General features: G+C 44.6%; 2 protein-coding genes across 5 annotated transcripts; one reads left to right on the top strand and one right to left on the bottom strand.

The window, feature by feature from the left end:
• Positions 1 to 3,823: 3,823 nt before the first annotated feature.
• On the top strand, positions 3,824 to 59,632 carry LONP2 (lon peptidase 2, peroxisomal). Its single transcript, XM_063141384.1, has 15 exons — positions 3,824 to 4,142; positions 7,240 to 7,474; positions 9,366 to 9,497; positions 11,049 to 11,171; positions 13,107 to 13,270; positions 14,060 to 14,154; positions 14,330 to 14,588; positions 25,463 to 25,604; positions 36,323 to 36,473; positions 37,983 to 38,109; positions 39,208 to 39,341; positions 46,718 to 46,860; positions 51,910 to 52,117; positions 54,482 to 54,672; positions 57,366 to 59,632. Exons 1-15 carry the CDS (start codon positions 3,895 to 3,897, stop codon positions 57,585 to 57,587), a joined length of 2,574 nt encoding a protein of 857 aa, XP_062997454.1. The 5' UTR covers positions 3,824 to 3,894; the 3' UTR covers positions 57,588 to 59,632.
• A 5,062-nt stretch (positions 59,633 to 64,694) lies between these two features.
• On the bottom strand, positions 64,695 to 112,523 carry SIAH1 (siah E3 ubiquitin protein ligase 1). Of its 4 annotated transcripts, none has more exons than XM_063141090.1 (2): positions 112,491 to 112,523; positions 64,695 to 66,151 (listed from the first exon to the last, which is right to left on the bottom strand). In XM_063141090.1, exon 2 carries the CDS (start codon positions 66,147 to 66,149, stop codon positions 65,301 to 65,303), a length of 849 nt encoding a protein of 282 aa, XP_062997160.1. In that variant the 5' UTR covers positions 66,150 to 66,151; positions 112,491 to 112,523; the 3' UTR covers positions 64,695 to 65,300. The 4 variants fall into 4 exon arrangements, with proteins under 4 accessions (XP_062997160.1, XP_062997159.1, XP_062997158.1 ...); XM_063141089.1 differs by lacking the exon at positions 112,491 to 112,523 and adding an exon at positions 85,021 to 85,131; XM_063141088.1 differs by lacking the exon at positions 112,491 to 112,523 and adding an exon at positions 84,813 to 84,989.
• Positions 112,524 to 121,896: the final 9,373 nt, after the last annotated feature.

The raw sequence follows: 121,896 nt of genomic DNA, 5'->3' as shown, positions 1-121,896 counted from the left end.
TTGTAATTATGTTCTGGAGGGGATGAAGAATTCTGAATCCAGTGCTTTTTAGAAAATTGTACTAGGGATGAAATGCAGAACCCAGTGCCGGCCCTACAATTAGGCAGTGTGGGGCAGTTGCCTCAGGCAGCAGGTACTGAGCGGCAACAGCAAGGTGTTGGAGGAGAGGGTGGAGTTCCAAGTGGCCTTGCCTGTGTCTCCTAAGGTAACCTGCCACCTTCAGCTACAATGAAGGATGCAGTTCCATCAGTGGTGAAAAAACAGTGCAGCAGCTTCTGCACGTGGAATGGGAGAGGGGAGGCACCATCCTGTTCTTTGCCTCAGGCGGCAAAATGTCTTGGGCCAACCCTGGCAGAACCAGAATGGTTACAACTAGGAGTTAATTCGCAGTTGTTGTTGTTGTTTTAGATGCCCTAGCTCCTCAGGCCTCCTTAAATAAAAAGCCCTCACAATACATATAGATGTAATCCTCAGATGCTAAAAAGCCTTAGTGGATTGCATCACTTCATGCCAAGAGCGCCTCCATGACTAGAGCTGTAAGAAAATAATCCAACGTTGGCAGCATCACATAATTACTGTCCTACTTAGAAAGTGAATGTAACTTGAGCCTGTAACTTCATTTTCATGCAGGCCTAAGAGGGGCTTTCACTGAAGGTTTTGCCTTACAAGAGAGTTCATAGAATCATAGAATAGAAGAGTTGGAAGGGGCCTACAAGGCCATCGAGTCCAACCCCCTGCTCAATGTAGGAATCCACCCTAAAACATCCCTGACAGATGGTTGTCCAGCTGCCTCTTGAATGCCTCTACTGTGGGAGAGACCACAACCTCCCTAGGTAACTGATTCCATTGTCGTACTGCTCTAACAGTCAGGAAGTTTTTCCTGATGTCCAACTGGAATCTGACTTCCTGTTACTTCAGCCCATTATTCCATGTCCTGCGCTCTGGGAGGATTGAGAAGAGATCCTGGCCCTCCTCTGTGTGGCAACCTTTTAAGTATTTGAAGAGTGCTATCATGTCTCCCTCAATCTTTTCTTCTCCAGGCTAAACATTCCCAGTTCTTTCAGTCTCTCTTCATAGGGCTTTGTTTCCACGGACTGCACATTCTAGCCAATGTAGGTTTTACATTGAAATTACGTATTGTAGATGAGCTGGAGTAAGTGGTGTGTGTGTGGCGTGTCAGCAGGAAAGCAGCTTCAAGACAATCCAACCCAGAGTGAGGCACCTGCAAGACCCATTTAAATTCACCATTTATTTATTCATTCTAAATCTATTATTTATTTTTAAATATAGTTTACTCTAAATATTGTATTTTCTAAATATAAGGGGTGGAATCCAGTCTTAGTCATAACTAGAGTCAGCCCACTGAAATCAATGCGGCCCAAGATAGCTGTGAGGGCCTTATGTCCCACTGAGTTAATAGGTCTAAGTATGACTAGGTCTGGGTGTAATTATTTTAAATTTAATTTATTTTATTTATTGAATTAAATATAAAGGGTCCTAGGCTGAAGGAGCCTTTATTCATGAAACATACAGATTTGCAACAAAACCTTTGGAAATTAATTTTGTGTGCTGTTCTGACATCTTGTGGATGTTGCAGACACAGCAATAGTATGGAAAGAGAGAGAGAGATGGTTATAGTCTAAACTGGAACAAATCCTTTGAGTTTACAATTGCACAATAACTTGTCTGTAATGATCTCTTTTCAATGTACTCTTGATCAACGCAAGACAAAATTTCCAGTATATAGAAATTATTTCCCTGGTTGAAACTGTTCCAAGTGATGAATGCAATTTTGTCTCTTTTGCTCAGGGCTGACTCAAGATATTTTGGTACATGACAATCCAAATCCCATTGCGTGTGCGCACGCACACACACACACACACCTTCCAGAGGGTTGTCAGTGTTTATTATTAAAGGCAGGTTTCAGGCCAGGGAATTTCTTTTTCTGGTTATTTGGTAACCATGTTCCTTCAATAACAGGGAACACAATTCACTTGGATGCTTTCCTATGCATGTCTCATGGAAACACTACAATGACATTATTATTTTGTTAGTATTATTGTTTGCAAGCTCTCTAGCCAAAATAGGCTCCCAGGCTTACAATCTAAAAGACATGGCACAGAAGGAAGAAGGGATGCGGAGGGAAGAGGGGGAAGCATCCCCATGCACCAGTTCTTAAAAGTTACAGCCAATAATTCAGGTAGCCTGATGGAATGGCTGCCAAAGCGATGGTTGAAGGAGGTCCAAAGGCAGCTGGTCTCTTGGCAGAGAAAATGGAGTAGCTCTGCATCTCTTCCCTGCTTTGCAGCTTCTGTTCATTTAAATGGGGCTTATGCAGCAGAACCACCCAGTGGGTGGAGTACCACAGTCCGTATCTGTGCCATCTCTCTCTGCTTCCCCTCGTAACTGCTTAAAATCTGCCACTTAAGACACCTGGCTCATCACGCTTTGATTTTGCTACATGTACATGTGTGGAGTGGCTCATGGTCTCTGTAAAAAACGCCCCTGCTCTTTTTGTGTGTGCCAAGGCACACACGATGCCAATGAGACATGGCCTGTAACATTTCTTTATTATGATTTGTGCTCGGGAAACATAGTCAAATCCATATTCTCCAACTCTCCCTGTTGACCAAAGGGCTGCCCTTGTTTTCTGATATTAGTCCCTCTTTTCCCTTTAAGGACAGTGTGTGTGTTTGCATGCACATGTGTGCACAGAGATGTTCAGACCCTCTTCTGGCTGTGGTGGATTTTAAAAGCACTGGACTTCAACGGGAGGGTCAGGACCATAGTTCAATGGAAGAACCCATTATTTGCATGCAGAAGGTCTCAGCCAAGGTTCCTAGCATCTCTTCTTAAAAAGATCAGGTAGCTGGAGATGGAAAAAGACCCTTGCCTGAGAGACCCTGGAGTCATTGCTAGGGAAAACAAGACTGGGCTAGATGGACATATTGGAAGCTGATTCACCTGACCTAATTACATAGAATTGGAAGGGTTCCTTAGAGGTCATCTCATCTGACCTCCTGCTCAAGCAGGACCTGGGAAGCAGGATGTATCTATGGCAGGGATAGGCAACCTGGCGCACATCAGATGTTTTGGACTAGAACTTCCATAATCCCTGATCATTGGCCATGTTGGCTGGGGTTTGTGGGAGCTGTAGTCCAAAATATCTGGAGGGCACCAGGTCCCTTATCCTTGATTTACAGCATCCCTGAGCGATGGCCACTAAGTCTCTAATAAAAAGAGCAAAAACCAGATGTGCATAGGATTGCAGCCAAATAAGTGTGGGTGCTTGTTTTTTTCTTTTCTTAAAAGGAGACTCTTAATTTATTTAATTCATATCCTGCTTTTCCTCCCAGATCACGGCAGCATACAACTCCCTGCTCTCCATTAGGCTCACAATCAGTGGGGGCTGGGGGCTCTGATGCTAGTGGGGTTATGAATCCGCTCTGGGTTTCAGTCAGAACTCTGGAGGAGGTATCCAAGGTGCTGAACCCCATTTTGGGGCTCAGGACCTTGGGACCTTAAGAGTTCTGACCAGCCCATAGTGGAGTGGGGGGGAGTGAAATGTGAAAGGCTGCTTCCAGTTTTGGTTTTAAGGCAGAGGTTGCATTGCTGAGTACCTGGGATGAAGCCCCATTAAAACCAGCGGGGTTTACTTCCAAACAAGCACGCAAAGGGATCTGTGCTGTCAAGAGCCTTTGCAAAGCAACCAACGCCTTGTGTGTTTTTGCCTTCTCGATTCCATGCTCCGGGCGGCCTGCAGGGGGCAGCAGCGCCGGGCCGCGCGAGGGATTTGGTCCTGGGCGGCTGCCGTAGAGCGGCCTTGTAAGCGCCGCGCGGACTTCGCCCCGCAGTAGGCCCTGCGCAAGAGCTGAGCCCTGCCGCCTGCCAGCCATGGCTTCCTCGTCGTCCTCGGGCGGCAGCGCCATCCAGATCCCGACCCGCCTGCCGCTGCTGCTGACGCCCGAGGCCGTGCTGCTGCCGGGGTCCACCATGCGCGCCAGCGTCGACTCGCCGCGGAACATGCAGCTGGTGCGGAGCCGGCTGCTGAAGGGCACGTCGCTCAAGAGCACCATCATCGGCGTCATCCCCGACACCTGCGACCCAGCCAGCGACCTCGAGGCGCTGCCGCCACTCCACAGGTCCGCCCCGCCCCGCCGCCGAAGCCATGGCAACCGCCCTCGTCGCCACGGCCAACCGCCCCCCGCCCCTCGCTGTTGTCATGGCGGCTGCCCACCCCGACGCCACGCCCCTCTGGCGTCACGGTGGGGGCCCGCCGGCGTGCCTCTGAAAGCCACGCCCCTCCGTCGCCTTGGCGACAGAGCCCCCTGCTGTCAGACGGAACCCCGCCCCCCGCCCCGTTGCCATGGCCACTGACCCTCGTTTGCTTTGTGGCTTAATAGTTATTACGTTACGTTTTAAAGTATTAATATCTGGATTGAAATGAATACGTGAACAACTAATATATTGTACAATATGAAGAGATGACTAATTACTAATTATTAAATAACTGCTATTATTTAATCCTTGAATTATGGGTATTTAATTATTATTAAAATATTCTTTATTATTTTATATTGTTTAACAATTAACAAACAATTAAATTATTATTGTTTGTTATTTGGTGATTGTTAAATTATTAATATCTGGATTGAAATTAATACGTGAACAACTAATATGTTGTGCAATATGGAGTGATGACTAATTACTAGTTGTTAAACGATTAATATTATTTAATCATTAAATGATTGGTATTTAATCATTATTCTTTTTTATTGTATATTATTTAACAATTAACAAACAAATTATTATTGTTTGTTATTTGGTGACTATTAAATTATTATAATTTAATGATTAATTTGCTATTGATTATTTAATATCCTCCTTATTAATCTAATTTTCCAAAGCAACTTTCCCTCTGTCGTCGTGGCCACCTCCCACTTCTAGCATAGCTCCAACACCACTGTTGTCATGGTAACTGCCCTCTCTCCTGAGCCATGAGGCCACGCCTCCGTTGTCTTGGCAACTGCTTCTCCCTCTCACCTTTCTGCATAACCCTGGGCAGGCGACACACCCTGTTGCCATGGAAATGGTTCCTGCAGTGACACCCTTCCCCATGGACCACTCTTCTGCCTGTCATTGACTCTTGTCAATTTCCTCCTGGGTGGCCCCCTTCCGATGTCATGACAGACACCATCTCCTGCATGGTGGTTCCACAGGCCTTTGTTGCCATGGATAGCTGGTCCCCAGCCTGCTTTAACAAAGCAAGTTTAGTATTTGTGCGCTCTAGGCATCTGTTGTGTTTTTTAATAATTGTCAGCTGGATCAAAGTAATTAATATCCTATTGTTTAAGGATGCGGTGATTTTGAGGATTGTTATTTCAATATTTCTAGAATGTTCAGTAAAAAGCAAACAGAAAAAAGGCTTGCATTGTCTTATGTATATCCATTAAAAACACTTTAAAAAGTCAGTAAAAATACTTCGACAGTCTAATAACTCATTTTTCATAATTTCTCATTGTATCTTAGATGCACCCATTACTAATAAGGCTCTTTTTATAGGTCTCTGGGTCAATATGGTAATAATAATAATAATAATAATAATAATAATATGTTTAAAGTTTGTTGGTCATTGAATAGTATGTCTTACATGGGAGTGTGTAGCACAAAATGGTAAGGTGTTCTACTTCTTGTAATATGCAAAGGCATAACTTTCATTAGTATTGTTTGATTATAAATTTATGGGGATCAGTTAGTTGTTTAAAATGTTTGATTGCTAGGTTTAGAAACTTACTTTTTGGAAATAAGATAACATGGAAAAATAAGTTGGTACATATCCAGGGATGTTAACGCCTCCTTTCGCTATTTCGAGAGTCCAGAAGATGGGGTGTGTGTGTGTTTGTAAATCTAGGCCATGATCCAAAGAAGGGGTGTGTGACTCAATGGAGAACTCATCAAATAAATGGATCATTGCCTGACTCTCTCATTGCTGAAGAGGCAAGTCTCTAGTCAGCTTGCCTTTTCAGCCGGGAAACTGCTGCATTGAAAACAACTAATGAAGCCTCTGACGCATAACATTCTCTCCTGCATCACTTCTTTTGGCTTTTGACCTTAGTCTTCCAAATAGTCAGAATCCTTGTTTTGTCACAAGCCATAACTTGGTGGTAGAGCACACGCTTTGCATGCGAAAAGTCCCGGTTTCAAGCCAGGTAGAGTGAGGGAAAGATTATTTTCTGAATCCCTGTAGAGCTTTTATTTATTTATTTATTTATTACATTTTTAGACCGCCCAATAGCCGAAGCTCTCTGGGCGGTTCACAAATATTAAAACCATCATAAAACAACCAACAGGTTAAAAGCGCAAATACAAAATACAGTATAAAAAGCACAACCAGGATAAAAACCACGCAGCAAAATTGGTATAAAATTAAAATACAGAGTTAAAACAGTAAAATTTAAATTTAAGTTAAAATTAAATGTTAAAATACTGAGAGAATAAAAAGGTCTTCAGCTGGCGACGAAAGGAGTACAGTGTAGGCGCCAGGCGGACCTCTCTGGGGAGCTCATTCCACAACTGGGGTGCCACAGTGGAGAAGGCCCCGCTCCTAGTAGCCACGTGCCTCACTTCCTTTGGCAGGGGCTCATGGAGAACGGCCCCTGTGGATGATCTTAAGGTCCGGGCAGGCACATATGGGAGGAGGCGTTCCTTCAAATAACCTGGCCCCAAGCCGTTTAGGGCTTTAAATGTCAATACCAGCACTTTGAATTGGACCTGGACTGGCAGCCAATGAAGCTGGAAAAGGACTGGCGTAATATGATCTCGCCGGCCAGTCCCTGTTAGTAAACGGGCTGCCCTGTTTTGTACCGGCTGAAGCTTCCGGACCGTTTTCAAAGGCAGCCCCACGTATAACGCTTTAATCCAAACTGCTTCTGACCAGAGCTGCTTCTGGTCAGTGTAGACAAGACTGAGCTAAATGGACCGATGCTCTGACTCTGTGGCCCCGTTCAGACAACATGCTAAACCATGCTGCTAAAGCACAAAATGGTTAATGGAATGTTAACCATTTTGTGGTTAAGCAGCACGGTTTAGTATGAGACAGCTTCCTGTGTTTACCAATGTTAGTCCCGTTTTCTTTGAGCAAAATCCCAAGTGGTAGATATTCAAGTAACTGGTCCCATCAAAATACGTTCTTCCTGTTGTGACGTTGCAGGTAACACAGATCCTCTTGACACTTTTCAGGATCGGCACAGCAGCGCTGGCCGTTCAGGTGGTTGGCAGCAACTGGCCAAGGCCGCATTATACTTTGCTGATCACAGGCCTGTGCAGATTCCAGATCTTGCAGCTGGTGAAAGAGAAGCCCTACCCCGTCGCTGACGTCGAACAATTGGACCGGCTGGAACAATTTACCAACAAATCTGCGTCCGAAGAGGAACTAGGAGAGCTGTCGGAACAGTTCTACAAATACGCAGTGCAGGTTAGGTGGCTTGAAGTAGGAAATGCTTACCTAGGAGGTGGCTTTGGTTTAGAGGAAGGACCCCATAGGAGTAAAGGAGTCCATGCTGTTGCTGTGTGTGTAAAAAGCCCTGGGTTCAGTCTCTGATATCTCCAGTTAAAGGGGTCCTGGGTATCATAAGAACATGAGAAGTACCTTGCTGGATCAGACCGAGGGTCCATCTAGTCCAGCACTCTGTTCACACAGTCGCCAACCATCTGTCGACCTGGTACCAACAAAGCAGGACATGGTGCAACCCTCCCACCCATGTTCCCCAGCAACTGGTGTTTATAGGCTTACTGCTTCAGATACTGGAAGTAGCACATAGCCATCAGGGCTAGTAGCCATTGATGGCCTTCTCCTCCAGGAATTTATCCAGTCCCCTTTTAAAGCCATCCAAATCCTGAGCCCCTGGATGCTTCCAGTCAGAGTCAGCAGTATTCAGCTGGACTGGCCTTTCCCAACCTGGTGTGTGTTGGACTACAATTCACATTATCCCCAAGGAGTGTGACGATTGCAGTCCCACACATCTGGAGGGCACCAGGTTGAGGGAGGCTGGGCGAGGCCGGCCAAGGGTCTTCTGGTTTCTCACCTTCCGGTCACATAATGCCATTCGAATCATGCTTTTGGACAGTTTCATTTGACGGTCTGAAATCTACAGTGAGCCCAAGGTGTGCACACTTCGCCTTCTGCAACCGTCATCAGCGAAAGCTCACCATGCGAGACTGCCTCATAAAATGGAAATGTGAGGCGTGACTGGAGAATTCGGTACAACTTGTCCTTCAGTTCATGTGCGTTGACTTAACCCAGTTCCTTATCCATGAATGAGAGCTAAATGCTCTCATTATCCTGTGCTGAGCATCCCTCCGGGCAGGCGTGTACTTACTGACTTACCTGACAGATGGCCAAAGAGGGTTTGGTCTCTTCATTTTGCTGATCATTCTGGATTCTGTAAGGAGAATGCATAAGCTATTTTAGGATGTGGCTCATATCTGCATGCTGAAACAGCTGCTGCTTGCCCTGGGAGAAAATGGATGTGATGCAAAGCGAAGGAACCGTGAGGGTAATTGCATCAGAAAGGCATTCCAATTGTGCAGCAGAAAACCCCTCTAGCTCCTGAGTCGGCAGCTAACAGACTTCTGGGGCCCAATCCTCTGCGCTTGTACAGGTAGATTTCTGAAGGAGATTTTTGCCTGAAGGCAAATGGTTTTTAAATGACTGAAATTGAGAAAGTGAGCATGAGAGTTTGAGATGGCTTCAGATGGGAGTGAGGGAGACAGGGTGAGGCAAAAGAAACATCAGGCCTGCCTCAGTTGGATTACCCAAGCCCCAGGGTAATTCACATCAACTGCCCTGTGAGGAAGGGGAGGCAAAAGCAGGCCAAGGAAACATCAGGGTCTGCTTCAGTTGGACTGCTCTTCCCCCAGCAGATGAGAGGGGAAGTAGGTCCGTTCCGCCAGCCCTAGAGAGAACCTACCTATTTCCCCCCCTCATCCCTCCTCATCCCCTTTTCCTTGTGTGTTGTGCCATTTTAGATTATAAGCAAAATTTCTGCTCTTGCAGAATGTGTGATTTGTTTTAGCATTGCTTTTATTGTGCTTGTTGTAACCGTGGGTTGAAACGAAGCTTGACTACTACTACTATAAGCCTGCAGGCAGGGACTCTCTTTTTAGCTGATCGACTGCAAGTCTTTTTTGGCTGAGGAGTGGGATAAAAATACTTTAAATCAATAAATAACAAATATTTCCTTTTTATGCTAAGGAGTGGTATCGGTTTCTAGGGCCTAGTGACCCAATGCTAAATTGCTAAGTGAACACTAATGCTAAAAACGTGCTGTACGTTTGTTGGTTTTCCTCCCCTTTCCATGGAGAAGCTGGTTGAGATGCTGGATATGTCGATCCCTGCAGTGGCTAAGCTGAGACGCTTGTTGGACAATCTTCCTAGGGAAGCATTACCGGATATATTAACTTCGATCATCCGCACCAGCAACCAGGAGAAGCTTCAGGTACAGTGTGCTGGCAGGCAGAACAAAGAAAACAGTGCCTCCAAAGTGAGCCATCGGGGTTTATTTCCAAACTAGCAAAAAAGCCCGTCATACGACAGGTGTAGAGGAGCAGTCTGGTGAGGAGGTTAGTGGGTTTTGGCCCCTCTGCTAGGCCGGAAGCTCCTGGCAGTGATCTTTCTCGGAACTTGGAACTTCCCTAGAAGGTCGCAGTTCCGAGAAACGTCACTAGATGGCGCCAGTGGGCAAAAACTATTTCTCGGAACTTGGAACTTCCCTAGAAAGCAGTTCTGAGGAATGTCCCTAGATGGCGCCAGAGGGCAAAAACTATTTCTCAGAACTTGGAACGTCCCTAGAAGGCCACAGTTCCGAGGAATGTCCCTAGATGGCGCCAGAGGGCAAAACCTATAACTGGCTTGGAGGAGCCATCTGGGCTTTTATATATATATAGATTCCACAACTCAAAATGAAAAGAAAAAAAGTAGCACTATGCTGGAACAGATATAATTGCTTCGAGATATTGCCTTAAATCAAAAATATACTGAACTCTTGTAGAATGTAGTGATAAAGTGATGTACTATCCCCTGTTCTTAAAAAAACATACTATCTTCATATTACATTTTGACATGGTACTTTTATTCTAATTTATTTATTTGTTATTTATATCCTGCCTTTTTTCCTCCAAGGAACTCAAGGTGGCTTGCGTGATCCTCCTCCTCTCAATTTTGACCTCCCAACAAGGCCACTCTAGCTGGGACTGATGAGAGTTAAAGTAAAAACAACATCTGGAGGGTGCTAGGTTGGGAGGGCAGATCAATAGGACCTCCCTCCCCTCTACTCCACCGTCCCCCCCCCAAGAGTGGAAAGAGAGGTCTGTCCTCAGACAGGGATCAAACTTCAGTATATCCCTTCCAGGTGTTGCAGAAACCTCCTCTGCTGTTTTGTCTCTGATGCTGGAACTCAGAGAGCGGGGCAAGAGGCATGCTGGAGAATTTGCTGGGAGAGGATTCTCCGAGACCCCAGGCACGCGGCGGCAGATGGAGTAAATTTAATTTGTAAACTAGGGTGACCATTTGAAAAGGAGGACAGGGCTCCTGTCCTGTATCTTTAACAGTTGTAGAGAAAAGGGATTTTCAGCAGGTGTCATTTGTATGCATGTAGCACCTGGTGAAATTCCCTCTTCATCGCAACAGTTGAAGCTGCAGGTGCCATCCTCTCTTTTGTATCTGGTCAAGAGGGCAGGACTCCTGCAGCTTTAACTGTTTTGATGAAGACAACATTTCACCAGGTGCTACATGCATTCAAATGACACTTGCTGGAATTCCCTTTTCTATACAACTTTAAAGATACAGGAGCCCTGTCCTCCTTTTCATATGGTCACCATGTAACCCGCTTTTCAAAAGAACACGGCCCGGGAGTGAAACAGAACCACAAACTCCTCCTATCCTGCCAATGTGAGCTGGTCAGGGCTTTGGCTGAGGTAGTTTGTCCGCCTTCATATCTCTTGTCCATGCCTGTTAGGATTGCACTATTAATTTTGCGCTTTTCTGTTAGATTTTAGATGCCGTTGGCTTGGAGGACCGGTTCAAGATGACCATCCCCTTGCTTGTTAGGCAGATTGAAGGCTTGAAACTCCTTCAGAAAACCAGGAAGCCCAAGCAGGACGATGACAAAAGGGTATTTATAACATAAATGGTTTAATTTAAAGACAAAATGAACAGAAAGGTTTTAATATATGGCTTGCGTAATGTAATTATGTCACAAGACTGAAGAGGGATTTTTTTTAATAGCCTCTTATGATTTTAGCAGCAGTGGCAGACCATTCATTAACTCAATTTAAAAATAAACTGGGGAAAGGCCATGGCTCAGCGGTAGAGCACGTGGTTTTCATGCAGAAGGCCTCAGGTGCAATGCCTGGTATCTCCAGGTAAGGCTGGGAAAGGCCCCTACCTTGGAGGACCGCTGCCTGTCAGTGTGTAGAATGCTGGGCTAGATGGACCAATGTTCTGATTCAATATAAGGCAGCTTCCTATGATTCTAAGGCAGCTGTTTTTTCCTCATCTAATGTTAAGAACATCAGAAGAGCCTGGCTGGTTCACTACAGCCATTTAGTCCAGCGTTCTGTTCACACGTAGCCTCGTGTGGCGCAGAGCGGTAAAGCAGCAGTTTCTGCAGCCGAAACTCTCCCCACGGCCTGAGTTTGATCCCAGCGGAAGCTGGTTTCAGGCAGCCGGCTTGGGTCGACTCAGCCTTCCATCCTTCCGAGGTCGGTAAAATGAGTACCCAGCTAGCTGGGGGAAAGGGAATAATGGCCGGGGAAGGCAACGGCAAACCACCCCGCTATAAGGCCTGCCAAGAAAAGGTCAGTGAAAGCTGGCGTCCCTCCAAGAGTCAGCAATGACTCAGTGCTTGCACGAGAGGTTCCTTTCCTTTCCTTCCTTCTGTTCACACAGTAACCCAACTAGATGCCTACAGGAAACCCACAAGCAGGACATGAGTGCAACAGCGCCCTCCCACCCATGTTCCCCAGCAACTGGAGTACATACACATACTGCCTTTGACACTAGAGATAGCACTCAACCATCAGGGCTAGTAGCTATTGATAGCCTTCTCCTCCAGGAATTTTAAAGCCATCCAAATTGGGGGCCGCCACTACATTTTCTGGAAGTGAATTCCATAGTTAAACTATGTGCTGTGTCCTGGATCTCCCGCCATCAGCTTCATGGGATGACCCCGGGATCTAGTATTTTGAGAGAGGGAGAAAAATGTCTTGCTATTCACTTAATGGCATTGGATGACTACTGTAAAATGCTTATTTTGCGTATGTTAAAATTAGAGGTAGCTGTAAAACGACCTCCCCCAAACTGCATGTTTTGCACTACAGCTGCCGTCAAACCCAGCTCTCATGGCCAATGGCCAGGGATGATGGAAACTGTAGTCCAAAGCCGCTGGAGAGTTCCATATTGGTGAACGTTGATCTAAGCCAACCTTCCCCAACCTGATGCCCTCCAGATGTGTTAGACTACACTGTCCAGCATATGTTGGCTGGGGGATGCTGGGAGTTTTAGCCTGACACATCTGGAGGGCATCAGATTTGGGAAAGCTGTTGTAAAGAATATAAGAACATTGACGTTCTCTTCTTCTGGGGCAAACTTGGCCTCTTTTTACCCAGGGCTTGAATGCCTGTTACAGTACATGATCTGCTGAGTTTACTTATGGAAACTTACTTTTGAATAGATTGGAATCAGGGAAACAGTCTTAGTTTCAGTTTTATATGTTCTCCCGATGTTTATTGTAGGATATAGTTTTTAGAAGGATCCATTTAAGCAAACCAGACTTCATAAGCCAAGAACAAACCATGGTTTTCGGAGCTGGTTAACAAATCATGGTTTGCGGGGGTGGGTTCACACACAAGGAAAAGTCAGATTTCAACAAATCTGTTTAATGTTATGTGCGAACCAGACCAGTGTCTTAGGGTTTCTAGTATTTGCATTTGACAACAAGTCATTATTAGCTGGTTTTGAATTCATTTGGCACCTGGTTGCTTGCTGCAGTAGGCACACTATCACCCATGCAAACCTGCTGCTATTGTTGTGCCTTTCAACTTCTTAGGTGGTAGCTATACGCCCGATTCGAAGGATCACTCACATTCCAGGCTCGGCTGAAGATGATGAAGAGGATGAAGACCATGATGACATTGTTATCCTTGAAAAGAAAATCCGAGCCTCCAGTATGCCTGAGCAGGCTTTAAAAGTTTGTGTAAAAGAGGTAAAGAGGTAAGCTATTTAGCTTCCTAAGTTGTGAGGTTTTAAAATCCTTTAAAAAAAAAATCAGTCTTTTACATTGGAGCTCCTGTCTGGCTTCCCATATGCCTGTGTTCAGAAACACCACATTTCCTGTACTTTTAGTGGGTTGTTTGTATAAAAGGGGGATCTAGATAAGGTCCCTGGATAAAGACCTACTTGGGGCAAAACCTGGGGTATGATATGAATGGGGGGAAAGTAAGTTTGAAGTGAGTAAAAGATGACACGGGAAATCTTGAAACCCCTCATTTCCTTCTTGTTATAAGAGTTCTTGAAGCCAAGAACTACTCCATAACTTTCTCATGGCATCTCTTACTGTGCCCCTGGTTTCATGAAGTTGGTCCTTGCTTCTGTTTTTTAACACTGTGGTTTCGCATGTATTACATGGGATTTCTAAATACAAGAACTGTGTTTGTGGGAAGAGTGGGAAGTTTTGTTGTTTATTACATTTCTATCCAGCTTTCAATAAAACACAAGAGAGTATACAGTTGTTCCCAAGAGGTCTCCCGTCCAGGTACTTACCAGAATCAGACCCTGCTTAACTTTTAAGAAGATCGCTGCATCAGGGGCCCTCTGTCTATAGCTGTTATTGAAGCTTGTACCACAATCCTAAACATTTAGCTCAATATGATATCAGTTTGATGTAGCAAGTGAGTATATCAATTGTTATGATGTTGTACCATTAGTGCTCTTCAGTTCTGTGCAGATATATGTGACGTTTTGGACTGGGCTGTTAGTGGTCAGCTTTATCTGTCCTTCCAGGTTAAAGAAGATGCCTCATTCGATGCCAGAATACGCCTTAACCCGAAATTATTTGGAACTGATGGTGGAACTGCCGTGGAGCAAAAGTACAAAAGGTAAAGGGAACCTTGCATGTTTTCATAGGCTGGGATTGGCAGCGGTGGGGAAAATTTAGGGGAATCCTGCACTTAAATATTGGCGGAGTTACCAGGGTTACAAATCCTCGTTGTTATTTGAAGCGCAGAAATGCTTTAGCTTGGTATTTAAGAACGCTGAATGTTTGGTCAACAGATCGCCTGGATATACGTGCGGCAAGAATTCTTCTGGACAATGACCATTATGCTATGGAGAAACTGAAGAAGAGAGTGTTGGAGTATTTGGCCGTCAGACAACTGAAGAACAACTTGAAGGGCCCCATCCTTTGCTTTGTGGGCCCTCCTGGAGTCGGAAAAACGAGTGTGGGGAGATCGGTGGCGAAGACTTTGGGTCGTGAGTTCCATCGGATTGCCTTGGGCGGAGTGTGCGACCAGTCTGACATCCGAGGGCACAGGTAACTTGACTTTCCCGTTTCGTAACTGATTTACAAATGGCGCAAGAGCATTTGACTTGTGGTTTCCTCCAGCTACTCTACCTTCACAAATGTGTTGGATTCCCAGTGGAGAAAGGCAAGCTGCAATTCATACACATACGGTGTGTTTTTTTGACCTGGAGAGCAATCTCCATAACAGAGAAAAACTAACACACAGCAGCATTAAATGATTTTACAGATTGTCTTTATTTACAGTGCAATCCCATGCAATTTGACTAGAAAGTCCGTCCCATTGACTTCAGTGGCGCTTACTCCCTTGTAAGCATGTTTAGTGTAGCAGTCAGTGGCTTTCCCATTGTTTATGTCCATTATGTAGTTGCACAGCGGTGTCTAGACAATGAACCTGTTGTATCGACTTAGGATGGTTTAGGCTCAGGATGATTGGTGGGTTGAAAGTTCTTAAAGTCCTGGTGGAATTTCTCCAGGGCCTTCTATTCATGTCAGTGTCATAAACGTGTCATCGGTGTTTCTCACTTAGAGGCCTGGCTTTTGGGGAAAGGAGCTGAGACAGTGTGGTTCTAAATCAGCTATGGAATTGTTGGCATGTTGTGGAATCATATAAGTTGTATGACCATCTGGAGGAACCCATGCAGAATTCTTCCTGGAATAGTGAGAAGATGTTTGTGTGTCAGTGCGCTATCAAGTGGTATACTGGGACGGCTGCAGTTGTGTTATGGTGCATTGATTATTATCATGGTGGAAATATTCCTTGTGTCGCGGACAGCAGGGGGAAAAAAGGCTCTCAGTTACCCAACAATTGTGCCATCCATGTGGATTTTGGTGGAGCAGAAGGGTAGTCCCCGTGAAAAAATAGTCCCTTCTGTCCAACTCAGTGTAAGTGTATGGCTGGGCAGATTCACAGTGTTATTGGGTGTATTCAGGTTGTTCCTGCTGTGGTCAATTGAGGTATGCAGTAGAATCATAGAATCATAAAATAGTAGAGTTGGAAGAAGCCTATAAGGCCATTGAGTCCAACCCCCCACTCAACGCAGGAATCCACCCTAAAGCATACCTGACAGATGGTTGTCCAGCTGCCTCTTGAAGGCCTCTAGTGTGGGAGAGTCCACAACCTCCTTAGATAACTGGTTCCATTGTCATACTGCTCTAATAGTCAGGAAGTTTTTCCTGATGTCCAGCCGGAATCTGGCTTCCTGTAACTTGAGCCCGTTATTCTGTGTCCTGCACTCTGGGAGGATCGAGAAGAGATCCTGGCCCTCCTCTGTGTGACAACCTTTTATAGTAGTTTAGGACAGGGGTGGGCAGAGGTAGATCTTGACTCCCAGATGCCACTGCCAGCATGGCCAGTAGTCAGTTAGGAAATCTACTTTCTGTCCACCCCTTGTTTAGATAGTTTGGTTTCTTTGTTCCTTCTTTGGAACAGAAAATTGTGTATAATAGGCTACTTGCACAGGATTATGTTGTTAATGTTCTTCTTATTTGTAGCCGTGGAGAGCCATCAGAGACTGAATTTAGATTAAACTTAGCACAAATGACATTGCGCTGCCTGAAATCAGGTTCCAAAGTACGCACATAAAGCAAATACAACTAAAATTGTGTTTGTGCAACTGATTGCACTTTACATTTGCACAACCATTGGGTCATTATGTTTGTGCAACTGCCTGTAGTAACAGTGTTGAAATGGTTTGTAGTAGTGCCAGTAGCGGTGGAATACACTGTCTGAATATTGTGGTGAGGGTGGCAAGAAAGATCAGCCAAAAAGAAGTAGGAAAAAGCAGGAAAAGAGGCATTGAAGAAGGAAAAACAGTAGCAGGAAGTTGAGCAAGTTGTGAGAACCGCAAGTTGTATTCTCTGTTGGAATGGGTTGCACCAAACGAGGAAAAGTTTTAAGGTTTTGCTGAAGTTGGCGCATTGAGATTTATGTTCCTGGAAACAGGTTGGAAAAGTGTAAATCAGTCTGTGTACTTCCTGTGAAGTCATATATGGAGGCCTGTTAAGAGGAGGCAAATGTCTGAATTGAGTAGACGTGGTGTCTTGGGAAAGGAAGTCCCTGTTTATGGAACAGGAAAAGGCAACTTTAGCCAAGTGAGGGAAGGGTGTTCGTCCTTCCACTTGCAAAGAGGCTGTTCTGCTTACCTTTTGTGCGGTTTTAGCTTGTGATGCTTGCCATGACCTGGCCAGCCGACTCCTTTTCATGCTTTTCTCTGTCAAGGCATTGGGACATAACTACAGATGACTGTAAATCAGTCTGTTTCTGATTTTGTTGGAATGTTTCGACTGCTTCCGTTAGCTTTTATAACTGCAGTAATAAAATAGCCAGTGTTATGCCCGAACAAGGTAGAGCAATGTGTGTTCAGGGGGCATAGGGGTGGGTGTGTTGGCCTTCCCCCCTAAGTACCCAATCTTCCTGTGTTGAGTGGAGCTTCTAGTTGTATTCACTTGACCGGGAGCAGAAGCATCTGCCCAGTCAGCAACCCTCCCCATGGGTGGAGGCTTCTTCTTGTGTTCTGACTAATGCAAGAAGGCACGTTTAGCCTGGAGAAGAGAAGATTGAGGGGAGACATGAGAGCACTCTTCAAAGACTTGAAAGGTTGTCACACAGAGGAGGGCCAGGATCTCTTCTCGACCCTCCCAGAGTGCAGGACACGGAATAACGGGCTCAAGTTACAAGAAGCCAGATTCTGGCTGGACGTCAGGAAAAACTTCCTGACCGTTAGAGCAGTACGATAATGGAACCAGTTACCTAGGGAGGTGGTGGGCTCTCCCACACTAGAGGCATTCAGGACAGCCATCTGTCAGGGGTGCTTTAGGGTGGATTCCTGCATTGAGTGGGGGGTTGGACTCAATGGCCTTATAGGCCCCTTCCAACTCTACTGTTCTATGATTCTAAGTAATAGCCCCCTTCAGTTCTCCCTGCTTAACAGGGAAGGTCAAAGACTGAAAGTGTGGGTCTGCCTTCTATGGGGATGTTGGGCGTCAGGCCACCATGCATGGCCCCATGGCCCTTTTGTAGCCTTTACACACATTACTAATACCTGAACAGGGCTAATCCAGTCTTTTCTTACTACCTGAAGCCTTCTGTTGTCTCTCTGTATGTGTGATGGGATGCACATCACCTCCAGCGCTTTGTGAACATTGTGAAATGTACTTTGCCATTCCTACATCCATATAACCAGCCTTCCCCAACCTGATTTCCTTCAGATGTGTTGGGCTACAATGCCCATAATTCTCAGCCAATGGCCATGCCAGCTGGGTATTATGGGTGTTGCAGTCCAACGCATCTGGAGGCCACTAGGTTGGGGCAGGCTGATAGACACAATATTCCTGGCATGCTAAATATGGGAGCAGCTACAAGGCCGACCTCAAGGAGCTTATTTGCCTTTGTTCTGTACATCGCCATGTGCTAGAACTAGATACTGCGGAACCACGTGGAGCATTACTGCGGGGTTAAAGCAGATAAACCTGGTGCCACATCCCTTAGCTGATGATTATGCTTTTCAGAAGCAGTGACGGCATGTTGCTGTTCACATGGGAACCACTAGAGGTTGTTAAATGCTTTACGTTTAGGAAGCTTACGGAGACGTTGCTTGGACTCCAGTATAAAGTCTGCTAGTTTCAGAAGCTTGCAATAGTTCTGGAAGATCCTGGAGCAATAGAGAGAACGCGCGCACACCGTGTGCACAAGGCCTTGTGTCCCTTGCTGGGGTTTCTCATTCCTTCCTCCCCACCCCTGGCATCTCCCTGGGTTTCATCGAAGCCAGCTTTTGAAATTCCCTTCAGCTTTAAGAGCAGCATGTCAGGTAAAACACAGGGTTGCTGTTTGCTGCTGCATTTTGGCGGGGCGTTGGCAGCAAAGAAGGGCCTCGTAAGCTTTAAGACAAAGCAAAACAGGCCCTCTTTTGCCTTTACAGTGCTAACATTTGGCAAACTTATCGGGGTGTGTTTTCTTTTTTTGCTTCCGTTGCAGCAAATTCAGCAGCGTAGAGGTGCAGGGTGCCTCTCCAATTACCTTTGGATTTTGTCCTGATGCTATCGTAGCATTCGGATGTCTAAGTGTGGGTAGCAAAACCAAGCAACCCCCTTTAACCCACCCCACCGTTACTGCTTCTGTTGTGTGTGTCCCTCCTGTGCAAAGCCAGCAACTAGGAGGACACATCCACTAGTTTTTGTGCTTTAAGTTGCCAGCAATATGCCGGTGCGGTGTAGTGGATAGGCAAGGCCCCTCCCGCAGAGGCCAGGAAATGTTCCTCCACATCACAGCGGTGCTATTCCAGCTGCCTCTCCCAGCTGTTTAAAGCCCGGAGGAGAAGCTCAGAAACCCCCAGCTTGCAGCGTGGTCGCAGGAACGATGGTGCCACGTTACAGCTGCCGCCCACATGTGTGAATGCTCCCTTTCCTAACTTGAAAGGGCTGCTGGCCCTTTTAAAGCCAAGCGTGAGTGGGGCCGGCGGTGGGGAGGAGATGGCTCTCAGAAGACCAGGTTGTTGTTACTTGCAGGGGGTCCAGACGGCCCTTGCGACTCACAAGGAGCAAGCGGTCTTTTTGATCCCTGACCGCATTTGCGCCTCACTGTGTGTTGTCGCTTTCTCTTTTCCCCTTGCCATTTGGTGCAGAACTGCTTGGATCTTTATGGAGTTGGCATTTTCAGTGTGTGTCTGCACATGTGCGTGTCTCCTTGTGGCTCCTGGAGAGGAAGACTGCACTCTCATAGGGTCATCACACCTTCCCGTTTTCCCTCGAACTATCCCATAGCAGAAGAAACCTGTGGTTGTGGTTGTTCTGCTCCATCACGCACCCGGCAGGGCTGGGGCGGGCTCCGCGGCACTGTCATGGGCACGATGAACAAAACCATTGGAAGAATTGCAGGGGAAGAGGGAGCGAGCGAGGGAGACGCAAGAGCGAGCGAAGCCTTGGGCAAAGTCTCCCACGCACGCTGTCAATCGAGGCGGGGGGTGCACAGGTGGGGGTGAATCTTGGCCTCTTTCCAGAGCCCTCGATGCCAACAGGGTGCCAGCCTGCCCTGCCAGACTTGTGAGAAGTTTGACCTCGTGCTGTTCCTCACACGATCCTCTTCGAAGGAGAGCAGATCTAGGACTGGGAAGGGGAGGAGAGGGGTGGGGAGAGGGGGTGGTGGTGAATCATGGCCTCTCTCCAGAGCCCTCGATGCCAACAGGGTGCCAGCCTGCCCTGCCAGACTTGCGAGAAGTTTGACCTCGTGCTGTTCCTCACACGATCCTCTTCGAAGGAGAGCAGATCTAGGACTGGGAAGGGGAGGAGAGGGAGGGGGGAGAGGGGGTGGTGGTGAATCATGGCCTCTCTCCAGAGCCCTCGATGCCAACAGGGTGCCAGCCTGCCCCGCCAGACTTGCGAGAAGTTTGACCTCGTGCTGTTCCTCACACGATCCTCTTCGAAGGAGAGCAGATCTAGGACTGGGAAGGGGAGGAGAGGGAAGGGGGAGATGTGAGCACAACCTCCCCTGTTCAGAACTGGGGCAAGCAGCGGTGGCTCGGCCCAGGCGTGTTCACTTGGGGGCTGCCGAGGGAGGCGGCCGGTCGGCTCTGCCCCGCGTCACCCTTCTGCGCCCCCAGTGGCCTCTTGAGGTATACTGTATTTCTTCGATTCTAAGACGCACTTTTCCCCCTAAATTAACAGCTCTAAAAATGGACTGCGTCTTAGAATCGATGGCGTCTTAGAATCGAAGCAATACGGTAAGAGGAAAAGAGGAAGCTCCTACAGCAGCCTCGAGCCATGCGAGCGAGGAGGAGCTGGTTGGGTAAGCACCTGGTTTTTTGTTAGGCAAATTTATTAGTAAGTCCCATCGATTTCCATGGGACTTACTCGCGTGTCGTCGTCCCCTGGTGCACAGACAAGTAAAGAGCGGGACTGGAGAGTTAAGTTTACTCTTTGTTTCAACGCCCCCCCTTCTTCCCGCGCAAACGGCAGTTTCTTCTCTCGCAGAGGGAAAAAAGAAAAGGACACAACCATTAGAAGAAAGCGCGGAGGGGGGGAGGAGGTTGGCTGGGCAGCGAGGGAAGTATTTCTTTGATTCTAAAATGCCCTTTTTTCCCCAAATTAACATCTCTAAAAATGGGGTGCGCCTCAGAATCGATGGCGTCTTAGAATCGAAGAAATACGGTAATAAGAATCGCTCTTTCTGCATTCCTTTTTTCTTCGGGGTTTTTTTTTTTTTTTTTTTTGGCTTTTCAAGCGCAATCACGGCAGGGCACATTGGAGTTCTTCACCATGAATGCAAATTTTAGGGCAAGCGTCATGTGAGCCGATTGCATTGAACTCACTGGGGTTGCGGAGCATAACGCTGGTGTGATGAAGCCCTCAGTGGCAGCATCAACAAGGAAGCACGTGGTCTTCGTGGCACGGTGGTGCAGGACGGTGCTTTGAGAGTGCCGTCTCACGTGATATCCAGATTCTGGAAGCAGGGAGCGCCCAGTACTTGCCATGTAAGGGCCGCTCTTGTGCTCAGTCTTTGGCCTGCATGTGAATCCGCCTCCCATTAGGGCCCTCAGGATTCACTACCGGTTTCCGTTCCACAAATCAAGTTCGCCATCTCACGCAGAGCCCAAATGGACACTTTCCAACTGCCCTTTGCCTTCGCTGGGCAGCTGCTCCCCTGTGTGCGAAAACTTTGTCCCAGTTCATTGGAAGAATAGAGCAGGAGACAGCTTTGGAATCTCCAAGGAATACCCTGAGGACAAATTCTGACTGGGGATGAGAGCCATTGACTTTGGGGATCACCTTATTTGGAAAAGAGAAAGTGAAATCTGCATAGGGTTAAAATATAAATGGACCCTGCTGTTGTACCAATAAGAAGAGTCCTTTTTGTGTTCTCTCTCTATTTTTTAGCATGTTTTCTTTATGAACACCGGACAAGATCCGGTTTCTCTTCACCCCACGTAGAACTCCCTTCCACTGCACTACGAATCAGACTTTTACAAACGTGATTATTGTGCTACCTCCAGTATCCGAGGCAGTAAGCCTGTGTGCACCAGTGGCTGGGGAACATGGGTGGGAGGGTGCTATTGCACCATGTCCTTTGTTGGTCCCTGGCCGACGGCTGGTTGGCCACTGTGTGAACAGAGTGCTGGACTAGATGGACCCTTGGTCTGATCCAGCATCAGGGCTCTTCTTACTTTATTTATTTATTTATTTATTTATTTATTACGTTTATATACCGCCCATAGCCAAAGCTCTCTGGGTGGTTTACAAAAGTTAAAAACAGTGAACATTAAAAACAAATATACAAAATTTAAAACCGTCAACAGCATAAAAAGAACAATATCTTTTTAAAACAACTCTTCTGGAATCAGTTAAAAACAAACAAACTCAGCACAGGCTGTTAACTGCCTAGGAGGAGAGAAAAGTCTTGACCTGGCGCCGAAAAGATAACGATGTTGGTGCCAGGTGAGCCTTGTCGGGGAGATCATTCCACACTAGAGGCATTCAAAAGGCAGCTGAACAACCATCTGTCAGGTACACTTTAGGGTGGATTCCTGCACTGAGCGGGGGGTTGGACTCGATGGCCTTATAGGCCCCTTCCAACGCTACTATTCTATGATTTTATGATAATTGGGGGGCCACCACTGAGAAGGCCCTCTCCCTTGTTGCCATCCTCCAAGCTTCCCTCGGAGTAGGCACCCAGAGGAGGACCTTAGATGTTGAGTGTAGTATACGGGTAGGTTCATGTCAGGAGAGGCGGGAGACTTGTCCTTATATTCTTATTTTATTCTGCCCTTGCTCTAAGGACCTCAGAGTTTTGTACATGGTGTTAACTCCCCCTTTTCCAGTTGTTACTCCTCACAATGACCTTGTGAGATAATTCACACACAGAGAGAGAGAGAGGCTCAAGTTGAGTTTTATGGTTTAGTGGGACTTTGAACCCAAGTCTCCCTGATCAAAGTCCAATAAGATCTACACTGCCTTACTCTGATTTCTTGGGAATGCAGCCGACTCACTCCTAAGCACTTTGAAGTCCCATGGATTCTTTTTTCCCTGTGGGACAGATTTAAGGGGAGTAAGATCCCTTTGAAATTGCACAAGCTAAATATGATCTGCAATTGACATCCGGTTGGCTCATAGGAACCTAGGAAGCTGCCTTATATGGAGTTGGGCGCTTTAGGCCAGTATCGTCATCCCTGATTGGCAGCCAATCTCCAGGGTTTCAGGGCTGGCTAGCCCAGCCTAGAGATGCAGGGGATCAAATCTGGGACTTTTTGCATACAGAGCACTGAGCTGCAGCCCTTCCCGGCCCACTGTCCCCCCCCCCCCCCGTGCCCTTCTCTATAAATCCTTTTAGCCGTACCCACACTTTTAACAAAGGGCTGTGGGAGGAAAGGGGAAATTGCCAGAGAATGCCGGTTTCTGGCAATATCCTCTTCCTCTCCTCTCTTTCTCTCTTTTCTTTCCCATTTGCTGGTTTCTCGTTCGTTCCATTTCGGCCACAGATGAACTTCCAGAGGGGTAGTGGTGTTTGTGTTTTCGCTGCTTTCTGGCACCTTAAAAATAAAAGAATGTAAACAGCAGGGGTCAAATTGCAATGAAGGTTGTACTTAACTGCGTTTCAGTGTCATTTAACCCCACTGTTTGTATCCCACCACCCCAATAGGTTTATGTTTGTATACATGCCCATCGCTGGTAACGCTTCATGCTTCCGATGGAAGTTTATGCCGTTGCAAACCCCTGAAGGCCAAGCCTTGGTTTAGCCATGACGTCTGAACCAAACCAGCGTGGTTCTCAAGTAACTTTAATGTGGCTAGTATGGTGCCAGTCTTCATCATTAGGATAATCACATGCTTATATATACATATATCTTGTTGCTGCTCTCCACTAATGGTAGATTTCTGGTATCGTTTCATCACTGGCTCCTTGGTTCTAATTTTTTGTCATTAGCATTATTGAGTTCAAAGGAATTTTTGTCCCTGGTAAAGAAGCAGAAAGTGTAAATGATTTTGCTTGGAGCTTAGAAAGTTTCTCACATTTTATTCTTTTCAACCGTAGAAGCTTATTAAATCCCCCCCCCTATTTATTCTGGAGAGACAGTGGAAATTTAAGAGCCTGGATACATTCTGGATGAACTGTTTATTTTATTTTTTTAGCTGGGAATAGGACCAACATAAAGATTCCAAGCAGAAGAGATTTTGTGGTTGTAAACAGCAGAGCCCATTATGGCCGGCAGAAAGAAATCGAATTCCTTTTTTCCCTGACAATGTGTTCAGCACTGAAAACTGTGCAATGCTAGAAAATGCTTCCAGCCAGTAGCCTGCAAATCTGGCTATAGAGTAGACTGCTCTGATGATATGGAATCTTCACAAACGTCATGGCCAGTGGGAAAGGATGGATCGTAGGACACTATCAAACGGGGCAGCTGCTTTAGGGAAACCCTCCTCTCCTATTGGGGGAGAGGAGGGAGACCTTTTCATGTCACATTGAGCTTTAGAGCAGGCAGAAGCAGTAAGAAAGAATCGAGCTCAGAGAGAGAGAGAGTCCCTCCCACCTTATTGGAGATGGCTGGCAGTCCACTTTACAGGGTTGAAAGAAAGGATAGGCTGGCTTGCCTTGCCTGCTGACCGAGGAAGCTGGGGAGAGAGAAATGCCCTGGTTGATAGAGCTCATGTCATCCATGTACTGATGACATTTGCTTAGCCTAAACCTCTGAATGCCCATTCCTAGTGGTTTCATGTAGACGTTAAAAAGCCTGGCAGACAGGCTTCAACCTCTTCCATGCAGTTGCATCGGAGGGCATCAGCCCAGGGTGAATCTAAACCAAGGTTAGTGGTTTAAACCAAAGTTAGTGCCGCTAACCACGCTGCATAACATGGTTAGTGAGGCCGGCCACAGTGTGGTTAGCAGAGGCACCTTGGCCAGGTCTACACTAAGCAGGATGTGACACTTTGAAAACAGATTGAAAACTGTATAGGGTGTGTGTCCTGGGCCCCAACAGTGGTCAATACCGTTATAAACTGTTTTAAAGCAGTAGTGTAGATCCTGCCCTGGTTAAGAAAAATGTAAAGCAGCAGTTTCTGCAGCTGAAACTCTCCCCACGGCCTGAGTTCGATCCCAGCGGAAGCTGGTTTCAGGCAGCCGGCTCAGGTCGACTCAGCCTTCCATCCTCCCGAGGTCAATAAAATGAGTACCCAGTTAGCTGGGGGAAAGGTAATAACAGCCGGGGAAGGCAACGGCAAACCACCCCGCTGTAAGGCCTGCCAAGAACGGTTAACGGTGTCATCTGAATGGGGCTACCAATGATCTTATTCATGTGTCTGATCAAGCGGTCATTTTGTTTTTATCAGGTGCTTTGAAATGTGCCTCTCTGGATCTGCCTCTTTAGGTAAATATCTAACTCTGGTTCTCCAGCATGGTGATCATGGACACCTTACCTCTCTTGGTGCCTGCCGGATTCCCTGCCCCTCTTGAATTAAATTTTGTTTCTTAAAATAATAATAATAATAATATTTTAACTAAGAGGCTGGCACACTGCAAAGCAAAGTACTGCCCTCAGCACCATTTTTATTTGATTTCAAAAGAGTGGTTTTGTGTGTTGGAGACCAGGTCCCACCTCTGCCTTGTACTTCGGTTCTTGAGCAAGTGACATCGCCGTGTGCTAGATCTGCCCTGGAAAATCTGTGTTTCTGACCAGCTGGGGTGGCCATTTTGTGAATGCGATAGTCCCACCCATCCTATATCAGCCATTTTGTGAGAGCACCCACAACACTCTCTCAAAATTTCAACTGTTCTCACCCAAAGAGGTTGGGGATGCCTGAATTCTTTCGCTGCTTTTTCTGTGTGCGTTTCCACGTTTGCATCTTGGTCTTTTCCACTGCGTTGTGTTCCGTATTTCAGTCTCCTCACTTCCTCTCCACCAGGCGTACCTATGTTGGCAGCATGCCTGGGCGAATCATCAATGGCTTGAAGACCGTTGGGGTTAATAACCCGGTGTTCCTGCTTGACGAAGTTGACAAGCTCGGAAAGAGCCTTCAAGGGGATCCAGCGGCTGCTTTGCTTGAGGTAAGGATTGGGGCTTCTTCCTTTGTGCGTCTTACACCTATGTTTTCAAATTGGCTGTTTCGTCCTCGGTGAAGAACTGGTGTATCAATTCCCCTGCCCCCCATTAGACTATCGGTGGTGAAAATAATATTGAATTAAAGTTAAGAAAGCCAGTTCCATTAGTGGTTGTGTGTCTTGTTCATCAGTTGCCCTCGTCATTGTGGTTCCTGATGCTGAAATACATCAGAAGAGTCCTTCTCGATGGGAGCAAAGGTCCATCTAGTTCAGCATCCTGTCGCCCACAGCAACCAACCAACCAAACGCCTTCAGGAATCGAAGGCAGCCGTCCTCTCCCAGTGTTTGCCCCAGCATCTGGCATGCATCAAATTGTTAGGTTTATAATTTGGGAGCTTTATGCTTCTGTATCATGGCTAGGCAGCCGTTTTGCTCCGATACGGTTGTGGGTGGGTGATCAGTGATGGGGGGCTGGGGTGGTGGGTAGGACCAGGGTTGGCATTCCCCTTGCCCCCCCCACACCCCTACCTACCTCTTTCTGTGGCATCCTCCCACCAGCTAAATCATGCTCCAGCCAGCCTGCTGAAGGTGTTTGGCGGAAATACAATCGGTAGGGTGGCGAGTCGGGAGAGTGACCTCTATATGGTGTCCTCCCCATCCCAAGTGTGTACCAGACATCTGCTTCACCAGCTGGCATATGTACAGTTTACAGGGTTGGCAAATTTGGGCTGCGAGGGACTTCAGTGGAGGGTCAGCTTGGGCACCTGGTGAGCTGCACTGAAGGTCTTCAAGGGCTCACGGGTTGTTGGCATGTGTTCTAAATGGAAAACTGTACAACTAGCTTGCTTTTCTAGAGTGTGAATATTTTAAGTGTGTTTCCCATCCTGTGTAAAGGGAAGCCCTAGTTATCCTTAGCACGATGAACACTAATGAATGGCTTAACTACTGTGAAATGAGGTTGGTTCAGGGAAAGCAGTGGCTGTGGGGAGGGGGGTCGCCAATCCATTCACTAAGAGTGCAATCCTATGCATGTTTAGACAGAAAATGCTCCCAGCATGCCCCAATTTCTGTCTAAACACATATAAGATCGCATCCAAAGAAAATTATGTAACTTGTCCCTAAGATCAGCCTCTTTACCAGAGGATTGGAAAGCTGTTCCAGAAGGGATCCAAGGAATTATTGGCTGGTTAACTTGACATCTGATCCAGCTAAATTGGTGAAAAGGATATTATTAAAGATAAAACGTTCAGGCATGTAGAAGAACAAGCGTTGCTGAAAAAGAATCAGCATGGCTTCTGTAAAGAAAGGCCCAGTCTTGCTAACCTTTAACAGTTCTTTGAGAGTGTCAGTAAGCATGTAGGCACTGGCTGAGGAATGCTGGGAGTTGTAGGACTTTTTTCTGTCTAAACATGCATAAGATTGTGCCTCAAATTTAGTAGGGATCTGGTATTGCATCCACACGGGAACTCTGTGTTTGACAACTTAGAAAAACTAAGATGGCTGATTTGCCCTTCATTTATAAAAACTATACTCAGTTGGAGATGATATTGGAGATGTTTTCCGCCATATTGAAATTGGTAGCTATTTTGGATCCTAGGCACAAGGAAACAAAAACTCAAGGGTGAGGACTTGGGCAGCTGCTGGTTCCTTAGACTGATTATCAAGGGACTAGTTGACATTCTCACAGAAAGGCATTTTTATTTATAACATACAAGGGCAGGAAGGAAGTGGGGGAGAACAGCCCAGCTACATTTCTAGAATAGCAAGCAGATCCTACTGGAAATTGTTATACGAAGGATTTTTTTATGTTCACGGAGGGCCTCGGAGTCCTGTGATTGTGTTGTCTTAGCACTGTGATAAAGTATTGCTGTTCAGTGTGGTTGAAAACAAGAGAAGGCCAACTACGCCTAACTTGGAATTGCCACCCAGCTAAGGAGGATCATAGTTACGCATAAATGAAGTTTTACATGGTTTAAACTTTGTTTAAATCGTAAGTGCACTTAATTAGATTGTAGTTAGACACTTAAAACCTCAGTGTGTTTGCCTGGAGGTTAACTCTTTTGGAATGAGGGTGTTGCCTTCAGGTGATCAGTCATTTCTATAGGAGGCAACCCTGGGTTAATTTCTTCCATCCTTAAAAGCTTCCCGGGTGGGAACCTCAGGTCCCAATCTGACACCCCGCCCCCCGGCATTCCCCAAATGGTCCCAATCTGACCCTCTGGCATTCCCCAGATTGTCCCACCCCCTTCCTTTGCCCCCACCCCTTTCCCCACGACCACCAATAGTTTTTGTGTGTGGCGCAGAGCGGTAAAGCAGCAGTTTCTGCAGCTGAAACTCTCCCCACGGCCTGAGTTCGATCCCAGCGGAAGCTGGTTTCAGGCACCCGGCTCGGGTCGACTCAGCCTTCCATCCTCCCGAGGTCGGTAAAATGAGTACCCAGTTAGCTGGGGGAAAGGTAATCACGGCCGGGGAAGGCAATGGCAAACCACCCCGCTATAAGGCCTGCCAAGAAAACGTCAGCGAAAGCTGGCGTCCCTCCAAGAGTCAGTAATGACTCAGTGCTTGCACGAGAGGTTCCTTTCCTTTTTCCTAGACCCTTAAAACATCCATGTGTTTGCCTTGAGGTTAACTCTTTTGGAATGAGGGTGTTGCCTTCAGGTGATCAGTCGTTCCTATACAGGGCAACCCTGGGTTAATTTCTTCCATCCTTAAAAGCTTCCCGGGTGGGAACCTCAGGTCCCAATCTGACACCCCGCCCCCCGGCATTCCCCAAATGGTCCCAATCTGACCCTCTGGCATTCCCCAGATGGTCCCACCCCCCTTCCTTTGCCCCCACCCCTTCCCCCACGACCACCAGTAGTTTTTGTGCAGTCCTCCTCCACCCTTTCAAAAGGTTGAAATGCCTCTCCTAAGTCTTAGTTAATGGCAATAACAGCTTTAAGATAAAATATGCTTTTTATGGTTTTTTCATTTAGGAAATCTTTTGGCTTTGGCTCCACCCGCCACTGGAACGCAGCCCCTGAGAGCTTCTCAGAAATTGAATTCAGCCCTTGGGCTAAGGGCTTCCTTACATTTTTGCTGAAATATTTCCCATTGGGGAATGATCTGCCCTGTTTCAAAGGTGCAGAAATATTTCTGAGTGGAATGTTTAGGCATGAGCCCCCAGATTGATGTTGGAGCCAGTGCTGCCCAGGGATGATATTTCAAGACTCTGTGATAAACTTGGAAGGGTCCTGGAAACCAAAGTACTTGGGGTACAGTCTGCTTGGAAGTAAACACATATTTCCTGCCCTGTACACTTGGGAAGGACAGGCCAGAGTTCCCCGGTGTTCCATACGTTGATCGTCCAGACGGTGGGGCTGAGATGCGTTTGTTGCTGGAGCAAAGCAGAATGCCTTCCTATTTCCAGTTACAGTCCGTCAACAGGGGAACATTTGTTCTATATTTAGATGACCCCAGTTGAAGGTTGGAGTCAACAGAAAAGGGTCCAAGGACTTCTCAATGGAGTGCGTTTGTAGATAGAGAAATCAAGCCAGCTGGGCTACCTGCTAAATGTCCACAGAAATTATTCTGCGTGTAATGGGGATAGAGATTTTGAATGCCTGTAAGCTTCTTTTCACCCTTGCTATCGTAGGTTCTGTTTGCCTGATCCTTTGCATGGTTTTAATCTCTAATTTTACTCTTTTAGTTTTGTAATCTGCCCAGAGAATGTCTGTTGTTGGGCGGATTAAAAATACAAGCAGAGGGCCTTCCCAGTTGTGGCATCCCTTTTATGGGATGCCGTTCCCAAGGGTACTCACCTGGGCAAGTAGCGATGGGCCCATTCAAGTCTGGTTCAGACAATACCCTTTCCTTACATGCAAGACTTCCTGACCGTTGTCTGGCATACACTCCTACGGAGAAGCATAGCACCTGTACTGGCAGGTCAGGGCTACAGGCAGCAGCAAATTCCCACGAATCCGATCGAGTGAAGAAGTGCCACCTTTGGAATGGATCCAGTTTTATACTGGATCAACTGCACTGACAGAAGTGGACTTCCCCACCCAGTCCCTCCCATGGCAGTCCCTCCTGCCCCCTGAAAATGCCACACGGAGAGTCAGGGCACACTGCGAATTGTGGGGAGCTATGGTGGGGAGGGGAGGAGGGATCCCCACATATCAGGAGCCCAGACGGAGCCCTTCTTCTTGCCCATGGTAGATCCTGCATCCAATCCTTTATCTTGGAAACGGCTGACAAGTAATCTCGTTCGCTAACACAATTTCTGGATTTGAAGGGAGATGGAGTGAATGGCGCCATTGTTCTTGAAAATGCTTGGGGCTCTTTCTGTTTCCAGTGAGGACATGGCATGGGTAAGCAAACTGTCTATTGCCTCCCTTGGAACAGACAGCAAAACTGTCTTATCTTTCTGGGAAGGGATGAGCCTTCTCAGATTTTACCTGCTTGAAATCCACGTGCCCTTTTCTGAATTAACACTCCCCGCCGCCCCACTTCGCCTAGGAACGCAACACCTCCTTTCTGTTAAACAGGCGGCCGAAGTTTCGTGTAGGGTTTATCTTGGATTTCAAAATGGGTCAGAATCAAGGGTGGGTGGGGGAATACATTTTTTTTTAATTAATGTACTACTCTCTATAATAAATCACAAACAAATACAATACAAAACACAAGCAATAAAACAATCCTATCAAAACTCCAAAAAAAATATATCATCAAATCCAACCAGCAGCGAGATAAAACTTAGCTGAAGCGTCAGAATTAGCCTTCCCCAAACGGTGCCTTCCAAGTGTAGCAGACTACAACTCCTAGCATCCCCCATCATGCACAGAATCATAGAATAGTAGAGTTGGAAGGGGCCTATAAGGCCATCAAGTCCAACCCCCTGCTCAATGTATGTACAACCCATCTGGAGGGCACCAGGTTTAGAGAAGGCTTTTCTGAGTTATTTTAGGTTCGCATGAAGTTAAAGGTTCATCTTTCTAGGTCCCCCTCCCTCCCCGTGTGTTATACCTTTTAAAAAATTACAGTAATGAGAGAAAATTGAGATGGCTTTCTGTCTTTGACAGCTGTTCAAACCGTGTGTGTATGTGTGATATATAATTTTAATTAGCAGCACTCTTCTGGGCCATAATTCAAGTCGCTAAGCAAAAGGGATGTATTCATATCATAATGGAAAGGATAAATTATCTTGATAGCGCCATGCAGTTGCTTAGGCATCACGGAGGTCCCGTCATGTATTACGTGAGAACGTTTTGTGTCAAAGCAGCATTGATCATTGATCACGCATGAAGCAAGAGCTCTGGAATTCAAGGGTGGGAAGGAGATGTCGGAGGAGCACAAGGCTAGCGGGCAAGCGTGGATCATGGGATACTGTGTAGATGGGTTTCATTATTTATTTGATTTCTGACCCTCAAGGCAGCTTGCAATCACAGGAGCTAAAAAGGTATAAAATAAAACTCAGTTAAAGTGATAGGAAAACAAAGATACTAAAAACACAATTAAAAACAAGAATAAGAACTGCTTTTCCTGACAGCAAAAGGATAGGAGAAGGCGGGGGGAGGAGGAACCAGTCTCCCTCGGCAGAGTTCCCCAGCCTGGGAGTAATCACCGAGAAGGCCTTTCCTTGCATGGTCACGAAATGCATCTCTCAAGAGAGCCGTACTGAAGGAAGAGCATCTCCTGAAGATTTTAATGCCCAGGCAGGGTATGGGAGAAGATGGTCTTTCAGGTGACCTGGTCCCAAGCCCTGCAGTGCCATTTTCATTTAGGTTCAGAAGAGTGGTTTTGTGTTTTGAAACTCAGACCTCCACCTTTGCTGTGTATGTAGGTTCTTTGAAAGGTTGTTTTTCATTTAGATTCACCAGTTTGGCTTCTAGGAAATGAGAGTTTTGTTACTGGCCATTGTCATGTCTAACCCTACTGCCCCTGTTTTGGGAGAAGATGTTTCAGGTAATCAATCAGAATCAGATTCAGAACTACCATATTTCTTCGATTCTAAGACACACTTTTTCCCCCCATATAAACATCTCTAAAAATGGGGTGCGTCTTAGAATCGCGGGTGCATTTTATTATTTCTTAGAATCAAAGCTTTTTTTCTGTTGGTGGTACTGAAATTAGGGTGCATCTTACAATTGATGGTGTTTTAGAATCAAAGAAATATGACAGAAGACGCAGCGCCAGACACCAGCCAGCCTGTACCAGTGGGGGAGGAAGCTCTCATGGGCGATTCCCCAGCTGGGAGTCAGCCCTCTCCAGAGCTTATCTCCTCAAGGCCAAATCCTACACACTCAGTGGGAAGTAAGCCTTCTTCCAGAGGTGAGCGTCCCGACAAGCTAGCTGATGCTAAGGTCCACCGGAAGCTCAAACACACGGGGCAGAAGGAAGGCGTGAGAAAGTCGGTTTGATTACGCCAGAACCTTCCTCCTCACCAGGTTCTCTGAAGTTACAGGTGTTTGGGAAGTGGCTTGCTTTGTTTGCATATTTATTTATTTATTTATTGCACTTATATACCGCTCCCATAGACGGGCTCTCTGGGCGGTTTACAGAAATTCTAAAATTGAGATAAAAACAAGTATACAAAATTTAAAATTCTAAAACACAGAACATACACACATAAAGCATTAAAAACCGTTAAAAAAACAAACTAAACATGTGGGTGATTAAGATGTGCCGCCATATGCCTGGTCAAAGGAAAGTCTTAACCTGGTGCCAGAAAGATAGCAGCATTGGGCGAGCCTTGTCAGGGAGATCATTCCATAGTCTGGGGGCCACCACCGAAAAGGCCCTGTCCCTCGTTGCCACACTCCAAGCCTCTCTTGGAGTAGGCACCCGTTGGAGGACCTTAGATGTTGAACGTAGTGACCGGGTATATTCACGTCGGGAGAGGCGTTCCGTCAGGTATTGTGGTCCCAAGCCGTGTAAGGCTTTATAGGTCAAAACCAGCACCTTGAATTGGGCTCGGAAACATACAGGCAGCCAGTGCAAGCGGACCAGAGCAGGTGTTACATGGTCAAACCTTCTGGTTCCCTTCTGGTTTTTCCTTCCAAGAGGTTAGACTCTCTTCAGGTAGAAGAGACGTTTGTTGCTTAATAAAAGCTTTGTGGATTACTTAGCAAGCCTCATCATTTGCCTCCCATCAAAAGCAAGAGTTTTCTAAGAAACACGACAGCCATGCCCATCATGGCAGCCATTTTGTGAGAGTGCCTATGACACTTTCTCAAAATTCCAAATGTGCCCACTGACCCAACATGTTTGGGAACCCCTAAACTAGGAGTTGGTGGCCCTGTTTGTAGATTTTAGAAGAGGGCAGAGGAAGCTGGCTGAGGTCCTGCCTCCTTTCTCCACATTGTGTGTATAAATATAATTCCCTTTCGTGTGATCCTCCTGCATTCTACTGGGATCCTCCCTTGCTCTTGAGCAACTGCATTGATGTCCTCTGCTGTTGCCTTGGCACAAAGTACAGGGCTGACTCCCAGACCCAGATCAAAGCGGCAGGTGTGAGGTCTTGTCCTCACACTGGGATCCCAGCATGATTATGTTATTTCCATCTCAGTGCAACAGAGCTTAGAAGTCCTAGTCTTGCATGATCACCATGAAAAACAAGCATCATTGCGATCTTCCATATCGTAATTAAGCAGGACGGTCTCTTTTCTGCGTGGGATCTGTTTTAGCTCTAGGAGAGTTGAATCCCCTCCTACTCAAATGCAGCAGCATCTCTTTAGCATTGTAAAATTCGACTATGCAAGCGTCTAGCTAAATGGGTCAGGTCTGCACATGCAGGCAGCTTGCCTTGTTTTTAGCACAAATTGCCTGGAATCGGTCTTCTTTTGAATGTTTATTTGAATTAGGGCCCAGGATATAATATGTGCACTGCTTTCAGGGTTATGCAACACACTCAAAGGCATAGAGAAATCAGGGACTCTGCGTTTCGGTGAAATGGACGGCTCACAGCTTCAGACATGCTGGAACTTCTCTTCGACAGAGACACACCCACTCATTACATCTAATTTTTCTCAGCGCATCAATGACAAGGCTTTTTTATTTTCCACGCGTTGCATGTTCATTTTCTACTGCAGCCGTGCACCTTCCTATCAAAGTGTTATATAAATATTGCAAATAAAACGAATAAATAAAAAGGCTTGCATCACTGGCCACCGACTGGATCCAACGACCCTCAGCAATTCGCCAAGTGACTTCTTGAGACAAGTGCCGTGTCTGGGTGCTTGCAGCTCCGGCGTTCACCTTGAAGCACATCAGGAATCGGCATGGATTGTCTGTTTTAATTTAGCCTTAATTAACGTCCCATTGCTGCGAGCGACAGTGGCAATTTTGCTGCGCGGTTTTTTGACAGGGCTATAAGTACGGGGCAGGCGCTTGGTGTGTCAGTGTTTGTATCAGTGGCATTTGCTCATCTTCTAATGGATGGTAAATTACTACGCTGATTCCGTCTTGATGGCCTCAGCAGAGATCCCTGCTAATAGCCACTCAACTGGAATAAGAGCTTGTAATTGAATTGCGTGCCACCTAGCTGTGCGTGGCCAAAGTAAGCTGGTTACCTATGGCGTGGTCTGATTTCCCTCCCACTCTCAATGTTCATATGCACCTGTTTAAAAACCTTATTTTTTCAATTTTTTATTGTTTCATAAACATGCATTACATAGAGACGTTACATCTAAGGAAAAAGGGGAAAAGAGAAAGATAAGGAAAAGGAAAGAGGAAATTAAAAAAAACATACACAGACCAAGGTTAAGGTGAATTTTCGGCTCTCTACACATCAAAAATGTGAATTATATTCTCTCCTTGTTTAATACATTTAACACAATAATCAAATTCTTTTCTTTCTTCTAAGTTAACTATCTCATACACTGAATCCACAGACAAATACATCATTTCTCTCTGTTTCTTGCAAAAATTCTATCAGAGGTTTCCATTCAGATATAAATGTGGCTGTTGATTTATCTCCCATTATCGCTGTAAGTTTTGCCATTTCTGACAACTCCAATATCTTCAATATGTATTCTTCCATTGTTGCCGTTATTTCGTTTTTCCACTTCTGTGCATATAATAATCTCGCTGCCGTTGTCATATACAAAAATAAAGTCCCCCCTTCTCTTTCAATTGATTGTCCATTAGTCCCAATAAAAAGGCTTCTGGTTTCATTTGTATATTGTTCTTTAATATTTTTTTGAATTAAAGAATGCATTTGTGTCCAGACCGCCTTAGCTTTTTTACAGGTCCGCCAAAGGTGATAGAAGGTTCCTTCTTTCTCACATTTCCAACATTTGCCCAATAATATCAATAGTCAAAAATATTGATTATTGATATTTGAACCGGAGCTTTGCTCATCCCTTTTTCTGATCGCTCCAGCTCTGCCAATCCCTGCCCTCTTCCTGTTGACCTTGCAAAGTGAGATGAGGGCGCGCTTGTCATACGCAACTCTACCACCCCATCACAAATGCCATTGTTTCCCCTCTGCCCTCCCTATTACTCCTCCTCCTACACTCTGCTGTGAGAGATGATCGTGGCGATAGTGAGTACTCAGAGATCCAGAGGTTATGATGATGCTTTGAATTTATGTCGCCGGTTACAAGCGCTTATTGCACTTCCATAAGAAATTGAATAAGCAATGAGAAATCAGCGACTCGCCTGCGGGCAAATGTTAGTGTCCGTAGGCGGCCGGGTCGCTGGTAGTGTGTAAGTCTAGTGTGTCTTACACGCACTTACTCCAAATGTGCAGACTGTCACTCACCTGGACATCTGTAGACACTTGTCGTTGTTTTTTCATTTTTCATTTATTGAATGCATGAGGATTCGTAATATGTGTGAAATGCTTTGAACATTTGTAAATTGTTTTCTTTTTGCTGCCACCATGGTGACAAATTCAGCAGTGGGGACAAATGTGTGGGGGACACAAAAAGGGGGAGAAATCTCAGGATGCTATAAACCAGTGGTTCCCAAACTTTTTCAGGTCACCGCCCCCTTGGTTCCACAAACTCATGCCCAGTTCCCCCCTACCCTTCACTATAAAAATCACTATTCAGAATAGCGGTTTTCAATGACCGGCTAAGGAAGATAACAACAATAAAATTCAAAACAGCAACAATTAATTTAATATTTATTCAAAATCCAAAGCACCCACTGTAGGCTTGCCGAGGGAGGGAAAAGAGAGCGAACGCCTCTGTTTTGCACCCAGCGTGGCGGGGCACACCAAGCAGGGTATGTCTCTTCATTAACGTTTTGGTGCTTTTGAAACATTTCAATTCACCGTTAAAAGGACTCTTCTTAAACGGTATTAATACATGTGTGGATTCTTCCCCTATATGGCTGGGGACCAAACTACCTTCTCCCATAAAAATGTCCCTGGGTTTTAAGACCTTCTGGAGAGGCGCTTCTCGGAAAAGACCACCTCGAGCGCCCCCCCCCCTGCCAACCCCTTGCCTCTTAACGACCCCCTATGCAATCCCACCGCCCCCAAGGGGGCAGTACCGCCCACTTTGGGAACCACTGCTATAAACGAATTTGTTGGGGGGAAAACCTGCCGTGTTTCCACCTTTATTAGCCTTTCTTCAGGAGGCTGTAACAGTGTATACAGAAATTATTTACAGCAGCTTGTCTTGCTGTAAACACTGGCAACCAGGGTTTATAGCAAGTGTTTGTATTTAATGAGAGGTTAAATTTGCAAGATTGATTCAAAAAAAATATCTTTTTCTTTTTTTGTATCTGCTTTTAAGGTCTTGGATCCTGAGCAAAACCACAGCTTCACAGATCATTACTTGAATGTAGCCTTTGACTTGTCTCAAGTCCTTTTCATTGCCACTGCCAACACTACTGCCACCATCCCACCTGCTTTGTTGGACAGGATGGAGATCATTCAGGTTCCAGGTAATGCAGAACTGGCTTGAGGATGGGGTGGCGGGGATATAAAAGTGGTTTCGCTGCGGTATTTCGAAGATACACCTAGTTTGCCGTTGTCTCCTACAGTGGCCAGTGAGATCCAGGAAAGCGCTTCATTTCGTTCATTTATTACGTTTCTAAACTGCCCGATAGCCAGAATTCTCTGAGCGGTTCTCAGCGTGATAAAACATAACAGCATGATGGAAGGGCTACAATACAGTGTTGGAGCGCAAGAGAAAAGCCTGGAGAAGAGAAGATTGAGGGGAGACATGATAGCACTCTTCAAATACTTAAAAGGTTGTCACACAGAGGAGGGCCAGGATCTCTTCTGGATCCTCCCAGAGTGCAGGACACGGAATAATGGACTCAAGTTAAAGGAAGCCAGATTCCGGCTGGACATCAGGAAAAACTTCCTGACTGTTAGAGCAGTACGACAATGGAATCAGTTACCCAGGGAGGTTGTGGGCTCTCCCACACTAGAGGCATTCAAGAGGCAGCTGGACAACCATCTGTCAGGGATGCTTTAGGGTGGATTCCTGCATTGAGCAGGGGGTTGGACTCGATGGCCTTGTAGGCCCCTTCCAACTCTGCTATTCTATGAGTCTATGACCCAAGTTCAATCCTCAGCCGCTCCAGTTGCAGCAGATCAGGGTTTCAGAACTTTTCTTCCATTTCTGAGAAGTGGTATTCCAGTGGTGGGAGGAGCCAAAGGCAAAAAGGGGCGGGCCCAAAGTGCCAGCATATTTGAGCAGAAAGCTCTTCCAACAGTAACTAAGCCTTAGGAGAGGTATTCCAACATTTTAGTAGGGTAGGTTGGGGGAATCTGTTGAGTTATGGCTTTAGAAGCTGATTAGTTACGGCACAGACTGGGATTCTGGCACGTAACCTTTTGTGTTAAGTCTCTGTCTGGGCCTTCCAGAGACTAGCAGAGGTTGCAGCGGTTCTCAGCCAAGTCAGCAAAGACGTGAATTAAGACAAAGATTCTTGTAGGTTAAAATAAACCTTTTACTGGCAAATAAATATATAATTTAGTTATGGCAGTACAGATACAAATACTTACAAACGGTCAGTCAATACAGCTCACATCAAGTTGGGTAAGGGACATGGAAGTAGAAGTGAACATGAAAACACATTTACTTTTATAGACAACCTGTACAATGATGCAACTCCTTGCAACCCTTAATTGAAGACAATCAGTTAGACAATTATTCAATTATGACACTCAATGTCCAGGTGTAGAGTTGACCTTTAAGTTTCTGCTGAGTCCTCTGTTCTTCCAGATCCTCAGCAATTAACAAAGCAATGGAAAACATAACCAAGGTCCATTCCAGGATCCAACAGGATCGTGCAAAAGCCAGGAAACCACCAAACAATCAGCACTCAGGGGAAAGGGGATGGGGCCACTGGAGGGCCAGGCTGGGACGCCAAACAGAATCCGTCTTTTGGTCTGAGTAAGGTTCAGTACCCCTGTTCCAAATTACGTGCTCTGTTTCAAAGGATACACTCAAGAAGAAAAGATAGAAATTGCACATCGGCATTTGATTCCGAAGCAGCTGGACCAGCACGGACTGACACCACAGCAGATTCAGATTCCCCAAGAGGCAACTCTGGCAATCATCACCCGGTAATTTTTTAAAAATTATTTTGCTACGTTTGTGTTCTTCACCGCATTTTTGTAGCTGCCTAGGAAATCGGTAATTTAAAAGCCTGAACATTTTAGCACATCGAAAGAATCTCAGGGAAAAGGATTGAAAAGGGGGGGGGGGGAATGTTGATTGCCGCAAGGTGTCAAAGCATCCAAGGCCGTGTACAAGGGTAGAATTCAGCATCCATGAGCATCTCTGCTTTTTAACACAAGTTTCTAGTCATTAACGTTGCAGAAATAGACTTGAAAGCTTGCTGCGCACTGCCGGGTGAAGTCTCAGAAGCTGGGTTGGGGCGCAGGCCGCTGAAGGTTCAGGGTTTGTGGAAGGGGAAGTGAGATTCCCAAAAGATGGAGCAAGACTTCAGTTGCAGGTAAAACGAGGAGATCAGCCTTAAAAGCAGCAAGGAAAAAGAGTTTGGGACTGCGTGGAGCTTTTTAGAGTGTTAAGACTACGTCAGATTGCTTAAATAGAGATCAAAGTTCTGCCGTGGTTGGGGTTGCGCTTTGTTTCCACTTCTACATCAACGAGGGATACCGTGAATGCCTGACTGGGTCCGGGAGTCCAGAGGACTCCCCTGCGCCTGGCCCCTGCTTGCTGAGCCGTAGGGCACTCGCGGACCCACTCGCTGAGCGCCTGCGCACCCGATGAGCGGTCCCAGACGCTGCCCGTCCCCCTAGCGAGTCATCATTTCGGGGATTTCCATAAAAGTAATGTTGTGCAAATGGAGGCTGCAAAAGAGCCATTTACGCAAGGTTACAGGCCGCCATTTGCAGGCGGGTCTGGAGGGGCGAACGGCAGCGGAGGCTCGGTGGGCACCTGCAGGGGCCGACGGAGGTGAGTCCGTCCATCCCCAACATTGACCCAACACCCCCTTCCTTTGAGGCTCCATTGCAGCCATCCGAGGTCTTTGCATGTATCTTTTGGTATTTGACACAACTTGCAGAAGTCTGCTTGGCAAATGGAGAGATACCTTCTGTGCGAGTTAACAAACACCCGTGAGGCAAATCCGGGATTTCCAGCTCGTGTCTGTTTAGACCCGCACCAAAAGGGCAACGTTGGCTGCTTCTTTGTGCTAGATACACCCGGGAGGCAGGAGTCCGCTCTTTGGATCGCAAATTTGGAGCCATTTGCCGAGCGGTTGCCGTGAAAGTGGCAGAAGGCCAGCACAAGGAGACAAAGCCAGAGCGTTCCGAAGTGACAGAAGGAGGAGGTTTGTGTGCCTTTTATAGCCTTCTGCCAGCCGCCAGCTTTCTCTGGCTTGGAAGGCTGCCTGAGAAGGGGGCCGTGGCCATATTTGAGTTTGTAGATTTGCATATGTTTTGTCCCTGACCGAAACAAACAGGCAGCGTTCTGTTTCTGCCGTTCCGCTCTCATCATGAGCCCTAGGATTATCTGCGTGCGTCCAGGGTTGGAGCAGGGGAAGACGTCTTCGCTGAGTTTGTGGCGGAGGGAGGGACGCCCCACGCTAGGCCTCCATTTTGACCTGTGAAGCCATTAATGACTTGGCTCTGGTAGGCTTACAAAGCTGCCCCCCCTCCCCATGTTCCATTACATTCCCCCTTAGCAACTGTGGCCTTAGCTAGACCTAAGGATTATCCCAGGCAAATGGAGGGGTCGTCCTTGCCTGCTCCTGGGATTCCCTCTGTGTCATTTGGATGCTCAGGGATGATCCCGGGATATAGACCTGGTCTAGCCATGGCCTGTGACCCCAAAAGGCAGGGAACCGGCGTAGGGTCCCCAGAGGCTGCCCCGAAGTTACTGAGCTCCCTTCACCCAGACACATCACAAGGCCTGAGCATCATTGGGGGAAGATCTCGTGGGCAGGGGCCGGGAATGATGTCGCTGAACCCGCATCGCCCGGCGCCTGCTACGGGATCCACTGTGCTGTTTCTCTAACTCAGGCTTACAGCACCTCTTCCTGCCCAAGGGCCACATTCCGTTTCGGAGACACTCTTGCACCCCCCCTCCGCATTCTAGCGGTGGGCGGGGCTAAGGGCAAAAGGGGCGGGGTGAAGACAAAAAGGGCGGGGCCAAAAATACCCGCATATTTTTGCTTAAAGCTCTTCCTGCCAGTTCAGTGAGCCTTAGGTGAGGCATTTCAACCTTTTAGAATGGGGCGGGGGGACTGCACAAAATCCAGGAAAGGACCTAAATGGTTAGCGGCCAGGGAAAAGGGGGTAGGACTGTGGGAATAGGGGCGGGCATCTGAGGAAGCCAGGAAGGATGGATTAGGAGCAGTTTTGACCCATAGGCCTGAGGTTCGAAGACCACTGCGGTCAGGCAAGAAGCAGCAAAGTCACCAAACAACGGCCTGTAATGGTACCACCGCCAAGATCCCTGGGTAGAGGAATGAAAGCGACGAGGGGAAGTGACGAGTGCCAGCAGGTGTTCACAGCTGCATCCCCATCCCCGCTTGTGGTTAGGATTTTTGCATTTGGGCGTTCTTATCACCTTGCATGGAAGCACACACGTCCCTTCGTTGGGCGGGAACATGGGCGGGAGGGCGCTGTGGAATTCATGTCCTGCTTGTGGGTTTCCTGTGGGCTGGCCATTGCGTGAACAGAATGCTGGACTAGATGGACCCTTGGTCTGATCCAGCATCAGGGCACTTCTGATGTTCTTATATTTTTTCAGACTGAGGAACCAGAGAGAGACAGGTCTGCACAAAGCTTTCTCATATCGATAGATAGAAAGATAAAATAGAGATAGATTTATTAGAATAGTCCTCAGTTTACCCTTTGGTATTGCTTTGTTTTATATATATATGTTTAAATAGTTAAATCTACATTTTTAAGAACAATGCATTCTTGATATCCCACGTGGCAAGTGAGCTCAAATGTTGACAACTTGCCCATATCAAAACACGTTGGCCTCGTTCAGAAGACACCTTAAACCACAGCTTTAACCACGGTGGTTAAGCCAGAAAACCAGGCTATGTTCAGAAGACACCTTAAACCACAGCTTTAACCACGGTGGTTAAACCAGAAAGACAAGCTGTGTTCAGAAGACACCTTAAACCACAGCTTTAACCACGGTGGTTAAACCAGAAAGACAAGCTGTGTTCAGAAGACACCTTAAACCACAGCTTTAACCACGGTGGTTAAACCAGAAAGACAGGCTGTGTTCAGAAGACACCTTAAACCACGGCTTTAACCACGGTGAATAAGGCAAAAAAGCCTTATTCACCACTGTTGTTCCAGAAAGGGTATGGTTGAGAACCAAATGCACTTTAGAAGTCACTTTTCTACAGGCTGCTCGCATGTGCTTGAAGTTCAGTACCTTTGCCCTCATAGGAAGAGAAAAACCGGGGTTCAATTAGCACCTTACAACTAATTCCCCAGGCCCAAAGCGACTTTGATCTTGGATGCATCAATACTGCATGACTGACTGCTTTCGGGAATGAAGGTGTGTTTCAAAAGCAGCTTGCTTGCAGTCCGTTACTGGCGGTAAGAGCTTTTCCCTAAAACACGCTGGCATTTTTTAATCTTTCTGGCTCTTCCGATGTTGCGCCCGCCCACCACTGGCCCCTGAGCGATTCCCCGAAGTGGCATTGTGGGGAGGGAGGAAGGAAGGAGTAGGAGGCTGAAATGTCCCTTCCCCACCCACATAGCTAGTGTGGACAAAACCTAGCAGGATGCGTTCATACAATGCACTAAAACCTAGTAGTGTGGGAAGTTCACTGCAGTTCCAGTTGTAGCTCACAGTGGAAGAGCAATGGCTGATTTGGTAGCACCAGGATCTCCCCCAGACGGAAACACTCTGTAATGTTTCTGCGTGTAGTGCTGGTAATGTTTTTAAAAAATTATTTAATGCCCTCCCCCCCCCCCTTTCCACGCCCAGGGCTCCCTGACTAGATGTAGGATAGCCCTTTTCGCTTTCTGGGTTTACTAGTGAGACAGTTTTGAACGCTCTTCCCTTCACATGACCCTCCGCAACTTGTTTACTATTAAATGCCGAACAAAAGGGAGGCTGTCTTCAGCATTCCAGCGGAGAAGTTATTTACAGCGTTTAAAATTAGAGCTGGAAGTTGCTGCCAGCCAGGAAAGTAATCGCAAGCTGAAAGCTTCCCAATGGTGTGAAAACTCAAGGTTTTCTGGGGCCGTTTGGAGGAAACCCAGAAGGACTAAGCTGCGAACAGTTGCCTTTGTGTGGCCCAACTTGGCAGCAGGCAAAACGGTGCACGGGGGAAGCGAGCCCGACAAAACAGGGAGGGGGGGCTCACACTTCAGCCCACGCTGGCATTTGAGTGGTGCTCCCGTGCTCCAGAAAAGCAGGGGGGAGTTTGTTTTGTAAAAATGAGAGAGGAGGAGGACGGCAAGGGATGCCAAGCTGCGGTGGTTCAGCGCTGTAATAAATTGGGCTGTCTTGGATGATCTAGCGCAGGCCTGCCTGGCTTCAGTCCACCAAACTGAAGGCGGTCCCACCAGCCGTGTATTGTGGCTTGCCGGGTCCTTGATGGCCTCTCTGTTTCTTCACTCCGGGTCGGGCAGGCAGCAAGACTTTAAGCTGTAGATTCAGCCCTTTGCCTGCCCCCACTCCAGTGGCCTGCCCTTCACAGCTGGTCGGAAGCGGTCCTCTTGGGTCACAGGTTGAAGGAGCTTCATCTGATTGTTTCTGTCGGGGATGCACAACCCGCGGGCCGCACGTGGCGTCGTGGGGACCCCGCCAAGGGTTCCCCTTGCCCGTATTAGCGCTAACTAGGGAAACCCTGATCTCTGCTCTCTCATTGTTGATCAGAGATAAGGAAAGGGTTTCCCTAGCTAGCGCTAATATGGGCAAGGGAAACCCTTGGCGGGGTCCCCACGACGCCATGTGCGGCCCGCGGGTTGTGCATCCCCGACACAAGCTCCTTCAACCTTCCACCCCAGGAAGGTGAACCCGTGTGTGTGTGTGTGTGTGTGTGTGTGTGTGTGTGTGTGTGTAAGAAGTTCATCAAGCCCCCCACCATCTCAGTCAGGATGTAGAGTGGAGCATGAGGCCACCATGTGACTCAGCCAGTGCTTATTATTTATTTATTTAAAACATTTGTATCCCGCCCTATATCACTAGAATCTCAGGGCGGCGTACAGATAAAAACCATACAATATAAAACAATAAATAGACACAGCTAAAAACAAATTAAACCATTAATTAAGTTAAGATCAAGATGAGCTGCTTCTCCCAGCGTTGGCCGAGTTCCTTCCGCTGTGCGTAGGGAGGCTCAGAACTCTTCCCTCTACTAGAGAAAGATAGAACGGGAGGGGAGAGATGCCATCAGGTGGCGCTGGCTCCAGGTTTTGGAGGGCCCTTGTGCAAGGGACCCTGAATGGGCCCCTCCCTCTGTAAACCACTCCCCAGCGGCTATTGCTCCTCCTCCTCTTTCTCGGCATTGCCATCGCTCACCTGCTTGACAGGCAGAGAGTTGGAGGGCAAGGAGGCATCGGCACCTGTGGCTTAGCCTGCTCTCCACCAACGTTGTCTGGGCCAGGGCAAGAGAGAGGCAGGACAACAAGCAGGTTGCAATAGTGAAGAGGAGGAGGAGGAGCTTTTGTCAGTGGGCCCCTGCTGGGGTGTGGGTCATGGCCGGTGCCCAACCAGGCCTACCCTTGATGTCGGGTGACCATATGCAAAGGAGGACCGGGCTCCTGTATCTTTAACAGTTCTATTGAAAAGGGAATTTCAGCAGGTGTCATTTGTATGTATGCAGCACCTGGTGAAATTCCCTCTTCATCACAGCAGCTAAAGCTGCCCTCTTTTGAATCTGGCCACTCTAGTATAGCTCCTGCAGCTTTAACTGTTGTGATGAAGAGGGAATTTCACCAGGTTCTCCATATATTAGGGTGACCATATGAAAAGGAGGACTGGGCTCCTGTATCTTTAACAGTTCCATTGAAAAGGGAATTTCAGCAGATGTCATTTGTATATATGGGGACCTGGTGAAATTTCCTCTTCACCACACCAGTTAAAGCTGCAGGTGCCCTGCCCTCTTTTGAATCAGGTCACTCTAGTATAGCTCCTGCAGCTTTAACTGTTGTGATGAAGAGGGAATTTCACCAGATTCTCCATATATACAAATGATATCTGCTGAAATTTCCTGTCTTCCTTTTCATATGGTCACCCTACCTTGATGCCGGCCCTAAGATCAGGGGAAGGGGTGGAGCTTCTCTCTCACACACACACATCACCCAGCTTGCCAGATTGGTCCAGGAGGGGGAGCATCCTGCCACCAGACCAAACAGGGTTCTGCACCCCAACCTTACCTACCGGAGGAGAGTCCTGGTATTTCCCAGGTCAGAAGCAAAGTGACAGATCCCCCCTTTCTCACAGCCTACATTTAACATTGCGAAACTAAAATAAATAAATAAAAATCTGGAAAACATCCATTTTCATTCCAGCACAATTTGCCTTGTGAGTTGTACCCCGGGCTTAATCTCCATGCGGCCGTTATACACTTACGGTTCTTTTTTACAATCGTGGTCAAGCTCAGGTCTGTTTCGGCTAAAGCATGTGGAGTTTTATGAGCAGAGTGTAGAATCCCAGGGTCTCGAAATTTGTATTTAATCCGTGTGTTTGCATAGCAAGTGTGAGGCTTTAAAACACCTGGGCTTGTAACGAAAAGTAGGCAGTCCCTCTCGCTTGCGTTTTTATTTCGTTTCATTTCATTTATGTGCTTTTCCCCTTCTAAAGAGCCCAGAATGCAACTTCAGCCAATCTCTCTGCAGGAACATGAATGAAAATACCAATCCCCAAGGTGACGGGGCTGTAAGCAGCTGCAAGCTTTGAATACAGCTGCACTGTGGTTAACACACTTAAGGGAAAGTCAGCAAATAAATAAATAAAAATGCAGCATTTGGACTTGGCACCTTCTCGTTCTCCGTCCCAACTCCTTTCTTTTATTTCCTTAGACCAAAATCCAATAGTAAAATCCCACTGAAAGTTCTGCTATGCAAAGTGCACAGAAATATCAGGGAGCCAGATAAGAGCCCCGATTCCCAGTGGGTCGTGTCCCAAATTCTCTATGAAAATGGGGAATACCTACAGCCAGTCTTCAACTTGCACCCCATGTCTAGCCATGTGCATTTGGAAGTGAGTTTGTCCAACTGGACTTATTCCACGAAGCTCTTCTATACCAGGTCAATTATCTAAGTGGTCCAGTACTATTCTGTCTGGCAGTAGCTCTTTAGGGTCTTGAGAAGACAAGGGTCTTTTCTATCACACCCTTAGGTCATTCTTGTAACTGGAGATGCCAGGGATTGAACCTGGGCCTCCTTCTAGGGTTGTGAGATCTCTCCTGTCTGTGTTTCACAGATTGTTAGGTGGTTTTCATTCCGTTGTCCAATCATAAATGGAATTGGAGTCCCCCCCCCCCATTTACTGAATCACACTTACCCAAATCTCCCTTCCCCAAATGTGCAAATCACACAAAAATATGCATTGTTGTGTGTTAGCCTATGGGGGAAGCGCACATTTTTGGCTCTGGATTTTTTTTTTTAAAAAAAATGTTTTTTTAATGACTAAATTTGCTCAAAATTCCAGAAAGCAAAAGAAATGGAATCCATGCGAAAAGTTGGTCCGCTGTAGAATCTGTGGGCTGGATTTGTAGAAATTTGAACTCATTTGATTCTGTTGCGGATTCCTCTGACATCCCTACCTTCTGTGTCCAAAACATGTGGTCTACCACTGAACTATGGCCCCTCCCCTCCCACATAATGTGCCAGCCTTAATCATTCCCCCCAGGTTCAAATGGAAGCACCCTGTAGAAAACAAAGGACTAAGCAGTAGCATATCTGTAGTTGCTGTGAGCTTAAGGGAGCTCATTTATATCTTGCCATGTGGAGGTATTTCCACTCATTGGGCCCAACAGCAATAGTTTCGCATGCTAAAGGCACAATCCTGTGCATGTTTGGACAGAAAAAAGTCCCACAACTGCCATCATTCCCCTGGGACTTGTAGGACCTTTTTCAGTTGAAAGATGCATAGGATTGCACCCTGAGATTTCTAAAGGATTACAGTAGCATAGCAACTTGTCCAATCACTGACACTTAGGATCAGCATAGCTGAGAAGCCTTGTGGCTGTCCAGCCAGTTAGTGGAACCAGCCATTGGCAGGGATTTCATCACCACCATCGCAAAATCCCTTAGCATCATATAGATTGGGACAGTTTGGGCAACCATGTCTTGGCTTAATAAGCCATGAACCAGCTTTCTGACAGCCCATTCGCAATGGGAGCAAACAAACCAGGAAGTCTTCCATTTAATGATAGTTTCCTATTTCATCCGAACTGTGAAACTTTGGTTAACAGCTTTGGAACAAATCAGGATATTAAACCATGGTTTGAAACGGGTTTAATAATCCCGGCTTGTTTTAAAGCTGTTAACCACAGCTTCCTGGTTTGGCTGAAATGGGAAACTATAGTTAATAGACTTTTTCTGGTTTGTTAGCTTGATCATGCGAAGGAGCTGCACGCAAATCTAAGAGGCTCATTCATATCTCAGCTAATCGAGCTGAGATATGCTCAGTGGAACATGGCCATTCTCTTGAAATTGCTACTGGGTTGTTTTTCATTTCCAAATCTGAAGTGACGTTATATTTAAAATGTTTTTAAAGAGTGTAAAGAGCATGTCGCAGAAGATACAAAACCTGATGCTATCAGTGACACTGCTGACCTGGCTCTACCTCCCGAAATGCCCATTGTAATTGACTTCCATGCCCTGAAAGACATCCTTGGGCCACCAATGTACGAACTGGAGGTAATTATGTTTATTTTATTTTTTATACTCTCCAATTGTTTTTGGTCTTGCTTCTGTGTAGCTTGTATGGATGAGTTGTTGATTTTGTTTTTCGAAGGGCCTGGTTGGGAAGTGAGTCCTGGGGAAGGCGGCGAGGAAGCCTCTTCACATTCAGATTTGTCTAAAGCTGTTAACCTGCATTTAACTATTTGAGCAGCTATGGGCACAATCCTATGCATGTTTAGACAGGAAAAAGTCCTCCCAGCATTCCCCATCCAGGATGTACGATTCTTTTCTGTCTAAACATGCATAGGATTACACCCTTAGCGCATAAACAAAGCTATGGTGTCAAGACCCAAACAGTATGGTTTAGGCCATACTGTAGTCCCTTTGTATCTCTCTCGTCTTTGAAGCAGTTCCCTTGCAGAATCGTGGGATGGGAACCAACCTGAAGTCATTATAGATTACCTCCTCCCTCTTGCACTACTAGAGGATCCTCACTTGGGCTAACATACATAATCTACACTAGTATGCTGTGGAGAGATTGATTATTGGAGGATAATTTAACATCTACTTTTGCCAGTTGCTCCTTTTCTTTCATTGACAGCATGTGCCCAAACAGTAGGGATTTCAGTTCTTGAACCTGTACTATCTGATGTTGGATCATGGTTCTAAAAGATAATCTTGTTCTGGTATTCACTTTATTCCTTGGTATCGGCAGGAAAGAGAGCCTAGCGTTGTTAGTGCCGGTGCCTTAAGGCAGTGGTCTTCAACTGGTCCAAACCCGAGACCCATCTCAGACTCCCAACCTGCAACTTTGGACCCACTTTCACAATTTTCTCCATGCCCAACCTGGCGGCAATAGCTTTGCCGCAACCTATCTGGACTGATCACACGACCCAGTTTAGAGTTTTGACCCACCAATTGAAAACCACTGTCTTAAGGTGTAGAGCAGGTCCTAATGTCAAGTAGCGTTTGGCCTAATTTCAGAAGCTCTCGCCAAGCCATCTGTTACAGGTCTCTGGCAAAAGTGATTTGTCCCTTCCTCAGTTGCCTCCTGGGAGAGAGGGGAAGGAAGAGAGTGTGCCAGAGAGAGAGAGAAGGAAAAGGAAGTGGCAAGAAAACAAAGAGGGAGAAGTTTCTGGCTCTCGTCAGATAGCCTCTGAAGGAAAGTGGCCCTCAATAGAAAAAGGGTTGCTTACTCTTGGTGTAGACCATGGGCTCAAAAACACTCTTTCAAGAGTCAATTGACTGCATCCAGACTGCTTTAGCAATGAAGGCAACTCTGCTTATGTCCAAGACGGAGTAGGGAGCCCTCTTTTACTGTAGCTTTGTAAACATGGATGTTGATGTATAAGGAGTAGCAACAGCTTCCATGGAAATGTAGGTCTAAGGCTAGAAACAGATAAAGGCTTTAGGGCAAAATGTCAAATCTCCGGTGGATGGCTGTGCGTGTGTGTGCATTCCGAACTCGAGTTTTTGTAACCAGTTCCAGGTGGACGCAATCTGAACATTACCAGTGACCAAAATTTCTGGGTAGGAGCCTCAAATAAGAAGTGGGCTTGAAAATGATTTCTTTATTCCTAGCTGCCCTTGCCTTTTTCTCCCCAGTGAAGAGTACAGCTTCCATCTCGGTGAAAAACATTCCAGATTGGTTCCATTTGTTTTTCTTTTCTGCAGCCTGCAGCGGGCCTCTCGCTCCCCCCCTGTCTCCTTAGCGCTGAGAGCTTCACCTCTGACCTTCACTCTGCCATCAATAACTCGTTGGAAATCTAGACCCCGCAAAGGCAATTCGCATGTCGGCACTCAGCCCAGGGAGAAATTGAAAACCCAAAGTAATTGAATTGATTCCGGAAGGCCTTTTTCAAATGAAATATTTTTTTAAAAAATAAATAAATAAATTAGGCCTATAATTTTATAAGCCAAAGTGCTCTGTGAAGCCGTTTCTAAAAACACTGCACACTGAAGTATCCGAATCTGCCCTTTCAGGATGGCAATCAATGGTGCACACTAAGTAGGTGCATGGTCAGTTAGTGGAATTTTGAAATAGGATCCTGACGACAGTCTGGCTGTGTATCTATAACTCCCTTTCACCTCTCTGAGAAGATGGCAGAGTGTGCCCTAAAACTGTTTAAAACATGATGAGTTTTTGAAATGGGATCACCCCTTTCAGTGCAAAAAGACTTTCAGCCCAAGGACGAATTGCATTTCGGAGAAGCTTTCGGGAGCTGCATACCGGTGGCGGGTGAGGCCAAAGGCAAAAGGGGACAAAATATTAGGAAAAGACTGGCACATTTTAACTTACTGCTCTTACCGCCAAATAATAATAATAATAACAACAACAATAAATATTATTATTATTTCTTACCCGCCTCTCCATTTGGATCGAGGCAGGGAACAACTATAAGTATAAATTACATAAAAATGAATTAAAAACATAGTATACATTATTAAAACATCCTAAAAGCATCCTAAAATTCCACTGGATAGGCCTGCCGGAATAGATCAGACTAAGCTTTAGGAGAGGCATTTCAACCTTTCAGAATGGAGGAACAGCTGCTCAAAAGCCAGGAAACCACAGAACGATTGGTGGTTGAGGGTAAGGTGTGGGGCCAAGTGAAAGGGGTCCGTCTGGGGAATTCTAGAGACCCAGATGGACCCACAGGAGGGCACAGGGCACTCTGCACTCTGCACTCTGGTATATAGGAATACTTGTTCTTGAAACTATTTCTCCTCTTCTCACTTCTTTCTCTGCTCACCCATAGGCTGCTGATGCCCTAGTTCTAGCCTGCCATTTTTTCCTCGTAATACCATGCATGAATACTGGGTAATAGCCACTGGGAGAAACAGATGGACAAGACTGCTGACCCCCTGGAAGTATAGTTTAAGTATAACTTGCTCTCTTAGGGCAGAACGTAGATCTGGATTTACTGGTAGATCTCTGGGTTATTTTGCAGGTCGCCAAGGATTTCTGGCTCCCAGTTATGTAAGAACACTAGATCTGGGCTGTCCCATAAAACGTACAAAAATAAATGAAAAGTTTTTTTTTCTGTGCCAGTGTCAGAAAGCTTTCACTCATTATTTTTATCATTATTACAAAAACCACAACGCTATTCTCTACTTCATGAAATACCCAGTTAGGCTCCACCACTCTGTTTTAGGAAACTTTCTACTGTTCTTACAAAATGACTCCTACTTCCCACCCCACCTGCTCCCACAACACTGCCCTGAATTATACTTCTGAAATGAAGAAAGCTTGGGGTAACCAGGCAGGGATTTTTATGGGGAAAGACTGTAAGCTCCATTCAGTTTTGGTATTTTCTGCAAAATAATTTCCTAGGGTTATAATTATTTAATTCTAAGCGTAAGTCTGTTGGACCAGCCTCTTGTTGGTGGATCTTGAGGTTCTAGTGAAGAAACAAAGTAGATCCCTGAAGTCTGCCCACCTCTGTTTTAAGATTTTAGTAGTTTTGAGACTAACTTTTCTTCTAAGAGGGGCAGGGGCAGATGGCAAAATCGCAAACAGGCTGAACAGGCGGAAAAGAGATTGACAGCATTAATGCTAAAACAAATTAAAATCGAAACATCAGCGCAAACAAAAAGTCCTAGATCTGGGCTGTCCCATAAAACGTACAAAAATAAATGAAAAGTTTTTTTTTTTCTGTGCCGGTGTCAGAAAGCTTTCACTCATTATTTTTATCACTATTACAAAAACCACAACGCTATTCTCTACTTCATGAAATACCCAGTTAGGCTCCCTCACTCTGTCTTGGGAAACTTTCCCCCAAGTATGTCTTTGCAGATCTGCCCTTTCAGAAAGCTGTCTCAGTTGCATCTGCCTACAGTTTCCTTGGCCTGGTTTAGGAATATTTACTATAACAGGAAAATGTTAATGTGTGTAAACATCACGTAAAAAAGAAGTAACATTTCCCTTGAAGCACTTCTTGCTTTGTCTACAGGCTAAGGTTCTTAAAATGATCCACACTGCAAAAAATGTTCCTGCATCCATTCCAGTAATAAACTTCTGAAAAGGTTAAAGACAGAAAGCTTCAACTTCCTGTGATTAGTAGATAAACACTAAGCCATGGTTAGGCCGGTAAGCCTTTTTGCAGCCAATGGTTAGTGGGCATGTTTAAACCGTGGTTATGTAGCCACCATGGTTAGGAACGGTTCGCATGACATGCTAAGTCATGGTTCACATAACACGCTAAACCATGATGTTTAGCTCAAAATGCTTAACCACTGTGGCTTAGCGTGTCGTCCGAACAGGGTCGCTGTACCTTAGTATTTTTAACGAATTCTCAGCAACTGACAGCAGCTATTTTACCTATTTCTTTTTGGAAAGCGACTTCTGGAGTGTGCTTCTTAGTTACAAATAGCTGCAATAAATTCGTAAGCTGGACTTGTTGTAAAGCTGGTAACAGGTATTCATTTGTGAATCAGGTCATGGTTTGCCACCCGGAACGGCAGCATCACGTGATGCACTTCCCATTTCTGTAACCGTTTTGCAACGCTTTCTATTGGAAAGGGATGAAATAGGGTGGCATTCGTACCAGGTATTAAGATCGGGCTCCTCAGGCTACGTTCTGCAGCCCAGTTGTGGTCTTGTAAGTGCAGGCATGTATGGGGACAGCGTATGGGTAACTGCTCATGAGATTCATGTACGGCGTTCGCTGCACTTTCATTTTCATTCTTCGTCACAGTGGTCATGTCAGATGGGTCATTTACTGCCATCTAGAAAAAGGGGAACCGGTTGGTGGCAATTTGACGACCACTTCCCTGAGGACCCGGGGTCGCGAAGCAGTGAAAACGGCTCTCCCAGACCCCATGGTTCCAGCCTTTGGCCCACACCATGAAACAGGGAATTTCTCACTCATGTCTTTCGGAAACCCACTTTGGCTTTACTGCCGTTTTGAAATTAGCAGGACTGCTAGAATTACTGTATAATTGTAACGTCTCAGAAAAACTAGTTCAAGCCGACAGTGTTGTTTGGCAACGTTCCTTTGTGTTTGAGAGTGGGCTCGGTATTCCTTTTCCATGGAAATCTTCTTGTCTCTTATTTCCTTCCAGGTATCCGAGCGGCTGAATCAACCAGGTGTAGCAATTGGCTTGGCTTGGACTCCCTTGGGGGGGGAGATCATGTTCGTAGAAGCCAGCCGAATGGACGGGGAAGGCCAGCTCACTCTGACCGGCCAGCTGGGCGATGTCATGAAGGAGTCGGCGCACCTCGCCATCAGCTGGCTGCGCAGCAATGCAAAGAAATACCAGCTGACCAATGGTACGTGTGGAAGGACACAAGGAGAGGAGCTGGGTGTGAGCCTCAAGGGTACATAAAAATGGCTCTTGAACGCTTCCAGATTTTCTTGCCTGCCCTGGACTACAGAAGCGAGGGCATCTGCAGTACAACTTTGGGTGGAACGTGTTTTGCTTAGGGCGTTGCAAGTTGTTGAGCGATAGCTGGAGCTTCGCGGTAGAGCACGTGCAAGGTATGCGAATGCACCCAGGTTCAGTCCCTAGCACAGCCTTCTAAATTAGTCCCAGAATGCTACTAACCTGCAAAGATTCTACTTTCCTGCTTTTTACTCATAAGAAGGACTGGTGGAGGAGCTTCCTTTGCCAGTTCTTCCTTTGCCAACCCGCCTTAGGCGATAAAAGCCGGCTTCCAGAAAAGGGTGGGTGGGTTTCAGGATGGTTTATCACATGCATATTTAAAAACTACACAGACATTAAAAAGAACATGGTTAGCTTTGATGGACCAGCTCCGGTGAGTGTTCTGCAAGCAGATTCTTTAAATTGCTTTTACAAAGGATGGTAAGGATCTCTTCTTTTCTAAGGCAGAAAGCCTCAGTCCCACATCTGGGGATGATACTGACCTACTTCAGAGTGTTGCTATACACTTTTACCTGGGAGTAAGTCCCATTGAACTCAGTGGGTCCCACTTTTGAGTAGATAGGGATAGGATTATGCTGTAAGATTGTGTATCTGAAGTGTTTTGAAAAATTAGAAGAACATTTATCAGTGCTAAGCTTTTTTATGACTGTCAACCCACTTAAAAAATTCAGGCAGAGAATTCCTTTGAGGCTGGGGAAGAATCCATGGTGGAGGGGTGCTTTTTACCATTCCCCCCCCCCCCTTCATACACATCTTTTTTTTCTGTTTTCCTCCCATTTACACCACTGGGAAGAAAATTAACTAACTACAGCAGTTCCTGGGCTGACGTAGTTCCTGGCCAAACTTTAGGGCCTGCCTCTTTCCACCATGGCACCAGGGAGGCCTCTGCCTGCAGATGTCCCTCTTTGCCCCTGGAAGGAATGTTTACATTCTTTGTCCCTTTAAGGACCCTCCTCAGGAGCATAGGGTTGCTGTTTTAGTCCATCAGGTAACTGATTATAACTGCATGCATTTTCATATGAGTAAACCCAGTAATTTTTTAAGGAAAAGGTGTATATTGAACATAAGAACATGAGAAGTGCCCTGATGCTGGATCAGACCGAGGGTCCATCTAGTCCAGCACTCTGTTCACACAGTGGACAACCAGCTGTCGACCAGGGACCATATTCCCCAGCAAGTGGTGCACACAGGCTTACTGCCTCGGATACTGGAAGTAGTACATAATCATCAGGGCTAGTAGCCATTGATAGCCTTCTCCTCCAGGAATTTATCCAACCCCCTTTTAAAGCCATCTAAATTGGTAGCCAGCACTTCATCTTGTGGTCGTGAATTCCATAATTTAACAATGCGCTGTGTGAAGAAGAACTTCCTTTTATTTGTCCTGGATCTCCCAGCAATCAGCTTCATGGGACGACCCCGGGCTCTAGTATTTTGAGAGAGGGAGAAAAATGTCTCCCTATCCACATTCTCCATACCATGCATAATTTTGTACACCTCTATCATGTCTCCCCTTAGCTTCCTTCTTTCCAAGCTAAACAATCCCAGCTGTTGCAACCTTCCCTCATAGGGGAGATGCTCCAGCCTGTTAACCATTTTATGTATTGATTGGTTTTAAGTAACGCATGATTCTCTGCAGCATGCAACTTCACAAAAGCGCTCCCTCTTCTCTCTTGTACACTCGTGCGTACGTGTATGCGCGCACGCACACAGACACACACACACACACGCCTTGTCTAAGGGCCTTTACCATTTTTATTTTATTAATTTAGAACACTTTTTGGCCGCATATGCCCTCACAAGGAGGTGTACAACAATATACATAAAAGATTTTTATAGATTTTATAAGCCCTTACAGAAAAACCTTTTAAAAAAAGACTCTGCTGGCCAATTAAATGGGATATTTAATCAACCGATTGACAAATTGTTTAAGAGCGTTTGTACTGCCATTCAACTGGTTCATCTTGAAATGTCCCCCCCCCCCCCCCGCTTTTAAGATGAAAGAGTAAGTAGTATATTGAGATGCAGGTGTTTTCTTTCTTCTCCTTCTGTCACCCCCCCTTTTTTTTGCTGCCACAAATCTTCTTTCAAATGCTGCCAAATGGAACCAGCGTTAGTCCTCCAGTGGTGCGGGTTGTTTGTCTATTTATTTATTTATTTTGAGAACAAAGACCAGAAACACCACAGGTTTGAAATTTCTACACTCAAGCGCCTCCTCCCCCCCTTACCCACCACCCTTTTCTCTTTCTTAAAGCTTCTGGAAGTTTTGATCTCCTTGACAACACAGACATCCATCTGCACTTCCCAGCTGGAGCGGTCACAAAAGATGGACCATCTGCTGGTGTTACCATAGTAACCTGCCTTGCCTCACTTTTCAGTGGGCGGCTCGTGCGTTCAGATGTAGCCATGACTGGAGAAATTACCCTAAGAGGCCTTGTTCTTCCAGTGAGTATTGTTCAGAGAGAATGATATTGTTAAACCTTTATTCTAAGCTGCATACCTAGGCTTGTTATGTTTCATTCCCAGCCAGCGTTCTGTAGTCTTCCAGTGTAGTTCGCAGAGTCCTACAAAACTGACAGTTAACACGGACTTTATTTTGGGGTTGGGGAGAGAGAACCTGCTTTACGTTAGAGCCGAGTAATCTGCTGCGGACATTTCCAAGAGAACAGTAGAGCAGATCATAGTTATTCCTTGCAGTAGTGGGGTTAATTTTGTCAGATGCTGCCTTAATTGGAACTGTGGCTACATCATTACTTCACTCTCAGGGGGCTGCGAAAGAAGGAATTCTGTTTCCAGATACAATCAGTTTACTTTCTCCCACTTCTCTCTTGATGACACCTGGAAATAGCCCAGATCTTTATAACCGTCGCTGTCGAGATTCGGATGTGTTAATTAGAAATGTCTAAACTGCCTTAATTCAAGGTATCTCCTCCTGAATGAGAATGTGTCGTATTTATTGGAACCCTTGGTTGAAAAGGGTGGGCAGGGGCGGGTGTTGAGATTTTCTTAGTGACAAAAGTGTAGCATATGGGAGTGTGGCTTCAACTATGAGGGGAATGCTGGCATGGACGTCTGGGTTACATTTAGCCAGCCAATAGCTTGCTATGGGGTTGGAGACGCATTTTGTGTACAGAGAAACACATCCTTGGTGACAGACAACTGCCTGCTTCTTTCCTGCTGCTTTTCCATCTTATTTGTATGCAGCGTTAAGTTTTCCTCCTGTGGCATTCAGCAGGCCCTAAAGGGCAGGCCTGTACGTGTTGACCCACACAGCTGAACACGGTGCGCTAGCCCCAAGCATTTGTGGGGCTAGTATATGCATCTGGAAAGTCACCTTTTGCTGCCTAAATATTTGAGAGCTTGTGAAAAGTTTAGTTTAGAGGTGCAGGACCCCAGGTCTGGGGGCAAATCTGGCCCTCAGATGACTCCGACCCCTTTCTTCCAACCACCAATCATCCCATTCTAAAAGGTTGAAATTCCTCTCCTGAAGTTTAATTTCTGTCAGTAAGAGCTTTAATGATGGTAATTTTGGTCTTGCCCCTTTTACCTTTAGCCCACCACCACTAGAATGCAGCTCCCAAAAGCTGTTCCTAAATAGAATTCCACCCTCGGGCTGAAAGAGGTTGCAGGACCCTGACTTAGTGCAGCTTAATCTGCCTGCTTGCAATTTCTCCCACCGGTATTTCTTGCACAAATACTGTACAGTCAGGAGGGGCAGTTCAAAACCAACCCTTATTGCAGTATTCACTCTAATGCAACAGAATGAGAATTTCAAATAACACAGTTCAGAGCAACAAGTTTTGAAATCAGAATGTCACTGCTTCAATTCCCCGGTGTTTCTAGTTAAAAGAATTAAGGAGCAGGTGACAAGAAAGTCTTCTGGAGCGCTGCTTACAACCAAGGTAGACATATGAACATATGAGCTGTGCTGGATCAGAGCAGTGGTCCATCTAGTCCAGCACTCTGTTCACGCAGTGGCCAACCAGCTATCAGCCAGGAACCAATAAGCAGGACATGGTGCAACAGCACCCTCCCACCCATGTTCCCTAGCAACTGGCTTTATAGGCTTACTGCCTCTGATACTGGAGGTAACATATAGCCACCAGGACTATTAGCCATTGATAGCTTTATCCTCCAATCATTGTCTAATCCCCTTTTAAAGCCTTCCAAATTGATGCCCTTCTCTACATCCTGCGGTAGCAAATTCCAGAGTTTATGCACTGTGTGAAAAGCACTTCCTTTGAACGGTCCTTAATCTTCCACCAATCAGCTTCATGGGATGACACAATTGGGTTCTAGTATTGGGAACCCAGAACAATTCTCAGCAAGATGGTCAACTCACCTGACCTGACGCAAGGCAGCTTCCTGTGTTCCTAATGAACAAACCTAAGTTTTGGTGTTGCCTGTTAATAACAGGGGATGTCAGGCATAGTGGTTCTCCTTTCCTAGTGGGCCTTTCTAGAAAGTCCATTTATTGCACAAAGACGTAAAGCGGTCAGTTCTCATTTTTGTTGTGGGAAATCCAGGCATCTGCCTCAAAGGATGTGTTTCTCATGGGGAATCCTATATTATCCTAACCCAGAATTATATATTCTTACCAAATATGGATAGAGGCAGATAACATTACCAGTGGCAACCATGTGCTATTGTAAGGCACTGCTCAGCCTGCAGAGACCAGGTTTGCCCTGGAACAGAAACTGACTAATCTCAGAACAAAGTCTGAAGACTTCCCTTGTCAGTTTCTGCACATTGAAACATTTCCAGAACTGGTCCTTGAGCTGAAACTGATGATAGGACTTCAGGTCTTGTGCAAATCCCTTCTTTCATATGCTGGTGCCAAAATAAAGGGGAAAGGGGAACCAATATGCTACCTCCCTCCCAAAAGAAGAAACATGTATGGCTTTTCCCATACATGGGCCTCCAGAAATCTGCCCATCAGAAACACAAATTAAGTAGATTGTTATGCATTCGCTGTGTACCTTTCTCTCCCATTGTAATTAATTGACTTAGAATGAACCGCACACTGTGTTCACCACTACCAACGGGCCATTATTCTGCTAAAAGTATCCCACCTCAATCTTGTTTCGTTACATACACACACAAAAAAAAACCCCACCTTATTTCTGTGCCCTTAACAGGTTGGAGGAATTAAGGACAAAGTCCTGGCAGCACACAGAGCTGGTCTGAAGAGAATTATCATTCCTCAAAGAAATGAAAAGGATCTTGAGGAGATTTCAGCAAATGTACGGCAGGATCTGAATTTTGTGATGACAAGCTGCCTGGATGAAGTTCTTAATGCAGCTTTTGATGGGGGATTTTCAGCCAAGACCGGACTTGATCACTTCAACAGTAAACTCTAAGCAGATTGACTGGGCTTGTCTAAGGAACAAAATACAAAGCTGATATGTTTATCTGGCAGACTGTAAAATTGGGAGAGAGCATAAAGAGGGCAATATTGGAATACTGACACAGGCCACCAGATTTTTTATTTTATTTTTTTAAAGACGCAAAGGGTTATTCTTCACTGGGACTATTGCAAACCTGCTGCCCATTCTTATTGGTCCTTATGTGCATTAGTGAGAAGCTGTCTGCAGAGATGGACGTGAATACTAAGCTCTTAATGATAGTTATTCCCCAATGCTATTAAGGAGCAGACTTATACAGGAGCAGAATAGTAATATCCAATCACGTAAGCCTTCATATGAAACCTCTTGCCTGTTTAAATTTAATGCGAGTCCAATTTTCGTTTTTCAAAGAGCCTGACATGAATGTTGAGATTTACCTTGCTTGAATGTCAGGGCTGCGATTAAATTGCCATTGTTGCTAAGGCAGTGTCATTCATCTGTTGTTGTACCCTAAAGAGGTGTACACAAATGAATTCGCACTGGCCTTGCACGTAAGTACTCAACTCACAGACCTGAAGTTGTTTTGGTCCGTCCCCCCCAACAGATCAATGATTTTACAAGGGGTGGAGCCATAAGGGACTCTTGGGTTGGTTACCTCTTTGCTACGAGGGCAATCTGAGAAAATCTTGACAGGTAGAGGGAAAAGTTATTTACATCAGGATGAGAATGACCTGAGAGACCACTGCCAAGTGCCCAGGGCTAGGAAGTGATTGGGATGGCCAGTAGAAAATAGAACACGTTCCCCTTTTAATTCAGAGACTGCATATAATTCTTAGACCTTCACAACTTCTGCTCCTTTAGCTGCTTTAATAATGCCATCATCTACTTTAAGATGGTGCAACAAGAAGAGAAGCAATTCACTACTCTTCTGTGCAATAGGTGGGTTTGGCTAATTTGGTATAGTGCTGCATACGTTTTCAGACAAAAGATTAATTTTGTTTTATTATAAAAGCATTTGTTTCCTGAAAAGTTGTAGATTTTGGAACCGGATACCAAACAAATAATTGATTGGTGCCAATTTTCGTTTCTTGGGTGCATGGAAGGTTTCTGAAACGGCACTGATACACATCCTGCAACAATGCACAGAAAGAAAGAACAACCACAGGTCACTCTAGCCCACTACAGAGTGAAGTTGGGAAGAAAAGGAGCAGGGAGAGAATAAGCGTGGACAGCCTCAAGTATCACAAGATGTCGGCTGGCTAACAGGGGCATGCCTGAACATGGGCTTGGCAGTGAAGCAGCAGCTGTTCAGTGTGTGTAGGTGAGATGCGTCACTTAGGAGAGAAATAAGCATCCTGTGTGGTATTCTTCAAGCAAATCTATTCATTCCCACAAGGTATCCCATCTTCGACCCAACACAACTCAGGTCCTTAAACAGTTGTTTTTGTAATGCCTACCTAAGTTATGCTCGTTGGCTATTTGAAACTCCAACTTTTCTTTAAGTCTTCAATTGAAGGACCTTTGTGTTCATAGCCACTGCTAAGCAAAACACAGAGTAGACATAGGGTCGGATCCCAATTTAGCCAGAGTAAACCTATTTAAATCAATGGGGCTTAAGGTACATGACCAACTTAAGTCCCTTTGATTTCAGTGGGTTTACTCTATGTATGACGAAGTCTGGAACCAGTCATAGTTACAAGATTTTACACATTCTCTACATACTGGTGTGGGCTGGAGTTTTGTTTTGTTTTGTTAATGTAAGAGGTTCTAGCAGATACCAGTCAGTGTGACAAGGCATGAATTAAGCACAGTGTTTATGTCATATTATGCTGTTTGAGGCCCAAGGTCAGCAACAATGCCATGCAAGATACTCTGGGTTCAATATATGTGTTACAAGCAGTAGCCCTTACAGGGAACAATAAATCCATGTGCAATGAAAGCAGCTTTGCTACCAATACCTAGTTATTTGAAAGATGCAGCTGAACAAGTTAGCAGCACAGCGCTGGTTATTAATTTCCATGGCTAATTAAAGTTACAGGTATAACTGGTGTGAACTACAATTGTATGTGTCTGTTTCTTTCTAACATGCAAGGCTGCAGGAATACACTGCAGAAACCCAGCATGCTTTATGATGTTGAATAACTTCCCAGTGAGTTTTATTTATTGCTCTTTCAGCTGCTTGTGTCCCCTGCCCTCCCCACTTCGCCACACACCAACCATGCAAGTCTATTCTGGTCATGAATTGCACAGGGCTTCCAGAGTCGTAACCTCATCACACCAGGCGGTATTTGATCAATGCAAGATCACGAGTGATACTGGTGGGGTCAGTATGCTTGAACAATCTGACACACCCACTATATTGTCTGCATACTGACACCTACGGAAAGATGCCCCAGCTTGCAAAACTAGACATATTTAAGTAGGCCAGCTGCAATTCCCTTTTGCCCACTCTCAAAAATAAGCTTTTGAAATCTTTGCGTACATAAGTAAGTCTGTTCACATTTGGTGATGTTCACATATCTAGTGCTACTCTTTAAAATGAGTTTCCAAGCCCACTGGGAAAATTTCACACATTCAATGGGACTTTCTTTTGCAGATACACATTAAGACGGGTGCAGATTTGTCATGAAATCGACTCAAAATACTAAAAGCTATTCCAGTCCAACTACCAACACCATAGGTAACACTCCTTCATAGATTCCCACCATCTAGGGCAGAGGTTTACCAGGCCCAGAGGACACCCCACCCCCATATGACTTGACTTAAACTGTTTTTTGTTGTTGTTGCCGCAAACGTGGCAGTGGCCTGGGAAGGGACAGGGGGGCATCTAGGGTGAACCACTTTCCTTGCATTATACAAGTGGTTTTTTTTTTTTTTTTTTGGCACTTCTACACCCCCATCCCAGCATGCTGGTTTCCCAGTGGCCTCATTTTGCCTCCAATCTTGCCAGCATTCACATCTGAGCACATTATTTGCGTGAGTGATTATCGTTTTTGGATATATACCATGCCTTTTAGAAAATATTTGCCAGGAACTTAACAGTGTAAGAAAGAGTAACAAATGATTTTAAGAAACTACGCATGTTAAAACAGCACAGCTAGAAATTTATAAAAACAGAGTTAATAAAAAGTCCACTTGACTAGTAGACATTTTCAAGGCTCACTTAGAACCCCAAAGATGTCTTGGGGAGCTGCCACTGCAAGAGGCTCTGGCACTCGCTAAACAAACTGATTTTACAGGAGAGCTGAAGCTGGGATAACAACTTTAGGCAGTGGGTAGATTCATACAGGTTAGGAGAGTCCTAGATTTCCTTTTATCCAAACAGATCAATATCAAGCCCTTAGGACAGCCTCCCACAAGCTGGAATACAATTCCCGTAATTCCCAGCCAGTATGGCGAATTGTCATGGTGGTGAAGACATAGCCCAACACATAGAGATGGAACTGGGTTACAGGCGGCTGCCCTTTGGGGAGGGGTGTTCTTAACTTCCCAGTTGCATACCGCCCCTCAGGCAGAGTGAATTACAAGTCTCCAGGACAGGCCATTCCTGGCATTCCCACCCAGAGACACTTTCCTGTTTCGTTTTTATCATACTTGAACCCCGCTCTATTTTTGTTTGCCAGTGGGAGACTTTCCTAGTTCAAATGAAGAGACCGATTCTGCAGCTAATCTCCTTCCTCCACTTCTCAAGTGCTCAAGCTTTGAGAGAACTCATGTCTTCCCACCCCCACTGCTGAGGAATGCAACCTTTTGTCCTCCTGCTAGCCAGGGGTGGAGATGCTTGATTAAAGAAAAAAATCCTGCTGGACTGGGAAGCCACACCGCCTGAAATTCCATACCAAAACGCTTCTGATAGGAAGTGATTGGGCAAGGCAGGAAATGTTAACTGGGAGAACTGGGCAGGGGATGATGATTAAACTCCCCTTTGAACTGCATGGCCAGCTGCCCTGCCAACAAATCATTGGCCAAGCTTCAAAGCAAGGAGCTGAAGGCAGCCGTGAGGTTGCCTTTCCCCTTCGCCTAATGTCCAGCGTACAATATAGTCATCTCAAACCACAAAAGTGTTCCACAGCTAATAGAATTCTGCACAGAAGCAATATTGCCTTAGGATATTGAGGACTTCCCTTGTTCTGAGGTTAAAGAGCAGTATTCACTTTTGCTCCCAAGGACGGATAACCATTTCCCCCACTCCATGGGTTAATGCAAGATAGAAGGAAACTTAATGGTACATAGCTCTTGAGAGCAGGGCTTCTGGTGTGCTTTTGAACAAATCATCATTTAAACAGAACACCTGTGACAATTCTGCAACATACAAAACCAAGATGGTGGCTGAACACCAAATTTAAGGCTGTCAAAAAAATTATGGATTTGTATTTTGAGGGTCGGGGAGCCAGCAGGGGGCTGAAAATACTTTGAAAGAGGCTGTAGCAGGTGAGAATGAAACAGAGCAGCCTCCAGGCCCAGAAAAAGGTCCCCTGAAACATAACACAGAGGATTCTCCGCTCCTCCAGGCTGGTCAGCATGCAACCCAAGTTGATGTGGGCTAGACCTAATTGCCAGGGAGGCTAGGTATCTGTCGCTTCCAAAGTTCTCAGGTGACAGCAGGGAAAATTTCAGGCAAGGAAGACTGCATCTGGGGTCACTTTAAACGTATCTCATTATCACAACAGCATCAAGTTCTGCGAGAAGGTAAGTTCAGTCAAAAAAGCTGCATCCAGTTACAACTCCAAATGTAACACACACACACACACATTCTCTTCACTGGCTAATGGAGATATGGACCAAAAAAGCTTCCTTTCAGCATGTTTACAATACTACAGTCCTATTCCCATGCAATTGTGCAGGCAGCAACTCCAGGAGCTCAAGAACGGCAAGTAACAACACCTTCCTTTATGTGTTTTGGTACATATTACTACCAAAGCTGTTCCATTTCATTGTACTTCATCGTCACAGGTACTCCCCAAGAGCCACGTGCAAGGCCGCCAAGGACAGCATGGTACTTCTTGGAATGCACACTGTCCGGACTGCAAGCCCTTTCACTGGTACCCCAGAACATTTCGCTGCCCAAAGAAACCACTTCCATCAATTTGTGAAGTTAGGCTAGCCCCAGTTACTGTGCCTCAAAAAAAGCTACCAACATTTCCCTAGGGATGTACCCTTGGACAGCATTCAAAGGGTATCTAAAAATATACACGTTCTTGCTCTACTTATGCCCTTTCTTAAATAAAAGGGGGGGAAGGGTGGAGAACATTCAAAACTAAGCTTCCAGATTTAACGAGACAAACAAGTAATTTAAGCAAACCTTTATTTATACATATACATTGATCATGTTGCACCTTATTAAGCAAAAGCTTTAACTGCAAACTTACCTCAATGCAGTTGCCGATGTCGTCTCTGCTTCGAAGCCAAAATTGGTTAGTAGTATAGTCATCTAGCTGATATTCCCGCATCAATATCTGTTTAGGAAATTTTAATCTGTTGATCTCAGGATTACCCCACTTTACAAAGAGCCCATCTTTTTTCTTTTAATGGTCATGATCTACCTCACAACTAAGAGATGGGGACGTGCTCCTTGTAAGTCACTGTAAACTTCTCTTCCCTCTACCATTCTGCCTGGTGCCCAAACCTTGCCTGACCATTCCTGGTAAAATGAAGCGCTTTTGTGCCTCACTTACCAGCATCTAATGACCTGCTGCTTCCTAGACCCCATGCGCAATGCCACTCCTGCTCTAGAGAAGACAGAATTCTTAACCCTTCCCCACAGCTGCAGTACTTGAAAGCTTTAAATAAACATACTAGGTTCACACTATTAAAATAATTATCGATCACTTTTATCCTTCAAATAATTTCACCTTATAACCTTTTTAAAATGCACTATTTGTATAATCTGTGCAAAAATGCGGAGACTAGACAAAAATAATACGAGAGTGGATAGGCTTACATTTCTGGAAAGCAGACGCAGGCAAGCCCTGCATGTCGAATCCCAGAAATCCCAGGCATTAACGTCCCAAGAAAAAAGGTCAGGCAAACATACATTCAGCACGTGTCCACCTACAGCAGCAAAGGGAGATCCTCTCCAGCCTTTCTCAAACTGGGGCGCTCCAGATGTGTTGGACTACAACTCCCAGAATGCCCCAGCCAGCTGGCTGGGGCATTCTGGGAGATGCAGTCCAACACATCTGGAGTGCCCCAGGTTGAGAACCACTGCTCTAGGCCCTGGCATAAGAACATAATAAGTGCCATTGCTGGATCAGACCAAGAGTTCAACTAGTCCAGCACTCTGTTCACACAGTGGCCAACCAGGAACCCACAAGCAGGACACGGGTGCAACAACACCGTACCGCCCATGTTCCTCAGCAACTGGTGTATATAGTCTTACTGGCACTATCAGTGTTCCTCTGGTGCAAAAACAGGCAGTATTCATTGGACAAAAGGATGAGGAATTCCATAATATTCTATTCCAGTCAGCTTCCATTCCATTATGGCAAAAAATCACTTAAGAGTTTTCAGTTTGCCAGGAATTCTTTTAATGACAGAATTTAAAAAAGACCAAAAACAGCTTATTTCAACTGCCTTCTTTAAACAAATGGTCTGTATTTATAGTTACAAATACTGTATAGACAATGCCTTCTTGTACTGCACAACCAATAAATACAAGAATGACTTCAAAATGTCTAAAGGTCTCTAAATTCCTTTGAAAATGTGCCTGAACTTCCACTTATTTTAAATTAGAACATTCTCAAACAAATCTGCAACGTTATGTTCGAACTCAAAATACAATGGCATCTACAATTTAAAAGAAGCCTTTTTAGGAATTTGTCCAACAGTGTCTCTTTTTAGATACCATTATGTTCACAAAAAAAATAGTTGAGTAAACAACAATATCATTGAACGGACTACTGGAAAGGGCTCCAATCCTGTGCACAGTTACTAAGGTCTAAGTTCCATATAGGTCCATGGGACTTATCTGTATAATAACCAATAGCAGGATTGCACCCCAAAAATGTTACCGAACATACAGAAGTATACACTTTACCATAAGCAATTATGCAAATCAGAAGATGACACCTGTAATTAATTTTCAAAAGGTCAAAAAATAAAAATAAAAAGGAAAAACCCGAATTACAGAAAAGAAAAGTCATTTATTTAATGAAAAACTAGAAGTTAATAAAAATTAGCAAATACACAGAAAATCTACACAAGAACAGCAGCAATACTATGTAGTGACTTACAAGGGGAAGGGAGGACAAGGAGGAAGAATAAGGAGAAGTAGCGGTCAGACACCAGACCGCCTTGCATGGCTTGTCAGTCAAACGAAAAGAACACAAATGAAACACAAAACAGTATCCTTTCCAAAAAGTACAATTAATCTACAAACAAGTTTAGAATTATTTTACAGCACTTTTCGTAGAATCAATTCTTAATACAAAAGGATGCCCATTTTGGGTATTATATATATATACACACATATATATATATATGTATATTTTCAGTGGTTTACTGCTGACTCACTTTAAATATATTAGTGTTATTACATGCAACTGTTTCCTGTACTTTAACAACTTTCCAATTAATTTTACCTTCATATATGCTAGCCTCTCCCTACCAAATGGTTCACATCTGGCAGTCAAAGATGTTTACCTTGGTTTCTATGAAACTGAATGCAATGAGTTTCGTATTCTTGTTTTTTTTCCTTAGACACTGGCCCAAAAATGTCAGATTGTAGTCTCAACACATCGAAATCGTCACATTAATGCCTAAATTGCCGTTCTCTGCAAATAGCTGTGCAATGCTGGTGTCGAAGACTAGACAGTCACTATTCATAATGGCAGTTGCAATCCCCTCATGAATCGATCGAGGAGTTGCTTCCCAAGTCAATCGCCGCCTGTGACCGTTTAGCTCCAGTCGGTAAGCAAAATTTTCAGCTTGCTTCCGTGTTCCTATCAGCTGTACAATTGCAAAGAACTGCTGGTGACCATCATATTTCTCCTGTTTCTCCAATACTAACATGAAGTGAAAGCCAAAACAAGACTGCATCATAACCCAGTCAACAGCGCCAGGAAGATTAATGTCTGTAGCAAGGAAAACTATATCTTCTCCCTGTAGTGTTGTTATCGACTTATGCTGGTGCATGAGATGGGGCATGACAGCATCCAAAGAGCCTTGCCACTTACAAGAAGCACCAGGGCACGGACACGAATAAGGCCTAAATTCACAAAGCTCTTCATGATCTGCTTTTTCAGTGTGGGGCAAGGTTATCTCGCAGCCAGAGGAGGCATATTTACAAGGAAACAGTACAGAGTTGGCAACTTTTTCCATAGCCAAGTTACGAATAGAGCCCAGTGGGCCTCGGCAGGTCGGACAGCACGTGAGCTTTGGACGACAGTTGCTGCAAACAAGATGGCCACTTTGGCACTGCAGAATAGGTGGCAATACATAGTCAAAACACACAGGACACTCAAAGAGACTGGCCAAGTCATTGTTGGAAGCAGTAGTGCCAGTCAGTGCAGGCACCCTCTGGGATGGTGTACACTTGGAGGTACCCGTAGGAAGTGCTGTGGCAGTCTGGCGACTCATTTCTGCAAGAAAAGAAAACAAAATGAGCACATTTCTAAGCTGCCTCTTGAAAATCAATAAAAAACGCAAACTGCCTTTTAAGGGGGAAAGAAATATCATACATTATTGAATGCAAGAATGGCTTAATCCAGCAGGGCCTGAGGTCCATCTACTTCCACATCTATTTCCCACAGTAGCCACCCAGGTGCCCCTGGAAAGCCCACAAGCAGAGCATGCTATCCACCTCTGTTGTCCTCCCCCAGCAACTGTTATTTACAGGCATACGGACATTGAACATGGAAGTTCCATCTGGCTACCATGGAAAACAGCAGCCAAGTGCCCGATCCTCCATTAATTTGTTCAATCCTTTTAAGGATCCATTTAAGAGGCGGGGGAAAGCACTGATAAGATCAATAGGTTTTACTTGAATTGGAAACAATATACAATATACTGGAATAAACGTTGTAGTAAATATTCTGGAGGAATATTGACCCTGTTCAGACAACGTGCTGAGCATTTTGAGCTAAGCATTATAGCTTATGTCATGTGAACCATGACTTAGCATGACATGTGAACCATTCCTAACCATGGTGGCTACATCACCATAGTTTAAACATGCTCACTAACCATTTGCTGCAAAAGGGTTAGCTGCCTAACCATGGCTTAGCGTGTCGTCTGAGCAGGCCCACTGTGGTCATTATATGGAAATAGATAAAGGAATGTTTATACACTCTAATAAACTGGTTGAGGACAACTGAGATTTAATCTAGTCTTCAAAGCCATCTCTAAGCCAATGGCCGTTACCATATCTTGTAGCAGTGAATTCCATACACTAATTAAATGTGTTAAGTAGTACTTTCTTCAGTCAATCCAAAATCTACTGCTGATCAGTTTCACTAGGAGACCCAATGATTACAAAATGTTATACTTAACAATGCCTGGAAATAAAACTTATCTTGCAATCTGCATTAAAACATATAAGCCACAGTCCTACCCAAATGAATTTTAATCCTAAAAATTTTTAAATGCTGTGATTGTTATTTTAATATTGTATTGGTTTTGTATGCTCTTTTAACTAATGTTATGTATTAGATTGTGTTTGGTGTTGTTCCCTGCCTCGATCCAGAGGGAGAGGCGGGTAATAAATAAATAAATTTATTATTATTAATTATTATTAAGCCACCATCCAGTTAGTAATGTTTTTAGGTTCCACTGAAATCAATAGAATTTAAGTATCTTTAATTGTGTCTGGATTGCAGCCAGAGTATCTATGAAGTTTACACAGGGTATTAAAAAGTCTTTTAAAGTAATTAGTTAGGGCATTAATAAGTAGGGTGGGGAAGTGTGGCCCCCTCCAGATATCATTGAGGGATGATGGGAGTTGCAATCCAACAATATCTGGAGGACCACACATTCCCTACCTCTGCCTTAAATGGCACACAAAACACTGGGCTATAGCCATAATCCTTTTATCACAACTGTTAAGCAAAACTTACAATGATTGCAATCCCAAATTGACTTGTTATACTGCATATTTTTACCCCATGTAAAGAAATCCTTAGGCATATAACAGTAGTCCACTGCTAATGATCTCACAGAGATAAGGTGTTGCTCTCCAACATTACAAAATCAGTCCAATTAGCAACTTGTTAAAAACACAGAGCTTCTTTAGGTCAGTTTTGTACTGCTGAAGCGACCTCCTTCTTGATGCATTCAGAGATCTTACTCAATAGACCCTGGGCAGTAATTAGCCATTTTGCTAGGCCACTTGCAGTGCAGAAATCACTATCACCTTAGTGACAAGCACTTAGCAAGGCAAGCAACAGTGTCATGAGGAAGAAGAATGACAGCATCCTTAGTTAAAAGGTGATGTGTAAAATGGTGGGGGGGGTTTAAGACAAGAAAGCAAAATATATGTTTTTTTAAAAATAAAGAGACCAAAATGTCAATATTTTTTACTTTTCATACTTCACCCAGCATAATAGCTTACATTTAAGTTTCCATATTAGTCAAAATATTTACCACAATGTTTCTTCCTAGCCATCTGGCTCCTTTTTTCCCTTTTTTTCCCTTTCCAATGCTATACCCAAGAGAATATAGCTAATCTCAGTGGTATGCTAAAAGACTCACTTATGATAGGTCTACAATGTTTGAATAGATTAATGGGCTGGATTAAGCAATAAACATTTTTTGATTAAAAAGATGTCCCCAGTGGACCATGGATTCCTCTACAAATCCAAGGTTGCAATCCTAAACACTTATTATAGGAAGTAAGCCACACTGAAGACGGTAGGCTTACCTCTGGGTAAACATACTTACACTGTAGCACTATTATTAATTTATTCATACGAGTACTTTCAAAAAGCATGGGTGGCAGGCATCATCTTAGAAGAGCCATTTTCTTCCTTCTCCTGTCTCACATGAAGGAATGAATGCCTCTTTTAGATAGTGCTTGCTACAACATGTGTATGCAACTATAACAAAATGGATCACCCCACCACTCCTAAGCATATTTGCTGGCTAGGGGATGCTAGGAGTTTCTGTCTCAATCAAGTGGCTGCCCCAAACATTCAAAATAATCTAATGTAGCAAAAACCAAATGTTTATTTTAATACCCCATCTTGTAAAGCAGCCTTCCCCAAACTGGTGCCTTCCAAATGTTTTGGGCCAACTCTTATCAGCACCAGCCAGCACGGCTAAAGATAAGGAATTTTGGGAGTTGTAGTCCAAAACATATGGAGAGCACCAGGTTGGAGAAACTGTTCTAAGGCAACCATGAATACATGCATGACAAAAAAAAAACCTAGACACCACACCCATACAGCCAAGCACAACTACCTCACACATTTCCTTACAAATGTGCAAGAGCCTTTAAATCTTGAAGAGTGGTTTAGAAATATGCTATGTTTCTACACCCTTTTATCAAACGAATCAGCAAATACAATAAGTACATCCACCAACAAATGCAAATTCACTCAACTTCTTATTGAACCTATCAGGTCATTTAATTATGATGAACTCTTTGGCAGGGTGGGGTGCAGTCCTGAGAAATCATAGGAATGGACCCTACATCAGGTCAAAATCTAGTACCTGGCTAGCCCTTCACAAGAGTTATATTTTATATTGAACATATTAGAGCAAACCATTTATTAGCTTTCTGGCTGCGTTTGCTCAGACTAATGCTCCTCCATCTGTCCATTTTGTCAAGGATTTTTTTTGGAGAAATGGGACCTTGTTTGTCAAAGTCTGAACACCATGATCCTCTGACCATTAGACATCAAGACTTAATTTAAACTGAACTGATTTTACCAAATGAGTTTTGCAAACTTAATCTCTACTTTGCTTCAATACGAACGAGTATTTATTTTCTTTACAATTATAAAAGATTTGTACAACTTGAACAGGGCTCAAATATTACAACTTTTGTCATTTAAAAAAATAATTTAAACGTCTAGGCCACAGCCCCAATCCCCCCTCTCTCCACACAGCCAAATAAAATGAAATTCATCAATAGAGCCTATCCAAGTATCCTTTGTTCTTTAAGCATCAAATAAAAAATGATTAAGTCCTAGCATACAGAACTTAATCCACGTTTTTCCATTTCCACTTTGAATACCTATGTGGAGTAGGCCACCTGTTAGAATCTGAAAACTTGATTAAAAACACACATGTATCACTTGATCCAATAAAAATAATAACTTGACCTGTTCTTTAACTATAGCTGTGTTCACACTAGTACCTTACTACTGGGTCAATAGCTAGAATCAGTCTCACCACTTTAGCATTCATGCTTTACTATAATTTGGTGTTAAATCTGATTTTCTTATAAGCATCCCAGTGGGACTTGAATTAAAGGGACAATACAGTTCCAAGTTTAAACTCCTGCCAAATACCCAAATAGTTGTGTCTTTTCCAAGTGCAGACACTTCCATAGTTTGTCATCCATTGCATGGATTTACCAAGCAGCCAAAACATTTTTGTAGTATCCAGTAGTGAGCAACTGGAATCAAACTAAGTAATTAAACTGCAACATAACTGTCTGGGCTGATGCTAATGAAATGAAAGAGTTAATCCTCAAATCACTATAGGAACCAGACAAGAGGTTGAATGAGGAAGTAACACTTTGGAGGAGGGTGGCTGGGTAATGATCTGGTTGCGTTCTTCTATCGCAATGCACACGTTTAGTGTTTTTGTTTAGAATAAGTAGTAACCATTTTTGTTTCTGTTTGCCATCAACACATACTTGGAAACAAGGATAATCTTGGTTCTTTACAAATGTACTGGCTGTGGGCTCAGGCATTATTTTGTGTAAAATAAAAGTTGAGTTAATGTCATCTCTGCTTTGATAAACACATGTGAAATAGTGGAGGGGGAGGACTGTGGTTCAAGTAGACTTATTATTGCCTTTAACTGTAGGCCACATTTACAAATTAGGGAGCAATGTTCATACTAGGAAATTACTAGTTATAAGAACATAAGAAGTCCCATGCTGGGTCCATCCAGTCTAGCACTCTGTTCATACAGTGGCCAAGCAGCTTTCGACCAAGGACCAACAAACCAGGACATGGTGCAACAGCACCCTCCCACCCATGTTCCCCAGTAACTGGTGCACACAGGCTTACTGCCTTGGTTATTGGAGGTAGCACATAATCATCAGCGCTAGTAGCCATTGATAGCCTTCTCCTCCAGGAAATAAACAGCTGAAGTTTTCAACCAGGGCCCTTTTCACCCACAGGAACCTTAATACAAATGTCCAGGAATAAAATGGATCAATATTAGGACATACATGCAACAGCCTGCTATTCAAGTTGTTGGGGATGGAAAGCTGATCTCTATGCAACAAGGAGAATCAGAGTAGCCAGTGAGTCACTACTCTTAAGAATGTCTTGCGTACCTTCTCAAAACACAAGCTACAGGGTGTGGGGTAAGTGTAGGATCCTGTAACATATCATGGAGCCTGTCAGATCCTGCCCAATTCTGAAACAGATCTCAAGCATTCAGCAGACAAAGTGCATCTGTTGTCAGACCACACCAAAATTTCATTTGATACCCACAGTACAAGAATCCAGTTCTCAGTCAGAAATCACATAAGCCCAGCTCTCTTGTTCCTTCCCATTTGCACATTCCAAAATTCCATTGACTGAAGTATTTCTAGGATGCCTCCCCTAGCAGAAACAAACAACTCTGGAAAATAGTGTGCCTTTGCACACAAAAAAGTTCAGGTGCAAGCAAAGAAATTACAACTCCCTGTCTCATTTTCTCAAAATATTTTGAGCATGCTAAGTAAGCAGAAGCATTTTTAGTTGCACCAATACTTGGCAGAGCTTCAATAAGAAACATGCATTCCAATCTCCAAATTAATTTCTTTGGCATTACAGGACTATGACATACTAGATTCCAGGGTGGTGGGTCTGCTTGGTAATATAAAGAGTGCAAACACACAGTGTGGATTATATGGGGAACACTCATCTAGATTCTGCTTTCCCTTGGGATTTTTGTTTTATTTTTGCCACATTCCAAACGTGAATTCGAAAACAAGTAAAGCATGGGCAACAAACCTATTTTCAGCTAAACCTCTTTCAATTTGACATGAAGAGAATACACGTTTCTGCCACTTGGAACAAGGCTCGCAGTAGTATACTCATCTCTTGGGGGGACGGGAGTACCTAAGGGTGTTTCCAACCACACCCCGAACAAGGAAAACTGAATGCCTGAGATATCCAAATAGCAGACTTTTACAAATCTCACTGAGGTTCAGCGCCTAACAATGCCGGTTTAAGAATTGCTACCTTTTCTTTTGCTGGTTTTATTTCCTGGCAAACATGTATCGAGGACTCCTTTCCATGCATATAAAAAACTGAAGGCGGATTTCCCCGTCATGAGGAGTAAGACAGTTCATTGCGTTTCTCCATAGAAACAAAAACAATCCACAACAGAGCCCCCTCCTGGAAATTCCAAGGCTTGGAGACAGCCGGCGCTAACACAATACCCAGAAGGGGGCACAAATCCATGCGAGTCAAGCAGCTCCTCGAACAAGGCAAGGGCGTGGAAACCCAACTCTGCTCTTTAAGTAAAGTTTCCGAAGTAATCCAGAGTGAAAGACGCTGCAGATCCCCCAGTCTCCAGTTAGATCCACTTCGCTCAGGAAGGCTCCCCAAAATGGACTCCCAAATTTCCACCTCCACCCAGACAAGTGCTCTCTATCTTGCGCGATCTCCCGCGCGCCCGCGAGTCTGCTCAGGCGACAACTGCGCTCAAGTCCAAGAGGGAGGCGCACAGTGAAATCCAAAAGCAAAAGGAGCAACTCCCGAGCTCAGTCCGGTGCCTCGTGTGGCAAAGACATTGGCTGCAGAAGGAACCCTCTCCTGCTCCGTTCCAGCTCCCAATAAACACCAGGGAGGGAGGAGAGGCGGTGTCCCGCCTCAGCCCAAGGAGGGAAGGAGGCAGGCTGGCTGGCGGGCGTATCAGCCTCACATGATCAGCCGGACTCCGCTTGCAGCCAGCTAACGCAAGCGTCCATCAAAGCAGAGACTGCTTAGCGCAGCAAAGGAAACGCCGGGAAAAGAAGGGCTGGGCCCTTCCCTTGCCACGCACTGCCGACCCCGGTCACAGCTCGCCTAGAAGACGCTGTAGAGGCGGGATGCAAACAAGAGCCCCACCCCCGCCCCCATTCTTCCAGCGATTAAGCTGTCTCCAAAAGCAGCTGACAGAGTTCAATTACTGTCCTTCCTGCACAGCAGGATTAATATGGCGCAGAAAGCAGCAGAAAACCCGATACGCCTGAGTCAAACCAATGGTCTTCAGCCATCGAGCAAGATAGTTCACCGGTAGATCTGGATTTTCCCCTTTTCGGGAAGCATTTTGGTACCTCCTGGAATTAAATACATGGCTGATATGTTGGCACGTAGGAAGCTGCTTTGTATTGATAGTAAGACCCTTGGCCCATTTAGCTCAGTATTATCTACAGCAGTTGTGATCCAATTCATCTGGAGGGCACCAGGTTGGGGAAGACTGGTCTACACTGATTGGCAGCAGTTCTCCAGAATTTCAGTCAGGAGTTTTCCCCAGACTTACCAGGGACTGGATCCAGGCAGGACCTTTTGCATGCAAAGCATATGCTGTTCCACTGAACTATGGACCTTCCCATAAAAGGTCACTATAGACACCAAGAGAAGTATTAAAAACAAACAAACACATAGCAGATAGCATGAGCAGTAAACTCCGCTGAGATTTTACAGATACCAAAGGAGGAATGAGGCGAATCTAGACTGAGGAACTTGTGCTGATCCAGACAGTCTCTACTTAACCCAAATCCTGCACAAAGGGAAAGAAGGAGGATGCTTGCAGTCTGGGGACATACCTTGTACACTCTGCAGTCAACAAAGGCCAACAGTTACCATATACAAAATGCCTGGCATAGCATTGATTGCAACACTACAAAGTGATGACACACAGAGGAAACAACTGCAAATTCTAGATCTTCATATCACTATATCCCTAATAGCATGCTACACAGTTTTTGTATGCATACTAAACTATAACTGCATGGTGAGGTTTTTTGGGGGGATGGGGGTAGGGGAACAACACAGGTTGTAAGTGCATGTCTGGTCAGTAGACCATTTCGGGTTTAAAACAGGCCATAGCCTAAAAGGGACTGATGGCCCCCAGAAACCAGCTAATGAGTAAGATGGATACCCCCCCTTTTTTAAATCAATGGGGCCTAAAGTGCCATCTCCTTTTAGCCTCTATGTTTCTCATTGTGTTAGGCTAGCTCCAAAATTGTCCTCTCACTTCCTGTTCTCATAACGTATCTGAGAAGCAGGACAAGAAGATAATGGGTCATGTACAACACTTTTTCCTGGGACTTACGAGGTTTTGCCTATAGCGACCCTCTTCTGTCAACATTCTGATTTCCTCATCTCTTCTCTCACTTTGGAACTTTTCAGGTATGCTTCAAACAGACATACTTAGAACACACACATTAAAATATGGCAATTATTTGCCTTTATGGTGGAATATGTAAATTTTTGTGGATTGTGCAGAGGGACAGAGAGTTTAGATTGAGCGTATTTTTCTACACTTCTAAAAAGTGACTTAGGCTGCAATCCTATGCATGTTTAGACAGGAAAAGGGTCTACAACTTCTAGAATACCCCAGCCAGCATGACTGGCTGGTACATGCTGAGAGTTGTAGGACTTTTTCTATCGAAACAAGCATAGGTTCATGCTCATAAGTGACTTCATGCTGAATGCCAAAATACTATTACTGGATATAAGTGTTGAGTTCAAGAAAAAAATTAACTTATAATTAATATGATGTTATAGTTAGGACATCAACTACAAATACTGAAGAACTATTAAAAACCTCTAAAAGTGGATTTAGAAAATATGGACCATGAACATAATGAATGAAGTTACTGAAATTATACATAGATCTGAAAATACAAATGCTTTATTTTTACCCACAACTGACTCTTTAGTAAAACAATAACTTTAAACAAAATAATATAAAAATCAAAGTGCTGATGAGTTTATTATAGATTTAATGGATTATATAATTTATTAAAAGGAGTATATAATTCTTTTTAAGTCAATTTAAACTTGTGTATCAAAGTGAACAATGTTTATTATCATAATATTTGTTAGGGTGTATTATTCCCATATTCTTTTAAGAATTTTAAATGGTCTTTATTTGAATACAATTTACCTCTCTTCTTGTGTCTTGTGTGATAAAATACAAGTGACCCAAGTTTGCACAACCAAAGTAAATGCCAAAGTAAATTACCAAACTGGACACAACCCAGCAAGTACAAAAATAGGATATAGATGTTACTACACTAACATGTTAAATACTGTTTTTTAACCAAAAGGCCACCCATTAAAACACAGAAACATTTACAAAATGGCTGCTGTGGTGGGTGAAACCAGTCACAAAAAAGACTCATTTCAGAAAGTCAAAATGGTAAGGCTAGAAGAGAAGTAACTTGCCCAAGAATCTGAATACAAGGCAAAGGCAGAGCCTGAGCCCCAAAACACAACTCAGAACCCACAGGGTTTTTTCAGTATCATGCACCCAAATTCACACTCTCTATTCACACACTCCCCCACACACTCTATTCACACACTCCCACACACACTCCCAGCACACAAGATCCACTCACTCATTTCTTTCTTCAGGATCACCCCCATTTCTCTCTTCCCTCACCCAAAACATAGAGATGCTTCCCTGCTTTATTCCCCCCCCAACCCCCCAGTCAGATCACCTTGTCAGGTCATGCACAATACCTCCTGTTGCTCTCTATAGTCCCCCATTGCTCCACTTCCTTTCCTTTCCCTTCCCCATGCCCCACTTCCTCCTCCCCGCTCTGATCAAGTTATCCTTTGTCTTCCTACTTCCTCCTCTCACCCTGTCAAGTCACTGCCTGCATGAATGCCTTGGGGTCCAGGTGGGGGCCCAGAGGCATGGGGGGGGGGAGATGGTAAGTGGCTGAAAGCCAGCACTTTTCTTCTAAATTACTCCCAATTATCTGCATTTTTGAAAATATTACAGCAAACATTTTGCGGGTGCAAGCCAAAGTGTCTGAGGGTGCTGCATTTCCCACCCAGCACCACCAGTTTGTAGACCTAGTCAAAATTTATTCTAGGTATGCATTTCTCAGCACATTACAAGAGCAAATGAATGGAATTGTCTGCTGAAATGGTAATGATTCCTTTGCAGCCCACCTACCACACAGACATCTGCATGATAAGTAGACCAATATGGATTATTACAATGTTATAGATTCTTAGAATGCTTAAATCATAACGTCTTTATTTAAGTCTATATATGCTATCAATTTTCCTTTCAAAACACTAACCTAGTAATAAAATGTGTAAATGATTCACTGTCGTTTAGTTATTTTCCTACCACATAAATACTAAGGCTCAATAGAGATGATTAATGGTTTCTGCCAACTCCTATCAATCAGGAGAACTTCACATCAAGTTTCAAATTTCAGTACATGTATTAAATGAAAACGAAACGCATAATGAGGTTAGCCAGTAGCTTCTATTAACAAATATAATCCAATAATTCTATTCAAATCTCTAGTAATAGTATTCAAATATATCTGCAACCCTCATTAAAATGCTATCAAGATATTACAATAATTTTCCTCCATTTCATATTTGGTATCCATGGGTAGCCTAAATGTTGTTTAAGCAACTGTGGTAATCTTAAATAATCAGCCTCTAAAATTAAAAGTTATTAATAAGCTAACAGAACAGAATTGGAATTTATGACTAAGAGATTCCTTTTTTGCATATACAATGAATTGCTTCCACACTAAACCATCTGACCCATTTCTTCACACCATAAGTTCCTCTCTGTGTTAAGGGACTGTTTCTGAAGTCCCCCCAAATTTAAAGACAACTCATACTGCATTACAGGAAACTGCTTCCATAAGGAAGGAAGTTAGAATCCCATGCACACATCTCAGTTTGCAGATCTTTGGATTTGGGCCAAATCCTGCAAAAAACTTAAACTTATTCAGTTTTTAATAAGCAAAAATGCTGCCTCCAAAGATTTGGAAAGCAAGTACTAAGGTCTCTGTTCCTATATTTATTCCATAAAAATGTATACCTGCATCAACAGCACTTCAGAACACAAGAGCATCAAGGAACTGTTGAGTCCCTCTAAATAGCAGTTTGGAACTGAAAGGAAACCCATTTCTCCTGCAGGAAGAACAGCAAGAGAGGGTGGGAGAACAGAGCACAGGATGGCACAATTACCCCCTCCTGGGGAAATGACACTGCAGCAACAGGGCTGGACACTGTTCCTGCTATGGTTTATATGCCAGAGCAGTGGTGATGCATTTTCTCCCTCTAGAATGCAGCAGTTTAAGCAACAGCAACATTTTCAAGCCCTGTCTTTAAAAAAATAACACTGATAGGTAGTACAGTAGTACACACTGCCACTGTACACAGTGTCACCAAACTCCAATGGACTGCTAGCAGTCTATAGCACAGTAGTATTCAACCTGTTTGGAAAGTATACCACAAATCATAACCAGAATATGAGGCAGTGCTAATCCAGTGGGCAATGCGATACATATCCAGCTCCCCATGCCTTGCTTTGTTTTGCCTCTAGCCTACTGAACCAGCGGTAAAGGTAAGCTGTACAGAAGCAAACAGCAGCTTGGTATGAAGGGATGTGACAAAATGGCACAACCAAATCCTAAAGTTGCTTATGTCCCTTCTGGCACCAACATCACAAGTTGGCACAAATAGCAAAGCATACATTTTGAGTTGCATCCAATGGTGGCTTTGCCTTAATGTAAAGCACATCTTGAACAACATGGGGCATCCAATTTTCATCAATACACCTACCCATCAGTCATAATCACACAGACAAATTCTGACAGGCTCCCTTGGTCCTTTAAGGTTGGATGGATGGATCTTTTTATTGCAGAAAGAATACCGTGCTACAGATTCTACCAGGAAAGGTCCTCACTGCACTTGCTCTATGGGAATTCATTATCGCCTCCAGCACCTGTGCAGTGCACTACTGCAGCTAGCCAATCACATTGCTCTTTGACTTTTGGGTTTGTTCCCCACTACACCTAATTGGCTAATTACTCCTGCATTTTCCTCCTCCCCTACCAGCAACCTTACAGCTGATGAGGGAAGATCTCCGGACTCCTGAAGCCTCCCCCAGTAGCCCAGATCACAGCAGCTGGCCTACTGCTAAAGCAAACAACAAAGCAAATCTAGAGAGCCTCGCTGAGACTGAGCAGCTATGCAAAAAGACAGAGGGAAAGAGCATAAGAAGGGAAAGGCGGCACTTGAGATAACTGGGAGATGCCAGTGCAACTTGCAGTGAAGAGCATTGCCCTGTATTGCTATACTAGCAAACGGACCTGGCTTCACACGGGTTGGGATTGCCTTTAGGTTGATAGGACACACTGTACCTACCCTGCCCGAGTCATGCCTGCTGGCACCCCTAGGTATGGTCTCTCCACTCCATCTCCCTTAGATGGAGCTAACCCACAGCAGCGGACTGGGGACAGGCCCGTAACTTGGCCTAGTAATCTTCCCTGGCTTCAACTGTGCTTGTTCTTTTTCCATACTTTAAAATGCTTTCCCCTGCCCCCAATATTTGGGGTTGTTTTTTTTAAAAAAATGTCTAATTAACATTAAAAACATGAATCTTATATGATTAAAATCTGCCTGCTGCACTGCTAAATCATGATGGGAAGTTTGGTTGAAATCAATGAAATGGTACTGAAGCAATATATCTTTAAAAATTTAAATTTGCCACCTTTTTGGTTCAAGATTTGTCAAAATTTTAACTATGCCTAAAACCATCCCAAACAAAGGTTCAACAAATCCTAAAAGTTTCATAACAATTGGATGTAAAGTTTTCAAGTTCACTGAGGATATACAAACATTTCCTTTTATTTATTCAGATAATAATGACACATGGGTATGTTAAATTGCAGTATCTGCTCAAGAAAAAGTTTGAAATTAGGTTTATAAACATATTTAAATGTTCTGCTTATTTACCTCAATGCACCTTTCTTAAAGATAATTTTCTGTGAAAACTTGAAATACAACATACAATTCTTAATATTTGAGCACATGCTTCAGTTCTTCAAGTGTTTACAAAACTAGGCTAATGGAACTAATCTATCAGGTTACATGATGCAAGTAGTATTTACTTCATCTTCCATCACAGCTAGACTGATAAACAAAGTGGCCTTACAGATAATAACAACCATAGGAACCCATTTGAAGAGATGGTGGTATCTTCTAAAGTCCTAAATGACCTTGGCTAACTTCCATCTCAACTTTTAAGATCAAGGGGCCACACTTAAGTATAGAATCTATGCATCAAATCAAGACCATAAGAGTAAGCATTCTCAGTGAGTTTAGTATTCTACCCACCACATGAAACTCACCAAAGTCTGAACATCTTCTGGAAATGGCATGTACATTGTTTTGCGGGGGGGGGGGAGCTCATGGTCTATTACATGAATCTATTAATAAAACTATCTGTTTTTAGCTGTGATGATTAACAGAAAAAATGAACTGAAGTTAGGACTCTCATCCCTGGATTTGAGGGTTGCTCAGATGCCTAAAAATCGGAAACACTTTTTCACCCTCATGCAAGCAGCACCTAGAAACCTAATGCCAATTCTCAAAAATCGGACACTGAAAATGTCTACACTTGCTTACTATATCCCTCATCTGTCAAATCATCTATTTGATTGACTCCATAAGAATACCACGTACTCCCTCATTTTTGCAAGCTTTACACACAAAGGTCACATATGGAGCATACACCAAACAGAAAACACCCAAATTAAGAGAGAACTAAGGAATTCACATAACTAGTTCTGCATGACTTTGGACTTCTGTTTTCAAACACCAGTCTCCTGTGCAACACAGCAGGCTTTTAAAAAAAAATACTGAAGGGAGTTTCAAAAGCAGTTTGTGATACAACATCTCTGAAGGGGTCTGCTTTTAAGGAAGACATCAACAATCCTATTGGTCACATGCATGCCATTTTGAAAACATTCTTTAGATCCCAGCTGAAGTGTTCCATGTTCATTTCAGGACACCACAAAAATAGCAGTAGCACATGCACTTCAGAAGCCCGCAATTTAGAAATCACTTAACATGAAAGGGCCATGGTGCAAGTTAAGTGGCATGTCTATTAATGAAATCTTCAAATTAGTCTAACAACTCGATATACCTAAGAATTGTGCTGGTGCAAGCTACAATGAAATTAAAAGTGCCCATCCATATGCTTTAAGGATAATCTCTTATTGAACTGTACACTCTGTGTTTGTTGTGTTTCAGCTGATAGAGAGTAAAAACATTTAAAAGGTTACTCTACTTCCTGTGGTAGGTGCCAAGTCACACAAAAAATACTGGTTAATTTTTAGATGGAAGTGTTGTCTTTTCTTTTAATAACATTGGCTAATTATTAGGACATGTTAAATGTTATTCTCATTTTTTAAAAAAAAAATATGGTGTTTTTTATGACCAATCTTGGATAATATTTATATACTTTCATTTAGCCTCATTTAGAAACAATGGTTATAATCTAGTAACACTTAGATGTGATTAAGTCCTACTGAAAATGGTGCCAAGGTGGCTAAGCTGCTCTGGCCACCCTTAAGATAAGGTGCAAAATACCACTACAACCCCACCCCCATCATGGAAAAGTCCTTCATACATCTTGAGCCATGTAGCAGCTTTCCCCCAGCACCTTCTCTGCTCATGATGGTGGCTAGTGTCCTATTGCACCAGCATCCTTTGTTCTGGTTATAGATGTGTTTCATAGCATAATATCAGGTATGTTGCCATATTTAACGGAAAAGAAAGTATCAACAGCTCCTAGATCAAATAGTCTTTTTCCAAAACATTAACTTGCTAGAATGGAAAGGAACTGAGTATTTTATCAGATTCATGGGCAGTTACAATTAGAAATGGGAAATTTCCAGAATGCTGAAGACATGGGGGTAAAATGTCCCACTTCGCCCTAAAAATATTCAGAGACTTTTGGAAACCTAAAATATATGCAAATCATTATCAAGCCTAAGCCTTATTTTATAGAACACATAATTCAGAAATGGGGGGGGGGGGTTTCCCAGACGTTCACATCTCTACTTAAAACTTCCTATCCCACAGGAGCAATGGCATACATATAATAGTAATGTATGAATGAAGACCTGGGGATACCTTTTGTTAGGCAAGTTGCTGGCTATGGATAGGGTGGCTACAAAAGAGCTGGGAGATTTCCCTGGATTCTTTTCAATGGGGATAGATATCAGCTTTGAGAAGGTATTCCACCTCAATGAAGTGATCTAAGGATGGAGGAGAAAGGAATAAAAGAAAACTGCCTTAAGATCAGGTTCAAGGCACCACTGCAACCTCACCCACTTCTGAAAAAGCACTGTGTTTTGAGACAGACAGATATAGGGTAAAGAACACACTGAACTAGGAAGCTATATGCTGAAAGCATATTGGAAGGCAGAGATGCCACTCTCTGAGATCTGATTTGGGGAGTGGATCTGCCTCTTGCAGAAGCACTTACACGGTGTTCACCAATGCTCGACATGTATATTTGAAAACATCAAATATTGCAGAAACACTGTAAGTCTCCGGAGTGTTTATTTGAATAAAGGCTGATTGCCACTTTGAGCCCAGTTAAAGAAAGTTCTGTAACTTGCCCTGTAATAAGTTAAAGACAGTTCTTTAGGTTACACCATTAGAACTTTACTAAGTTAATTTACATCTTGATTAGTACAAACAACTAATTTAGTGGGCCACAAAGTTCAGTTTCTCTACCATTTTAATATAAGAATGGGATGGGGAAGGTTATAGTTATCCTGCTCTAAGCTTCTGAGCTGCATATTTTGCAATCAACAGTGCAATCCTATACATGTTCACTCAGGAATAAACCACACTAACTTCAACGGGACTTGCTCCCAGGTACATGGATAGGATTGCGGCCTTAAAACACTTTATAGCCAGTACTTCAATATTGCCACAAATAACTCTAGAAAACCATTTTTAATTTTGATGAAAAGTACTTATTGCTGGTACATTCAACAACTCATTCTTTTAACTCAAAAACGGACTTCACATACGATGGTAAACTTCCAGAGGAGTTGCCTTTTACAACACAAACTAAGAACCTTGTGGTACCTTGAACACTAACACATTTACTATGGAATAGGCTTTTGTGGCCAAAAATGCAGACTAGGCCAAACATCTACAGACTAAATTCTGCATCTAATGAAACACTCTAGTCCACCAAAGTTTATGCCATAATAATAAATGTGTTAGCCTTCAAGGTGCCACAAGACTCTTTGTTGTATGACAAACCTTTAACTCCATATATAATGATCATTTCCACATAGGAAAGGAGCAATGTGTCAAGCAGTCTCCTTTAAATGCAATTAAGAAATGGAAAACGTGTGTGGACATTCAGAAAAGGAAGCCCTTTAAATCTTTTCAACACAGACAACATGCAGTTCTGATTTGCTTTCAGGCCACTCAATCATCTCTGTACTTTCTTTTATATAATTTGTATCATCCTGCATAACTCTTTCAGAAATCACTAAAGTCTTTCAACAAAATTACCCTCACAAATCCAAGCTATAGCCATAGAGAACTAGTGTGATGTAGCAGGCTAAGAGACCATCCCTGGTTCAAATCTCACCTCTACTAGGAAATTGCAAGCCACTGGCCATGTTCAGAAGACACCTTAAACCATGGCTTTAACCATGGTGAATAAGGCTTTTTGCTTTATTCACTGTGGTTAAAGCCGTAGTTTAAGGTGTCTTCTGAATGCAGCCACTGTCTCTTAGCTTAAACCTCTCCATCTGCAGTCTGAGGATAATACTGGACAGACTTGCAGTAAGAATTACCAAGACAACATATGAGGGACTTTATGATATGCAAGTACTAAGCATTAGTATTACTTAGTTATCTCGCAAAAATTGTGCTTACACCACAGTTATTTAACTTATGCACCAATTATATTGCACCAATCATGCAATATTGATGTCAGAATACCAAAACAAACATACCACACTTGAAACACAAATGATTTCAAAGTAACTTACTTAAAAATAAGCACATAGCTTTCTGCAGAGAACAGGGAAAACCAGGTCATGGCCCCCCCAAAAAAAGAAAAGAAGAGCACACAAATACACACACAGAGGAACTTTTTATTTTAAAAGCATAAAATATCACATTATGCAATTGCCCATTTTTCTCATATCTGCTTAAACCTTCTTCAACTACATACAGATATTTTCATGCAGTAGATACATAGCTTACATCAGTCTCAGAACAGGGACAGTTTCCATTGTACTATTTTTAAAAAGAGGAAAATGGAAAGTAGCAAGAGGTGTTCTAATTTCCGCATTCTGAACTTCATCTCTTGCAAACACTTACCATGAGGCACTTTACACCTAATTTACCAAGTTTACATGATGTAACCCAGCCTTGAAGTGGCCCACATGGGCCATCATCAGAAACCAGTTCTGCGGTATAAAACGCACACTCAGCTAGAACAGCACTTCCCATGTTTTATCTAATTCCTGCACTCTACACAGCTCAAGTAATAATATATAATTATGTACTTTAAAATAATGCATAGCAATGTGAAGTAGCATAAATACAGCAAACCTAAACAGGCAGAGTCGTATAGCAAAGTGAGAGGGGGTGAAGGAGCGAGAAGCATGCAACAGGAACATCAACTGTGATAGACAGGAGAAAGGGAGGCCTGGAACATCACTACCTTTTATGATCTCTGATGAGACAAATTGTGGGTGGGAAGAAAGTGCAAGAGTCCAGAAAAAAATATGACTACGGATAAAAATTCTATGCACATTTTCCTACCAGTTAGCCCCACTGAACACGAGATTTACTTGCCTGGCTGAAATCCTTATCCCATGTACTAAGGAGTGAATATAACTACTCCACTGAACATAATAGGCCTTACTTCTGACTAGATACAAACAGACTTGTGTAATAGGTTTTGCATATAACACATAGAAAGGAGAAGTGACCCACTTCCACCACACCTTTCTTTGGAACTGCCCAGATTCCTACTCCATGGAATCAGGCTATAGGAGGAATTAGAAAGAGAAAGTAGGGAGGAGTGGATGAGGTGTTACCAGCTCCCAAGAACATTAGAGGACAAGAAAGAAGGCGCCGGGGGGGGGGGGGGCGCGGAGAAAAAAGAAGTGGGGGCGACAGTGCAGCCCAGCATTTAAGGCTGCAACCCTAAACATAGTTACTAGGGGAAGCCTATCATGCTTCTCTTTACTTCTGGCTTTCCGCCTCACATTCAGGATTACAGAACCCAGTAACTACTAGATTTTATACTTTCACAAATAAATAAAATTGGGGAAGGACCATCATGGCTTTCTTTTGTCCCAATAGCCCTGGGTTCATGCCACAGCCTTGCCTGGAACGGAGTCAGGTTAATCCAATTACGTCTATTTAACTCCTCCCGCATTCCATCTCAAGACTGTTCCCAACTGCAGACAAGTTTGGGGCAACCTCCTCCTATCCTTTCCACATCGCGCTCGACGAAGACACGGCATTCCGGCACGCGAGGCTTTCGGGCCGGCTCGCGAGTCGGCCCCACGGGAAGCCTCGGCCGGGGCTCGCTCCGGAGGCCATCGCGCCACACGGCCGCGTCACCCCCTCCGCACTTTCACCAGGGAGCGAGCGTCCCGCGCAAGGCCAGGCACGAGCGGGTCCGGGCCCACCGACGCCACGCTGCTGCGGCCTGGCTCGCCTCGGCCAAGCCCTTCAAAAACACAAAAGGCAGGCCAGGCTAGGCTAGGCCAGGCCAAGCCGGCCGGGTCCGTCTCCAATCACAAAGGGGAAGGCGGAGCGGGGCCTGCGCGCGGCGGGGCCTCAGACCCTGCACCAGCCTCCCTCTCCCCCGCCCTCTCCCCTCACGAGCTTTCCCTTCCCGCCTCCCTCCGAGGAGCCGCAGGCCTCACCGGAGTCCCTCGCCCTCCGCCCGGCTCCCCCTTCCACTCCCCCGCCGCGGCTTCTCAGGCGTTGCTAGGCCGCGGCGAGGCCTGCGCTGCAGTCTCAGGCCAACTGCCTGACAGGGAAGGGGGGGCGGCAGCGGCGGCCACATGCACTCCCTCACGCACTGCCTCACCTGTGGGCGCTGGGCTGGGCGGCGAGCCGCGGCCTGGCTCCCACCCCGGGTAGACCGCGAGGAGCGTCCGGTTGTATGAGGGGAAGGAAAAGAAGAATGGGGGGGGAGGAAGCGGGCGGGCGCAGCGTGTCTCGTGGCCTCAAACAAACAAACAAAACCCAATAAGGGACCAGGGAGAGGGAGGGGGGAGGGGGAAAAAGCGACCGACCGAACGACCCGACCGCTCCTTTCCTCCTCTACCGCCGCCGACACGGGAGGGCGCGCGCGCTCGGCTCTCCAGCGGCTGCGTGCGCACCCCCCGCGCGCGCGCCGCCGCCAGCACCTCGTTGAGGACGAGAAGGCTCTATGGCCGCCGTTGCCTCCTTCTCCTCCTCCGCCTCCCCCGCCCCTCCGCGCACGCGCAGTCGGCCCGACCTGGCGCGAGGAGTCGGTCCGGGTTGGCGGTTTCCCAGCCTTCAGCTTTCCGAAGCTCGCCTCAGCTTTGGCTAAGCTGGAGCTCGGGAGCGGGCGGGGAAAGAAAGAGAGCTTTCCTCGTCGCTGGGCTTTCTTTCTCGGGAGGCCGCCCGGGCCATCCCCAAGCAACGCTATAGACACATTTATATAAATAAAACAGGAATTAACAAGCGGGTGTTCGCGTTTCTCTCTCTCTTTCTCTCTCTCTCTCAAGAAAACAACATAATGCAAACGGCCACAGGATCTACACTACTGTTTTAAAACGGTTTATAACAGTAGTGACAGCTGCTGAGGCCCAGAACACACTTCACATATTAAACCGTTTTCAAAGTGCCATAGCCTGCTTGGAGGAGTTCAGTCCTGACGGCCTCCTCTTGACGTGTGGTCTCCTTTAACTCACCAGGACTTTACAATAACATTCTTAACGCTCAGAGTAATAGGTTGTAATCCTGAATACCCCCAGAGTAAGTCCCATTGAAGTAAATGGCGCTTACTTCTGAGTAGACATGTCTAGGGTTACGCTGTTTGGTAGCCCTCCCCAACCTGGTGCTCTCCACATGGGCCCTGGGGGGATCCTGGATGTTGTAGTCTGATACACCTGGAGGGCACCAGGTAAGCCTTAAGAACCTAAGAGGAACCACGTTGGATCATCTAGTCCAGCACTGTTCACACAGTGGCCAACCAGCTATCGACAAAGGACATGGTGTAACAGCACCCTCCCACCCCTGTCCCCCAGCAACTGGTTCGCACAGGCTTACTGCCTGGAATACTGGAGATAGCACAACCATCAGGGCTAGTAGCCATTGATAGCCTTCGCCTCCAGGAATTTATCCAACCCCTGTTTAAAGCCATCTAAATTGGCAGCCATCACTGCATCCTGAGGTCGTGAATTCCGTAAGTTAACTGATGTGATCCTGGATTATAGCCAGGAGAGATTAGTCCTGGGGCCAGCATCAAGGGTAGGCCTGGTTGGGCACCTGCTATGGCCAACACCCCAGGCCCAGCATTGGGCAAAAGGCGGGATACAAATAATAATAATAATAACAACAACAACACCCCAGCAGGAGCCCACTGACAAGAGCCCTTGGAGATGATCCTCCTCTTCTCCCATTGCACGCTGCTTGTTCAGCTGCCTCTCGCTCTGGCCCAGACAACAGTGGTGTTGAGAAGGAGCAGGACATGCATTGCCTGCTTGCTATCTGCCTGTCAAGCAAGCAAGCAGGAGCAATGATTAGAGAGGATGAAGACCAATAGCAGCTGGTGACAGTGGCAGTGAGATGGTAGACTCCCTGAAGGAAGGGACCCATTGAAGTGGTCTTGCCCAAGGACCCTCCAAAACCTGGAGCTCGCACAGGTTAGATCTCTTCAACGTTAGCGTGGGGGGCACTCATCTGTTGTAGGAGAGGGGCTGTGCTACGGGCCCAACCCCTGATGTCACGTTCCCCCCGATGTCCGCTCATGGGGCATGAGTGTCAAGGCAAAGCTACCCCAGACATCTGAAGTCATTATTTTTAAAGTATTAAAATGGTTTAACTTTTAATTGTAAGGTCCCCCTATTTGAACAGAAAGGTGGTTCATACATTATTATTATTATTATTATTATTATTATTATTATTATTATTATTAAAATAATAATAATAATAATAATATAGCCACACCTTCTCCTGTTCCTAATTCAGTGCATGAGTGCCCCATACTTGTGTACAATCTATGAAGAGGGCTGTTGTAACAAGGAATTCTGAGAGCCTACAGGGTGGGGGATGGAGAAGAAAATGGGGGGTCATCCTATGTGCCTGTAACAAGAGAACACCATCACCTGCATAAAGCAGGACCTAAAAAGTCTTCTCTTTCATCTTGATGGGAAAGAATTTGTCTTTTATAAGGGCAGATATTGTGCTACACTTCTGGGTACAAATGAAAGAAGAGAGGAGACAACACTTTTACACTTTTTATCCCTCTGGTAAACCCAACAGGGTCAGTAAATTGCCCTCCCATTCAGCACTGGCCCTCCCATTAGGCAAACTGAGGCAGTTGCTTCAGGTGCCAGATGGTGGTGGGTGGTGGCAGCAAGGTGTTGGAAGACAAAGTTATTTATTTATTTATTTATTTATTTATTTAAAACATTTGTATCCCGCCCTATATCACGAGGATCTCAGGGCGGCATACAGGGCGGTGTGTGTCATGTGGCCTGCCTTGAACTCCTTAAGCTAGCCTGTGGCCTTCAGGTGTGGTGGAGGATGCTATCCCTTTGCTGGTGTTGAACAAAGGTTCAAGTGCCAGCTTTTGTGCATGGAATGGGAGGGGACGCCCATGTTGTTCTTTGCTTCAGGCAGCAAAATTTATTGGGTCGGCTCTGTGAGGTAAATTAGACTGAGAGGAAGTATTGTTCATCTGGAACTTGAATTTGCACCTTGGCAACCCAGCAAATCAATGGGTTAAATGACAAGTGGTTATTCTAGAGTAAAAATGAAAAAAGGATGCAGCGGATAGCTACATTTTTAAAGTAATGTCTGTTTTGGTCCTTAGTTACCCTCTGTGATGATCTTTTATTTGGAAAAGTGGATATAAATCATGGGTAATAGACAGTAGACCAGGCTGTGATTACAATGCTCATTCCTCCTCTTTGCCTTCCTTTCCCTCCACTGTTGTCTGGGCCAGAGCAAGAGCAGTACGACAATGGAATCAGTTACCTAGGGAGGTTGTGGGCTGTCCCATGCTAGAGGCCTTCAAGAGGCAGCGGGACAACCATCTGTCAGGGATGCTTTAAGGTGGATTCCTGCACTGAGCAGGGGGTTGGACTTGATGGCCTTGTAGGTCCCTTCCAACTCTGCTATTCTATGTGCCTTTCCTCAAACCAAGTCAGCATTCCCTTATCTCACCCATTTATCCAAACCATTGTTGGCACTACCGGATGGAGGGCCCCTAGTGCGCTTCCAATCAAAAGGCGTTGTGCAGTTACACCATCTTTTCCTTCTTGATGGATTTTTTTTTCTGGTAAGAAAAAAAAGGTGTGAGAAGCAGAGGGAAAACAGGGGAGAGTTTCAAATGAAAGGTGATTGTGTTTGGACCCGCTTCCTAAAATTCTGTGAGTGAGGCAGGGTGATTGAATAACAAAAGCCTCATCTGGAAGCTGGGAGCCCTCTGAGTTAGAAGTTTGGGTTATAAGCCCAACATCACACTCTCCAAATGTCCCCTTGGTTATAATACAAAGAGGCTGCTCATTTAGCAGACCTAATTTGCATATTTGTAATTGCCCTGACCTCCGTACCTCCTGCCTTGGTGCTGTCCATTTTGGCGTTATGGTTCCCTACTCTAATGTGTGTTTGGGCAGTGAGTGTAAAACGAGGGGAAATATTTACAAAAGTAGGCGATGTTTCAACAGTCTCTGCTTGAGCCTGACTGCAGAACTCTTTTATCGTGAGAGTACAACACTTCCGAAATTGGCAAGAAATGGAGGGCAAATGAATGAGCCGCTTTCCAACTGTGACTGAGACTTGGCAGACTTGCCTGGATGTTCCTCTCTCTGTTTGAGGCGGGGAAGTGTTGGGAAACTGGGTAGAGATGTTTCAGTTCGATGATGAAATGCAGCCTACATGGCAGAAACAGGCATGCCCAGCCAGGGAAACTGGGCTGGGTAGAATCATAACATTGGAAAGGACCTTGGAGAGCATCTAGACCAATTCCCCACTCAGTGCAGGATCTGTATCGTAGGATGCAGCTACAGCATCCTTGACAGATTGTCCATCACGCCTCTGCTAATATATAAGGTGCCTGAAAGCACGCCACTATATAAGGTGCTTTCAGGCACCTTATATATTAGCCATTTAAAAACTACTGCCTTCTATTTATTTGTGTACATCAGGCCTCTGCTTACATACCTCCAGCAAATGACAGCCTACGTCCTCCCGAAGCAGTCTGCTCCACTGTCAAACAGCTCTTACTGTTAGGAATTTCCTCTTAATGTTTAGCTGAAATCTGCTTCCCTGCAATGTCCACCCACCAGTTTTAGTCCTGCCCTTTGGAGCAACAGAGAGCGGATTCCCCGCTCCAAAGTCGGAGCACTATCTCCAACCTCGGATCTGGGAATCTGAAGTATCCTGTAGCCCCTGAGAGGTTGTCTAGGGGGCATAGGATTGCTCCCTGCGTTGCTTCAAGAGTCAAGACTGCTTTCTGTGGCAGGAAGCAATGCATACATTTTAAGAAATAATAATAGGCATCCATCTGGGAGTTCTTAAAAGAAAGTAAATGTGAAATTGCTGAACTTCTAATAAGGGTGCAATCATATTTCTTAGGATGTAATCATATGCATGTTTAGACAGAAAAAGCTCCTACAACTCCCAGCATGCCCCATTTTCTGTCTAAACATGTATAGAATTGCATCCTAAGAAAATTATACAATTATATTCTTTACCAGAGGATTGGAAAGCAGCCAGTGCTACAACAATTTTTAAAAAGGGATTCAGAAGGGATCCAGGAAATTACAGGCTGGTTAACTTGAGAACTTTTCCAGGTGAATTGGTAAAAAGCATTATTAAAGAAAAAATTATTGGGCATATAGAAGAACAAGTGTTGCTGAAGAAGAACCAGCATGGCTTCTGAAAAGATAGGTCCTCTTGCTAACCTTTTAGAGTTGCCAGTATGCATGTAGATGGGATGATCTGGTAGCCATCGTTAAGTGGACTTTCAAAGAGCTTTTCATCATGTCCCTCACCAAAAGCTCCTGAATGAACCTATCAGTCATAGAATAAGATAACAGGTTCTCTTGTGAACCATAAACTTTTTTTTTTAATTTACAGTATTTTTTTATCATGCTCCTCACCCAAAAATGCCTCCAGTGCAGCTTACAATCAGTCAGCGAATCATATGGTCCCTGCCCACAGGCCTACAATCTAAAAAAAGAAGAAGACATGATACACAATGAACAGGGAATGGGGAGGAAAAAGAAAAAGAACAAAAAATGGAGAAAAATAGAAAATGTGCATTATTCTAATGTAACTGATTTCACCAAAGCAGCAAGGAGCATTTTAACAGCTTTTAGCACTGCTATTTTAAATCTGTGTTGCATTTTAAGTCTCCGCATTGCTGCTAGTTTGATTCTGGTTGTACTTTTATACTGTAGTTTTAAGCGTTTAAATTTGATCTTGTATTTTACGCCCACTTTTTGCGGGTTTTCATTTTTTGTGAATTGCCCAGACAGCTTCAGCTATTGGGTGGTATAGAAATGTAATAAATAAATAAACTCCCCCAAAAGACGTTGTGCATCCAAGCACCGAGGAAGCCTGAAGCATATTGTTCATTGCTATGAACACCTACAAAGACAATATTTCACAGAAGCCTGGTGTCTTACGCTGTTAAACACGGGAGCTTCCTTTTCCCCCGTAAAGTCACCATAATAATATTATCCCGGTCTCATGAGACGCATTTGGGAAAGTGCTGTCTGTTCTGCAGAAGGGATCATTCAAAGGAAGTTAATACAGTGGGATTACGTTAGCCATCCAATTCAGGGATGGTAATATTGAGCTTTGCCAAGGGTCTCTCCCTAATTCTCCTTATTAAAACGGCTGCTTTCTAGATAGCTGCCGTGTCGTACTACATTGTCCCCAGAGAGTTGATTCTGCAACTGGCGTCCTCCTCGGAAAAGAGGGGGATATCTATTCCTGACTTCCAGCCAAAAAGCACTCTGGATTTCATCTGTGCAAGGTTAAATATATGTCCCAAAGTAAGCACAAAATTAAATTCAAAAATCCCTTACGCTTTTCTCTTTGGAATAAATGTCAGGCCTTTCTCCCCCACTTTTTTATTATTATTATTATTAAAAAACACACAAATAACTCTTCTGGAAGATGATGCATTTATAGCTCTGCCTGGAAGAAAATTTATCGCTCGTCAGCTGCATAGAGATATCTTCTTCCAAAGTATTTTGATCTCTGTGTGTGTGTGTGTGTCTGTGTGTATGTGTATACATGTATACGTGTGGGTGTGTGACATGGCAGCAGGGTGCAATGAGCCAGTAAACGGCAATCCTTTGTAGAAGCCCTGCCCTTGCTTTCGGTGGATACTGCTGAAAAGCAAATTTCTCTCCAAATGAGCTGAAGCTGGCGCATTGTCTGAACATCTGCGCAGAGTAAAATAAACATCCATTTCAATGATCTATGGAATAAATCCTGCCCGAGCTGGCCTGGAGGGGATAAGAGGAAGCATTACGCAGCAGATATCCTCAAGCATGGGGTGGGTGGATGTGTACTCCTCTCCTGCTGGCTCACTTCCAAACCACCAATCCGTACCAAGAAAGAGAGAAAAAGCTCTAGGATGGATTTCTCCGAAGCTGGTGCCCTCCAGATGTTTCAGACTTCGGCTCCCATCCTCCACAACCAGCATGTCCAATGGTCAGGAATACTGGGGGTTTATTTTTATTCAGTTACTTATTTACTTGCGAAAAACGTTTCTATGCTGACCAATAATAATAATAATAATAATAATAATAATAATAATAATAATAATAATAATAATTTGTTACCTGCCTCTCCCTCTGAATCGAGGCGGGGTACAACACAAGTAAAAACACCATGAAATACATACAACTAATTCAAACGTTTAAAACCAGTGCATCATTAAAAGCAGCATACCATTAAAAAAAAGGCATCTTAAAATCCAACTGGGTAGGCCTGCCAGAAGAGATCAGTCTTTATGGCTTTCTTAAATTCTGGAAGACTGTTAAGTTGACGAATCTCTCCCGGTAAGCCATTCCACAAACTGGGAGCGGCAGAAGAAAAGGTCCTCTGGGTAATAGTTGTCAGCCTTGTTTTTGTTGGCTGGAGTAAATACTTCCCAGAGGACCTGAGTGTGCGGGGCGGATTGTATGGGAGAAGGCAATCCCGCAGGTTGGCCTAGACCCAAAAGGTTTTAAAGGTGATAACTGTAAGGGATGGGTGAATGGAACTGGGGCTGGCCTGTCTTTTAACGTGTTAATTTTATTGTTATGGTTCATAGGAAAAGGGAGATAAGCGGTCCATCTGCATGGGGGAGAATGGTGATGCCAGGAACCGCCTGAGGCATGTCCGCCCAGCCTTGAGAGACATTAACATCTCAGGCGGAGGTGTGAAAGATCTACGTATGAGAAGCCAAGGGGAGGGGGGAAGGAGTTGGAGGAAAAGAGACTATAAAATATACTTGTGGGGGGAGTTCAGCGCGGCTGGCTGACTCCATGGCTGGGTGATGTATGAACTGTAGTTTTAGTTTTCTGGCTTCCTTTTTCTGGGTTCTTATATATATATGCATGTTTTAATAGTTTTAGTTGCTAATCCCATGTAACCTACCCATTTCCTGAAATAAATGGTCTTAAACCTCCAAATTGTGAGCTGTGAGCGTTTGTTCTGGGGATCTGTGCTAAATCCAGTCCAAGGGCCGGCTTTTGCTGGTGCGTGCTCCTTTACAATAACCAACACTTTATACTTTGCCCAGAAACGAATTGGCAGCCAGTGAAGAGATTTTAAGACTGGTGTAATGTGGTCACCCCTAGGTGTACCGGTGACCAACCTGGCTGCCATATTTTGAAGTAGTTGAAGTTTCCGGACTAGGCACACAGGTAGCCCTATGTAGAGCGCATTGCAGAAGTCGAGCCTTAAGTTGAAGTTCTCTGGGCGGTCTACCACGATAAAAACCATAAAATGCAAGCTGTACTCCAAAGCATCGGCAGAGAACCAGGTTGGGGAGGGATGCTTGAGGTTCATGCTGTCAGGAACTAATGAAGAGAGGGGCCGTGTATGATGCTCCGGTAGGAAAGGTGAGGTGAGAAGGTGAGAAGTTCCAAGGTGAGAAGTTCCAAGGGTGCAGCACTTACCCTGGTTTGGTTTCCTTTGGAAGAAGGTCACTGGAGATTTACTGGCTCTTTGCAATAGTTGTATTCTATTTACAGATAGGTTTATTTATTTATTTATTTATTTTATTTACAATATTTATATACCGCTCCCCATTGAAAATTTCGGAGCAGTGAACAAGATAAAATAAAAACAGAATAAAACACTTTAAAATAGATTTTAAAAGAAGCAAAATATACAGTGAACCATGGCTGCTAAAAACTTTTCTTTTTCCTAAAGCTTTTAAAACTTGATTTTGTTCTGACTTTATACTGTTAGTTTTACCCTACCCAGTGCCTGTTTACCCTACCCTGTGCCTGTTTACCCTACCCTGTGCCTGTTTACCCTACCCTGTGCCTGTTTACCCTACCCAGTGCCTGTTTACCCTACCCTGTGCCTGTTTACCCTACCCTGTGCCTGTTTGCTTTCTCTTCCCCTCCTTATTGTTTTATCATGGTTTTATTAGAATGTAAGCCTATGCAGCAGGGTCTTGCTATTTACTGTTTTACTCTGTACAGCACCATGTACATTGATGGTGCTATATAAATAAATAAATAAATAAATAAATAATTAAGGAAAGGCTTCCTGGAATAATGATGTTTTCAGGAGGCGCCGAAAGGAATACAAAGTTGGCGCCTGCCTGCCTGACCTCCAGAGGCAGGGAATTCCACAGGAGGGGAGCCACCACACTGAAGGCTTTTCCCCTGGTGGACTCCAATCGGAGGATGGGTCTATGTGGAACCACCAAGAGCATGACCTCAGTAACCAGGCAGGTTGGTAGGGGAGAAGGCTCTCTCTCAGGTATCCTGGTCCCAAGTTGTTTAGGGCTTTGTACACAAGTACAAGAAACTCAAATCTAGTCCAGTAGCGAATAGGCAGCCAGTGCAGTTCCCTCAGCAGAGGATGAGCATAGGTGGAGACACACAGTTTAACCACTCCCAATGGAAAGCCAATGTTTACTGCTCCCCTATCAGCTCTCCAAATTCTAGTCTGGCTGTGAGGTTACCAGTGCATGGATCCCATCCCCACCATCCATTCACTTGTCCTCTTCCTCTGCCCAGAAGGAGAAGGCAAGGCAAGTACAGGGTGCTGCTCCATCTCTCTGCTCTTGTTACTGCTTGTATGCTGGGACAGGAGGTGAACAGTGAGGAGCAGCAAGGCCAGGATACTTCTTGGTGGGCAGTGGGGCCCCTGCAGAGGAATGGGCCTCAGCAGGTGCCCAGTGATGCCAATCCATGATTACGTTTTTCTAGTATATCTTTAACCTCTCAGCACAGGATTGGTTATGGCAGAAATAAATGAATATACCTGACTGCTGGCAGATCCTTTGGCACCGTGTTGAGGTGCAGCTTGGACAGTAATCCATTATACAAGAACGTGGGTATTTCCAGCGTATCGCCTTTTTCATCCGTGAGATGTTAGTGGGCAGGCTTCCCCAACCTGGTGCTTTCCAGACATTTTGGACTTCAAATCCCATCAGCCCCAGTGGGTCAGGAATGCAGGGAATTGTAGTTCAAAACATCTGGAGGGCACCAGGTTGGGGGAGGTTGTTAAGAGGGTAGGCTCCTGATCAGTTTTAATACCCGTCGGCTCAAATTTTAATTTTTGTAGGTGTTATCTAATAATGGCTGGGGAAGGCAACGGCAAACCACCCCGCTATAAGGCCTGCCAAGAAAACGTCAACGAAAGCTGGCGTCCCTCCAAGAGTCAGTAATGACTCAGTGCTTGCATGAGAGGTTCCTTTCCTATCTCATCAGACTGCTCCTTCAGCCTGTAGCCTCTGCCCATATCATGCCTTGTTTTTTAATCTTCTGATTATTATTGCAGAAGCTCAGTTTTTTGAAACCCTCTCAGAAGAGCCAAGTCTGGAGGTGGTGGATGCTGAAACCTCCAACCCTACCGAGGTCTTTGAACTTAATGGGGAAACTTAATTGGTTTCAACTCTGAATCTTCCAACTGTGGTGCATGGCGGGGTGGGGAGAAAAGAACAGAAACAGACAACTTTGTTACCTGTAATTGAACTGCCTTAGTTGGGCGCATACTCCTGTATCCTCTCTGGAATAACTGCGGGGCAGCAAAGACAACAAAGCCCAATATCTGAATGACGCTAAGTTAAGTTCCCCAGTTCCTGCAAGCTTTTGCTCCCTTTTCCTTCTCAGGGCCTACTGGCTAATGAGATGCTCGGCAGGAGGAAAACAAAAAATAAAAGAGAAAGGGAAGCACAGAGATTTTTTGATGAATTAGCAGGGACTAGCGAGACGTGGATCTGGTCTCGTGCCGCAGACAGGAAATTAAAATGTGATCAGATTGTGGCTTTGCCCTATTAACCTTTTGTACGGAGAATTCCTGCCGGTTAATTCCGATTGCAAGATGCACAAGAAGGAGTCTGCACTGGCTTGAAAACGGCAGCAATAACATTATGCCACAAAGCAACGTAGGGCTGGCGGGTTTTGGAGCAAAAAGCTGTGCGATGTTTTCAGGCAATCTGGAAACCCAGCACTTCTCTTATTATTATTTTTTAGAAATTATGCCCAGTTGATGTGTGGAGTCAAATGGGGGAAATAAACGAGGAAATAAAGGAAGCAAGGAATGATTGAATTCTCTCCTTCCCCTCTGAATAGTTGCACTATCTATGCAAGTCCACTCAAAAGTCCCACTGAGTTTAATGGAACTGATTTCCAGGTAAGTTGGTCTAGAATTGTAGCCGATAGTACTTTTCCACTAGCAAGAGCAATTTCCCTTGTCAGTGCAACCTTATCCATGTCTACTGAGAAGTAATCCCCACTGAGTTCAATGGGCTTTACTCCCAGGTAAGGATTGCAGCCTAAAAGTGCAATCCTATGCAAGTTTAGATAGAAAAAAATGCTGGGGCATTCTGGTAGCTGTAGGCCTTATTTTCCTGTCTAAACTTGCATAGGATTGTCCCTAAATCATCTTCCTTTCTACTAAATCTTTCTACTAAATCTACTCACTGACTTAACTTTGGATATTTAGAAGGGGCAGTTATGATCATGGATGGAATGATCAATCCACTACCTAATCACTGATTCACTCTTAGGCCATAGCTAGACCTAAGGTTTATCCCAGGATTGTCCTGGGGTCAAACCTGTTCATCTAAGTGCCACACAGGGCACCCAGCGCTCAGGCAGGGACGAACGCAGGATGATCCTGGGATAAACCTTAGGTCTAGCTACGGCCTTGGCCATGTGATCCTTGAATGCACATATTATAAAACTGCACAAGGCTGTTGAGCAAGAGACACTTTCACATGGAGGGAAGCACCCTTATTTGTCATCTTCAGCGTTCCAGAAAAAAAGACTCCACAGTGGAATTAAGTGTTAAAACTAGGGCAGTTGCTGTATAAAACCTCACTGCTGTTTGCCGCAGTGAGAAACTTTTATCTGGAACACGGAGACTGTTGAAGGGGCGGGAGGAATGGAGGCAAAAACCCATGATAGCTTTATAGTCTCAGGTTTAAGAGACAAACAATGGTTACGTCTAAGATTGACTTGTAAGTGCCTGAAGCGAGACAGATGATCAACGTGTGTGAGTTGTTGTTGTTTTTGTAATGATAGCACAGGAGTCTAAATTTAAACTGCCAGGTGGGAAGAACTTGCATGGATTTTAAATGATGCCATATCTCACATTTATGAGCAGGCTTTTAAGAGGAAAACTATTTCTCAAGTCCATGACCAAGAGTAGATGAATGTCGCACGATGGAAACACAGACGACAGCATGAGATGAGAAGACATTGCCAGTGATGACTTAGGAATAAGGCTCCCATATACCCAGTCAAACTACTGATCCATTTAGTATGGTGGACATTGACAAGCTGTGATTCTCCAGGATTTCAGAAAGGATTCTTTCTCAGCACTACCTGGAGAGGCCGGGGATCGAACCTGGGACCTGAAGGATGTAGAAAAGGGCAATTAAAATGATCAAGGGTCTGGAGCAGCTGCTCTATGAGGAAGGGCCGTAGCTCAATGGCAGAGCACCTGCTTTGAATGCAGAAGTTCCCAGGATCAAGTTCCAGTGTCTCCACGCAAGGCTGGAAAACTCCTGCCTGAATCCCTGGAGAGCAGCTGCCAGTCAGTGTTGACAATACTGGGCGAGATGGACCAAGGGTCTGATTCAGTATAAGGCAGCTTCTTATGTGCCTATGAAACGTGACAACACCTGGGATTGTTTAGCTTAGGAAAAAAATGGAAGGAAGGAGAGACATGATGGAGGTGTGCAAAATCATGCATGGTATGGAGAAACTGGATAGGGAGAAATCATTCTCCCTCTCTCCTCCTAATCAAACCCGGGGTCATGCCATAAAGCTGATAGGTGGGGGATTCAGGACAGACAGAAGCACTTCTCTGGCATTCTCCACCACAAAACGTAGTGACGGCCATCGATTTGGGTGGCTTTAAAAGGGGTTGGACAAATTCAGGGATGATAAGGTTACTAGTCCTGATGGCTATATGCTATCTCCTGGATCAGAGGCAACAACAACAATAACAACAACAACAACAACAACAACAACTTGTTACCTGCCTCTCCCTCTGGATCGTTGAGGTACAACACAAATGCAAACCCCATAAAATACATATAACTAATTAAAACATTTACTAATACATTATTAAAAGCAGCGCATTATTCTGAGTTAGTTGCTGGGGAACACAAGTGGAAGAAGGCTCCTGAACTCTTGTCCTAGTTGTGGGTTTCCTGCCAGTAGCTGTGTGAACTAGAAGGACCCGTGATCTGGTTCAGCATGACGCTTCTTACGTTCTTTTGCTTGCAAAGCACCTGCTTCCCCCCTGAACTATGCCCCTTGCTTTTAGCATCTTAGACAAACCTGGTTACCTGTAAAGTGTTGGAGGCAGTCATGGGGGAGCCTCTTGGTAGCAGCAACCTGCCCCCCACCCTGCCAGCATGCAAAAGGTCATGTACCAATTCGTCTGGGTAGAAAAGGGTTGGGTGGATTGGTTTTGGTGGCATGAACTACCTCCCCGTTGTACTTAAACTTGGAATCCCATTCTTCCCTTTCCAGAAGAGGAGTAAGAAATGGCTTTGCTCTTGACAGGCTTTCAGTTCAGCACAATTGGGAATAACTGAGCCTGCTCCAAACTTGTTAACTTCAGATTCTTGGCAGTCTCCTTGAACGGAAGATAGAAGGAGCTGCTGGCAGGCCAGTCAACAGCTTTGGCATGGAGTCCTTTGACTGGGCCTCAGATATAATCTGTAGTCCTGGGAGCTTCTTTACATGAGCAATTTATTGCATGCTCGTGACTGGTCATTCATGGCAGTTTGCGGGTCCTTTACAAGATGTTGTCAACCTTCATGACATCTCCTGCACTTTCCTCCCTTTATCTTGATTTCAAAAAGATCAAAGTTAAGCTGAAATAAATATTGACACGGCATATCGGCAGTGTGTGATGCTGGGCATAGCACTATAATACAGTCACTAGATGGCACTGTTTCATTGAACATATAGAGCATTGCCGAGAAAGGAAGTTTTCAATGCCAAATCATGTGTTTGCCATCTATAGGAGCCCATCATAAATCCAGAAAGACTCCAGAAGAAGAAAGCCTAGTAAAGATGCAGGATTTGTGCTTAACGTAGAGAAGCTGTGAATCTTCAGCAGTCTTCCCCAACCTGATGCTATCAGATGTCTTGGACTACAACTCCCAGAATTCCCAGGAAGCATAGCCAATGACCATGCTGGCTGGAAATTATGGGTGTTGCAGTCTAACACATATGGAATGCACCAGGTTGGGGAAAGCTGGTCTACAGGTTGCATTTATTTATTTATTTATATTGGTCCTTCATCCTTCTTGTCCTGCCCCAAGCTTACTAACTACCCAGAATTCTTTCCCAGCATGCCAAACCAGACATGTCTTATGGCCAAGATTAGAGCTTTATCACACCAGCATTATACTGTGCAATCACAAAGGACTCTGAAGTTTTCCAGTTTATAATCTGCTTTGACTGTGAAGTACTCCCATGCATCCTGCTTTAATTGTGCTATAAAGGGAAAAGAATCAAGCTATTTTGGTACTAGTTTTCGAGGGACTCATTTGTTGTTTTCCGAGCGGCCACTGGGGGCGCAAGAGCAGGATTTGATACGTTTAAAGAATAATTAAACAAATGCTTACATCTGCGTAAGCTTTAAAGATAAAGACACCAAAATTGGCACAGTAATAGATATTAAGGAGAGCTTTAAGCATACCAAATTTGAATTAGATTGGGTCATCCCTTGATTTTTAATGTTTTTTTTACACTTCCCCCCTTAAACCCTTTGCAAAGGATCTTAGGAGTGCTGCCACCCGGGGTGTGATTTAGCAGCAACAACAACAACACCAGCTTAGTGCTGTAGGGGATAATTCGAGGGAAACTGGTACATGGGATGAAGCTATAGTCTTTACACGTAAGCACATCCCCTTTCGGGGGATTAGATACCAAAAAAGCACCAACATTTGCCCATGATAAACTGGGAAACTGGCCAAGGACAACCTTTCTACTGGGCGAGTCTATTGAGTTGACCAAGATCTGCAAAAGGGCAGGTTTGTTGTTTTTTTCCAAAAATCCAAATACTTTATTTCTTAGGGTTTGGCATTAGAATGTAAGCCTATGCGGCAGGGTCTTGCTATTTACTGTTTTACTCTGTACAGCACCATGTACATTGATGGTGCTATATAAATAAATAAATAATAATAATAATAATAATAATAATAATGATTGCTTGGGAAACAAAAACTTTAAGAAGAACTTTAAGAAGAACTTTAAGAAGAACTTTAAGAAGAACTGCCACGAGTCCAAAGGTGACTGAAGCAATTTTGGACACATATATTAAAACATGTTATTCAGGGTAGAGCCCTTGATGCTGTTTACTCTTTTGGTTTTATTGTCCTGATGCTGCTGTCGTTGGTTTTCAACTTACTGTTGCTACTTGCTTTTATGGGATTGAATCCAGATGTAGTTATATACTTAGAGCAGACCCATTAAAATCAAAGTTAGTCATGAATAATGGAAGTCCCACTGGTTTCAATAGGTCTATTCTAAGCACAACTAGGTTTGGATCCAACCCATTATATAGTTTGGGGAGAAAGAGGAACCCCTCTTAAATGGAAAGGGTCATGACTAACTTGTCCAATTGATAGCAATGGATCTATAAATATGACTAAATTTGGATCCAACCCGTGGTTTCTACTGGCACGCTATGCATTTTTACTGTCTGTGCTGGCACAATGAAGTGTCTGAAAATTATAACTCCAGTGATGGCACTTACTTCTGAGTTGAAATGTATAGGATCACACCTTGTCTTATTGATTTTGATGGCGTAAACGTTCAGATAATTCCTTAATTCTCCAAAGCAGAATTTTAGCTTTTGACTGCGAGTTTCATTTTCTTGCTTTTCCTAAGATGCTTAAGGATTTGGCAAGTGGAGACAGGAGTACATCTTAAATAAATGTCTGCAAAGCTAAACCGATTGGGTTTTTTTCTCCCTCAAAGGTAGAGTGCAAATGGAGCACTCAAATCACCATGCATCTATGGGCTTGGCAGGGCGCCAGTTTTAACTCGCAAACGTTCCTTGGCTAAATTGGATCCAGATGTTTACATAGCATAAAATATTAACAAACATCTCCCAGGGGCAGCCCATAGTTATTGAGTTAGTAAATTAATAAATGAAACCCTCCCCACTCCTGCCCCAAAATTCATTAGGGTGAAAACCCAGTGTTTAGCCAAACATCTACGTCGGCTTATTTATTTTAATAAAAGCTGGATGTGTGATTCTAATTTAATTAATTGCAGCCATTTTAGAGTGATGTTTGCCTAGGTTATTACTGAAAGGTTATGCAGTATAACATTTGGGAAGGCAAAACGGACTGTGTTTGTTTAAATGATTACAATTGTTTCCCGTCTTTTTCTAAATATCTGTCTGTCTGTCTGTCTGTCTTTCACTAAGAAACAGGGCTGCATGAACCATTTTACTGGATCATTCCACTGGGAATGATGGGAGTTGCAGTCTAACACATCTGGAGGGCATCAGGTTGGGGAATGCTGATCAAGCCTGATCAATGCACTCAATTGCTATGTTATTGTCATAATATTTTTATTGCTTTTAATATTTTAATTGATTTTTTTAATGTATTTTATTGTTGTAAGTCGCCTTGTGAGGGCTCCTACCCTGAAAGGCGGCCAAGAAATGTTTTAAATAAAATAAATAAATAAATAAATAAAGTTGGTGCCTACTTGTAGAACTCACTCCAAGGAAGAGACCACCTAGCTCCAGCATCAATAAGGTTCAGAGAGCAGGTTAAGGCATCGTTATTTCAGAGGGAATTGGGGACTGCAGAGAATCAGTGATTCTATGTCAGTGGTCTCCAATGTTTTTGCGGCAATGGGCACATAAGAGTGTCACGGGCACTGTCACAAAATGGCTGTCATGGGGGCTTCCATGTTCACAGAATGGTGGCTGTGGTGGGTGTGGCCTGTCACAAAACACCCATTCCCTTGAAGGCAAGCTGATGAGACTAAAAGAAAAGTAGTTTGCCCAAGAACCTAAGTTCCTGGCAGAGGTGAGGAGCTAAGCTCCAAAACAAAAACACTCCTTGGAACTCACACAAAAATGCTGATGCAGCCCTTTATTTGAGCTTGCCAGCGTTCCCTGACCCCAGTTAAGAAAAATCTTAAGAAATAAAATAACAATCAGGAGGGGCCAGGGAGCCTGGCTGGCACCAGGAGAGGAGTCTGCGGGCACATGGTGCCCACGGGCACAATGTTGGGGACCCAGCCCTTAGGCTTTCTTGGGCATTCATGATAATTTCTCGTGATGTTTCTAACAATACAATCCCATGAACGTAGTTTGGGAAGGAACCCCTGCTGTGTTCAAAGCGTCTTACTTCCTCATCCATGTGTTGAGAACTGATTGTAAAGATGGAAAAGTGGGGCATATATCTACGTAAGTTAAATAAAGAAATCATTAAAATAAACCAAAGGTACTTGCTCTTTTCCAGGGAAACACCACTGCTTTTGAATCAAAAGTGTGTGGGGAATTACTATTAACAAGATGAATTTATCAGGAACAGAATAATAAAACCGGGCCAAATTTGGGGCTTATTAGATGTGTGATTTGATTATCATTTGATGAATCAACATGTTTTAACAATGATAGGTTCAGACTTTCCAATGGAGTTTGCTGTGGGCTTTTCTACACGAGCGATTTTTTGAAGGCTCATGATTGGTCACTCCCGGAAATTAGCGGCTCCGTTACATGATATCATCAAACTCCAGGATGTCTCCCACACTTTCCCCCCTTTTATACTGCTTTCAAAAAGATCGGAGATAATGCGAAAAGGGACATTATTCTGACCTGTCGGCTATGTGAAACACCAGCATAGAACTATAGTGACCTCGCCATCTAGTGGCTGGAAATGGAAACACACAGAAACATATAGAACTTGCCAAGAAAGGACTTTCCTCCGTTCAAACCACGTCTGCCATGTAAACGAGCCCATCATAGTCCCACAAAGAAATCGAAAGCAGAAAGCCCTAGTAATGATGCGGGGTGGGTTTTTTTTCCTTTAAAGTAGAGAACCTTTGAGTCTTGTAAGCTATCTGTAGGATATCGACATTCAAGCCTTAAGTCACACCTGCTCCCATTGTGTGCCCTCACCAACGCCTACTCTTCCCCTCCTTTGGGGCAGAGTCCTGCTCTTTCTCATGTTTAATTAGCTGCAAACTGGCACTTCAAGTTTAGGCAGGCATTTGGCCTTTTGTTGTTTTGTTTGCAATAAATGCAAGAGTAATCTTGAGTACAACCTGAGCTTGCATCTTAGAAAGGCAACAGACTCTTGCTTGCTTGCTTGCTTGCTTGCTTGCTTGCCTGCCTGCCTGCCTGCCTGCCTGCCTGCCTGCCTGCCTTTCTTCTTTCCTTTCTACCTTCCTTCCTTCCTTCCTTGGGAATTAACATCTATTTGCATAACGAGGGAAAGATGTCACTGCGAACTGAGTGGGGATGTTTATCACCAAGAAATCCGGCCCTTTTTGGGCTCACCAAAGTTCTCTGGCCTGCTTGACATGGCTTGTATTTGCAAGCAAAGTTGCTGGTGGTTTCCCCCAAAAGTTGGCAACGTTTTTGTGTATATAACAGCTTCCTAGTTATACAAATATATATAGTTTTAAAAAATCTTAAGAAATCAGATAAATATTGTGCAATCCTGAGATGAGCACCCTGTCTTTTCCAGTGTAGGCTGAGTTAGGGTGACCATATTTTGGAAACCAAAAAGGAGGACAACATGGTCGACCCCCAAGGGGGCATGTCTAGCACCCTTGGGGGCATGCCCACCCAAACATAGCCTTGGTCACATGTCTGATTTTACAGTACACATTTAAGACAAATCTGTTCTACAAAATAATTATAAAACCTCAATTTTAAAAAAAATTCCTACAAAATCAATGGATGATTGGATCTGTTTCAAATTTGGTATGTCTAAAGCTCTACCTAAAACCTATCATGGTGCAAAGTTTCATCTCTTTATCTTTAAACATGACGATTTTAAAAATAATAATTTTAAAACCTCAATTATTAAAAAAATCCTAAAAAATCAATGGATGAACAAATCTGTTTCAAATTTGGTATGGCCAAAGCTCTACCTAAAACCTATCATGGTGCAAAGTATCATCTCTTTGTCTTTAAAAATGACGATTTAAAAAAAAAAATTAAAACCTCAATTATTAAAAAATTCCTAAAAAATCAATGGATGAACGGAACTGTTTCCAATTTGGTATGACTAAAGCCCTTCCTAAGAGCTGCCATCATGCCAAGTTTCATGTGTTTATCTTTAAAAATGACAGAGTTATAAGCATTTTTGTTAATTCCCATTAGAGCTGCTCTTTGGCTGGGGAAGATTGGAATAATCCGGATTTTCCCCTCCCCCTCCCGGATTTGTCACCAAAACCCTGGGCAAATCCGGGCAAATCCGGTCATATGGTCACCCTAGGCTGAGTCCCTGTCCCCATGCAGAGAGAGACATGGTATTCCATGCCTCTCAGCTCCGAGAAGGGCAAAATGGGTGAGGCGATAATGTTAGCGGCCATGGTGTCATCATCCGGCCTGGGGAGGGCATGGTGGGTGACAATGTTGCCCCCACCCAATTCTGGTTCTGCACCCCAATTATAAATTTTCTAAACGATCAACAAAGAAACACGATCAGTACTTTAAACATATTTTTACATACCCAGAAATCGCTCCCCAAATACCTGTAATAGTAAAGCTTATTAGTTTTGAGTAACCACCCCCCACATGAGATTAATCCAATAATTCCCATGAAATTAAAATTGATTTGTAAATAAAAGCAACAATTATATTAACCATTCTGTATCTATTACAGTAATTATATTTAAAAAAAGCAATTAGGTCCCCTTTAAAATAGGAAATATTTAATTGGTTTTTAATGATGCCCCAATTAACAGTCGTTATTGCTGCAATCAAATCAGGACTGCGTGTATGTATTAGTGTGCTCAGTGGAGGCTGGTGGCCCCAGTGTCAGTGAGGCGGTGAATCCATTCTGGGTTTCCGTCAGAACCAGTTAGAAGTCTAAAGGAGCCTGTCCAAGAAGTCTAACATTGCTATCCAAGGACCATCTTAGTCTTTTAACGCTGTTATTTTAAATCTGTATTTTAAATCTCTGCATTGCTGCTCGTTTTTATTCTGGTTTTACTTTTATATTGTGGTTTTAAATTGTAGTTTTAAGCTTCCATAGTTTATATTTTACAGTGTTCCTAGAATCATAGAATCATAGAATAGCAGAGTTGGAAGGGGCCTACAAGGCCATCGAGTCCAACCCCCTGCTCAATGCAGGAATCCACCCTAAAGCATCCCCGACAGATCCCCGACAGATCCTTATGGTTTTAATTTTTGTGAGCCACCCAGAGAGCTTTGGCTGTTGGGCAGTATAGACATGAAATAAAATAAATAAATAGTCAGTGGGCCCCTGCTGGGGTGGGGGTCCCTGGAAGATGCCTGACCATGCCTACTGTTGATTCTGTCCTGGGGCTCATCTATACCAAGCAGACTATTCCACTATGAAAGTGGTATGAAAGCAGCATATAAAAGGCAGGAAACACACAACTGCTTTACAGCGGTATTGAAATGCACTGACAACTGTTGGGGCCCATTGACACAGACCATAAAACTGCTTTCATACCACTTCCATAATGTTATATCTTGCTTGGTGTACATGCGCCATGGGCCCCAACAGTTGTCAGTGCATTTCATTGCCACTCTAAAGCAGTAGCGTAGATCCTGCAATGCACTTCAATACCGCTAAAAAGCAGGAGTGAGGCTCCTGCCTTTTATATACCACTTTCATACCACTTCCATAGCGGAAATCCTCCTTGGTATAGATGAGCCTGTGGTCACTTAGCTGCTGCTCAGGCAGTCTCTGGAGTTGCATGTGGTGACCAGGCGCCTGGGCATTTGCATGACTACCTGGCATGCATGCACATACACACGTAAGAACACCATCAGAAGAGTCATGCTGGATCAGACCAAGGGTCCATCCAGACCACCACTCTGTTCACACAGTGGCCAACCAACTATTGACCAGGGACCCACAAGCAGGACATGGGTGCAACAGCACCCTCCCGCCCATGTTCCCCAGCAACTGGTGTAGTGCCAGGGTAACTAAAAGGACTACTATGGCACTCTGGAAACCTGAAGGCATAACATGTTAGTCTTCCATTCAAACAAAAGGGGTTTCAAGTGATTCTGTTTGAAATATCTCAGCCATCTCAGACTAGGCCTTGCTCTCTAGAGGTCAAGATGGAGATCACTGACTCTTCGACAGACAGATACAGGGAGTCTGTGAACCGCTAACTCTCTTCCCTGCCTAGCTGAATTCTTAGCCCTTGGTCTGCTCTTCTGCCTTCTGTAGGGTGACTATATGAAAAGGAAGGACAGGGCTTCTGTAAAAATTGTAGAGGAAAAGGAATTTCAGCGGGTGTCATTTGTATGCATGGAGTACCTGATGGAATTCCCTTGTCATCAAACAGTTCAACCTGCAGGAGCTCTGCCCTCTTTTGTATCTGGTCACTCTAGTATAGCTCCTGCAGCTTTCACTGTTGAGATAAAAAGGGAAATTCCCTTTTCTCTAAAACTGTTGAAGATACAGGAGCCCTGGCCTCCTTTCCATATGGTCACCCTACCTTCTGCTATGACACCGTCTTGCATCACCATATCCCACTTTGAATATTTTCCTTGAGCCCACCTCACAAATCCCAGGTTACCATGGGAACAGCAATAAACAGTTTTACATCATTGCAAGTGTGTGGCCTATTCCTTACCGGACTTTGGGACGGTAAGGACTGCAGCTGCGTGACTCTCCAGCATTTGGAAACTTTCCAGAGTCGTGGCCTTTTCAGCATCATGGCAGGTAAGAAATTTTTTCTTACATGTGGAGGATGGAATGAGGAATAATGTAAGAAAAAATTTCTGTCTGTTGGTTTTATAAACTTTTTTAGATATAAGTGATCAGAATGGCAGTAAACCCACATATCCAAAAATGCAGTCTCATTTCTATCTTGATGAGAGGAAAATTTGATGTTGCTATAGTATTGATCCAGGTTAAAAAGTCAATATTTCAAACTATGTGGATTTTCAAAAATTAAAAAAATATCGTCTATGTATCGTTTATAGAATAGTATTTCCTTATAGAAGGGGTTTTGAGCCGGATGAGAGATAAAATCCTCTTCCAGCTGTGCCATGATTAAATTGGCCACACTAGGGGCAAAAGGGCTTCCCATGGCAACGCCTCGAATCTGCAGGAATTTTTTTTCATCAAACCTAAAATAGTTTTTTTCTAATATGATCTCAGTAAGTTCTAATAGGACATAGGTAGGTGGAGAAAGATTATCCCGTTTATTGAGATACCATTCAACAGTATTGCGTGCCTCAATATGAGGGATAGTATTGAGGGAACTGACGTCCAAAATTCCCATAATGGCATCGGGCGGAATATATTTCCCCTCTATTTTATAGATGAAATCAGAGGTCTCCTTTAAATATGAAGGCATTTGAGCCACGAAGGGGTGCAAGAAATGGTCAACGTATTGGGATAAGCAGGGCCGGTGCTACCATTAGGCCCACTAGGCAGCCGCCTAGGGCGCAGACCTCAGAGGGGCGCCGTACTGCCCTTTAAGGGTCACCGTTTTATACAAATTAGCTGTTTTAAGAAAAAACAGAATAAGTTCAAGTTTTGTGCTTTTTATTTTTTCTACAAAACATCTGTTCTTAAAAATCAAAGTTGGCCATTTGGGGGGGGGGGGAGTGCAAGTAGCTCACCTTGCCTAGGGCGCAAAGTAGTCTGGCACCGGCTATAGATTGTATGTATAGTGTAGGATGAATTACATACAGAACGCTTGCATAAACTGATGTGTCTTCTTCCCAGCAGAATCCAGAGAGGATTTTAGACTGCCCCGGATCCCTCAGGAGAGAGGAATGTACAACACAGGAGAAAGACCTCTACCAAGGCCACGGCCTGATGCGTGGTCGTACCGCAGAAGTCTAGCTGCAGAGAAACCATGGCCAATTTATCAGCCGAGAAAAGTGCCGTCCAGACTGCCGAAGTTGGTGGAGGCCTCCTTGCCGAGGCCCCTGAACGAAAGAGATAACAATTGTTTCCTTAGGGCAATGCCAGTAGAGAAGCCTGTACAGAAGCCTGTACAGAAGCCGGTGCCGCCTCGTGTGCGGACCCCAGAAATCACCACCTTGTGGGTCAACCCACAATACATATCTACTCTGAAGCTGGTGACACCCCCAACACAGAGCCTAGGAACAACTTTGCCGAAGAAGCCACACCGGGCATCTCTCCGAAAGTCGATGGCGACCTGCATCAAAAAGGCCGCTCTGGCAAAACTGGGAGAGACGCCTTGGCAAAAGACCGATGGACCCAACCCACCACCTTCCAATTCGTCCAGGCCAATGCGGCTTTATTATCCAAAGCCACCGCACAGGTCAGTGACGAGACTACGACATTTGTAAGGATTCGCCAGGATTCCTATTGATAAATCAGGGTTAGGGGGAAGAGGTTGTTGCAAACCATTTTGCCCATTTTGCTCATACCTTTACATTTGCTTTCAAAAATGGGTTTTTAATTGTTTGTACATGTTTTTTCAGTGTTGGAAGAAAGGGGATCACCCTGATCGTAGGGATGCAGGGGGCGCTTTTAATTGACACCCACGGGATTGCGGTCTTGTTCCTAATTATTTTAAGTAGTTGCCTCAATTGAAAGGCATCATGGTACAGTCTAAGATTTGGGACACCCAACCCCCCTAGGTTAGTTGGCCGGAAGAGAGTCGCTTGATTGACACGGATGCGCTTGCCCCCTCCACTGAACGTGGCTAGAGCTTGTTGCCAACGTTTGAACTCATTTCCAGGAATCTCTACTGGCAAGGTATGAAACAGAGAAGACGGTTTAGGCAACAAAGTCCATTTCAGGGCCATATTCCTCCTTAGTCAAGATAATTTAAGTTTCTTCCACAGAATCACTTGAAAACCCTTTTGTCTGAATGGAAGACTAACATGTTATGCCTTCATTTTTCCAGAGTGCCATAGGCCGCATTCCATCCGGCTTGGGTCCATCGGTCAGCCCTGGCTTTGCCACGGCCTTTTCCACGCAGGCCGCCATCGATGTCAGGAGAGATGTCAGGCGTGGCTTCGGCGGCGAAGTTGTCACTAGGCTCTGCAGACGGGGAGGCACCGGCTTCGGGGTAGACGTGTGGGGTGGCTCTGGCCACCTGGTGATATCTGGGCTCCGCACAGGAGGCGGCAACTGCTTCTGTACCGTTGTTGGAGGCAGCACAGGCTTCTCTACTGGCATTTGCCAAGGGCCCTGTACTGGCTTCGGCCAAGGGGTGTTTCTTTCAATCACGGGCCTTGGAAGGAGGCCTCCACCACCTTCGGCAGGCTGGTCAGCACTTGTTTCGGCTGAGGAGTTGGCATGGCAGCTAGACGAATTTGGGGAGCGTGCACGGTTCGCGACGTGGCCTAGGCAGAGGTCTTGTTTCATCCACTATGTACACTCCACTCTCCTGAGGGATCCGGGACATTCTCCAATCCTCTCTGGGTTCTGCTGGGAAGAAGACACATCAGTTGATGTCAGCATTGTATTCCCAACGTAGTTTTTATGTTTATGTTTTTATGTTTTTTGTTCATTACACTGAAATCTGTTGATTTAAAACTTCTTTAAATACTAATAAATCAATACATATTATTGAGCTGGTTGTCTCTGCTGCATCTTCTGTTCGGTAGTACCCCTCCCCCTGCAAGAAAGGTGATAGCCCACTTGCTGCCGCAGGTGAATGTGTTGGAAATTCCCTAGTACTGGGCCAAACCACTGGGCCTCCCTGTCTTAGTATTGCCTGTGTTCCTTTGAAGTGGTTAACACTCCTGCTGAGAGGAAGTTTCTAATTTATTTAAGAACTTGTTGGCTGCCAATACACACAGAGCTTTCTGAACTTGGCTAAAACTTTTTAAAAATCACTAAAAATCAGCGGATGGACCTATATGCTTCAAAATTGCCATGCATCAAGCCCTTATAAAGACCTACCATATTTAGAGGCTATCATGGTGCCTAGTTACATGGCTTTACCTTTAAAAATGACAGAGATGAATGCATTTTTGTAAAAGGAGAATGGTAAAACTTTTTAAAAAACTACTAAAAATCAACGGATGAACCTATTTGCTTCAAAATTGCCATGCATCTAGCCCTACTTAGGTTCTATCATGCTGCAATATTGCAGGTGTGTATCTTGAAAAATGACAGCGTATTTTTAAAGAATAATTTTAAAAACTCAAACTTTTTTTAAAAACCTAAAAAGTAGCAGATGAAGCCATGTGCTTCAAAATTGCCATTCGTAAGGATATATTTAGAAGCTATCCGGTTGCGAAGTTATGTGTGTTTACCTTAAAAAATGATGGTGATAAATGCATTTTTGTAAATGGGGGGATGGTTTGAGGTTAAAATCTTAAAAATAATTCTAAAAGTCAGTGGATGAACATATGTGCTTCAAAATTGCCATGCATCAAGCCCCGCTTAGGTTCTATCACAATGCAAAGTTACATGTTTGTTTCTTGAAAAATGAGGAAGTTATAGCACTTTGAAGTGACTGGAACTCACATTTTAAAAAATTCATTGCAAGAAAACTGATGGACATATCTGTCTAAAATTGGAAATGCTTAAGCATCTCCAAGGTATCTGTAAGCTCACCAAATTTCATTTTTATATCATTAAAAATAAAAAAGTTATAGACATTTCTTTAGGCCAATGTAATCCTATGGCAAACCTCCGTTGACAGGAGGGGGTTGTACTTGCTGGAGAAAGGGGAGCAGAGGTGAAGAAAAGCAGATGGAGCGCTTCGTCTTCTTTTGTGTTCACTAAACTCCATTGAACTTACTTCTGAGTAGGATTAGGCTACACTGCCTAGTCACAAAGTTAACCAGAATTAACCTGAACTTCACACTGACTATTGCTAGCATATTAAATATCTGACTTGTGGTTTGTGGTGTAGTGGCTAGAGTGTCGGACTGAGAGTCGGAAGATCTGGGTTCTAGTCTACACTCAGCCATGGAAGCTCACTGGGTGTTTTTGGGCCAGTCACAGACTCTCAGCCCATCCTACCTCGCAGGCTTGTTGTTGTGAGGATAAAATGGAGAGGAGGATTATGTACACTGCTTTGGGTTCCTTAGAGGGAAAATGGTGGGATATAAATGGAATAAATAAATAAATAAATAAATAAATAAATAAATAAATAAATAAATAAATAAATCCTAACTCTTGTAATTTGTAGTCAGATGTTTTGATAGTGGTAGTAACAGAGTTTGGTAGAAACTCAACACTGAGGCCTTATGGTGGGTGCTTCTCACCAGTTCTCCCACTATTGTACAGATAAAAATCTGGAAAAGGCTATGCCTGGAGCAAGACCTTTAATAGAAACTGTGAAAATCTAGTTTATATTACATCTCAAGTGTTACAATGTTTTAAAGAGAGACGCTCTTTCTTGCTCAATATTAAATCACATTGAATGGGCCTGAGAAAAGATTGCTGCAGTGACCCAATCATTCTTCCTCTTTTCTTTCTCCACCCTTGTCTAGGAATAAGTCCTATTAATCTCAGTGAGGCTTTCTTTTGGTTAGGGCACAATCCTTTGCATGCTGTCTGTGCAGTGCTGGGAGTTGTAGGACATTTCTTTCTTTACTGACAGTTTCCCATTTTCTGTTTAGTCCAGCAGTTGTGTACCAGGTCCTAACCACAGTGCTCTTTAGCCTTTGTTTTTTCTAATCCAGGACCTGTTTTCTTTAGAAAAATGGAAAATTATACATTTTCTTTTGCATTGATCTGGTATGAAGACAGCAAAAAGAACCTCCACAAAGAAACTTTTACAGCAACTAAAAATTCATGTTAATTTCAGATACACTGAATGGCTCACTTTATTTCAGTGGTTTTAACATTAACATGTTTTGTAGAACACGTTTGTCTTAATTGTGAGCTGTAAAATCAGACATGTGATGAAGGCCGCGCCCCCTTGGGGCCGGTCATATCAGGATGGGCCCGCCTTGGGGGCTGAGCAGGTTGGGTTGGGCACACCTCCTTGAGCCATGTTGTCCTCCTTTTGGGGTTCCAAAATATGGTCACGCTAGTGTACATAGGCATCCTGTGTCTGAAATGCAGGGAGCACATAGCCATCAGGACTAGTAGCCATTGATAGCCTACACACAATTAAAAAATAGTAATCACTGGCACGTGTTTAGTAACTTGTTCCGAGTTTGCTGCTGTCACTGTTGTTACTATCTCGGCCCACGCCATTAATTTAGCCCGCTCAGCCCCTGTCTTGTTAACCAGGGAACTGAAATATCCTGCAGCGGGGGAAAAATTGGAAGGGTGTTGATTTTTAGGATCGTCTGGCAATGAAAAATGGCCTTCTCTCTATCCAACCTTCTGCGGACGCCTTTGCAAAAGGCGTTTTGCCTTCATCTCTGGATCTCGGCGCTGCTGTTTTTCCAATCCACCCGATAAAGGCAAAATTCAAATCTTAAACCTTCCAAACAATTATTGCTAATTAACTAGGTTATCTGTGCACTCTTTGTTATCTTGACATTTCCCGCGATTGCAGGCATGGTGCAAAGCTGATCCCCAAAATAGACATTCCCATTTATTTTCTTCTGTGCTACGCAGAAATATCTTGGCATCGGTTCATAATACATTAGCTTCCAAGCAATGCAATAACAGAGCTGCCTATCTGGCCACAGCTAGGGCTATTTCTGAAGCTCATTTCATTCGCTTTTTAAGCAGTAATTTTAAATACAAAACCGTGCAGCTTACCATCGCTGATAAGCAGATAATCTTCAGGGGCAAGCAATGCGTAATCTTGTAGAATATGCCTTGCATCTCAACTCCCAGGTTCTCGGGCTGATGTGTCACCAAAGGTCCCTGAATCAGAGGGGAAATCGTTAACGTTGCTGTGGGGCCACTATCAATGGGACTCCCTCTCTCCCTTTCTCTTCATTGATGTTCCCCAAATTAATGCCACAAATGGGACAGGAATAGAGTCGCCCTGGTATGCCATGACTGGTTAAGCAAGCTATGTGAGAGCACAACGCAGCTAGCAAGGGTGTTGAAGTGCTTTTAATTTTTGCTGTGTTGTTTTATCCTGGTTGTGCTTTTTATATTGTATTTTGTATTTGTGTTTTTAGATTCTTGGTTGTTTTTTTATGATCTTTATGCTCTTATTTTTTGTGAACCACCCAGAGCGCTTTGGCTATTGGGCGGTATAAAAATGTAATAATAAATAAATAAATAAATAAATAAATAAATAAATAAATAAATCCGAGGGATGAGTTCCATTTTGGAGAGGTTCTTGGGGTCCAAAAGGGGTGGAGCAAAGGGGCAGGCCCAAAATGCCAATGTATTGTCGCTTAAAGCTCTAAACCTTAGGAGAGGCATTTCAACCTTTTAGAATGGGGGGGGGGGGGAAGGAACCCTGCACAAATGCTGAGAAACCACCAAACCATCCATGCTTGGAAGAAAGGGATGTGGCCTTCTGGGGAAACCATGATGAGCTGGATTTGGCCCACAAGCCTGAAGTCAGACGACACGCTAAACCACGATGGTTAAGCCTTTTGAGCTAAACATTGTGCCTGTTCAGATGACATGCTAAGCCATGGTTAAGCTGCTAACCCTTTTGCAAGAATTGGTTAGTGAGCATGATTAAACTATGGTTATGTAGCCACCGTGGTTAGGAATGGTTCACATGACACACTAAGTCATGGTTCACACGAAATGCTTAGCTGTAATGTTTAGCTCAAAATGCTTAACCATCGTGGTTTAGAATGTTGTCTGAACGGGGCCATTAGGTATGGTCGGGCACCTGCCAAGAGCCCCAGGAGTTGATCTTCCTCTTCTCCATTGCAAGCTGCTTGTTCACCTGTCTCTTGCTCTGACCCAGATAATGGTGGTGGTGAGAAGTAGTTGCCACAGCCTACATACTCCCTGGCTGGCTGGCTGTCAAGCAAGCAAGTGGGAGTAATGAGGAGGAGGAGGAGGAGGAAGAGAAGCTGGTGACAATGGTGGTGAGAAGGTAGGCTCACTGAGAGAGAGGGGCATTGAAGGCATCTTCCCCAAGGGCCCTTAACAACCTGCCGCTGGCCCTGGTTCCATTTCAGATCAGACCCCAGATAGTCCAGGATATAGGCCTGAATCTGGTGCAAAATGGGCCAGAAATGGTTGATGATGATGATGATGCTGTCATACTGCGAAGATAGACAAATGAAAGCCGCCTTATTCCAGATTAGTCAATTTCTCCATCTGGCCCAGCGGTGTCTTATTCTGACTGGCGGCAGCAGCTCTCCAGGGTCTTTGGCAGTCGTCCCCAACCCTTGCTACATGATCCTTTCTACTAGAGATGCCAGCGATTGAACTTGGGACCTCCTGCATAGAACGCATTTGCTCCTGACACAGAGCGATGGCCCCTCCTTGCCATAGAGGGCAGGGATGGTTGATATCACATGCCCACAATCCCAAAGTTCCACAGGTCTTTTAATACACACAATGAGCTTCCCATGAGCAAGTGGCCTTTTCCGTTCATTTCAATAAGGGAGAATGAGCTGGATGCATTAAATGGAGGAGCCTCTGGTCATATGGAGCTCCATGTGCATATTGAAGCCCCTGCATGCACAGCAATGTATGTGCGTGTTTCCAGATACTATATGCTGGATCCAGATTTATGCTGGATCATAAATGTGTTGATTTATGATGGAAGTGGCCTTCTTCACCCTCTCCTTTTCCGTTCATTTCATCAAGGGAGAGTGAGCTGGATGCGTTAAATGGAAGAGCCTCTGCTCATTTGAAGCTCCACGTGCATACTGAAGTCCCTGCATGCACAACAATATATGTGCATGTTTCCAGATACTACACGTTGGATCCAGATTTATCCTGGATCAACTGTGCTGCTGGAAGTGGCCTTCTTTAACATCTCCTTTCCACGGCAGGCCCTCCAGCTCCCTGAAAATTCTGCACAGTCTCAGGAGACCCTGCTGAATAGGGTGAGATGTGGTGTGTGGGGATGAGGAATTCCCAAAAGTTATGCAGAGAGGTCTTCCACCATTGGAACCCTTTCTCTTATGGAATACATATATATAAACCACTCTTTCCTGCAGATCAGAAGATAGGCAATATATATGTGTGTCATATGTAACAGGTAGGAAAAATTACAATGGATCTAAGAAGAAGATTCCGTAACCACAGATCTGCGAATCTTACCAAAAATAAAAAATCCTCTTAGAGCAGCCTGTTGCAAGACATTTCAACTCACCTGACATAATCTCTCTGATTTACAGTTGCTTCCAATTGAACAAATAAAGGGCATGGCATGCTTTACATGGAAGGGATTTTACTAAGTTTATCAACTCTGATAAAGTTTACCAGTAACACCCCAACAAAGAAAACTTCACAAGAAGATGTAATACACTTGAAAAATTATTTCCAACAATGTGGATACCGTAGTCATATTGAGCTTCTCTAAATGAGCAACTTATTGCACACTCATGATTGGCCACTCACATAAGTTTTCAGGTTCTTTACATAACATAGTGAATTACCAGGACGTCTCCCATGGTATCCCCTGGAAATCCCGGTGTGAAGAGAACCATTTTAAAATTGGTAATAGCCAGGAAAAAGTGGGGGCTTCTGCCACTAGATGGCGCTATCTCAATGTGAAGGGAGCACCCTTGAGGTGAAGTATTCAATTCAAACTATGTGATTGCCCCTCTCCACCCATGTAATGCAGCCCATAACACTCATGCCAAAGAACAAAGCAACAAAAGGTCCAGGTAAGCAACATGATTTCCCTTAATGAAGAGATCTTCATTGACTACAATATCACTTGAGCATCAGTAATATCCAGGGATACCCTCCTTTATGAAGTAAAGGCTAGCTCTTTGAAAGAAAAGCACATTCCATTTGTTGTGACCCACTATCCTGCTGCCCCTAATTACCACCAGATAATGAATGAGTCCTATTGTGCTGGTGGGAGCCATTATTTCTCCACCATGCATCATATTCAGAAAACCATCCAACTTGCATAAATTGCAAGTTAAAGCTGCACTTAAATGAGATCTTTGCAAACCAGCATCATACCAACGTAAATCAGATTATTGCATTACCTGAAGTTACCTCCAAGATACCACTTCTTTTAGGAGCACAGTTACAAACAAAACTTATTGCATTAGACAATCGGTAACATGCACTTCCACTAATGTGATTTATTTAATTGAATGGGGTTGGTTTTTTTTAAAAGGATGCTGTACGCAATATGTAGGCAAAACCACAACGGACCTAAGAACAAGACTCCGTAACCACAAATCTGTGATTCTCTTACCAAAAGAACTAGAGCAGCCTGATGCACATCACCAGTGTGGTGTAGTGGCTAAGGTGTTGGACTGGGAGTCATGAGATCCGGGTTCTAGTCCCCACTCGGCCATGGAAACCCACTGGGTGACTTTGGGCCACTGGGCCAGTCACAGACTCTCAGCCCAACCTCCCTCACAGGGTTGTTGTTGTGAGGATAACATGGAGAAGAGGAGGAGGATATACGCCGCCTTGGGTTCCTTGGAGGAAAAAATGGCAGGATATAAAATAAATAGTCCCTCTGGGGAATGCTAGGAGTTGTAGGATTTTTCCCCCTTTGTAAACATGCATCAGATTGTGTTCTAAGAATAAGAAATCCTTTCTGATTTCTTGCAGATCACCCAGAGATCTACCAGTAGATTGAGATCTGCCGTCTATTTGCCCCTGGTCTAGTCTGAGCATTGGTTCATTTTCCGCAGTCCAGTATCCTTCATCTGGCCATATCTTCCTGATGCCTAAACCAAAATCATCTTCTCACTCCTCCAATCAAAAATGTGTTTCAATCAGGGGAAGGGGAGAGCTACGTCTCTCCAGATGTTTTGGCCTACAACTTAGGGTGACCATATGAAAAGGAGGACAGGGCTCCTGTATCTTTAACAGTTGCATAGAAAAGCGAATTTCAGCACTTGTCATTTGTATATAAGGAGAACCTGGTGAAATTCCCTCTTCATCACAACAGTTAAAGCTGCAGGAGCTCTACTAGAGTGACCAGATTTAAAAGAGGGCAGGGGACCTGCAGCTTTAACTGTGGTGATGAAGAGGGAAATTCACCAGGTTCCCCATATATACAGCATACTTCCAACATTTTTAAATGGAAATGGATTTATTTGTTACATTTATATCTAAGGTTCCTACACCAAGGGAGGCTTGGAAGACAGCAATAAGGGAGAGGCCCTTCTCAGTGGTGGCACCCTAATTGTGGAACGATCTCCCTGACAAGGCGCACCCCCCCCCCCCCAGCACCAACAAGGCAATTTGTTTGGCACCAGGTGAAGACTTTTTCTCTTTTTCCAGGCATTTAGAAGCATGTGATGAGTTTTAATCGATCCCAGATCTGGGGGGGGGGGGGTGTTTTTTTTAGGTTTGGCTGATTGTTCAAAGTTGTCTTTTGATGTGTGTTGTCTCTGTATATACTGCCTGTTGTAGGTTTTTAAATTTTGTATAGCATTTTTAATGTTTTAATCTTCTCTAAACTGCCCAGAGAACTTTGGCTATGGGGCAGTATAGAAATAACAATAACAATAACAATAACAATAACAATAACAACAACAACAACAACAACATCCTGCTTTTTCCCCAAGGAACCCAAGGTAGCTTACATGGTCGTCCTCCTCCTCTCCATTTTATCATCACAACAAACCTGTGAGGAAGGTTAAGCTGAGAATTAATGGCTGTCCCAAAGTCACCCAGCGAGCTTCGTGGTCAAATGGGGACTAGAACCTGAGTCTCCCAAGTCTCATTTTTTGAGACTTGGGAGAAAAGTCTCATTTTTGGGGAAAAATGATCTCATTTTTTGATAGGATAACCTCCCTTGTGGACTGTGGGAATGCTGTGGACGTCATATATCTTGACTTCAGCAAAGCTTTTGACAAAGTACCACATGACATTCTGATTAACAAACTAGCTAAAAGTGGGCTAGATGGAACAACTATTAGGTGGATCCACAGTTGGCTACAGAATCGGACTCAAAGAGTACTTATCAATGGAACCTTCTCAAACTGGGGAGAGGCAACGAGTGGGGTGCCGCAGGGCTCAGTCCTGGGCCCAGTGCTCTTCAACATTTTTATTAATGATTTGGACGAGGAGGTGCAGGGAACGCTGATCAAATTTGCAGATGACACAAAATTGGGTGGGATAGCTAATACCCTGGAAGACAGAAACAAACTTCAAAGTGATCTTGATAGGCTGGAGTGCTGGGCTGAAAACAACAGAATGAAATTTAATAGGGATAAATGCCAAGTTCTACATTTAGGGAATAGAAACCAAATGCACAGTTACAAGATGGGGGACACTTGGCTCAGCAATACTACAAACGAGAAAGATCTTGGAATTGTTGTAGATCACAAGCTGAATATGAGCCAACAGTGCGATATGGCTGCAAGAAAGGCAAATGCTATTTTGGGCTGCATTAATAGAAGTATAGCTTCCAAATCACGTGAGGTACTGGTTCCTCTCTATTCGGCCCTGGTTAGGCCTCATCTAGAGTATTGCGTCCAGTTCTGGGCTCCACAATTAAAGAAGGACGCAGACAAGCTGGAGCGTGTTCAGAAGAGGGCAACCAGGATGATCAGAGGTCTAGAAACAAAGCCCTATGAAGAGAGACTGAAAGAACTGGGCATGTTTAGCCTGGAGAAGAGAAGATTGAGGGGAGACATGATAGCAGTCTTCAAATACTTAAAAGGTTGTCACACAGAGGAGGGCCAGGATCTCTTCTCGATCCTCCCAGAGTGCAGGACACGGAATAACGGGCTCAAGTTAAAGGAAGCCAGATTCCGGCTGGACATCAGGAAAAACTTCCTGACTGTTAGAGCAGTGCGACAATGGAATCAGCTACCTAGGGAGGTTGTGGGCTCTCCCACACTAGAGGCATTCAAGAGGCAGCTGGACAACCATCTGTCAGGGATGCTTTAGGGTGGATTCCTGCATTGAGCAGGGGGTTGGACTCGATGGCCTTGTAGGCCCCTTCCAACTCTGCTATTCTATGATTCTATGATTCTATGACTCTAACCTTGACACCACACTGGCTTTCAAAATGGCAGAGCAGTCTATAGCAGCAGTGGTCCCAGTGGCAAAAAAGAAAGAAAGAGAGTATTTATTTGCCCACTCCATGTTTATAGTACGATTCTTCTAATAAGCAGCTATGTGGATCAATGTAGATTTAATGCAATAACATGTAGATGCAGTATGGCCCCCATCCTCCTAAAAATGGTGGAATATTCATCCGGAGGGGGTTGGATCCTTGCAAGCTTGCAAAGAAAAGGCCTGATGCTGTGTTATGTAAGGGAGACATTCCCGAAGAAGCCAGGCCCCATCCGGTAGATTGCATAACATGTAGTATGAGCCAAAGGCCTCTCTCTCTCTCTCTCTCTGAAGCGGTGTTGGAATGTTGGTTGGGCATTTTGACAGCAATTGCTGGCGTTTCTGCAAAGCCTTTTTGGAGTCAACGAGGCTTTCGAGTGCCCTCTGTAATTTCACACATGCCAGATGTATACGATGGTTGGATCCATTCCCCCACCCCCTTCTAATTGCACAGCTTAAACTGAGATTTTAGTAATAAAATAAAATAAATGCATACAACTCGCAACATTGTGGCCTTAGCAGGTAGAGGACGGTTAGGGTTTACACACACATCTCATACCTTCCCTTCAACATTTCACCACTGAAAAACAGGACTGCCTTTGATGCTCCTACAGCAGTCTTTCTCAACCTGATGCCCTTCAGATGTTTTGGACTTCAACACTCATGAGCTCCAGCTAGCATGGCCAATGGTCGGGAATGATGGGAGCTGTATTCCAAAACACCCGGAGAACAGGATGGAGGAAGCTGGTCTAAAGATCTCTATTGTTGCATGAAGGAGGACATATTTACATGGCATATTTATTCAATTTTTATCCTCCCTTCTTCTCAATTGGTCAGGGTACCAATGAGGCTGGTGGCTCTGCTGTCAGTTGGGCAGTGAATCCGCTCTGGGTTTCAGTTATAACCAGCCAGAACTCTCAAGGAAGTACCTTGGATAGCTCCTTTAGAGTTCTTACTGGTTCTGACTGAAACCCGGAGTGGATTCTCTGCCCCACTGACATTGGAGGCACTAGCCTACACTGCAGGGTACCATATATGGAGTTGGATCTAGATTTATTCTGGATCAATTACACTGATGGACGTGATTTCCCTGCCTCCTCCTTCCCAAAGCAGCCTCTCCAGTAGGGATGTGCTCCGCTTCTAATCGGACCGGAGAAGCAGGAGCGGAGCGGGGGGCTTCGCCTGCCCTTAAGGCAGAGGCGAAGAGGATTGGGAGGCCGGCGGAGCGTGGCGAAGAGGATCGAGGTGAAGGCGGACCCTTCGCCTTGATCCGGAGCTCCGCTGGAAAGGTAAGTGGGGTTTACCGGGCCCTGCCGCTGTCGCTGTCGCCCATGCGGCGACAGCGGCAGGGCCCGGTAACCCCCCGCCCTCCTCTTCCTTACCTGCCTCCGTCCGCGGTCTGTCAGCGTCTTCAATTGAGCCCGTGGTTCAAACAGGAAGTCTGGGCCGCTTGCGGCCCAGACTTCCTGTTTGAACCACGGGCTCAATTGAAGATGGCGATGGACCACGGGCGGAGGCAGGTAAGGCCCCCCTCTCCCTTGGTCCCTTACCGGGCTCTGCCGCCGTCGCCGCACGGGCGGCGATGGCGGCAGGGCCCGGTAAACCCCCCGCCCTCCTCTCCCGGCCTTACCTGGCGCCACTCCCCTCCACTGCGGAGCTCCTATTCAGAGCCGGAGCTCCTCGGCGAAGAGGAGCAGAGTATAGGCGGAGCGGCGCGGAGCGGAGCTGGCCGATCCGAAATTTTCAGATCAGAGCGGGGGGTCCGTGCACACCCCTACTCTCCAGCCCCTTTACAAATGCTACCCAGAGAGTCTGAAGATCCCGCTGTATGGGGCAATCTGCAGTGGGGAGATGGGGCAGAGGGTCTTTCCATAAGTGGAGCCCTTCCTCTCGCAGAAGGCAGACGCTGGAACCAACCCATGGTCTCTCCTCTCCCACCTTTTCCAACCATGCCGTCTCAACAAGGTCATTCCATGAGCATCATGGTCAAGTGGAATTGTAGCCTTCTCTTTCTGTCTAAACATGCCTAGGATTGGGCTTTAAGAGCATAAGAAGGGCCATGGCGGATCAGACCGAGGGTCCATCTGGTCCAGCACTCTGTTCACACAGTGGCCAACCAGCCGTCGACCAGGGACCCGCAAGCAGGACACTCAATTGGGGAGATCAGTGCTAGATGAAGCCCTGTATCAATGTAGGTGATGGGGAGGTTGCAGGTTGCTTGCAGACAGCATTGGAACGGAGTTCGAAAACAAAGGGGCAATTTTTTGGGTGGGGGGGGAATAGATTAACACAGAGAGGGCTTCATTTATTGACCCAAATGATAACACTGGGCATGTTTTAATATTTTAAAGTTTAGTTGCGGAACGATTGAGCACCTGCATTTCCAAAGACATCTTTTATTCACCTGTAAGGGACCAGGAGTTCTTTGAATAGATCTGCCGTTCTGACAACCCCATTTGTCTTACAGGAGCATTTGCCGGGGGCCACACGAGGCCAGGCCCCCCACTGGACCGATGCCTTGCCATCCACCCCCCCAAAGCCTGCTGCTGGGCCTCACCACTTGCAGCCACTAGTTCTTCCCTCATTCCCACCCACCCACTTGTTTGTGGGTTTAGTCACTGACAGGTGCTGCAATGGCCTTGGAAGAATATCTGCTGGAACCTTAGGCTTTAAAATAAGAAGACACCAGCGTTCTTGAGGTTCTATCTCCACCTGCTGGTAGGAGGTTACTTCTAGTTTTCCAGGGCTCATTTGCAATAGGATTTCCAAAACAGGTTTTGCCCTGTAGGACAGGTACCCTGCAACCTCCCATCACCTACATTGATACAGGGTGTAGCACAGGTTTCCCCAACTGGGTGCCCAGATGTGTTGGACTGCAAAAACCCTCCCCCTCATTCTCAACCAGCGTAGCCAATGATGCACCCAACACATAAAATCATAGAATAGTTGAGTTGGAAGGGACCTACTGTATAAGGCCATTGAGTCCAACCCCCTGCTCAATGCAGGAATCCGCTTTAAAGCATAC

This window comes from Elgaria multicarinata, chromosome 14 (assembly GCF_023053635.1).
Source record: "Elgaria multicarinata webbii isolate HBS135686 ecotype San Diego chromosome 14, rElgMul1.1.pri, whole genome shotgun sequence".
Classification (NCBI taxonomy): domain Eukaryota; kingdom Metazoa; phylum Chordata; class Lepidosauria; order Squamata; family Anguidae; genus Elgaria; species Elgaria multicarinata.
The sequence above is the reverse complement of the archived record's forward strand: the minus strand, read 5'-3'. Positions and strand labels throughout refer to the sequence as shown.

Coding starts and splice junctions, on each gene's coding strand:
- LONP2 (XM_063141384.1), top strand. CDS start 3,895: ATGGCTTCCTCGTCGTCCTCGGGCGGCAGCGCCATCCAGATCCCGACC. Junction 9,498..11,048: donor GCAACCAGGAGAAGCTTCAG/GTACAGTGTGCT, acceptor CTTTTCTGTTAG/ATTTTAGATGCCGTTGGCTT. Junction 46,861..51,909: donor CACCAATGTACGAACTGGAG/GTAATTATGTTT, acceptor ATTTCCTTCCAG/GTATCCGAGCGGCTGAATCA.
- SIAH1 (XM_063141087.1), bottom strand. CDS start 72,008: ATGACGGGGAAATCCGCCTTCAGTTTTTTATATGCATGGAAAGGAGTC. Junction 66,152..71,917: donor TAAAACCAGCAAAAGAAAAG/GTAGCAATTCTT, acceptor CTTTTCTTGCAG/AAATGAGTCGCCAGACTGCC.